Here is a 144,179-nt window from a genome sequence, read left to right as displayed (position 1 = left end):
AGGCTTGTGTTTTAAAACTTCATGGGATATAAATTGCACACAGATGATCAAACATGGTAATTAAGAAATAATTTTTAGAACCATTAAATGTGAACTGTAGCTCGTCCAAGCATGTTTATTTTTAAGGGACCATTTCTTCCTTTTCCGTCTTAATACTGCTTTTCAAAAAAGGTTTTTGTTTTGGCATTTATAAAAATAGAAGAATTCAGGTCTTACAAGCAATATTCTGCATAGGCCGAATGTGGAGAGCAAGGCACGTGCACACTCCAGTACGGATGACAGCACTAGTTCAGGTGTAACATGAAAACGAACTACAGAACTCCCATGATCGCTTTTAGGTGACCTCAAGACGCCACAATGTACTAAAGAAACAGCCCATGGAAAATAAAATGCAATTGTTTAGACAAAAACGCAGTCATGTAGCTAAGAACCGGAGTATGTGCAAAACAAGAGAAGTTCGGTATTAAATACACTTGTATCACTGCTAAACAATTCCCAAGCAGGCCTCTGCAACAGGTTATGAAATAATTGCATAACATTATGATGTGAATGCAGAGCCCGCACACTGCCCAGATGAACAGAAGGGCCCTGCACACATTTGTTCTCAGAAGTTGCTGTCACGGAGAGCTACTACATAGATACTGAGCAAGTGAGCTGCGCTGAATTAAGTTCGCTAGAAGAAACCAAGAGAACCTGTTTACTAAATAGATTAATTCAGTCTATAAACAAAGCTACATTGGCACAACTTAACTGAATAGCTTAGACAATTGAGACAAACAAGGCCTCTGTCTTTACAACAATGGAATAAGACACCTACAATGTATTCGCATGTCTTGTAAAAAAAAAAACCTCTGCCACACACGCTAGTTACATGATGAAAGAGAGCGCCCAACGGGAACGTCGTACCACACATAAATCAAGGACAGTTTACAATTAAATACATTTTAATTGTTTAAGGACGCTACAAATTGAAGATATTTTCCATTCTTGTTGAACGATGCCACTCCAGTAAGCAAAAACATAGCCGGGACTGCGTAGAAGAGGGTTTCGCTGCGAATAAGCAGCACAGCCTTTTACTATTTAGTACAAACAACTCAGGTCACAAACTGGCACTGAAAGTATTAGGAACGGCAGCACTGGCAGCGCACTAGCGCTATTAATAAAATGTAAAGTACACTTTGAAGAAAACTGATACCTCTCGAGGAGCAGCAATTGTACGGGCCGGACCTCGCCGCAATAACCACCTCCGACAATCAACACTCTCCCGCTGCTTTGCACCACATCGGGGTTTGCATTTCTCTGCTGCTTCCTTGTCCACCTCCCCCTTCAGGGGCTCACTCATAAAACAAGGAAAGAAGCAGGTTGTAGTCACAATAAAGTCATAACACAGAACCATCAGGTGTGACCCACTGTAAGGACTGGGGTCACCAATTCCACCGCGGTAGCTTGGCGCGAGCGGGACGGCACCGGAAAGCTAGGTGTAAAGTAGCAATGCAGCACACACTCACACTGAGACAGGAAACGCACACAATAAACTGACATCACACCAGCTAGTCTTTTAAAACAAGATGCTTTTATCTAGGTTTGGCTCAGGACTGGTAAGTAATTCATAGTAATCACTTTAGCAGTAACTCATCAGGCAACCTCTCATTGTTGAGGCATAAGTAAAACCATTCCTTCAAAACACAGGCTATACTCCAGTATAAAAGAATAGGAGCATAATTCATTCCATGAGAACTCAATCAACATTTTATTAGGTAGGCCTAAATATCAACTTGGGACCTCAGCAGGAGCGATAAAATAGCATTTCTTGGGTCAGTAAGCACAGGAAACCCTATTTGCATGGCACGTTATTAATATCACTCAGCTTCCTGCTCAAACGCAGACTAGGAAGAACAGTCCCCTAGCCAGGGGTTAATGTCTGCTACAGAACAGTCACCACTTACTTAATTTGGGCTCTTGCCCAGTCCAGGAGTCCCTATCAGCATAACTGGGGCCAACCGGGCCCAACTATAGTTCTCCCGAAGGGAGGGGCGGTCACAGGGCTTCCTCCTTGCTCTCTGGAAGCCCCGCTTCCACTCTGGTCTGCCGCCCTCCTCCCCAGGGGGGTTACCTGATTCTTTGGCCCTCCGGGGCACTTGGCGGCTCCTCTGGCCCTCTTCCAGGGCTGTGGCAGACAAGGGGACTCTTGTTCTCCATTGGGCCCCCATCGGCAGTGTTGTATGCGGGTCCCGGGCCTTCCGTTGCCTTCTCTGGCCCGGAAACCAATCAGGAGGCTGCTGAGGAGGGGCTCGCCCACAGCCGCCAATAGCAGAGCGGCTCGCGGGGGCGCGACAACCTGGGACAATTGCGGTGCAGCGTTTGTCGGGGGCATGGCCTGTGACGCAGCCGGCGGCCGACGCCCCCGTCACATGACAGTGGGACCGGAGATTCAGAGGCCCAGCGTGTCCTACAGGAATCCTGCGGCGGCCCTCCCCTGGCTTCGGGGGCCGCAGCGGAGGCCTCAGTTGTCAGCGGCGATCTCCTCGGCTTGGTGCTGGGCTGCAGCGGTGATTTACGGCCCGAGTGCTTCCAGCCGGTGTGGGACAGCGCCAGCAACCGCACCCCCGGGCTGCGGCGGTGATCGGCAACAGCGCATAGAGAGTCCACAGCGCTCCAGAGGAACAGCGCTTGGAAGCGGCAGCTCTTCCAAAGGGCACACAGAGAAGACCTGGGCTGCGGCGGTGAGTCAGGCAGGCAGCGCTTCGTAGGCAGCAACAGTTTCCAGAGCCACAGCGCTCGGAGGGGCACAGCCGGAGAGCGCTTTGGAAGTACAGCGCCTAACAGGTACAGAGCTTTAATAATAGCAGTACAAGCATTCCAGGGCAAGGCAGCTTAGGCAGGACAGCACAGGGGTTATAGCACTTAGAGATGGGAGCACTGAGAAGGCAGACAGTCCCAGCAACAAGCAATTCTGGCAGTTCAGGGGCAGTTACAGTTCAGGCAGGGCAGCGCAGGGGCACAGGACAGGTGGAGAGCGCTGGTTACCTGGCTGATCCCCCAGCAGTCCTCACTGTGGGAAGGTGTTCCTTGGCGGCGCCGGAAGGTTTCTGCGCCATTCTTGTGTGGTTTCTTGAGGGGGCAAAAGAAGGGGGGGTTGAGTTGGTGACTCAGAGGCAGGATGGATCCCTTGGCTCACTGGAGGTGGTTCCCTGGGTTCCCCAACGCTGGGCCAGATCACTGGGTTTGGTAGAGTGCCTCACTCAACTTAGAAAAGCAGTGTCTAGGCCCAGTCAGTTCCAGTCGTGTAGGTTCCTCCCCTAGGCCCTACCGCCTAAACTCCTGCAGAGGTTCCCCCAGGTCCAGTGATGCCCCACTGACAAGCAGGTTTCCCTCCCTTCCCTAAATACCGCTAGGTTAGGTGACCACTCTCTGAAGGCGGCAAAGTGTAACCCCTCCCCTATTCTGAAAGGTTCCTGGAGCTTCCACACTCTAGGCTATGGGCAGAAGAGGCGTGATGGCAGTGCTACTGTATCCTAATGTCCCAGCCTGCTCCTGACCACTCCGCAGTAGCAGGGGCCTCTGGTAGCCATGTTGGTAGGAGAGAGCACCTGTACCTTACCACTGATTGGCAGTGGTAAGGTGCCCAGAGACCTAGGTCCAACAAAAAAAAGATGGTGGAAAAACCAAGGCAAGGGCGAAAAAAACAGGGTATGACCACCCTAGGGCTGACAGGTCTAATACCCACACAGGGGTCTCTCACTCAGTGGCTGGGGTCTGATGACAGAGGGGGTATTTCACCCACACAGGGGTCTCTCACTCAGTGGATGGGGTCTGATGGAGGGGGTATTCCACCCACACAGGGGTCTCTCACTCAGTGGAGGGGGTCTGAGGATGGAGGGGTTATTTCACCCACACAAGGGTCTCTCACTCAGTGGATGGGGTCTGATGGAGGGGGTATTTTACCCACACAGGGGTCTCTCACTCAGTGGCTGGGTTCTGATGACAGAGGGGGTATTTCACCCACACAGGGGGCTCTCACTCAGTGGATGGGGTCTGACGACGGAGGGGGTATTTCACCCACACAGGGTCTCTCACTCAGTGGATGGGGTCTGAGGATGGATGGGTTATTTCACCCACACAGGGGACTCTCACTCAGTGGATGGGTCTGACGGAGGGGGTATTTCACCCACACAGGGGTGTCTCACTCAGTGGATGGAGTCTGAGGACGGAGGGGGTACTTCACCCATACAGGGGTCTCTCACTTAGTGGATGGGGTCTAATGGAGGGGGTATTTCACCACACAGGGGTCTCTCACTCAGTGGATGGGTCTGAAGGAGGGGGTATTCCACCCACACAGGGGTCTCTAACTCAGTGGAGGGGGTCTGAGGATGGAGGGGTTATTTCACCCACACAAGGGTCTCTCACTCAGTGGATGGGGTCTGATGAGAGGGTATTTTACCCACACAGGGGTCTCTCACTCAGTGGATGGGGTCTGAGGATGGAGGGGTTATTTCACCCACACAGGGGTCTCTCACTCAGTGGATGGGTCTGACGGAGGGGGTATTTCATCCACACAGGGGACTCTCACTCAGTGGATGGGGTCTGAGGCTGGAGGCGGTATTTCACCCACACAAGGGTCTCTCACTCAGTGGATGGGGTCTGATGAAGGGGGTATTCTACCCACACAGGGGTCTCTCACTCAGTGGAGGGGGTCTGAGGACGGAGGGGGTATTTCACCCATATAGGGGTCTTTCACTCAGTGGATGGGGTCTGATGGAGGTGGTATTTCACCCACACAGGTGTCTCTCAGTGGATGGAGTCTGAGGGTAGAGGGGATATTTCACCCACATGGGTCTCTCACTCAGTGGATGGGGTCTGATGGAGGGGGTCTTTCACCCACACAGGGGTCTCTCACTCAGTGGATGGGGTCTGAGGACGGAGGGGGTATTTCACCCACAGAGGGATCTCTCACTCAGTGGAGGGGGGTCTGAGGATGGAGAGGGTATTTCACCCACACAGGGGTCTCTCACTCAGTGGATGGGTCTGACGGAGGGGGTATTTCACCCGCACAGGGGTCTCTCACTGAGTTGATGGGGTCTGACGGAGGGGGTATTTCACCCACACAGGGGTCTCTCACTCAGTGGAAGGGGTCTGAGGACAGAGGGGGTATTTCACCCACAAAGGGGTCTCTCACTCAGTGGATGGGTCTGACGGAGGGGGTATTTCACCCGCACAGGGGTCTCTCACTCAGTGAATGGGGTCTAATGGAGGGGGTATTTCACCAGAAAGGGGTCTCTCACCCAGTGGATGGGGTCTGATGACGGAGGGGGTATTGAACCCACACAGGGGGCTCTCACTCAGTGGATGGGGTCTGAGGATTGAGGGGGTATTTCACCCATACAGGGGTCTCTCACTCAGTGGATGGGATCTGACAGAGGGGGTATTCCACCCACACAGGGGTCTCTCACTCAGTGGATGGGACTGAGGGAGGGGGTATTTCACCCGCACAGGGGTCTCTCACTCAGTGGATGGGGTCTGAGGATGGAGGGGGTATTTCACCCACACAGGGGTCTCTCACTCAGTGGATGGGGTCTGACGGAGGTTTTTTTTCACCCACACAGGGGTCTCTCACTCAGTGGATGGGTCTGACAGAGGGGGGATTTCTCCCACACAGGGTTCTCCCACTCAGTGGATGGGGTCTGATGGAGGGTGTATTTAACCCACACAGGGGCCTCTCACTCAGTGGATCGGGTCTGAGGACGGAGGGGGTATTTCACTCACACAGGGACGGTGGCGAGGGTGAAGTCAGCAGAGCGAAGCTAGCGGTTCGGGGTGTAGAACGTGAGTCGTTCGTTGAGGTATGCTGGTCCGGTGTTGTGGATTACTGTGTGAGCATGAGTGAGGAGCTTGAAGGTTATTGAGGGGGAGCCAGTGCAGGTCTCCCAGGTGGGATGTGATGTGGCTGTGGCGGGGGATGTCGACGATGAGGCGTGCAGAGGCAATCTGTATGCGTTGTAGTCGTTTCTGGAGTTTGGCTGAGGTTCCTACATAGAGGGCGTTGCCGTAGTCCGGCCCTCTGGTGACGGGGGCCTGGGTGCCTGTCCTTTGGTTCCGGTGGGGATCCATCTGTAGATCTTGCGGAGCATGCAGAAGGTGGATATGGTGTTGACTTGCTGGGTCATTGACAGCGATGAGTCCAGGATGGACCCCAGATTGCGTGTGTGGTTGGTGAGAGTCGGTACAGCTCCCAGTGTGGCCGGCCATCAGGAGTCGTCCCAGGCGGACGGGGTGCCGCCGTCTTGTCCGAGTTCAGTTTCAGGTGACTGTTCTTCATCCATTCGGCGACGGCCTTCATTCTTTCGTGGAGGTTGGTTTTGGCGGTGGTGGGGGCCTTGGTGAGGGAGAGGATCAGCTGGGTGTCGTTGGCATATGAGATGATGTTGAGGTCGTGTGATTGGGCTATTGTGGGTGAGCGGTGCCATGTAGACGTTGAAGAGTGTCGGGTGAGGGATGATCCTTGGTGTATGCCGCAGATGATCTTGGTGGCTTTAGATCCGAACGGAGGGAGGCGGACACTCTAGGTTGAGCCAGTGCGGAAGGAGTTGGTCCAGTCCAGGGCTTTGTGGTAGATCCCTGCGTTGGGGAGGCATGTGCGTAGGGCGTGGTGGCAGACGGTGTCGAAGGCGGCCAAAAGGTCCAGGAGGATGCGGGCCGCGGTTTCTCCATTGTCCAGCAGGGTCCTGATGTCATCGGTGGCGGCAATGAGGGCAGTTTTGCTGCTGTAGTTGCTGCGGAATCTGGATTGGGATGGGTCCAGGATGTTATTCTCATCGAGGAAGAGGGTCAGTTGACTGTTGACAATCTTCTCAATGACTTTCGTCGGGAACGGGAGTAGGGAGATGGGCCAGAAGTACTTGAGGTCCTTAGGGTTCGCCTCGGGTTTCTTGAATAGGGCGTTGATTTCTGCATGATTCTATCTCTCTGAGAAAAGTGGCGGTCTCAAAGAAGTTGTTGATGATCTTGCGGAGATGGGGTGCAATGGTGGAGCTTGCTTTGCTGAAGATGTGGTGCGGCAAGGATCTGATGGTGAGCCAGAGTGGATGGTGCTCATGAATTTGATGGTGTCATCGTCGTTGATGTTAGTCCAGGCAAGCAGGGGGTCGCTGTGGGTGGTGGTCGTCGGGTCTGAGGTGTCGTCGGGTGCCTTGGTGTTCTGGTTGTTGAAGCTGTCGTGGATGTCTGCGATCTTGCGGTGGAAGAAGTTGGCTAGGGAGTCGCAGAGGTCTTGCGATGGCAGGATGTCGTTGGAGTTGGAAATGGGGTTGGAGAGTTCCTTCATGATGTTGAAGAGCTCTTTGCTGTTGTGTGCATTGTTGTCAGTGCGTTCCTTGAAGGAAGTCCTATTGTCAGTTTAGATGAGTTGGTGGTGTCTGCGGATGGCGCTCTTTTGGGCCGCATTGCTGTCAGGTATCTGCTTGTAATGCAACTTCATCTCGAGCCTTCAACAGGTCTGCTTGGATGCCTAGAGGTTGGCGGTGAACCAGATGGCTTTTCTGTCGGTGCGTCTGTTTGAGGGTTTCCTGATCGGGGCGAGAGTGTTGGCACAGTCATGATCCATTGCCTGGGGTGGGGGGTGGCAGTGTCGTGTCGGCGGTGTCAGTTGGTGGGTTTCGGGCAAGGGTGGCGATTAGCTGGTCTTTGGCAGGGGGTCTGTTGTGTGTGGTGGTGCATGGTGGATTTCTCGAAGGTGAAGTGGATGCAGCGGTGGTCGGTCCAGTGGAGTTCCGTGGTGTGGCTGACGGTGACGTGGTTGCTGGCGGAGAAGATGCAGTTGAGCATGTGTCCGGCGGAATGGGTGGGAGTCGTGAATAGCTGTTTGAGTCAGAGGTTGGCAAGGTATTCGAGCAGGGTGGTAGAGTTGCTGTTGAGGTGGAAGTTCAGATCTCGAGGAGGATGTAGTCTGTGGATGCAAAGGCCTGCGTGCTGACGAAGTTGGGGATGGAGTCGCTGCACTGTGGCCGGGGGGTCTGTAGACGAGGGTTCCTCTGAAGGTGATGTTGGGGTCGATGTGGATCAGGAAGTGCTGGTGTTCGGCGGTGCTTAGAGTGTCGTCGGTGCTGGTCGAGATTCTGAGGGTGTTCCTGTGGATGATGGTGATTCCTCGTCCTGCTCTGTTGGTACGGTGCCTGCGGGTGATCTTGTAGCCATCCGGGATGGCTATGGCGATGTCGGGTGATGAGGAGGGGTTCAACCAGGTCTCCGTCAGGAAGGCGATGTCCGGGGAGGATGAGTCGGGTAGGTCCCAGAGTTTGTAGTGTAGTTCCTATTTTCCCAATAGGCTCTGCGCATTGGAATAGTACCTACAGCAGTAAAGGCCTAGGCCAGACGTTAACTAGGTCTACTACTGTCGATACTAGACTTAATTTTTGGGTTTGCCAGCTAAGCTCAGAGTTCGCTAGAAACTTTCTCGAATGTTCAAGGAAGGATTAACTCCCCTGATTAGACAAGAAGGGATTTAGTTTCTGACAACCATAGAACATGACAACTTTGCTCTCCCCTAATCAAGAGTCAATCTCAAGAGTCGTGTGAGCACAAGGCAATTATTTTACTCAGTCAGTACGTGCATTCTTAGTCTCATCAGAATGTAGAGAAAAGGAAGAGACGGGCGTGTTCAATAAAAGATGTTATTTATTGATCAGTCTCTTTTCTCGTACAAGAGAAATGGATCGATATTATTGCGATACTTATAGTTAAGTAAAGTGCATACATTAGAAGCAATAGTATAAAATAATACTGTAAAAACATTGATATGGTTTCTGAGCCATATGATGTTTAAAATGATTAAAATATATTTACATACACATATACATTTGACTAAACGTACTCAACTGGTGTTTCTAAATACGCCTACCCCGTGTACCTGACCTAAGTCTAATGCGTGGGCGGGAATAGAAAGTTACAGTTTAAGTTAAGTTTGTTTTTGCCAAGTGAATAACTAAAGAATTCTCTAGGAGGGGTTATTCAGTTCTGTACCTGGAATTTAGGATGAATGAGGAATGGTATCTCTTTCTCTGCTCTCGATATTCCAGGCTGCCTGCGAGGGCTACCCGGAAGCGCCGGTGCTGGGTCTCTCGGCTTGAGATAGCAGCGCGTCTCTCAGCGCGTCAGGAAGGCGGGGCTGCTGCCAGCGGGGTCTGCTCCTGCTCTCGGCTTCGGCAAGTGTGGCTGCTCCGTCTTGTCACCACGCGTGTGTTTTGCATAGGGCAAGATCGGCAATATTTATACCTTAAAGGTGCCGGGATTGACGTAAGGATGGACATAGGTACGTCAATAAAGATGTCATACGACTTGCTCGTTAGCACATTCTTTACTAAAGTTCTCTGTGAAATCAAAACAATGGCCGCACGGATTATCCAGGTTGTCATAGGTTTGATTTGTTATGAGAACGTCGTATGCCTTATCAGGGGCTGGAGGAATATCGCTTGTCTAATTAGATCTCAAGCGTTATGACCTAATCAGATAACACGTTCCTGTGCCGTAGTGTGACTGCGTCAGATAACGGTATCTGCATCATGGGGAATTTCTTGCCTCATGGGCTGACTGTTAGTTAACTAGCTAGGTAGTTTAACCAGAATAGGGTCAGGAATAGGGGGATCGATTCAGAACCTATAGAAATACACGACACCCACTCCACGCTAACTATGGTCATATCTACTAATCTATGCATAGTATAACATAGTACAACATACTATAGAGTATAGTGTATACCTTACCACCCCAAAATACATAAATGCATTTTGAAATTTTCAAATATACTGAAAAATTGCAGTCATATATATCGTATGCACTTAAGCTATGAATCAAATGCAAAAGTAAACACGCATTGTTATGCATTATTGTTTGTTGGTATATGAGAAATACACATGAAATGGCTCTTAATATGGCTATACAGAAAAAAAGTCGAAACCATTTCATCACATAAAATATATTGTGAACATACCAGTGGGCAGCTAAAGTCTATATAAAGTCTATAAAGAATCTAAAAAAATAGAAATCTTAGTTCTCTAGGAATAGTTTCTTACTTTAAGCAGAAGGTCAGTGTCCCGGGGAAAAATATATAGAAAAATATTTTAGGGGCTTGCTGAAAAAAGTTGCTGTCCGTGAACTGGATTGTAATTGTTCATGTGACTTTATTATTAAAGTTGAAGGCCGAATTCAGGGAACGCCGCGTGCGAGTTTACTCAAAAGTCTCTATTTCTGTTCCGGAGAGAACATCATATCATTCAGGCTTTCGAAAAAACTGTCAACAGCTTCATGGGAAAGTTCCACTAAGTCGGAAATAGGGGTAACCATGCATTCGTGCGCATGATCGTCTCCATTGACATTCTGATTTGCATTGCTGACAGAAGGTCGTACCTGTTCGATGCTGCTTTCATCTTGAACTTCACTACTCTTCAATCGCAGTGGTGAAGATTCCAGGAATGCCGTCATCAGAATTGGCAGCCTTTGAGGGCAGCACAGTGCGTGAACCTTGGTAGGAACCAACAGTGTATCTGCATCCACTGGCGCATCCGATTGTAGCGTCAGACAGGTGTCTAACACGCATTCTTCTCCGCATAGCAGACACCTTAGTACAGGTAAAACACACCTTTGCCACATTGGTCGAAATGATAGAAACCAAGTCATGTTTAGGTCTCTAAGCCGGGAGAGTCCCAGGATTTTTGATATCCGGTCCCGGTATCCAATGGCTAGGATCGTATCTTCCATTGTCGTGAGATTTTGTTCTGTGACATGGGTTGCCATAACGAAAAATAAGGACTAGGAATAGGATTCCTGCAATTAGTCCTAGGATCAGGGGAAGTCCGCCAAAAATCGAATGGACGAAGTCTGGAAAAATACCCAGTATGGCTTTGAATGGTTTTAATGCCATCGAAAATACTGTCTTAAATACCTTTGAGACCCCAGTGGTATCAGAAATATTTAAGATTTCGCTCAGGATTTCCGCGAAATGTACGGGGGAATTAGTTGATAATAATGTATGTATCTCTGCAGTCGTCCTTGCGACTTGTAGATCATACGTTTCTTTAGATGACGTGAGCCTTGTAGGCGTCTGTAGAAGCACTGTTTTCATTCTGCTTAAAGTGTCTATTCGAATAGAAGTAATTTTCAGACCGGGCCATGCCCTTGCCTCCCTGTCTGGAAAGGAGCTGGGGAACAAAGAACGTCCACAGCACTTGACCTTCGCCGTCGTAGTGACGAGATAAGTAGTCCCGGGCATAAGACTACAGCATCTGCGGTCTACAATAAGAATGTAACTCCCATTATAGAGTCTTTGAAAGAATGGTTCTATTTCAGTTGCAGGTGCGCCTTGCTGGTGACATGAAAGGTTGTATGAATTCCCTTCACAGGCTCCGTGCAAACTAATACCGTTACACAGAAGCGTGCCGCTCAGTGACATAGCACAATTGTTGCCACTAAGAAACACTTTCTGTCCTTTGTTACTGACACATGCATGTGAATAGGGCAGGTTCCAAGTTGTTTTAAGGTACCCTTTTCCCAATTTCTCGTACATGCCAGCCTGTATATATTTTTGGCAGTATTGAAACCTGAAGGTTGAGATTGGAATATTTATGATTCCGTGTATTATCCATTCACTGACAGGTCGTTCTGACATTGTCATTGGTAATCTTTCTAGTTTTTCAATGCTCAAGATTGTATAATCAGCACCCTTCTGCGCCATACCGATTTGTCTATCAGTAAGGTTAAAGATTTGGAATAGTGACGTTGTGTTGATTAAACGCCAAGGCACATAGCCTGAACGCAGATTTTGTAACGTCCAGCCAAGCTGTACGATAGAACGCAATTGTGACTGACCATGTTGTAATAACAGTAAGTCTTGCGATAATATATCGATTGCTGAAGACACAATGCTGTCCAATGAAAAAATTCTGGAGGACAGAGTCATTAACCCATTGTCCACTACAGAAAGTGATTTTTCCAAATTAATACGGTCAATTTCCCGTATTCTTTCTGCTGTCTCAATTTGAGTAACCTTCCAGGCCTCATTGTATGCTGCATATACAGAGGCTGCTATGAAACGCTTATGACGCTGTTTGCGTGGTCCCAGTATGAAATCACGCAAGTCAGCACCATCAGTAAGTAAAGTTAGGTGTTGCTTAATTTCAGGCAGTGTGGAAGTTTGTAGCCATTGAAGGCATAATTTGCCCACACTGTAGGTTGTTATTATCCCTGGGTGATGTCTTTGAGGATATCTAGGGTCTGGCCTGTTCATTTTGAAACCCTGTGTTTTATTCAGGAATCTATCTTGACAGTTATTTGTATCTGTGGGCCAGATCAACCATTGTTTCCAATCAGGATGTGTTCTGTTTTGGTTAAGTATATGGTTTATGTCTATTTCTTCATCTGTATCAGAGTTATTGCTAAACATTGTTGGCTTTGGAATAGACAGGTTATTTAAATCTTTGATTTTTGCTAGGCCAAGACAGGTGGTTTGTTGGACGGTGTCATTTAAAAATATCATTTGTTCTGGGATCATGCAGGCTCTAAACAAAGCTTCTAAACCCTGTACTTGCCATTCTTTTGTACCCCAAACACTTTTCAAATCAACATGTTTGTCCCAATAATCAAATCCAAAAGTATTCATTTTTTCAAAGAAAGAATCTGAATATATCAATTTTGTGTTGGTTATCATGGTTTTCATCCCTGTCTTGTTTGACAATTTGTAATAAAATGTTTCAGCATTAGTTATGTTAAAACCTGAAAAATATGAATATTTGTCATAAACGGTTCTAGAGCTCCCTTTTGGAGGTGTAGCACAATGTTCCCATTGATTATAATTTAAAACATTTCTAGGTTGTGCAGATTTATGCAAGAAATGGTTACCATAATGGTTATAGCAATACATACTATCATAATTTGTAGAACCTTGCAAATAATCATGTTTTGTAAATTTAGCAGACATTACTAAGTCAGACATCATATTGTTAATACTTTCAAAGTCCCAATCATCAGCAAATGAGTTTGGTTTTGCAAAGTCACTCAAAGAGATCTTGATTTGGTGTGGATATTTCAGGATCTCGACCGGACCATAAATTTCATAGTCAGTGTTGTCCCAGGCTACCCCACCAGGTATTGGAATTGATGTGAAGTTGGCTGAAGAAAGTTCTGAAGAAAGTTCTCGTTTCTCGACGTGTGAAGATGTGTGTGGTTTGAGGACCAAGTTGATGTTCTGACTTGCTGTGTCCATTTTAGCATATTTTCCCTCAATGAAGCGTCCCAAGGTAAATACCATAATGAGCCAAAGTATGAGGATAAATGCACCAAAACCCACCCAAAATTCAATCCATGGAGAAATCAGATATGTTTCTTTTAGTTGTTTCAAAAGCTCCTTTGCTTTGTCTTTAAAGGATTTTGATGATGGCTGTGTCTTTTGTTCGCTGAAGCCTTTAGAGGAATCATCGAAGTTGATGAAGTAACCGGATGCAGTTCTGTCAATTGTTCCAATTGGTTCAGGATTTTTGTTTCTTGCATTTTCACTTGGTACTTCTGTATAGATTGGTGTGTCTCTGCTAAATGTCTTTATTTGGGTTTTCAGAGGTCTTAGTTCTATTGCATTGTTGCATAGTCCTTGTTGTTCTTCTGTAGGCGTTTCGAATGTGATGAGCCTCTTTGTTAGGACCTCTGTACTGGTAGCAAACCTTGGTGTTCTGCTACTTATTGGGAGTCCACTTGGCCTACTGTTTGTTATCGGCCACATGTTGTGGTTTTACCAGGTCGATGGATACAACTCGGTTCTCCTTTTTTCCAGCAAGTGGCGGTAGTACAACTGATCTTGTCCCGTTGACAGACAAGACAGGAACTGCTTTTCTGTAAGAAGGCCCAAATTCCTTCTTTACCGCGATCTTTTTCCTGACTAGATCCCCGACTTTTGGAATCCAGACAGGTCTTGCTGGGACAGGTGGTGAATCTTCAGTGGTTGTTGGCTGTTGTTTCAACTGTATGTTGCTCAGGTCTTTTCTTGTTTTGTTTAAGTCCTGCAAAATAGCCAAACGGTCTTTGACATCAAAGGTTTTTTCTGTTACCACTGAAGTCTGACTATCAAGGTCAGAGATCAACATCCTAGTTCCGAATAATAATTCGTACGGACTGAATCCCTTCAGAGAATTTCTTGGCAAGTTATTTAGACTACGTTGGACACTTATTAGATGTTTGACCCACCCAGCTCCCGAACCTAATATCCTTTCTATTATAGATTGCTTTCTGTCTTGGTTTTTTCTTTACACCATCCCATACCCTCAGGAAGGAAGTGAGAAGATTCCCGCTGGGCTGTGCTCATTTGGCCATTCCTTCCCCCCCCAGGCTGGATTGCCTGAGAAAAAGAAAAATTGGTCGAACGTAGCATGCTCTTAGCGTATATGCCATTTAGACTCGCAAATCTTGTATAACAGTCCGGACGTCAGCCGAGTGCTGTGGATCTACATTATAAGTGGAACTAGCCTGTGTATGTTAATCGCAAGCCATTCTTTTTGCTGGTAATATTATCTGCCTTGATACGACGGGGTATTAAACTGCTTCTCTCCCCACTGCGATCTCTGTTACAGTTTGGGCAGTTTTTTACAAACATGGTGTAGTGCAGGCTCATGCCTGGCCACCAGTACCGTGATTGTAATTCTTCCAGAGAATCTTTTAATTTAAGGTGTCTGTGACCCTCGCCCATGTGTGCGTCTGCGATTAACAAGTTTCTCCTGTCCATGTTTGGAATCACTCTATCCCCCACTCCAGGGATTCGAGCAAAAGGGACGGAGTTTGCATCGATTATGTATGTATAATTGAGTGGATAGTTGATCGGTAACGCTGAGCAGTCGCCTTTTGATGACGTTTTCACCGCCAGCAATGTTTCGCCGTCAATGTATTTTAATGTATGCTTTTTTCGATCTACGGGAGCCGATTTAGTGGCTGCCGCTGCGGCTGTCTCAGCCAATGAATTCCCCACAACGTGAACGCCATCACGTTGATGACTCAGTGAGTGAGTCACGTGAGTCTTTGGTAGTTCTTTCTTCAAAAGAGCTACTTGTTCCCAGAGAAGTCTCTGCTTTATTGGTGCACCTGTGTCATCTTTGTAACCGTTCTGAATCCATGTCTGCAAATCCTTGTTATATGCTTTGACGCAGAAATATGAATCTGACACTATAAGTGTCGGGAATTCGCGATCCGCATTATCTAGCGCCATTTTCAAAGCTAATATTTCAGTTTGTAGTTCTGAATTAGTTTCTACTGAGTGTGATTTTGTTAATAGAGGTCTTAGTTTACCTCCGTGCCACACTTCTTTTGTAATCTCACATGTGGGATTGTATGCATGTTCTCCCCAAACGGAGGGTTGAGCATGTCCGTCTGTATAGATTACACAGGCGTAATGTCTTAGAGGCAGAATGTCGATTGGCAGAGGATACGTTTTTTCATATTTTAGATTTTTTAATTCTTCTAGTTCTGGATCAAAGAAGTAGTATACTTTGTCCGTTGTGATTGAATTTACCCATTGTAACCATTCTGGATCCAATGTTGTTGTTGGTAAATTACACGGTGTTGTTAATGCTTCAAAGGCTGATTCAGCTGTTCTGACTGTGATATGTCTACCGTCAGCTATGTCTTTTTCTCTAGCTATTGCGGTTTGAACTGCTTGAACAATTTTTCCTTTGTTGCTGAATCTCTGTTCAGCTTTTGTGTATAAGTGTGATCTGAATGCAATTGGTACCTTTTCTCCCTCATTAGAGGTCAGGTATGTGAATCCGCATTTCCCTGGGATGACTCGGATCACAAGGTTGCGTGTATTATCACGGGTTTCTAATTTTGTTTTAATTAGCATGTCTGTTTGTAAGGATCTCAAAATTTCTGTGTGTGTTTGAGTCCAACTGGATCTTTTAAAGTCTGGTTTAATTAGATCGTAAAGGGGCTTGACCCTTTCTGCGTAATTAGCAATGTAAGTTCTTCCGAAATTTAGGAAGCCTAGAATTGACTGTAGGTTTTTTAGTGTTTTAGGAGCTTGGATTACGGCACATTTCTCTAGGAAATTGTCTGCCAGGCTTTTGCCTTCACTTGATAACTCATATCCTAAGAATAGGACCGTCAGATGGGCAATTCTGGACTTTTTGAAGTTGAATTTGTAACCCTCTGCAGCGAAACCAAGTATTATGGTGTTCACTCTTTTCAAGTGAGTTTCCAAGTCATCATCTGTTAAGTAAATGTCATCGACATAAGATAATGCTTCATCATCGTATTGTTGTAGTAATTCTGTTACTCTCGCTGAGAATACCCCCGGGCTATTCTTGTACCCCTGGGCTAACAGACAGAATTGTTTTTGAGTGCCATTTACTGAGAATGCAGTTAAATATCTGCTCTCTGGTGCTATGTTTTGACAAAAGAATCCGTTGGAGATGTCCAAGGTTGTTTTGTATTTTTTGCGCACTATGTTATTCATTAGTGCAGCACTGTGTGAGTTTTGCACTGCAAAAGTTTTGCAACATGTGTTAAGGTGTCGGTAGTCCAAAACTAGACGGTACGAATTGTCTGGTTTGGAGACCGGAAACAAAGGATTGTTCATTTGTGAGGTGCAAGTTTCAATCACCCCTTGGTATTCTAGCTGATCTAGTATTTCATTTACTTGTTTTTTAGCTTCTTGCTTAATTGGGTACTGCCTTTGTGCAGTTGGTTGTGATTTTAACTGGATTTTGTGAGGAGGAGAATCCTCATCCCATCCTACATGATTTTTATATAAAGCAGGTGCTAAGGCCACTGCCCACTTTCTAGCAAGTGTGTATTTTTTATGAATCGGTATTTGATTCGAGAAGGCAGGCATAATTACTTCTTCGCCATGAGGGCACTCCCTGACAAACTCCGGTGGCCAGTCTTTTTCAGCTAGAAGGATGTCATAGCCTTTGGATAGGTTATCCCAAAATAGTCCCCTTATTTTCCTAGTCTTATCTCCCTCTATACGTAATGTTATCTCGTATATTTTGTGGGGCTTGCTAACTCTGGTATCTGCAGTTTCCACTTGAAGGTATTCATTCGTGTCCACTGTCTCCAGATGATTCATAAGGACTTTGCGAGCTATGCTCACCTCTGCTGCGCTGTCTAGCATTGTCTGAGCCCACTCTCCGTTTTTCAATTGTGTCCTCAGTATTTTCGGCATTGTTAACTACCTTGATACTGGCTACCTTCTTTTTTGGAAATTGTGATTTCTTTTTCAGTTGAGCAGGTTCCTTGTCTTTGGACTTGGCGTGCTCTTCTGATCGTCCTCTTCTTTCCGATTTCTGCGAGGAATTCTGAAAAGATTGAGAGGGACGTGTATCAATGTCTTGATATCTATCAGGTTTTTTAATATTATCCCTATTTCTAAGGTTATATCTATTCCCAGAGGGTTCACTCTGAGGTGACCTTTGTCTCGGGTTTGGAGATTTCTCTCTTCGCCTAGGAGACCTTCCTCTGGACTGGAATTTCTTTTCTTTTGGATTGGATTGTTTGTTTCCATCCCAGTTCTTTTTTGGTGAATTATTATTTTAAAAAAATATTTTTTCTGGACTTGTAGTCAGTTGCGGTTTTACCGGTATTCCACCTAGACTATCTCTGCCTAGTTCTTCATAGGATTTTTCTATGATTCTGGCAATTTCAGCTGGTTGGTCTGCTATATCTGTCTCTTTTAACCTCTGGCGGATCGCCACGTTTGCTGCTTCACCTTTTATGTTGGCTAGTAATATAGCCGAGACCTGCTTGAAGTCTTTCAGTAATTTCATACCAAGAGTTAAAGCAGGTTCTGGACCGTATTCATCTTGAATTTGTTTTAGCACATCTGGTATCACCGAAATGGATGGGACACCGTGCGTTTTTGTGTAGATGGAAGCAAAGACTGTACCCCAAGTGTCACAGTCCTCAATGTGTGGTGCGATTCCCATTGGGAGACATATAGTCAGAATCCTGTGTTTTTCTAGCGGGGTGGTGTCAGGAAACACCGCCTCTATTTGGGTGATTTTCTGTGCCAACCAGAATGGTATCTGTTCCCGTTTAGCTGGAACCTTACCTAGGCAGGATTGGATGTTCTGTGGTGTAATTTTATTTGTGTTCCCCTGGTGAGAGGTCAGCTGTGGTAGTTTAATCGCTGGCTGAATTGTAGAAGTCCGCATTACATACTGAACTAATTGTCTGTGAATTTTTAGTAGTTGTTTTAGCTGTATTAATAGCTCTGGTGCAGGCATCTCGTCGATGTCTGGATGTGGTGTGTATCCGGCTAAGACCGGCCACGTTGCTCCTGGTCTTCCTAAAGGACCGAGCCTTGTAATGTGATTATTATGTTTTAGGGCGCCATCAAATAAGAGCAAATGCTCTTGGAATTTGAGTGGTACTTCCACCTCCTCGAAAGGAGTGTACGTTTCTGGAGGAACCTCTATTTTGTAATAGTGGAAGTACTTTGTTACAGCATTTGCTGCTGGAAAATGTATCCATGTATAGTATACCTCTGTCTGCCGATATTCGTGTGCCTCGATTACGAATATGACTGTGCCACCTCTAGGTGTCAGTCCATTTTCTATAAATTTTAAGGTTATAGATCTCCTTTTGGCGACCGGAATGAGTATTATATCCGCGTCTGCATCTAGTGCAGCATTATCAGCTGCTGCTATTTCAGCCGCTAATCTAACTGCTTCTCTTTCTCCATCACTGTCTCCCATTTTACAGACAGGATGGTATTATGTTTATTTGCAGATCAGGTTTCTTTATGGAAACAGAGATTAGGTGCACAATATTTTGGAACTGTTTTATCCTTCAACGTTGACTATACCAAGAACCATACATAGGAGTTCCCTCCTGCGAGGTTTTGGAGGATATTATAACCTTTCACCCACTCCAGACGTCTTTGGAGTATTTGGGAAAAGGGGTCTGAGTGAGAAAGCACGACTGAGTTACTCTAAATGTCTTACGTTAGTTTTATCGCCCTTTCCAAACGCGTTGGGCGCCATGTAGTGTAGTTCCTATTTTCCCAATAGGCTCTGCGCATTGGAATAGTACCTACAGCAGTAAAGGCCTAGGCCAGACGTTAACTAGGTCTACTACTGTCGATACTAGACTTAATTTTTGGGTTTGCCAGCTAAGCTCAGAGTTCGCTAGAAACTTTCTCGAATGTTCAAGGAAGGATTAACTCCCCTGATTAGACAAGAAGGGATTTAGTTTCTGACAACCATAGAACATGACAACTTTGCTCTCCCCTAATCAAGAGTCAATCTCAAGAGTCGTGTGAGCACAAGGCAATTATTTTACTCAGTCAGTACGTGCATTCTTAGTCTCATCAGAATGTAGAGAAAAGGAAGAGACGGGCGTGTTCAATAAAAGATGTTATTTATTGATCAGTCTCTTTTCTCGTACAAGAGAAATGGATCGATATTATTGCGATACTTATAGTTAAGTAAAGTGCATACATTAGAAGCAATAGTATAAAATAATACTGTAAAAACATTGATATGGTTTCTGAGCCATATGATGTTTAAAATGATTAAAATATATTTACATACACATATACATTTGACTAAACGTACTCAACTGGTGTTTCTAAATACGCCTACCCCGTGTACCTGACCTAAGTCTAATGCGTGGGCGGGAATAGAAAGTTACAGTTTAAGTTAAGTTTGTTTTTGCCAAGTGAATAACTAAAGAATTCTCTAGGAGGGGTTATTCAGTTCTGTACCTGGAATTTAGGATGAATGAGGAATGGTATCTCTTTCTCTGCTCTCGATATTCCAGGCTGCCTGCGAGGGCTACCCGGAAGCGCCGGTGCTGGGTCTCTCGGCTTGAGATAGCAGCGCGTCTCTCAGCGCGTCAGGAAGGCGGGGCTGCTGCCAGCGGGGTCTGCTCCTGCTCTCGGCTTCGGCAAGTGTGGCTGCTCCGTCTTGTCACCACACGTGTGTTTTGCATAGGGCAAGATCGGCAATATTTATACCTTAAAGGTGCCGGGATTGACGTAAGGATGGACATAGGTACGTCAATAAAGATGTCATACGACTTGCTCGTTAGCACATTCTTTACTAAAGTTCTCTGTGAAATCAAAACAATGGCCGCACGGATTATCCAGGTTGTCATAGGTTTGATTTGTTATGAGAACGTCGTATGCCTTATCAGGGGCTGGAGGAATATCGCTTGTCTAATTAGATCTCAAGCGTTATGACCTAATCAGATAACACGTTCCTGTGCCGTAGTGTGACTGCGTCAGATAACGGTATCTGCATCATGGGGAATTTCTTGCCTCATGGGCTGACTGTTAGTTAACTAGCTAGGTAGTTTAACCAGAATAGGGTCAGGAATAGGGGGATCGATTCAGAACCTATAGAAATACACGACAAGTTCGATGGTGTGCTTGCGGACAGAGCGGGTGCTCAGTAGTATGCATCTGAGGTGGTTGCGTCCTACCCCGGTGGGCGAGGTGGTGGCATGGAGGCTAGTGAAGCTGCAGCTCTGGCAGAAGGGTCCTTGGGTGCGCTTCGGGGTGGCCAGGAAGCAGGTGTATGATCGGCCGGTGTTGAGTGCGTGGAGGGTGCTGGCGTCGTAGTGGCGGCGGGCGTCGTGGCATTCACGGGAGCCGGGGGTCTGGCGCTGGGCGCTGTCCAGGCACGGACAAGCGCAGGCGGGCTTGTATTTGGCACGCTTTTGGCACGGCCGTCATAAGAAGTGGAGGTGGGAGGGAGGAACAGCTGGGAGGCAGGAGCGGGACGAATGGGCGAGCGGGGGGAGGGGAACGCAGCGGGGGGAAGGGGAGAGTAAGACTGGAACGCTGGAGGGCTACAGAGCGAAAAACGGCCAGAAGCACAGAATACAAAGATAAGGAAGACAACAGTGGGCATAAAATGATACAGCAGCAGAATGCAAAAAAGTAATACAACAGTGGGTAACAGATACCGCAAAAAGTAATACAACAGCAGACAAATAACAGGCAAAAAGGACCAGAGCAAGCACAAAAATATTTACGGCTCACCACTGGGCCAGCAGGGATGAGGCACAGGCAGGAGTCTGTGGGTGGAGCAGGGCCTCGAACTCGCGGCAGCAGCGAGATCAGAGAGCAGGGACATGGGCACAGACAGGTAGAGCTGTGCAACGTGGGGAGCGACCTGCCTTGATCAGGGTTGCTCCTTTATCTCACTCTTGTTTCATGGCTCTTTAATCCACCCCAGACACTCTCGGCTCCTTTATCTCACTCTTGCTTCTACCTTATGGCTCTTTAATCCACCCCAGACACTCCTGTTTCCTTTATCTCACTCTTGATTCCACCTCCTGACTCTTTAATACACCCCCATACACTCCTGGCTCCTTTATCTCACTCTTGATTCCACCTTATGGCTATTTAATCAACCCCCAGACACTCTTGGCTCCTTTATCTCACTCTTGATTCCACCTCATGGCTCTTTAATCCACCCCAGACACTCTTGGCTCCTTTGTCTCACTCTTGATTCCACCTCATGGCTCTTTAATCCACCCCAGATACTCCCGGCTCCCTTATCTCACTCTTGCTTCCACCTTATGGCTATTTAATCCACCCCAGACACTTTTTTCTCTTTTATCTCACACTTGATTCCACCTCGTGGCTCTTTAATCCACTCCCAGACACTCTCGGCTCCTTTATCTCACTCTTGATTCCACCTCGTGGCTCTTTAATCCACCCCAGACACTCTTGGCTCCTTTATCTCACTCTTGATTCCACCTCGGGGCTCTTTAATCCACTCCCAGACACTCTCTGCTCCTTTATATCACTCTTGATTTCACCTCATGACTCTCTAATCCACCCCAGACACTCTCAGCTCCTTTATCTCACTCTTGATTCCACCTCATGGCTCTTTAATCCACCACCAGCCACTCCCGGCTCCTTTATCTCACTCTTGATTCTACCTCATGGCTCCTTAATCCACCACCAGCCACTCCCGGCTCCTTTATCTCACTCTTGATTCCACCTCATGGTTCTTTAATCCACCCCCAGACACTCTCGGCTCCTTTATCCCACTCTTGATTCCACCTCATGGCTCTTTAATTTACCCACAGCCACTCTTGGCTCCTGTATCTCACTCTTGATTCCACCTCATGGCTCTTTATCTCACTTCTGTAGGTCCCTGCTTTCCCCCTTTGTCACTTGTTTTCATCTTTCTCTTCCTCGTTCTTCCCCCTTGTGTGTTTTTCACTCCCTTGTTATGAGTCAAAGTCTGATGAGGAAAAATACGTGCCGGCTCTTAAAAGGAGAGTGCTGATGGGCCCCACCTGCGACCACCGGCTGAAATTAAGCTTTAATCAACATCTTACCCCTTGGTTGATAGAGGAAAGAATGTAGTCCGACCGGGCGGGGTGGAGAAAGAAGAAAAACAGACAGGATGGAGAAGAATTAAAGGAAAGAAAACACAAAAAAGAGAATGCTAGAGGAAGAGAATTCACGTGAGTCACTCCATGACCGCGTCTCCTCGACCCGTCACTGTGGACTCATGATACAGCGAATGTCTGCGTCTTAGCTGCTGCTTCTTGCTCAAACGCTATGGAGGTCTCATGATCCTACGGGTGGGGGGGTAATCTAATCTGGCTCATGGTGGTCTCATGATCCTGCGGGTGGTCTGGCTCATGGTGGTCTCATGATCCTACGGGTGGTCTGGTTCACGGTGGTCTCATGATTCTACGGGTGGTCTGGCTCATGGTGGTCTCATGATCCTACTGGTGGTCTGGCTCATGGCGGTCTCATGATCCTACGGGTGGTCTGGCTCATGGCGGTCTCATGATCCTACGGGTGGTCTGGCTCATGGTGGTCTCATGATCCTGCGGGTGGTGTGGCTCATGGTGGTCTCATGATCCTAAGGGTGGTCTGGCTCATGGCGATCTCATGATCCTACGGGTGGTCTGGCTCATGGTGGTCTCATGATCCTAAGGGTGGTCTGGCTCATGGCGGTCTCATGATCCTACGGGTGGTCTGGCTCATGGTGGTCTCATGATCCTAAGGGTGGTCTGGCTCATAGTGGTCTCATGATCCTACGGGTGGTCTGGCTCATGGTGGTCTCATGATCCTATGGGTGGTCTGGCTCATGGTGGTCTCATGATCCTACGGGTGGTCTGGCTCATGGTGGTCTCATGATCCTACGGGTGGTCTGGCTCATGGTGGTCTCATGATCCTACAGGTGGTCTGGCTCATGGTGGTCTCATGATCCTACGGGTGGTCTGGCTCATGGTGGTCTCATGATCCTACGGGTGGTCTGGCTCATGGTGGTCTCATGATCCTATGGGTGGTCTGGCTCATGGTGGTCTCATGATCCTATGGGTGGTCTGGCTCATGGTGGTCTCATGATCCTACGGGTGGTCTGGCTCATGGTGGTCTCATGATCCTACGGGTGGTCTGGCTCTTGGTGGTCTCATGATCCTACGGGAGGTCTGGCTCATGGTGGTCTCATGATCCTACGGGTGGTCTGGCTCATGGTGGTCTCATGATCCTACGGGTGGTCTGGCTCTTGGTGGTCTCATGATCCTACGGGTGGTCTGGCTCATGGTGGTCTCATGCTCCTACGGGAGGTCTGGCTCATGGTGGTCTCATGATCCTACGGGTGGTCTGGCTCATGGTGGTCTCATGATCCTACGGGTGGTCTGGCTCATGGTGGTCTCATGATCCACGGGTGGTCTGGCTCATCGTGGTCTTATGATCCTACGGGTGGTCTGGCCCATGATCCTACGGGTGGTCTGGCTCATGGTGGTCTCATGATCCTACGGGTGGTCTGGCTCATGGTAATCTCATGATCCTATGGGTGGATTCCTCTGGCCTGGCTCATGGCGGTCTCAGGATCCTATGGGTGGATTCCTCTGGTCTGGCTCATGGGGGTCTCATGATCCTGCGGGTGGTCTGTCTCATGGTGGTCTCATGATCCTATGGGTGGTCTGGCTCATGGTGGTCTCATGATCCAGCGTGTGGCCTGGCTCATGGTGGTGTCATGATCCTACGGGTGGTCTGGCTGATGGTGGTCTCATGCTCCTACGGGTGGTCTGGCTCATGGTGGTCTCATGATCCTACGGGTGGCCTGGCTCATGGTGGTCTCATGATCCTACGGGTGGTCTGGCTCATGGTGGTCTCATGATCCTACGGGTGGTCTGGCTCATGGTGGTCTTTGATCCTACGGGTGGTCTGGCTCATGGTGGTCTCATGATCCTAGGGTGGTCTGACTCATGGTGGTCTCATGATCCTACGGGTGATCTGGCTCATGGTGGTCTCATGCTCCTACGGGTGGTCTGGCTCATGGTGGTCTCATGATCCTACGGGTGGTCTGGATCATGGTGGTCTCATGATCCTATGGGTGGTCTGGGTCATGGTGGTCTCATGATCCTACGGGTGGTCTGGCTCATGGTGGTCTCATGATCCTACGGGTGGTCTGGCTCATGATGGTCTCATGATCCTATGGGTGGTCTGGCTCTTGGTGGTCTCATGGTCCTAGGGGTGGTCTGGCTCATGGTGGTCTCATGATCCTACAGGTGGTCTGGCTCATGGTGGTCTCATGATCCTATGGGTGGTCTGGCTTAGGGTGGTCTCATGATCCTACGGGTGGTCTGGCTCATGGTGGTCTCATGATCCTACGGGTGGTCTGGCTCATGGTGGTCTCATGATCCTACGGGTGGTCTGGCTCATGGTGGACTCATGATCCTACGGGTGGCCTGGCTCATGGTGGTCTCATGATCCTACGGGTGGTCTGGCTCATGGTGGTCTCATGATCCTACGGGTGGTCTGGCTCATGGTGTTCTCATTGATCCTACGGGTGGTCTGGCTCATGGTGGTCTCATGATCCTATGGGTGGTCTGGCTCATGGTGGTCTCATGATCCTACGGGTGGTCTGGCTCATGGTGGTCTCATGATCCTACGGGTGGTCTGGCTCTTGGTGGTCTCATGATCCTACGGGAGGTCTGGCTCATGGTGGTCTCATGATCCTACGGGTGGTCTGGCTCATGGTTGTCTCATGATCCTACGGGTGGTCTGGCTCTTGGTGGTCTCATGATCCTACGGGTGGTCTGGCTCATGGTGGTCTCATGCTCCTACGGGAGGTCTGGCTCATGGTGATCTCATGATCCTATGGGTGGATTCCTCTGGCCTGGCTCATGGCGGTCTCAGGATCCTACGGGTGGATTCCTCTGGTCTGGCTCATGGGGGTCTCATGATCCTGCGGGTGGTCTGTCTCATGGTGGTCTCATGATCCTATGGGTGGTCTGGCTCATGGTGGTCTCATTATCCAGCGTGTGGCCTGGCTCATGGTGGTCTCATGATCCTACGGGTGGTCTGGCTGATGGTGGTCTCATGCTCCTACGGGTGGTCTGGCTCATGGTGGTCTCATGATCCTACGGGTGGTCTGGCTCATGGTGGTCTCATGATCCTACGGGTGGTCTGGCTCATGGTGGTCATTGATCCTACGGGTGGTCTGGCTCATGGTGGTCTCATGATCCTAGGGTGGTCTGACTCATGGTGGTCTCATGATCCTACGGGTGATATGGCTCATGGTGGTCTCATGCTCCTACGGGTGGTCTGGCTCATGGTGGTCTCATGATCCTACGGGTGGTCTGGATCATGGTGGTCTCATGATCCTATGGGTGGTCTGGGTCATGGTGGTCTCATGATCCTACGGGTGGTCTGGCTCATGGTGGTCTCATGATCCTACGGGTGGTCTGGCTCATGGTGGTCTCATGATCCTACGGGTGGTCTGGCTCATGATGGTCTCATGATCCTATGGGTGGTCTGGCTCTTGGTGGTCTCATGGTCCTAGGGGTGGTCTGGCTCATGGTGGTCTCATGATCCTACAGGTGGTCTGGCTCATGGTGGTCTCATGATCCTATGGGTGGTCTGGCTTAGGGTGGTCTCATGATCCTACGGGTGGTCTGGCTCATGGTGGTCTCATGATCCTACGGGTGGTCTGGCTCATGGTGGTCTCATGATCCTACGGGTGGTCTGGCTCATGGTGGACTCATGATCCTACGGGTGGCCTGGCTCATGGTGGTCTCATGATCCTACGGGTGGTCTGGCTCATGGTGGTCTCATGATCCTACGGGTGGTCTGGCTCATGGTGTTCTCATTGATCCTACGGGTGGTCTGGCTCATGGTGGTCTCATGATCCTACGGGTGGTCTGGCTCATGTTGGTCTCATGATCCTATGAGTGGTCTGGCTCAGGGTGGTCTCATGATCCTACGGGTGGTCAGGCTCATGGTGGTCTCATGATCCTTCGGGTGGTCTGGTTCATGGTGGTCTCATGATCCTACGGGTGGTCTGGCTCATGGTGGTCTCATGATCCTACAGGTGGTCTTGCTCATAGTGGTCTCATGATCCTACGGATGGTCTGGCTCATGGCGGTCTCATGATCCTACAGGTGGTCTGGCTCATGGCGGTCTCATGATCCTACAGGTGGTCTGGCTCATGGTGGTCTCATGCTCCTACGGGTGGTCTGGCTCATGGTGGTCTCATGCTCCTACGTGTGGTCTGGGTCATGGTGGTCTCATGATCCTACGGGTGGTCTGGCTCATGGTGGTCTCATGATCCTAGGGGTGGTCTGGCTCATGGTGGTCTCATGATCCTACGGGTGGTCTGGCTCATGGCGGTCTCATGATCCTACGGGTGGTCTGGCTCATGGTGGTCTCATGCTCCTACGGGTGGTCTGGCTCATGGTGGTCTCATGATCCTATGGGTGGTCTGGCTCACGGTGGTCTCATGATCCTAGGGGTGGTCTGGCTCATGGTGGTCTCATGATCCTACTGGTTGTCTGGCTCATGGTGGTCTCATGATCCTATGGGTGGTCTGGCTCATGGTGGTCTCATGATCCTACGGGTGGTCTGGCTCATGGTGATCCTACGGGTGGTCTGGCTCATGGTGGTCTCATGATCCTATGGGTGGTCTGGCTCATGGTGGTCTCATGATCCTATGGGTGGTCTGGCTCATGGTGGTCTCATGATCCTATGGGTGGTCTGGCTCATGGTGGTCTCATGATCCTATGAGTGGTCTGGCTCAGGGTGGTCTCATGATCCTACGGGTGGTCTGGCTCATGGTGGTCTCATGATCCTTCGGGTGGTCTGGTTCATGGTGGTCTCATGATCCTACGGGTGGTCTGGCTCATGGTGGTCTCATGATCCTACAGGTGGTCTTGCTCATAGTGGTCTCATGATCCTACGGATGGTCTGGCTCATGGCGGTCTCATGATCCTACAGGTGGTCTGGCTCATGGCGGTCTCATGATCCTACAGGTGGTCTGGCTCATGGTGGTCTCATGCTCCTACGGGTGGTCTGGCTCATGGTGGTCTCATGCTCCTACGTGTGGTCTGGGTCATGGTGGTCTCATGATCCTACGGGTGGTCTGGCTCATGGTGGTCTCATGATCCTAGGGGTGGTCTGGCTCAGGGTGGTCTCATGATCCTACGGGTGGTCTGGCTCATGGCGGTCTCATGATCCTACGGGTGGTCTGGCTCATGGTGGTCTCATGCTCCTACGGGTGGTCTGGCTCATGGTGGTCTCATGATCCTATGGGTGGTCTGGCTCACGGTGGTCTCATGATCCTAGGGGTGGTCTGGCTCATGGTGGTCTCATGATCCTACTGGTTGTCTGGCTCATGGTGGTCTCATGATCCTATGGGTGGTCTGGCTCATGGTGGTCTCATGATCCTACGGGTGGTCTGGCTCATGGTGATCCTACGGGTGGTCTGGCTCATGGTGGTCTCATGATCCTATGGGTGGTCTGGCTCATGGTGGTCTCATGATCCTATGGGTGGTCTGGCTCATGGTGGTCTCATGATCCTACGGGTGGTCTGGGTCATGGTGGTCTCATGATCCTACGGGTGGTCTGGCTCATGGTGGTCTCATGATCCTACGGGTGGTCTGGCTCATGGTGGTCTCATGATCCTACGGGTGGTCTGGCTCGTGGTGGTCTCATGATCCTACGTGTGGTCTGGCTCGTGGTGGTCTCATGATCCTACGTGTGGTCTGGCTCATGGTGGTCTCATGATCCTATGCGTGGTCTGGCTCATGGTGGTCTCATGATCCTACGGGTGGTCTGGCTCATGGTGGTCTCATGATCCTACCGGTGGTCCGGCTGATGGTGGTCTCATGATCCTACGGGTGGTCTGGCTCTTGGTGGTCTCATGATCCTAGGGTGGTATGGCTCTTGGTGGTCGCATGATCCTACGGGTGGTGTGGCTCATGGTGGTCTCATGATCCTACGGGAGGTCTGGCTCATGGTGGTCTCATGATCCTACGGGTGGTCTGGCTCATGGTGGTCTCATGATCCCATGGGTGGTCTGGCTCATGGTGGTCTCATGCTCCTACGGGTGGTCTGGCTCATGGTGGTCTCATGATCCTACGGGTGGTCTGGCTCATGGTGGTCTCATGATCCTACGGGTGGTCTGGCTCATGGTGGTCTCATGATCCTACGGGTGGTCTGGCTCATGGTGGTCTCATGATCCTACGGGTGCTCTGGCTCATGATGGTCTCATGATCCTACGGGTGGTCTGGCTCATGGTGGTCTCATGATCCTACGGTTGGTCTGGCTCATGGTGGTCTCATGATCCTACGGGTGGCCTGGCTCATGGTGGTCTCATAATCCTACGGGTGGTCTGGCTCATGGTGGTCTCATGATCCTAGGGGTGGTCTGGCTCATGGTGGTCTCATGATACTTCGGGTGGTCTGGCTCATGGTGGTCTCATGATCCTACGGGTGGTCTAGCTCTTGGTGGTCTCATGATCCTAGGGTGGTCTGGCTCATGGTGGTCTCATGCTCCTACGGGTGGTCTGGCTCATGGTGGTCTCATGCTCCTACGGATGGTCTGGCTCATGGTGGTCTCATGATCCTACGGGTGTTCTGGCTCATGGTGGTCTCATGATCCTACAGGTGGTCTGGCTCATGGTGGTCTCATGATCCTATGGGTGGTCTGGCTCTTGGTGGTCGCATGATCCTACGGGTGGTCTGGCTCATGGTGGTCCCATGATCCTTCGGGTGGTCTGGGTCATGGTGGTCTCATGCTCCTACGGGTGGTCTGGCTCATGGTGGTCTCATGCCTACGGGTGGTCTGGCTCATGGTGGTCTCATGATCCTATGGGTGGTCTGGCTCTTGGTGGTCGCATGATCCTACGGGTGGTCTGGCTCATGGTGGTCTCATGATCCTTCGGGTGGTCTGGGTCATGGTGGTCTCATGCTCCTACGGGTGGTCTGGCTCATGGTGGTCTCATGATCCTAAGGGTGGTCTGGCTCATGGCGGTCTCATGATCCTACGGGTGGTCTGGCTCATGGTGGTCTCATGATCCTAAGGGTGGTCTGGCTCATAGTGGTCTCATGATCCTACGGGTGGTCTGGCTCATGGTGGTCTCATGATCCTATGGGTGGTCTGGCTCATGGTGGTCTCATGATCCTACGGGTGCTCTGGCTCATGGTGGTCTCATGACCCTACAGGTGGTCTGGCTCATGGTGGTCTCATGATGCTACGGGTGGTCTGGCTCATGGTGGTCTCATGATCCTACGGGTGGTCTGGCTCATGGTGGTCTCATGATCCTATGGGTGGTCTGGCTCATGGTGGTCTCATGATCCTATGGGTGGTCTGGCTCATGGTGGTCTCATGATCCTACGGGTGGTCTGGCTCATGGTGGTCTCATGATCCTACGGGTGGTCTGGCTCTTGGTGGTCTCATGATCCTACGGGAGGTCTGGCTCATGGTGGTCTCATGATCCTACGGGTGGTCTGGCTCATGGTGGTCTCATGATCCTACGGGTGGTCTGGCTCTTGGTGGTCTCATGATCCTACGGGTGGTCTGGCTCATGGTGGTCTCATGCTCCTACGGGAGGTCTGGCTCATGGTGGTCTCATGATCCTACGGGTGGTCTGGCTCATGGTGGTCTCATGATCCTACGGGTGGTCTGGCTCATGGTGGTCTCATGATCCACGGGTGGTCTGGCTCATCGTGGTCTTATGATCCTACGGGTGGTCTGGCCCATGATCCTACGGGTGGTCTGGCTCATGGTGGTCTCATGATCCTACGGGTGGTCTGGCTCATGGTGATCTCATGATCCTATGGGTGGATTCCTCTGGCCTGGCTCATGGCGGTCTCAGGATCCTACGGGTGGATTCCTCTGGTCTGGCTCATGGGGGTCTCATGATCCTGCGGGTGGTCTGTCTCATGGTGGTCTCATGATCCTATGGGTGGTCTGGCTCATGGTGGTCTCATGATCCAGCGTGTGGCCTGGCTCATGGTGGTCTCATGATCCTACGGGTGGTCTGGCTGATGGTGGTCTCATGCTCCTACGGGTGGTCTGGCTCATGGTGGTCTCATGATCCTACGGGTGGCCTGGCTCATGGTGGTCTCATGATCCTACGGGTGGTCTGGCTCATGGTGGTCTCATGATCCTACGAGTGGTCTGGCTCATGGTGGTCATTGATCCTACGGGTGGTCTGGCTCATGGCGGTCTCATGATCCTAGGGTGGTCTGACTCATGGTGGTCTCATGATCCTACGGGTGATCTGGCTCATGGTGGTCTCATGCTCCTACGGGTGGTCTGGCTCATGGTGGTCTCATGATCCTACGGGTGGTCTGGATCATGGTGGTCTCATGATCCTATGGGTGGTCTGGGTCATGGTGGTCTCATGATCCTACGGGTGGTCTGGCTCATGGTGGTCTCATGATCCTACGGGTGGTCTGGCTCATGGTGGTCTCATGATCCTACGGGTGGTCTGGCTCATGATGGTCTCATGATCCTATGGGTGGTCTGGCTCTTGGTGGTCTCATGGTCCTAGGGGTGGTCTGGCTCATGGTGGTCTCATGATCCTACAGGTGGTCTGGCTCATGGTGGTCTCATGATCCTATGGGCGGTCTGGCTTAGGGTGGTCTCATGATCCTACGGGTGGTCTGGCTCATGGTGGTCTCATGATCCTACGGGTGGTCTGGCTCATGGTGGTCTCATGATCCTACGGGTGGTCTGGCTCATGGTGGACTCATGATCCTACGGGTGGCCTGGCTCATGGTGGTCTCATGATCCTACGGGTGGTCTGGCTCATGGTGGTCTCATGATCCTACGGGTGGTCTGGCTCATGGTGTTCTCATTGATCCTACGGGTGGTCTGGCTCATGGTGGTCTCATGATCCTACGGGTGGTCTGGCTCATGGTGGTCTCATGATCCTATGAGTGGTCTGGCTCAGGGTGGTCTCATGATCCTACGGGTGGTCAGGCTCATGGTGGTCTCATGATCCTTCGGGTGGTCTGGTTCATGGTGGTCTCATGATCCTACGGGTGGTCTGGCTCATGGTGGTCTCATGATCCTACAGGTGGTCTTGCTCATAGTGGTCTCATGATCCTACGGATGGTCTGGCTCATGGCGGTCTCATGATCCTACAGGTGGTCTGGCTCATGGCGGTCTCATGATCCTACAGGTGGTCTGGCTCATGGTGGTCTCATGCTCCTACGCGTGGTCTGGCTCATGGTGGTCTCATGCTCCTACGTGTGGTCTGGGTCATGGTGGTCTCATGATCCTACGGGTGGTCTGGCTCATGGTGGTCTCATGATCCTAGGGGTGGTCTGGCTCATGGTGGTCTCATGATCCTACGGGTGGTCAGGCTCATGGCGGTCTCATGATCCTATGGGTGGTCTGGCTCATGGTGGTCTCATGCTCCTACGGGTGGTCTGGCTCATGGTGGTCTCATGATCCTATGGGTGGTCTGGCTCACGGTGGTCTCATGATCCTAGGGGTGGTCTGGCTCATGGTGGTCTCATGATCCTACTGGTTGTCTGGCTCATGGTGGTCTCATGATCCTATGGGTGGTCTGGCTCATGGTGGTCTCATGATCCTACGGGTGGTCTGGCTCATGGTGATCCTACGGGTGGTCTGGCTCATGGTGGTCTCATGATCCTATGGGTGGTCTGGCTCATGGTGGTCTCATGATCCTATGGGTGGTCTGGCTCATGGTGGTCTCATGATCCTATGGGTGGTCTGGCTCATGGTGGTCTCATGATCCTATGAGTGGTCTGGCTCAGGGTGGTCTCATGATCCTACGGGTGGTCTGGCTCATGGTGGTCTCATGATCCTTCGGGTGGTCTGGTTCATGGTGGTCTCATGATCCTACAGGTGGTCTTGCTCATAGTGGTCTCATGATCCTACGGATGGTCTGGCTCATGGTGGTCTCATGATCCTACGGGTGATCTGGCTCATGGTGGTCTCATGCTCCTACGGGTGGTCTGGCTCATGGTGGTCTCATGATCCTACGGGTGGTCTGGATCATGGTGGTCTCATGATCCTATGGGTGGTCTGGGTCATGGTGGTCTCATGATCCTACGGGTGGTCTGGCTCATGGTGGTCTCATGATCCTACGGGTGGTCTGGCTCATGATGGTCTCATGATCCTATGGGTGGTCTGGCTCTTGGTGGTCTCATGGTCCTAGGGGTGGTCTGGCTCATGGTGGTCTCATGATCCTACAGGTGGTCTGGCTCATGGTGGTCTCATGATCCTATGGGTGGTCTGGCTTAGGGTGGTCTCATGATCCTACGGGTGGTCTGGCTCATGGTGGTCTCATGATCCTACGGGTGGTCTGGCTCATGGTGGTCTCATGATCCTACGGGTGGTCTGGCTCATGGTGGACTCATGATCCTACGGGTGGCCTGGCTCATGGTGGTCTCATGATCCTACGGGTGGTCTGGCTCATGGTGGTCTCATGATCCTACGGGTGGTCTGGCTCATGGTGTTCTCATTGATCCTACGGGTGGTCTGGCTCATGGTGGTCTCATGATCCTATGGGTGGTCTGGCTCATGGTGGTCTCATGATCCTACGGGTGGTCTGGCTCATGGTGGTCTCATGATCCTACGGGTGGTCTGGCTCTTGGTGGTCTCATGATCCTACGGGAGGTCTGGCTCATGGTGGTCTCATGATCCTACGGGTGGTCTGGCTCATGGTTGTCTCATGATCCTACGGGTGGTCTGGCTCTTGGTGGTCTCATGATCCTACGGGTGGTCTGGCTCATGGTGGTCTCATGCTCCTACGGGAGGTCTGGCTCATGGTGATCTCATGATCCTATGGGTGGATTCCTCTGGCCTGGCTCATGGCGGTCTCAGGATCCTACGGGTGGATTCCTCTGGTCTGGCTCATGGGGGTCTCATGATCCTGCGGGTGGTCTGTCTCATGGTGGTCTCATGATCCTATGGGTGGTCTGGCTCATGGTGGTCTCATTATCCAGCGTGTGGCCTGGCTCATGGTGGTCTCATGATCCTACGGGTGGTCTGGCTGATGGTGGTCTCATGCTCCTACGGGTGGTCTGGCTCATGGTGGTCTCATGATCCTACGGGTGGTCTGGCTCATGGTGGTCTCATGATCCTACGGGTGGTCTGGCTCATGGTGGTCATTGATCCTACGGGTGGTCTGGCTCATGGTGGTCTCATGATCCTAGGGTGGTCTGACTCATGGTGGTCTCATGATCCTACGGGTGATATGGCTCATGGTGGTCTCATGCTCCTACGGGTGGTCTGGCTCATGGTGGTCTCATGATCCTACGGGTGGTCTGGATCATGGTGGTCTCATGATCCTATGGGTGGTCTGGGTCATGGTGGTCTCATGATCCTACGGGTGGTCTGGCTCATGGTGGTCTCATGATCCTACGGGTGGTCTGGCTCATGGTGGTCTCATGATCCTACGGGTGGTCTGGCTCATGATGGTCTCATGATCCTATGGGTGGTCTGGCTCTTGGTGGTCTCATGGTCCTAGGGGTGGTCTGGCTCATGGTGGTCTCATGATCCTACAGGTGGTCTGGCTCATGGTGGTCTCATGATCCTATGGGTGGTCTGGCTTAGGGTGGTCTCATGATCCTACGGGTGGTCTGGCTCATGGTGGTCTCATGATCCTACGGGTGGTCTGGCTCATGGTGGTCTCATGATCCTACGGGTGGTCTGGCTCATGGTGGACTCATGATCCTACGGGTGGCCTGGCTCATGGTGGTCTCATGATCCTACGGGTGGTCTGGCTCATGGTGGTCTCATGATCCTACGGGTGGTCTGGCTCATGGTGTTCTCATTGATCCTACGGGTGGTCTGGCTCATGGTGGTCTCATGATCCTACGGGTGGTCTGGCTCATGTTGGTCTCATGATCCTATGAGTGGTCTGGCTCAGGGTGGTCTCATGATCCTACGGGTGGTCAGGCTCATGGTGGTCTCATGATCCTTCGGGTGGTCTGGTTCATGGTGGTCTCATGATCCTACGGGTGGTCTGGCTCATGGTGGTCTCATGATCCTACAGGTGGTCTTGCTCATAGTGGTCTCATGATCCTACGGATGGTCTGGCTCATGGCGGTCTCATGATCCTACAGGTGGTCTGGCTCATGGCGGTCTCATGATCCTACAGGTGGTCTGGCTCATGGTGGTCTCATGCTCCTACGGGTGGTCTGGCTCATGGTGGTCTCATGCTCCTACGTGTGGTCTGGGTCATGGTGGTCTCATGATCCTACGGGTGGTCTGGCTCATGGTGGTCTCATGATCCTAGGGGTGGTCTGGCTCATGGTGGTCTCATGATCCTACGGGTGGTCTGGCTCATGGCGGTCTCATGATCCTACGGGTGGTCTGGCTCATGGTGGTCTCATGCTCCTACGGGTGGTCTGGCTCATGGTGGTCTCATGATCCTATGGGTGGTCTGGCTCACGGTGGTCTCATGATCCTAGGGGTGGTCTGGCTCATGGTGGTCTCATGATCCTACTGGTTGTCTGGCTCATGGTGGTCTCATGATCCTATGGGTGGTCTGGCTCATGGTGGTCTCATGATCCTACGGGTGGTCTGGCTCATGGTGATCCTACGGGTGGTCTGGCTCATGGTGGTCTCATGATCCTATGGGTGGTCTGGCTCATGGTGGTCTCATGATCCTATGGGTGGTCTGGCTCATGGTGGTCTCATGATCCTATGGGTGGTCTGGCTCATGGTGGTCTCATGATCCTATGAGTGGTCTGGCTCAGGGTGGTCTCATGATCCTACGGGTGGTCTGGCTCATGGTGGTCTCATGATCCTTCGGGTGGTCTGGTTCATGGTGGTCTCATGATCCTACGGGTGGTCTGGCTCATGGTGGTCTCATGATCCTACAGGTGGTCTTGCTCATAGTGGTCTCATGATCCTACGGATGGTCTGGCTCATGGCGGTCTCATGATCCTACAGGTGGTCTGGCTCATGGCGGTCTCATGATCCTACAGGTGGTCTGGCTCATGGTGGTCTCATGCTCCTACGGGTGGTCTGGCTCATGGTGGTCTCATGCTCCTACGTGTGGTCTGGGTCATGGTGGTCTCATGATCCTACGGGTGGTCTGGCTCATGGTGGTCTCATGATCCTAGGGGTGGTCTGGCTCAGGGTGGTCTCATGATCCTACGGGTGGTCTGGCTCATGGCGGTCTCATGATCCTACGGGTGGTCTGGCTCATGGTGGTCTCATGCTCCTACGGGTGGTCTGGCTCATGGTGGTCTCATGATCCTATGGGTGGTCTGGCTCACGGTGGTCTCATGATCCTAGGGGTGGTCTGGCTCATGGTGGTCTCATGATCCTACTGGTTGTCTGGCTCATGGTGGTCTCATGATCCTATGGGTGGTCTGGCTCATGGTGGTCTCATGATCCTACGGGTGGTCTGGCTCATGGTGATCCTACGGGTGGTCTGGCTCATGGTGGTCTCATGATCCTATGGGTGGTCTGGCTCATGGTGGTCTCATGATCCTATGGGTGGTCTGGCTCATGGTGGTCTCATGATCCTACGGGTGGTCTGGGTCATGGTGGTCTCATGATCCTACGGGTGGTCTGGCTCATGGTGGTCTCATGATCCTACGGGTGGTCTGGCTCATGGTGGTCTCATGATCCTACGGGTGGTCTGGCTCGTGGTGGTCTCATGATCCTACGTGTGGTCTGGCTCGTGGTGGTCTCATGATCCTACGTGTGGTCTGGCTCATGGTGGTCTCATGATCCTATGCGTGGTCTGGCTCATGGTGGTCTCATGATCCTACGGGTGGTCTGGCTCATGGTGGTCTCATGATCCTACCGGTGGTCCGGCTGATGGTGGTCTCATGATCCTACGGGTGGTCTGGCTCTTGGTGGTCTCATGATCCTAGGGTGGTATGGCTCTTGGTGGTCGCATGATCCTACGGGTGGTGTGGCTCATGGTGGTCTCATGATCCTACGGGAGGTCTGGCTCATGGTGGTCTCATGATCCTACGGGTGGTCTGGCTCATGGTGGTCTCATGATCCCATGGGTGGTCTGGCTCATGGTGGTCTCATGCTCCTACGGGTGGTCTGGCTCATGGTGGTCTCATGATCCTACGGGTGGTCTGGCTCATGGTGGTCTCATGATCCTACGGGTGGTCTGGCTCATGGTGGTCTCATGATCCTACGGGTGGTCTGGCTCATGGTGGTCTCATGATCCTACGGGTGCTCTGGCTCATGATGGTCTCATGATCCTACGGGTGGTCTGGCTCATGGTGGTCTCATGATCCTACGGTTGGTCTGGCTCATGGTGGTCTCATGATCCTACGGGTGGCCTGGCTCATGGTGGTCTCATAATCCTACGGGTGGTCTGGCTCATGGTGGTCTCATGATCCTAGGGGTGGTCTGGCTCATGGTGGTCTCATGATACTTCGGGTGGTCTGGCTCATGGTGGTCTCATGATCCTACGGGTGGTCTAGCTCTTGGTGGTCTCATGATCCTAGGGTGGTCTGGCTCATGGTGGTCTCATGCTCCTACGGGTGGTCTGGCTCATGGTGGTCTCATGCTCCTACGGATGGTCTGGCTCATGGTGGTCTCATGATCCTACGGGTGTTCTGGCTCATGGTGGTCTCATGATCCTACAGGTGGTCTGGCTCATGGTGGTCTCATGATCCTATGGGTGGTCTGGCTCTTGGTGGTCGCATGATCCTACGGGTGGTCTGGCTCATGGTGGTCCCATGATCCTTCGGGTGGTCTGGGTCATGGTGGTCTCATGCTCCTACGGGTGGTCTGGCTCATGGTGGTCTCATGCCTACGGGTGGTCTGGCTCATGGTGGTCTCATGATCCTATGGGTGGTCTGGCTCTTGGTGGTCGCATGATCCTACGGGTGGTCTGGCTCATGGTGGTCTCATGATCCTTCGGGTGGTCTGGGTCATGGTGGTCTCATGCTCCTACGGGTGGTCTGGCTCATGGTGGTCTCATGATCCTAAGGGTGGTCTGGCTCATGGCGGTCTCATGATCCTACGGGTGGTCTGGCTCATGGTGGTCTCATGATCCTAAGGGTGGTCTGGCTCATAGTGGTCTCATGATCCTACGGGTGGTCTGGCTCATGGTGGTCTCATGATCCTATGGGTGGTCTGGCTCATGGTGGTCTCATGATCCTACGGGTGCTCTGGCTCATGGTGGTCTCATGACCCTACAGGTGGTCTGGCTCATGGTGGTCTCATGATGCTACGGGTGGTCTGGCTCATGGTGGTCTCATGATCCTACGGGTGGTCTGGCTCATGGTGGTCTCATGATCCTATGGGTGGTCTGGCTCATGGTGGTCTCATGATCCTATGGGTGGTCTGGCTCATGGTGGTCTCATGATCCTACGGGTGGTCTGGCTCATGGTGGTCTCATGATCCTACGGGTGGTCTGGCTCTTGGTGGTCTCATGATCCTACGGGAGGTCTGGCTCATGGTGGTCTCATGATCCTACGGGTGGTCTGGCTCATGGTGGTCTCATGATCCTACGGGTGGTCTGGCTCTTGGTGGTCTCATGATCCTACGGGTGGTCTGGCTCATGGTGGTCTCATGCTCCTACGGGAGGTCTGGCTCATGGTGGTCTCATGATCCTACGGGTGGTCTGGCTCATGGTGGTCTCATGATCCTACGGGTGGTCTGGCTCATGGTGGTCTCATGATCCACGGGTGGTCTGGCTCATCGTGGTCTTATGATCCTACGGGTGGTCTGGCCCATGATCCTACGGGTGGTCTGGCTCATGGTGGTCTCATGATCCTACGGGTGGTCTGGCTCATGGTGATCTCATGATCCTATGGGTGGATTCCTCTGGCCTGGCTCATGGCGGTCTCAGGATCCTACGGGTGGATTCCTCTGGTCTGGCTCATGGGGGTCTCATGATCCTGCGGGTGGTCTGTCTCATGGTGGTCTCATGATCCTATGGGTGGTCTGGCTCATGGTGGTCTCATGATCCAGCGTGTGGCCTGGCTCATGGTGGTCTCATGATCCTACGGGTGGTCTGGCTGATGGTGGTCTCATGCTCCTACGGGTGGTCTGGCTCATGGTGGTCTCATGATCCTACGGGTGGCCTGGCTCATGGTGGTCTCATGATCCTACGGGTGGTCTGGCTCATGGTGGTCTCATGATCCTACGAGTGGTCTGGCTCATGGTGGTCATTGATCCTACGGGTGGTCTGGCTCATGGCGGTCTCATGATCCTAGGGTGGTCTGACTCATGGTGGTCTCATGATCCTACGGGTGATCTGGCTCATGGTGGTCTCATGCTCCTACGGGTGGTCTGGCTCATGGTGGTCTCATGATCCTACGGGTGGTCTGGATCATGGTGGTCTCATGATCCTATGGGTGGTCTGGGTCATGGTGGTCTCATGATCCTACGGGTGGTCTGGCTCATGGTGGTCTCATGATCCTACGGGTGGTCTGGCTCATGGTGGTCTCATGATCCTACGGGTGGTCTGGCTCATGATGGTCTCATGATCCTATGGGTGGTCTGGCTCTTGGTGGTCTCATGGTCCTAGGGGTGGTCTGGCTCATGGTGGTCTCATGATCCTACAGGTGGTCTGGCTCATGGTGGTCTCATGATCCTATGGGCGGTCTGGCTTAGGGTGGTCTCATGATCCTACGGGTGGTCTGGCTCATGGTGGTCTCATGATCCTACGGGTGGTCTGGCTCATGGTGGTCTCATGATCCTACGGGTGGTCTGGCTCATGGTGGACTCATGATCCTACGGGTGGCCTGGCTCATGGTGGTCTCATGATCCTACGGGTGGTCTGGCTCATGGTGGTCTCATGATCCTACGGGTGGTCTGGCTCATGGTGTTCTCATTGATCCTACGGGTGGTCTGGCTCATGGTGGTCTCATGATCCTACGGGTGGTCTGGCTCATGGTGGTCTCATGATCCTATGAGTGGTCTGGCTCAGGGTGGTCTCATGATCCTACGGGTGGTCAGGCTCATGGTGGTCTCATGATCCTTCGGGTGGTCTGGTTCATGGTGGTCTCATGATCCTACGGGTGGTCTGGCTCATGGTGGTCTCATGATCCTACAGGTGGTCTTGCTCATAGTGGTCTCATGATCCTACGGATGGTCTGGCTCATGGCGGTCTCATGATCCTACAGGTGGTCTGGCTCATGGCGGTCTCATGATCCTACAGGTGGTCTGGCTCATGGTGGTCTCATGCTCCTACGCGTGGTCTGGCTCATGGTGGTCTCATGCTCCTACGTGTGGTCTGGGTCATGGTGGTCTCATGATCCTACGGGTGGTCTGGCTCATGGTGGTCTCATGATCCTAGGGGTGGTCTGGCTCATGGTGGTCTCATGATCCTACGGGTGGTCAGGCTCATGGCGGTCTCATGATCCTATGGGTGGTCTGGCTCATGGTGGTCTCATGCTCCTACGGGTGGTCTGGCTCATGGTGGTCTCATGATCCTATGGGTGGTCTGGCTCACGGTGGTCTCATGATCCTAGGGGTGGTCTGGCTCATGGTGGTCTCATGATCCTACTGGTTGTCTGGCTCATGGTGGTCTCATGATCCTATGGGTGGTCTGGCTCATGGTGGTCTCATGATCCTACGGGTGGTCTGGCTCATGGTGATCCTACGGGTGGTCTGGCTCATGGTGGTCTCATGATCCTATGGGTGGTCTGGCTCATGGTGGTCTCATGATCCTATGGGTGGTCTGGCTCATGGTGGTCTCATGATCCTATGGGTGGTCTGGCTCATGGTGGTCTCATGATCCTATGAGTGGTCTGGCTCAGGGTGGTCTCATGATCCTACGGGTGGTCTGGCTCATGGTGGTCTCATGATCCTTCGGGTGGTCTGGTTCATGGTGGTCTCATGATCCTACAGGTGGTCTTGCTCATAGTGGTCTCATGATCCTACGGATGGTCTGGCTCATGGCGGTCTCATGATCCTACAGGTGGTCTGGCTCATGGTGGTCTCATGCTCCTACGGGTGGTCTGGCTCATGGTGGTCTCATGCTCCTACGTGTGGTCTGGGTCATGGTGGTCTCATGATCCTACGGGTGGTCTGGCTCATGGTGGTCTCATGATCCTAGGGGTGGTCTGGCTCAGGGTGGTCTCATGATCCTACGGGTGGTCTGGCTCATGGCGGTCTCATGATCCTACGGGTGGTCTGGCTCATGGTGGTCTCATGCTCCTACGGGTGGTCTGGCTCATGGTGGTCTCATGATCCTATGGGTGGTCTGGCTCACGGTGGTCTCATGATCCTAGGGGTGGTCTGGCTCATGGTGGTCCCATGATCCTACTGGTTGTCTGGCTCATGGTGGTCTCATGATCCTATGGGTGGTCTGGCTCATGGTGGTCTCATGATCCTACGGGTGGTCTGGCTCATGGTGATCCTACGGGTGGTCTGGCTCATGGTGGTCTCATGATCCTATGGGTGGTCTGGCTCATGGTGGTCTCATGATCCTATGGGTGGTCTGGCTCATGGTGGTCTCATGATCCTACGGGTGGTCTGGGTCATGGTGGTCTCATGATCCTACGGGTGGTCTGGCTCATGGTGGTCTCATGATCCTACGGGTGGTCTGGCTCATGGTGGTCTCATGATCCTACGGGTGGTCTGGCTCGTGGTGGTCTCATGATCCTACGTGTGGTCTGGCTCGTGGTGGTCTCATGATCCTACGTGTGGTCTGGCTCATGGTGGTCTCATGATCCTATGCGTGGTCTGGCTCATGGTGGTCCCATGATCCTACGGGTGGTCTGGCTCATGGTGGTCTCATGATCCTACCGGTGGTTCGGCTGATGGTGGTCTCATGATCCTACGGGTGGTCTGGCTCTTGGTGGTCTCATGATCCTAGGGTGGTATGGCTCTTGGTGGTCGCATGATCCTACGGGTGGTGTGGCTCATGGTGGTCTCATGATCCTACGGGAGGTCTGGCTCATGGTGGTCTCATGATCCTACGGGTGGTCTGGCTCATGGTGGTCTCATGATCCCATGGGTGGTCTGGCTCATGGTGGTCTCATGCTCCTACGGGTGGTCTGGCTCATGGTGGTCTCATGATCCTACGGGTGGTCTGGCTCATGGTGGTCTCATGATCCTACGGGTGGTCTGGCTCATGGTGGTCTCATGATCCTACGGGTGGTCTGGCTCATGGTGGTCTCATGATCCTACGGGTGGTCTGGCTCATGGTGGTCTCATGATCCTACGGGTGGCCTGGCTCATGGTGGTCTCATAATCCTACGGGTGGTCTGGCTCATGGTGGTCTCATGATCCTAGGGGTGGTCTGGCTCATGGTGGTCTCATGATACTTCGGGTGGTCTGGCTCATGGTGGTCTTATGATCCTACGGGTGGTCTGGCTCTTGGTGGTCTCATGATCCTAGGGTGGTCTGGCTCATGGTGGTCTCATGCTCCTACGGGTGGTCTGGCTCATGGTGGTCTCATGCTCCTACGGATGGTCTGGCTCATGGTGGTCTCATGATCCTACGGTTGTTCTGGCTCATGGTGGTCTCATGATCCTACAGGTGGTCTGGCTCATGGTGGTCTCATGATCCTATGGGTGGTCTGGCTCTTGGTGGTCGCATGATCCTACGGGTGGTCTGGCTCATGGTGGTCCCATGATCCTTCGGGTGGTCTGGGTCATGGTGGTCTCATGCTCCTACGGGTGGTCTGGCTCATGGTGGTCTCATGCCTACGGGTGGTCTGGCTCATGGTGGTCTCATGATCCTATGGGTGGTCTGGCTCTTGGTGGTCGCATGATCCTACGGGTGGTCTGGCTCATGGTGGTCTCATGATCCTTCGGGTGGTCTGGGTCATGGTGGTCTCATGCTCCTACGGGTGGTCTGGCTCATGGTGGTCTCATTCCTACGGGTGGTCTGGCTCATGGTGATCTCATGATCCTATGGGTGGTCTGGCTCTTGGTGGTCGCATGATCCTACGGGTGGTCTGGCTCTTTCGTCCAAACATCTTGTGTCGGTGTAAATGTGGCCAAAGAATGTGATCTCTTCTTTTTCTAGTTCACTCTGGACTGGATTCATTCGATCCAACGCCGTCCTGCTGCAGGTTTCTCCTCCTCAATCGGGAAGCCCAGACTCTGGGCCTCATTTATGAGGTCTTGGGTAGAGCAGCACCACAAGGAATCTTGCTGCATTGCTCTACGTCAGAACAAAAGGGCAGGAAGGTGCTGTATGTATGTGATACTGCGCATTCCTGTCCTTGTCCCCAGCGCAGGCACACAGTGGGCTGCCATGCGCCAATACAGGCAGCCTTTCACCATGGTGCAATGCAAGGGTGCCTGCGTTGCAGGGTTGATTGATTTTGTGCAGGAAGGGAGACCTTCCTGCACAAAGTCAATCATAAGAGGCGATTTCCTTTATCTATGTGTGCTGCAGAGTGCAGCAAAAATAGAATAAGGAAAGCACAGGGAGACATACAAATAAATCTCCTTGTTGTGTCTTCCTAATGCCACCCCTGGGGTGGCGTTAGACTCTGACATATTCCCAGGTTCACAATCTTTTGTAAATCTGAGAATGTGTCAGGTTCCAGGAGTGTTGTGTGGGAACACCCACAGTAACACCCACAGAACACACGTTGCATGCAGTGTTCTGCGTGGAAGGGGCACATATTTATAAGGCCTTAGAAATATGCACATCAAAAAAGTGAAGTTTTTCCGGCACAAAAGTGCCAGTCTCTGGGTTCTACTTGCACCAGCACGGTACGTGGCTAGGTGCCAACCATCTGGTCAGCTCTCAGCCTGAGTTGGCTTCATCTTGCCAACCACGAGCAGCATCTCCTTTTGGAATCTGGTGAAGAACGTGTTAGCCCTGTGGGTCCCCCTCAGGTTGACCGATGTGCAACTTGTGATAACGCCCATTGTCCACAATTCTGTACCCGGGGACGCCAAATTTATCTTTCCCAGCTGTTGTTTACACAGGAGGACCACGCCACAGGAGGACCACAGGAGGACCACGCCACGACTCGCGGAACCCGCTTCGCGGGTCCCGCAGCGCCACTGACGAACTAGGAGGCGCAGGAACTTGCTGGGCGAGAGAGCGTGAGACAGGGCTGCGAGCGGAGGAACCGGGACTCGCTCTCCCAGGAGTCCCGGCAATCCTCAGGCCGAGTCACCTGGCCCGCTCTCCCTGACCGCCCCGCCCAGCTCAACCACTTTAAAAGACTCTGCTTCCCGTTGCCACAGGGGACGCTGAATTTATCTTTCCCAGCTGTTGTTTACACAGGAGGACCACGCCACGACTCGCGGAACCCGCTTCGCGGGTCCCGCAGCGCCACTGACGAACTAGGAGGCGCAGGAACTTGCTGGGCGAGAGAGCGTGAGACAGGGCTGCGAGCGGAGGAACCGGGACTCGCTCTCCCAGGAGTCCCGGCAATCCTCAGGCCGAGTCACCTGGCCCGCTCTCCCTGACCGCCCCGCCCAGCTCAACCACTTTAAAAGACTCTGCTTCCCGTTGCCACAGGGGACGCCGAATTTATCTTTCCCAGCTGTTGTTTACACAGGAGGACCACGCCACGACTCTCGGAACCCGCTTCGCGGGTCCCGCAACGCCACTGACGAACTAGGAGGTGCAAGAACTTGCTGGGCGAGAGAGCGTGAGACAGGGCTGCGAGCGGAGGAACCGGGACTCGCTCTCCCAGGAGTCCCGGCAATCCTCAGGCCGAGTCACCTGGCCCGCTCTCCCTGACCGCCCCGCCCAGCTATACGAGCCCAACGACCATAAGTAGCGGAGGACTACGCTGCGCGGGAGCGCCCGGGGCTAAGCCCGGGCAAAGGGCGGGCCCTCTGAGGCCCTCCGAGGCCTGCGGAGGCTGGGCTGTGCCACATATTTTGGTCAAGCACTTACAGTCCTAACCCGTCTTTTTATCTAGGCTTTACGGGGTATGTCCTGCCGTGAAACTAGGAGCATGGCCGCGGCAGGAGTAAAAAAGCTCACAGGGACCCTGGACGATTTTATCATCCGCACAAATGCATTAATTGACGAAGGAATTGTTCTCATGGACAGGAGGGTTTCCCAGGACCTGGCCATGGCCAGACGTTCCTCTCTTGGCCTCATCGCTCAAGCCCAGACACCAAAAATTGATCACCGGTCAGACATTCAGGTAATTGTACATAACCATGGAGGTAACGGGGACCTGGAGACTCCTATTGTTGTCCAGGATCTGGATCACCCAACCTTAATAGCCAGACGGAGGGTGGATCGCAACATAGCGAGTCTACTACGAGTAACTCTACAGTTATTACAAAAGAAAGGGGCCGGATTGAAGGAGCAATCTCAAAGCAAAAACGTAAAGGCAACAAACCATCTACTTCGAAAGGCAAGAAAGCTACTACTCTCCCGAATCTCCCTAATACTGAAAAAACACTAGTTGCTCCACCCACTCCTACAGAGGGCTCACTTCCCAATAAGCCTGTCCTATTATTGAGCCTCCCAGAGGACACTATTATCGATGAAAGCATGCAAGATTTTTTGGAACTCAGTGGAACCATAGGCAACTCGTTAATAATACCAACACAGGAGGAGTCCGGTTCAAGCATCAACAACATTGCTATCCTTAATATGTTAAAAACACTGCTAGAACCCATAGAGGTAAGATTGCGCTGCTTGGAAACGATCTTAAAAAATATCCATAAGGACATAAGTGCACCCACTTTCACCTTAAATAATAAACCAATGCAGGTATCAAATACGACCAAATCCGTGAAGAACTCAGCGGTTGCTAACAAAGTGTTGGAGTCTAATAAATTGATGGTTACGCAACCCAAAAATACTCTGAATCATGTCGGCGTAAAATCTAAATCCACTGTATCAAATCAATCTAAGAAAACAGACACAACGCAAATTCCACCCAATAATAATTCAACACCCAAGGCCACACCCAATGATGGTTCATCTGAGGTACCAAAACTTGACACACATGATAAATCAAAGGGCATGGCTCGGAGAAATATTCATCTCCCTCCGGATACCGCACCTTATGTGGTTATCCTCACTGGAGTCACTGAAATCTCCTCATTAGAAGAAGAATCATATCTGGCTCTTAAAAATAAAGTATGTCACTGGCTAGCTAAAAATTATCCACTCCCGCCAAACATACCATGTAACATCCTAATGATCGAGAGGGCCCCATGGGTAGGAGGCAATAGGAAAAATCTGTCAGGGGATTGTGTGGTGGTCACCTTTGAGAACCCGGAAGTTGTTGACTTTATCTTTAGCAGCGGGGCCCCCAGATTTCAGGCGAGCACAGTGACTGCTAGACCTCTCTCATATTTTTATTTCCGCCAAAATCAAGTGGACAATCGCTGGAGTTGGCTCAAGGGTTCCCACGACTGTATACCCAGATATAGATCGATCCCCCCCTGGGTCACACAACCTCCCCTTATGAAGGAGGGCTGGGATGGAGGACGGAACCCCACGAGGAGTAGAGAAGGTAGACCACGGCAAGGTGCCCCTTTTTACAGTCCCCATTTCATCCAACCCTATCCTTACCATCACCTGGCAAATGGGCCACCTAATCCCCTGCACTTCCCTTTAGTAAACCGGTTTGAATGCCTGTCGTCCACTGATTGGGTGGATTGACACGCACAGGGCCCCCTAGGGGGACATAGCACAAGGATCAGTCCAACCTCCTCTTGCAAGGTTGCTGCAACGGGGGACTTGAACATAGATAACACACCTTCTACAATTGGTAACAGCCTGGGGGAGTGCGAAAGTAGGGGTGTAGCCTCGCCTATTGTCCCTAACATAGACCTAGTACTCTGTCAATTCCTCACCTGGAATGTGGCGGGGCTGAACGCGAGGGCCTTAGACCCAATATGGCAAGGATTCATTAAACAACACCACATTTTAGGAATCCAAGAAACATGGGATACCACATCTAGTTTTTCTCTAGATGGTTTCCGCAGTTTTTCGACGCCGGCAGTACCTGGCACAAGAGGGAGAGCAAAGGGTGGTCTACTTACACTGTGCTCCCTGGAATTGGCTGGGGTTTTTAAAAAATTAGATTCCGCACCAACTAATACGCTAGAGGTCGAGTGGACCCTTTCTGATTCAAAGACTTTTTTGTTGATTAATTTTTATAATTCTAAGGAGTCCTCTATCGCGAATGAACACTTGATTTCTTTACTAAATTTTCTGTCAGTCTATAGGCTTGATTGCTCCACCGTCCCAGAGTTGATAATCCTGGGAGATTTTAACATTCATCCCTGCGAGGGGGGTTGTTATACTGATAGTTATGGGGGCACACCGATTGAAGCCATCCCTCATTTTGAGCACACAATCGAGGGTGAGCATCTTGAGTCCTTTTTAGCTAATCTAAACCTGTATGAATTTGACCAAACCATTAATGAACCAAGAGCCCCAACTTTTATCGGGAGAGATGCTAACACTGTTATAGACTACATCTTTGTCTCAAATGGGGCCCTAGCAAGGGCACGTGAGTACAGGGTGGTCACTGCTATTTCTAGTGATCATTACCCTGTTCTCCTGACCTTGGACTTAGATTGCTTCCTGACTGGTAGATCAATTGGTGTGGTAGCTCCAAGGGATCTGAAGGCTAAAGATCAGGGAAGGCGCCTAAAATGGGAAATGATCGTCCCTGAGCAATTCTTTCAGTCACTTGCCCAAGAGTCGGAGGCTAACATGGCAGTGTGCTTAGATCCAACCGCCCGGGCCTCTGCTGTCCTGGTTGCATATGAGGATATTTGTGCAAGGATATCCAAAAATTTGGAGGGAAGTTCAGTCGGCCTAAGGAATACGAAGAACCATAAATGGTTCAATAATGATTGTTCCCAAAAACACAGGGCCCTGATGAAAGCCATAAAACAAAAACCCAGAGACAGGCTTTTAGTGGCCAATTTAAGGCGGGATTATAAAACTGCAGTTCTTAACCGTAAAACCCAAATCAAGGAGGAAGCTTGGGACAGTCTTTTATCTACGGATGTGTTGAGAGACAGTAAAAAGTTTTGGGCAATTGTAAATCAGCCTTTCTTCTCTGAAAACGGGAAATCGGATCTAGACTGTGTCATAGAGGATAACAGTTGGTTAACCCATTTTGGAAAAATCTATGAATCCGTAGCTCCCGTTTCACCTGCCACTGTCCATGATGTCCGTTATAGGGTTATGGAATTCAACACCGTGGAGGTGGAGAGGGCTATAAGAGATACAAGCAATCACAAGGCCCCGGGCCCTGATGGGGTCCCTGCAGATCTCTACATCCAGTATCCACAATTTTGGTCAAAGATCCTGACCAATGTTTTTAATGCCATACCGGTAGCCGGCTTCCCATCTTCCTGGTCCACCTCCATAATTGTGCCTATATTCAAGAAAGGGAATAGGGGGGACCCAGCCTGCTACAGACCAATCTCCCTGCTGGACTCTGCCGTTAAGATCTTAGGCAGAGTCATTCTCCAACGAATGGGGGATTGGCTGGAGGAGAACGGGATCCTCTCAGACTTACAGTATGGCTTTAGAGCACATAGGGGGACGATGGACCAATGTCTAAACCTTCACCTCATTATTAGTAAATACACCGTGGTGAAGGGGGGACTTCTTTATTTGGGATTTATGGATTTGTCTTCCGCCTTTGATTTGGTCAATCGTTCTAAACTGTGGATTATTTTGCATAATTTGGGCTTGGACACCACCTTGGTTAACTTTTTGCATGACCTCCACCTAAATTTATTTGCGTCTGTTAGGGTTACGAGGGATGGAAGATGTACAGCCAAGTTCAGATCAGGGAGAGGGGTCAGACAAGGCTGTATCCTGGCCCCCCTCCTTTTTACCCTGTACATCAATTCCTTGGGGCAATCCTTGAACTCAGCGACCTTAGACATACCGCGTATGGGGGGGTCACCCATCCCGGTCCTCCTATACGCGGATGATGCTGTCCTTATTGCTCGGACTGGCACAGGCCTGCAAAGACTTTTGGACCATTTTGGCCTCTTCATGGAAGCCCTCGACCTAAAGATTAACACCACTAAATCACACGTGATGGTCGTAGGCTCACAAAAGAAACACTTGAAGATCAAATCATTTAATTGTAATAATTCGCCAATTTCGAGGGTCCCTAGCTTTTGTTACCTCGGCGTCACCTTTGACGAGAGAGGATCATGGAAGGCACAAATGAAACTGAAGGAGAACGGAGTCGTTAGATCCATTACAGCACTCCTGAGCTTTTCTAAAAGATTGGGCTCGAGACCGATGGAAGCCATGACTAGGATCTATAGAGCGAAATGCGTGGCAATTGCATCTTATGGGGCAGATATATGGGGCTATGTTTCATCCCCAGGCATACAAATTGCTGAAAATAACTTTATACGGGCCTTGATGTCACTACCGAAATCTTCTCCCACATATTCAATTCACAACGAAATAGGTATGGGATATATCTCTGACCTCTTAAAAATGTCCCCAGTCTTATGCTGGATTAAAACCTGGACAAACGAGGAAATCAGTTTGAATCACCGCATCCTTAAAGATTGTATGTCTCTGGACAATGCTCACAACATACCATGGCTGGCGTATGTTAGAGCGGCATGCGCTAGGCTTGGGCGTCCGGACATGTATTCTCTTCCACAAAATCTTAAAAAAGAGGATGTAAAATGGGTGAAACAGCACTTTCGTAATTTATTGGAATCTGAAAGGGAAACGGTGGAACTTGGTAAGCCTATGGTAAGATCACTTTGCCAACTTTCCACATCTACAGTTATGGAACCTTATTTAAAATATGTCACGAAGCCTTATCACCGCTTCCTGCTTATAAGGTTCAGGTTTAACTTGATCCACCTTGTCCTTGGCTCGTATTCAGAATGGGGTACCCCAGAAAACTTCCCCCCCCTGTTCCTGCGATTGTTTTTCCACGCAGGACACTCTGCACCTAGTTATGTTCTGTGAGCACTACTTGGCACCCCGGAAAAAGTTTCTTGTACCCATCTTGAAAAACTTGAATTTTGTCCAGGTACGGCCAGCTCTACTATACCTTCAGATGTTGAACTCGGTACAGGTTACATACGGGGTGGCCTGTTTCTTGGTAGCAGCCGTCAGACAAAAGAAATTAATAGCTGCCGCATTAACTAATCACTAATTTTGACTTTTGTATAAACCTTGGTGAGGATCTCCCCGAAATTTTTTTTAATTCAGGTGTCCCCCACATCTATGTGTTTTGTTTATCTTTTATTAAGGAGTAGCAATCAATTCTCTATATCTGTTTAAATGTATTTTTTTATCCTGATTTTATGTAACATGTACTGCTTTTATGGTTTTAATCAACCGAATAAAGTCTTTTTGACTGACTGATTGACTGTACCCTCCAGTTTACACTATGGGAAATGTTGGGGGACACATTTCGGTTGAGGTAGAGTTTTCCACTTCACTACACCTTTCTTCCTATATCCTTAATTCCTCCAGTTGACAGGAACATTCACCATGACTGGTGCAAAGCAATTCTTACCACCCATGACTGGTCAAAAGGCTGTGGTACGTGGACCATCTGCACCTCTCTTTGTGCCACCCTCTACATCTGCCTCTCAGAGTGGACCTTCTTTCTCAAGGTCCACTCTGAGAGGCAGATTGGAAAGTCTTTTGAGATCGAGAGGGGCAGGATACGCACCTAACTCCAGAGCCTCCACCTTCATGTCTGGAGACTGAGAGGGGCGAGACCCTCACCTGCCCCTGCAGAGCCTCCACCTTCAAGTCTGCAGATTGAAAGGGGCATCAGAGCTCCTTCCAGCTCCCAATGGAGGTGGTTGATGTAATGTTATCAGCTTGTTGCCCCTCCACCTAGTCAGTGTATTCTGGAAGGTAAAACTCATACATCTTCTGACGTGTTAATCATATCGTGGACCCTTCGAAGGCTCTCCTTTCAGAAGGTTTCCATGTGCTCTGTCGCTGGTCCTGCAGAGTTGTGCAGTAGACGAAGGATTCATTGCTGCCCTGTCCAGCATGCCTCATGCAATCTCCAATCATAGTCAGATTTTTGAAGGGACTGGCACATATCTTTGCACCTATTCCCTTTCGTATGCGCCAATGGACTTGTTTTCACATTTCTGAGCCCTTCCACAAATATCAGCTATGGTCACTGATCCTGTACACCATTTTTTATTGCTATTGTTTTGATGATATACAACAAACAACAATGCTTCGCTGTAGACTTATTATGAACTAAGACAGTTTACAAACCATAGAACGAAATGGAGTGTCTATAGTGCCTGGAAGTAACTCGAGGAGTGGAGTCAAACGTCTTCACTTTGTCTCGATAGACCCCTCACTTCTTTATTCACATGAGCAGATGTTCACATCTTTAGTGTACAGTGAAGGATTCTTGATTCTTCTTGTTATCTGCTGTTCCCCCAAGTTCCTGCTCTAGCAGTTTGGGTATACCTTTGTTCTCTTTTTAGCATCACTTCGTTGCGGCGCATCAGTGAGTTACAGGCACTGAGCGTGCGGCCGCCCTTCACATGCTTCTTCCTGGAGGAATTATTCCTCAGAACTACATCGCCTCTCCTTCCCAAGGTGGTGACCTCTTTCCTTCTGAGGTGATCTGTCACCCTTCCCACCTTCTACCCCCAGAGGAGGCAAGATCATAACAGTAAGAGCCCCAAAAGGAAGTCTATTTTTATATTGACCCTAGGTGCGGACTGTAGAGGCTGTAAGAAGGGCACCTCTACCCAGAAGAGGACCTCATCTCATTGCATCATCTTGTGCATCACAAAGGAACTGACTAAGGGAATCCATGCTCAGTCCTCCAGAACAGAGGGGCATATTATCAAGGAGTAACGATATTTATAGCTAAATGTGCTTAGTGCATTTTTTTTTTACCGCTTGCTATCGCCGGATATTATTGCAGAGATAACGTGCTGTTAGCAACGGTTATCTCCAATGCAATAACATATCCGGCGATAGCGAATCAATGCAAGAATAGCGCTGGAAATCCAGCAATATTCTTGCATTAACGCCAATGGGTGCATAATGTGATAATCCACCCCCCCATTGACCATACAGGTAAGTCAACTTTTTAGCAGGCGTTGGATTCTAGCGATAATCGCGGTTAGCACAATTCTTTTTATCGCTTCGCCTGCCTTGATAATAGGCGATAGCTGTGCTAGCGACTGTTTTCAATCGCTAACAGTTTGGGTACACCCGCTTTGCATGTCATTAGCGAAAAATATCGCTGACATGCAAAGCGGGCCCCAAACCTGTAGCTATCGCCTATTAGCTGTCACTAACTGCTGTTAGCGACAGCTTGCTAATAGGGCGATAAAAATATCGCCGCTTTAGCGGGGAAAAGTCCAGCTAAAGCGGCGATATCGCCCTTGCTAATATGCCCCCAAAGTCCTCTGCATCAGCACTCGTCAGGGGTGTTCCTGTGACTGAGATATACTGTGCGGTGACATGGGCTTCCCTCCTCCACACCTTCACTAACCGTCATTGCATGGATTCAGAGGAGAGGAGGGATGGCCAGTTCAGACGTTCAGTGCTTCAGGGTCTTTAACAGCATTATTTTCCACTGCAATGACTCTTGATGTGGGTCCAGAATCATGGAAGCCTTCCATAACTGTGACTGTGGTGATTCACAAGAAAGGGGGGAGAGATGACCCCTCCAACTATCGGCTAATTTCCCAATTAGGCAACATTGGAAAAATCTTTGGGAAACTCTTACAGTCCCGACTCGAGACCTGGACAGAGGAAAACAATATTCTCTCTAACCCTTAGGCTGGATCCTGAAAACGCCAAAGTAGAATCGACAAGGCTCTGATATTGTACATCATCTGTATGAAGTTTGTGTCCTTGGAAACTCCCCTCTCTACTTGGTCTTCAGAGACCTAAAAACAGCATTCTATTCTGTCTCCGCTCCGTCCTTCGGAGTCTTCTGGAGGAAGGAGGTTCCCAAGCAACTATTTGAGTACCCGAAAGGATCTGCCCGTGGCAATCATTCCAGAGTAAGATTTAGTGTTAAAGGAGAATGCACAGAGAAGTTTGAAATAAACATTGGCGTTGGGCAGGGTTGCGTATTTGCCCCGGCTTTATTCAACATTCACATCAATGGAACTGATTCTCTCGGGAATCTTCATCTTGATGTTCCGATATTGGAGAAGGAGAATATTCCGATCCCGGGGGTTGCAGATGATGCAGTAATATTAGCGCGAACTGAAAAATCAGTGCATCAACTTTTGGAAGGCTTCGAGCTATTCTGTAAGGTACAGAAGTTAATGATCAATAAAGAGGAAAATATATGATAATTATTCCTAAATCAAAGGTGTTGTTGACATTCAGGATTAATGGTAAACCAACTAAGCGACTTAAAACATGACTACCTCTGCATACGAATGGATGACCATTTATATTGGAAAGCTCATGTGGCGAAGGTGGAAACAAACTTGACGCCACTATTCTACATTTTGCTAACTCAAGCAGCAAGAGACCAATAAAACTAGCACTGATGCATTCAAGACAAATGCACGTGTGGCCTGCCCTTATGGTGCTGAACTGTGGGATTTTACGAAAGTTCAGGCTCTTCTTAAACTGGGAAACATCTTCTTGTAACATGTACTAAACCTGGGTCCTGGAATCCCACTGACAGTATTAAGAGCTGAGCTGGGGTTCACTGGAGGATCTCACCCCGTAAGATAATGGATGCGAGTGTGGTCAAATCTATCCTTTGCATCATATAGTATGGTTCCGCAGGAACTGCGACGATGCAGGATTACAATAATTTACTCCGGTTCAAGCACGCTGAGAACATTCCAACATACACTAGTTGAGTAGAGAAATAGAATCATCTGGAACTGATGAATAAGGCAACACTAGAACTGGTTAAAAAGAAATATTGTGCATTCATGTGGAGCTCGCAAGAAGCAAGGAAAGGCATCCTTCTGAGTAATTACCAGAAAGTAAAATGTGAACCGAGCCTGGAGCAGTTCATGGACTTGCTGTTCCCTGCTGAGAAAATGGCTTTATATCTCATGTTCAGATTAGGAACTCTTCAGGTACGAACCTTAACTAAATCATGGGTAAAGCCCCTGGAGGCGGATCTGACACGTGTCCCCGAACATAAGGGGGCCTGAGTCATATATGCATTTTATGCTGCTGTGTGATATGTCGCATAAAATCCGTAGGTACTACCTACGTCCACTTTTTCTAACACGTAATCTGAGATGCTGCAGTGCAGTACTTTTCTTATGATATAGAACTGATCGTATGGAGATTTGCCAGGCAGTTGCTTCGTATATGCAGACCTGCTATAGACAGCAGCGAAGGAAGTGGGTGCACACCATAAACCAACTGTAGTGATGGTTTTGAAGTTTTCCGTTTATCTCTGGGGTCTGTGCTCGTCCTTTGACATATTTGCCCTCATAAACTGGGGCGTAGCTCGACTCCAACTTAAAAGGCACTAGGGCAAAATGGACAACCTGGAGAACCTTATGGACTGGACAGAGCATCGAGAGGTATTGTTGCACATTTCTACTTGTACCTGCACTTTATAAAATGCTCGCTTAGGTGTTGGCCGTCTATTGGCCCATATCTGAGGGTTCAATTTCCACCCGGCTGTCAGCAAATCAAACTATTTGGACAATCCTTGTTTTTTTAACACACTAGGTAACGTCTGCGCAGCAGGCTTGTGCTCTTCTTTTATTTCTGATGTTTATAAGACAGCTGTCAGGCTTGCTAGGGGTTTACTTGCTCTGAGTAGGCAACAAGCAGACGGAGACGCCGGTATCTGCACCTATGTACGTGCTTGTTAGCTGGTACGCTTTGTAAGATCTAATGACCGCTCTATCTAATTGATTGGTTTTAAAAGTGATGTACGTCATCCATTTGCACTAGCATTTTACGTCAGATCATGGATTATGCGCAAAGTGTAGTATTTTAAGTCGTTTTAAATCAACAAGAATTGTGATTGTTTTATTATCTGCTGTAAATAATGCTGACAATAAACCTTTGCTATCAAGTACCACACCTGCAGGAATGCTCAGTGGGTTGTGCGAAGCTAGATTTAACATGGTCATCTGTGGAAGTGTGTCCCTCCAGAAATCAGAGTAGATCATACGGTGGGGGTCAAGAAAGGTTTATTTAAGTATCACAGATGCAGAGACCCCATCCATCATCAAGCTAAGACCAACGGACAAATGTCTCTATTCCAGCTCACGGCCTAGCAACCATCCCCACATTCCAGAATATCATGACACAGGACGTCACACCTTCTCCCCCCTTACATATAGGGAGGAGTTACTTTAGTCTGGTGCTCAACTACATGTGTAGATGTGTCTGGTGGTGCCTGATAACTGAAAGGCACACATTTGTTTACATACAATTTCAAATATGTCTGATTTATTATTCCTATTACCGCGCTTTCAACCTTGAGAACAAAACACATGTCGACAAATCGAGGACAACAGGATTGGGACATGGTCTAGGGACACTACAACAAATCCTACATCAAACCTCACGTTTAACTGATGGAGCGCAAAGAGCGATATAAAGCGATATACTGCGAAAAAGTAACCTTGAGAATTGCTGCAAAGTAAAGTAAATTTAAAAAAATAAAAAGAACTACATAACAACAGATGTGTGACCTGGAAGCCGATTATTTCTCAATATAGCCCTAGTTTGTGATTACCTTACAGTGCTCACATTATCATCCGCGGTAGAAGAGATGGGAGCCTGGGTTGTCTGGTCACAGAAGCTCATTTACATACAAAGGGGTGACAACTTGTTCACAACGCACAGCACAACTTGTTTACGTAAAATGCTTGTACACAGAACAGGGTAAAGTCTTGTGTCTCTTTTTTTCATTTTTAATATATCCTGCACCTCGCTCTCTTCTCCTCTTTCTCTCATTTCAATTCATCATAAATTACTCAAATTCACTATTGCTTTTTCAGCACGGCACAAGTCGGGGGGGGTAGCCACAGTTTAAGGGGTCCCCCCACTATTATCTAGAAACTTGACTCAGTTCCATCTAGCTCCTCAGCCTGTGACTGATAATTGTTGTTTTGTGCCCCAGCACTGCCGACACAGGCCTCTGAGTGTTTGTGTGAGTGGCGCAAAGAGAGGAACAGAGAACTTGACAAAATCAGCCCTTCTTTTGATTAATACATTGTAAATGTGAAACACTTAGGGGCTGGATAAAGAATAAAGTCAGGAAACAAACGCAAATTAAAAGCACATTTTATTTATTCGCTGAAAACTGTTTAAAAATGTAATTTCCTAGTTTCACTTATCTGTTTAAAAATATTTACACTTTCAGTCATTTCCGAGTTTAGTTACAAACTAATAGTGGGCAAAACACATGATGTATAAAAACTGAAACCAAAAACTTATTTTTACATTATTTTATGTTTCTTGTTTTTTGTTTTTAAAACAGGCTGTCAACCTTTCACGTGAAAATTATTATAAGGGCCTGACATCACTTCTTGTGATGTCACTACATGTGACGTCACTGTGATTTACATATGATAATGGGGTCCTTCACTATTTTCCTCACTTGTGCCCTGTTTATTGGCATGACATGGGTCTATAGGTATTAAAAATAAATATTAAATTCCCAGGTGTTCAGCCCATTTCTCTGGTGATGTCACACTTTGGCATGTATTCGGCTGCTTCTTCTATTTTTAGGTGAGTACAAATAACGTGCTGTTCCCCCTCCTTCCATTTCTCTCTTTTTCTCCCCCTTTCTTTGTCTCTCTCGCTCTCTTTATCTCTCCCCCTCTCTATCTCCCACACACTCCTGTTAGCTTTAGCTTCATGAATGTCACTGCCACTTCTGTAATTCATATGACAAATCCTTCAGAACATTTGAGAACAAGGGACAATCAGTGTGGAAGACGAGTTGCTGGGAGTGCAACTGATTGTCCTGGCACATATATGCTTTTGATGTGGGATTTCGCTATTTCACCACATCGCCAAGTCGGAGAGGAGTCATGGGTCGCACTTAGTAATAAGGCGCGAGGCACGAGCTGATCCATCTACCGATTACAGTGTGTAAAAGATGCACCAAACGTTACTTAAAAACAAGGTATGTGCTCTTTTATATCTGAAAATAGGTTATTTCTTGAACACCTGTGCTTCACTTTAGTTCATTACATACACTGCAGTGGCATTTGTTAATAGTAATACATGCATTTTACCAATGAAGCTTCCATCTCCAGAGCCCTGACAACATGTCCACTCTGGGTGTGTTGGGTTTAAAGGTTTTATCACTAATCCGACAAGTTAGCTGAAAATACCACTGTTAGTCCCAGTATTGTTCAGTGTTGCTTTTACAGGTAGTGTGGTCAGGTGCGATTGAATGTTTTTCTTTGTATCTCTTCTTCACCAAATAAAAATCAACAATGTTTCTTTTTAATCCACATTGTGCTTGTCTCCCACTGTGTATCCTGGTACATCATGTCACTTTGCTATGTGTACGGAAGTGAACAATCACTGGAAACAAACACTTTTATAATTCTGCAAATACTGTTATCTGTTTTTCTTCTTTACTGCTATTCAGGTCTTCTATCATTGGTATTTCAATGTCCTACATAATTTGAATTTGATCTTTTTCCGTAATTCATTCCTCTCACAATAACTGCACTGTTCTGCTCTGGTCTATGTCCTTAGACGGGTCAATATTATTTTTGATGTTCTTAAATTCTTTCCGGAATCTCTGCATCTCTAGGATTATTTCCATGTGAGTTAAATGAAGGAGAGTATTCACTGAGGGCTGTGTGGGATCGAAAATTGACAAAAGCCCTTCACACTTTCAGTGCCCTTCTATGTTTTCCCCCTGTGTGTTCGCTGATGACTTTGTAGCTCTAATCGTCGACTAAAGCTCTTCCCACATTCATTGCACTTGAGTGGCTTTCCCCCTGTGTGTGTTTGTTGATGTTTTCGTAGGGTTGATAACTGACTAAAGCTCTTCAAACATTCACAGCAATCATATAGTTTTTCCCCTGTGTGTGTTCGCTGATGGCTTTGTAGGTGTGATAACTGACTAAAGCACTTTGCACATTCACTGCATTTGAATGGTTTTTCCCCTGTGTGTGTTCGCTGATGGCTTTGAAGGTGTGATAACCAACTAAAGCACTTTGCACATTCACTGCACTTGAATGGTTTTTCCCCTGTGTGTGTTCGCTGATGTCTTTGAAGATATGATAACCGACTACAGCACTTTGGACATTCACTGCACTTGAATGGTTTTCCCCCTGTGTGTGTTCGATTATGACGTTGAAGGTGTGATAACTGACTAAAGCATTTTGCACATTCACTGCACTTGAATGGTTTTTCCCCTGTGTGTGTTCGCTGATGGCTTTGAAGGTTTGATAAACGACTAAAGCTCTTCCCACATTCACTGCACTTGAATGGTTTTTCTCCTGTGTGAGTTCGCTGATGATCCTTTAATGTTGTAGAGAAGCGAAAACTACTGTCACATTCAGTACAATTATAGCGTTTTTCCCCTGTGTGTATTCGCTGATGTCTTTGTAGTCCTGATAATTGAATAAAGCTCTTCCCACATTCACTGCACTTGAATGGTTTTTCTCCTGTGTGAGTTCGCTGATGATCCTTTAATGCTGTAGAGCAGCTAAAACTACTGTCACATTCACTACAATGATAGGGTTTTTCCCCTGTGTGTGTTCGCTGATGTCTTTGAAGGTTTGATAACCAACTAAAGCTCTTCCCACATTCATTGCACTTGAATGGCTTTTCCCCTGTGTGTGTTCGCTGATGACTTTGAAGGCTTGATAACCTACTAAAGCTCTTGACACATTCACTGCACTTGAATGGTTTTTGTCCTGTGTACGTGTGCTGATGAAGCTTGAGTAGTGATGACAAACTAAAGCTCTTGCTGCATGTGTATGATTCTTCTTTCTTGGTTAGTGTCTGTGGGTCGGGTATATATTTGTTTATATCCCATGACTGCATTTCCTGATGTGCCGACATGGCTTATAAAGCACTTGTGTTTTTCTCACACACTTTATATGTGTGCAGTATTTTGCATGTTTTATTTCTGTTTTAACAAAAAAATGCAATAGCCACCAAATATTTACCACACTCCTAATACGTAGAAGGTGTCTTTGTAGGTGATTGTGCCTTTAGATTGGATTATGGCTATGCACGATTGCGGGTAAAGATGTATCTTCCTTCTGACCGGTGCAAATTAGGACAGTCTATTGTATTGTAGATAAAAGAACTCCTCTTTCCTTTACCCATCAGTTGTCTGGCTCCGCTCTGTTGTGCTCTTCTCTGGTTACTGTGGTTTGTCAGGAAAGAGTTTACAATTCTCCTAGAGCACGGAATGATGGCCTGTCATCATTTTATAAAATAGAGCACTGTGGTAATCACATCATACCGATCCGATGATCAAAGCTGGTGTTGGACACTTGTTTATACAGGAGGTGGTTTGTTATTGTTGTTGCCTTATTTTTCTTAAGGTCATTTCTTCGTCTTGTGGCATGGAGGTGTACAGTTCGGCCTCTTATAATCACTGAACTGCCCTTGATACTTCATCCGGGATTTGTCAGTTTGTGTGCAGGTTCCCCTTTCGCCGACTGCGCTGATGGTTTCCTGAATACTGTAGCTCAATATTTCTGCTATTATGAAGATTTACAGCATTCGCTTCATTATTGATGGTCATTTCACACATTCAAGGCTTGTTTTCTGTTGGATGTAAAGATATTTAAAATTACTAAATTAAAACATAATGGAATGAGAATTCACAATAGTTGTAAAAGACATTTTGGGGGAGATTTACCAAATCTCCACACAATGCAGCGCAGCCCTCCCCCCGCGAGGCTTCGCTGCGTGGCGCGACAGGAAGGGAACAGGAGAGCACCATATTTTCAAAGATATGGCTCTCTCCTTCCCTTTCCCTTGCGTCGGCACTGATTACAGCAGCTGTGCGCCATGCACACACCTTAGCACCAGAGCGCTAGGGTGTGTGTGTGAGTCCAGCATCGGTTTTGTACAGGAAGGACACCCTTCCTGTACAAAATAGTATGTCAGACACGAGGAAAGGCTTTTCCCACTTTGGATGCTTGTTGCGCAGTGCAGCACGCATGCAATGTCAGAAAAGGAAGGATAAATTAATTCATTTCTCCTTCCTTGTGTCTTGTTTAAAATGGTGCAGTTTTCTCACACTAAACCCAATCTACTGATTTTGGTAAAATGGGTTTAGCATGAGAAATCTTGGGTGGTTGCACGGGAATGCCCATGCACCCCCCCTTGGCAGGTCCCAATGTGTGAAGTAATGCGAAGCACTGCTATGCGCTGCTTCACATTACTTTTACATTATTTCCAGCGCTAAAAAAGTTTAGCGCTAGAAAGTAAATTAGGAAAAAAATATTTTGCTCTTTTTTGTGCTACTTCTGTGATGCAAATACGGCGCAATATATTAGTAAATCTCCCTCTTCTTCTTTACCACCTTTAAAAATTAGCAAGAAATATTTCATCATACACAGATATTTAACTAAAGGTTCTGTTGATTAGGTGACATCTTATTAATGTCTGAAAAAGAGGTGATTTACCAGTGTTTACAGAGTAACTTAGCAAAGTAAAGGTGCTCACGGAGCACCCAAGTGCTTGAGGTTTTGCTTAAGATAGACGCATATGGTCAAGATTTCATTTAAACAACAATAGAGTTTAGAGAAAGAGCTGGATCAGGCTGGGCTGCAGAATTTCCAGTAACTCTTTACGAAGTATACAACAAAAGCAACTCCATTTACACACTTCTTCTCATTCTTTCCGATTCACTTAAGATCATCTCAAATGCCAAATCCTGTCTTTACTCGCTGTTCATAAGTCACCTTTGACACTTTCAACAGCTCCCTTGGTTCAAGCACTTCTGGTTTCTTCTAACCTGGAAGATTGGAACATTATTGTGAGTTGAGGGGGGTTTCCTATCACCATAGCATCTGTCCATCTCCCTGAAACTATTGCCGCTTACAGAGCCTGGTTCTGGCCCTGAAAGACAACTTTAAAAAGCAAGTCTTTAGTTCTTCCTAAAGTAGATAAAGTTCTGTAAGATGCAGCTCCATCTGGGGCTTTTGTGTAAAACAGAACGAGGGGTTCAATGTAAGCCCCATCCTTTACATTATAAGTGCAGATCAGGTAAACAAACGTTGATTCATATAATTTAATATTCAATGAGATCAGTCATTTAGTACTTATAGAGAATCCATCACAACCAATAATTTACCTGACATATCCCCGCAGCAGATGTGTGCATATTACTCTTTTCCCCCCTTTTGCAACATTACATGGCATCTGGCATGATGTTGTCCTTTTGGGGCCCAGGATGCTATTTGTGACCGGATGGGCATTTGGAAGAGCGGGAGGAGGTTCAGTTATCCACAGGTGATGCGGCATTTCTAGTTTTCCATATTTCTCATATTCAAGTTGACCTATCGAAGCAAAAGGAGGGGCAGAGCCCTATGATCCTCTAGAGCCATGGCCGCTCACTAGAAAACGACGACGAAGAACAGGACTCTAACAGGATAAACTGATTCAACACAAATATGAGGTCAATGTATTATTTATCGCCTTAATGGTCCAAAAGTCACTCTGGAATTAAATCAATACTATTCGAATAATCAATGTTCGATTCATAATAGAGGCATTGCTGTGCTGCAATAAAAGAAATCAGCGGCAACAATAGCTATTCTCACAACAAAGTGTACTTATTTCAAGTTTGGTTTGCATATTTTACGAGAAGGCGATAAAGCTACAACTGATAGACAACATTATAAAGCTTACCAACTTGCCTTATAAAGGTTACTGGTACTTTTAGAACAACACAAAGGTTAAGGAAAAGCCGAAGTAGACAGTGTATCTGCAATGGCGGACAATAACCCTTATTAATAGTGACCACATACCCACCGTCTCCAGGTAGGAGCGCCTAATTACAAAAGACCTGCTAATACGGCGAACGACTACAGTGCATCAAACTGTGACTATGACATTGTTCTATCAAAACATTTGAATTCTGCGTTTATTCTTCTCGTTAGGTCTTGATCCTGAAAGATATAGGCTGATGGGTTTCGGGCTTGTGCTTTATGAACGCTTCAGGACTTCGCGGAACGAATGTCACCCAAACATCGCACCATTTGAGGAGGCCATTGGGGTGAGAGTTGGTCGCGTAAAATGGAGAGCCACGATAAAAGAACTGTTCGAAGAAGCACTGGGGTCACCAGCTTCTCAATAGGGCATGGCCTCTGTTTAGATAGCTGTCCAGAGGGCCAGAGACCTGGGTGGGGCCTTCAATGTAAGCAATGGCCTGTAGCCGCCACGGCTAACTTGTAACTCCTGGGTCAGTTTGCCTGTGTGGTGGCAGCACAGTAAAAATATACAAGTCACTATTCATAGTGCACCAACCAGGATTCAAATTTGCGATCCTCCAGTTTGAGACAAAGACATCAGAAATTATAACACTAAGCCCAGTGCCCCAGGCGATCTGAACGGCATCGGAGTTGAGCCCATTTACGTACATGCAGGCCACAGGCTGTGTGTCCAGCAGCTTCATACGCGATCTGACATACCAAGCCGCCTAAACGTTTCGATCATAAAAGGCTACTCCAGGGAGTCAAGTGCCTTATCGGCATCAGCCTACTTCATGTACCGCCCTCCCGCAGTATTTAAATCCTGTCATTCCTAACAGCGCGCTGATTGCTACCGTGCTGTTTTTTCTCTCCCCTGAGGCGGAAGCCGGGGGTTCTCTCAGCTACCTTGCTACTTTTATTTTCCACATTACTGTCATCACGATATTTTAAATCGCCGCATGTTCTCAAGTAGAGTACTTACTTGTTAGAACTTATAGATCACTTGTTAGCCAGAAAATCGCCTTTACCGATTCCTGCGCAGCCGAGTAGGAGCTGGCGCAGAGAGATAGAAATAGGGCTTACCGCCACTGAGAGCCACCATATTGAGAGGGGTAAGGGATTTACACTCTAGCTGCAGGACGCCTCCCACCCTCCTAAACACCCTATAAATTCCCTATGTCATCTCGTCCGCGCAGCGGGCGGGCGCGCCAAAGGCAAGCCTGTCTGCGCCCGTCTGCGCCCAACCGGGACCAGGGGCCACCCCCCCTGGTTGCCCCAACCACAAAGGCTAGCTTATAATAAGGACTTTCTACTTCGATCCTGTCCTCCCATTCCCGATGGCTGCCTTCATCACTTCCCCCCTCTAGAAACCCCCCATGTATGTCCTCACTGTAAACTTGAGCTAATTGACCACCTCACCCAATTGGATTCTAAGGACTACCAAATGTTTCTCCTTAACTGTCGATCTCTGGCCAAGCATAGTCTGGAGATGTCGCTGTTGTTAGAGGAACATATGCCGGATGTGGCATTTTTAACTGACACCTGGCTTACCCAATATTCCCAGCCTGATATAGTGCAAGCCCTCATTCCCGGCTATCAGATAGCCCGGTTAGATCGACCACAAGGCAAAGGTGGAGGGCTGGCTATCATTTATAAAGACATTTACACATGTCGCTGCCTAACGGAGTCCATTGCGGACTGTGAAAGTTTCCCTTTTGTCATTGAATTTACACCTAACAATAGCTTCGCTGGCATCCTTATCTACCGTCCTCCTGGTCCCATAAAAAAATTTCTGGCGGATCGACCAACTGTTGTAGCTGAATTAGTCACCTCCCCCTCTAATTTTACCTTACTGGGAGATTTTAACATTCATTTTGATAACTTGCTAGACACCACTGCCATGGGAGTCACAACCAGTTTAGCTGCTATGCAACTAGATCAATTGGTGCCAGGACCTACACACAACAAGGGTAATCTTTTAGACCCAGTATTTAGCAATAGCAAAACTCTAAAGGTTGGCAATATTAGCCATCTTCCTTGGACTGATCATTTTTTAATTTCCTTAACTTGGTCCATTCCCAAAATTTTACCTTCTACCACCCTTTCTCGTACCACCCGAAATTGGTCAAAGATCAAAACAGACGAATGGATGAGCAATCTTACTGCCACTAATCCGTCACTCTCTCTTGATCCTTGCGCTAACAATGAGCTGTTTAACAACTGGATAACAAGCTCCTTGGACTCTGTACTTCCCTATCGAACCTCCGGTGCTAGAAGGAAACAAAAAACCGCCCCTTGGTACTCTGAAGATCTAAGGGAAAAAAAACACCTCTGTAAAAGACTAGAGGGAAGTGGCGCCTATCCTATGAGCCTACGGATAAAGCGACCTACAGAGAAGCAATTAGGAACTACAAAAACAAAATCAGAGATAAACAATCCATACATTATACGGAAAAGATTAAACTGGCAAAATCTAAGCCTAAAGAAATGTATCAGATTGTGAAAACACTGACCAGGTTGCCATCACGGTTATCAGCTGATGACAACTCATCCTCTCGATGCGAGGAACTGGCCAATGCCTTTTTTTTTAAGGGAAGAACACAATCTATCTCTCCTTCTCTGACCCAGAAACTGATTCGTCTTTGCAAAAACCTAATCCATCGATTACATCAGCGGTCTCCCTCCATAACAACTCTCTGGACCACTTCCCAATGCTGCACCTTGACACCCTTGAGACCTTGATTAACCAAATCAAATCAGGCTCACCTTGTGACCCTGCCCCCCTTGAGATGTTGACCCAAGTTAACAAAGTCATTCTTCCCAATCTAATGGAGCTGTTGAATTCTTCCATTACGGTAGGATAGTTCCACAGTCCTGGAAACACGCCATGGTCCGAGCATTGTTAAAAAAAAACACCCTTGACCCAACTAATTTTAATAACTATCGCCCAATATCATTGCTTCCTTGGGCTACCAAGATCTTAGAGAAACACATCAACATCAGTGTAACCCAGTTCTTCGAGCATAACCATCTGCTCGACACCTCCCAGATTGGCTTTCGCCCAAAACACGGCACGGAGACAGCCCTGTTGGCAGTGACAGAAGAGACTAGGTGGATACTCGATCAGGGAGGGTCAGTGGCAGTGATCCTCCTTGACCTGAGTGCCGCCTTCAATACGGTCAACCATAAAATACTTCTGGACCGCCTCCTCGATATGGGAATCTCGGGAGAAGCCCTGGAGTGGTTCAGGTCTTTTCTATCAGACCGAACCTTCCAGGTCTTTGAAGGCACATCGGTCTCCTCGAAGAAGCCTCTGGGATGTGGGGTTCCGCAGGGCTCTTCATTGAGCCCTACGCTCTTTAACGCCTATATGGGACCGCTGGCTGGAATAGTACGTCCGCATGGTATTAACATCATCACCTATGCGGACGATACCCAGCTAGTGGTCTCTCTTGCACAAAGGAGTACCCCACTACCGCAGTCCAACCTAACAACCTGTCTCGAGCATGTCAAGAGCTGGATGACTAAATCATGTCTGAAGCTCAACGATGATAAAACTGAGCTGATGCTTCTAGGCCCTCCAACTCTTTCCACCTTGGAGATGTCATGGCCTCTGAGCATGGGCACAGCTCCCACCCCTAGAGACAACATCAAAAGCCTGGGGGTGTGGATAGACAAATCGTTGACCTTCGACATGGAGGCAACTAAAGTCTCTGCGACCTGTTTTGGCCTCCTAAGGATGGTAAAGAAAATCCTACCACTTCTCCCCTTTGAGGCAAGATAGATAGTCATTCAGGGCTTAATTCAATCCCGCCTAGACTTTAACAATGCTCTGTACCTTGGGGCGCCGGAATACACCCTACAAAAATTACAACGCACTCAGAATTGTGCTGCTCGCACCTTACTTGGCACCCCCCGGAGAACTTCAATAAAAACTGGTCTAAGATCATTACACTGGCTCCCCATCAGGGAGCGAGTCAAGTTTAAATCTCTGTGCATTGCACATCAGGCGTACTGGAAATCAGGTCCAGAGATCAATCACCCGCTGGTATCGCCATATGAACCCACCAAAGTTCTACGATCTTCACATGCTTTTCTAGCCCAAATCCCAAGAATTCATAGAGCGAGGGCCGGAGGTCGTTCCTTCGCATATAAAGCCCCAAAAATATGGAATACTCTACCACTTCATCTTAGAGCAGATTCTAACCTTCTGAGTTTCCGTAAGAAACTTAAAACTCTTCTGTTCAATCAATAGTGTTGACTCACTCCTTTTTTTCTTGAGCACTGATGGTAATTTTTAGCGCCTGGACGCCTCAGGGCAGCTGCTAGCGCTCTGTAAATATGTTTTTCATTTCATTTAATTTCATTTCACCTAATGCAGCACTGCGAATACCGTCTGTGTGAGAAAGTGGCTCTATATATGCTGGACCAAAGTAAGGTACAGGGTGTATAGAATCCACAATCCCCAGAGGTATAACAGAGGTTAAAGTCGGGGCTGACCTTACTCTCTAAAGTGCTAGCTTGGTCAAGCAGTAAGGCAGTACCAGAGGACAGTGTAAAGCATATGTTGTACACACTCAGTCAGCAAAAGGTTTCACACACTCAAGGACTGATCTCCAGGTGAATTGTTTTGTATCAAAAGATATAGTTGTTTTATTTTTAGAACCAACAGGTGTCAAAATATACTTTTCTCAATATGAGTGATCTCAGGTAATTACTTTACAAAGAGGCAATAAACTTTGTAAACACAATAGGTACAGGGATTGCAGTAGGCAACACAATTCTAAACACAATTTAACATTGACCTCAATGTGTTCTTCTACATAAATGCAGCTGATTACTTTATTGATTACTTTTGTAACTTCAGGTCTGGATCCTAGATTCAGTCCTGAGGTCTAAGCTGAAAACAGTTTAGTAAAAACGTTTTAGTTATTGCAATGATTTTTAAAGAATATAACGGTATTTTAAAAGTTGACAGAAACTTTTCAGTGAAAAACTAGCAATGTTATCCAATGGAAGGAAATTCAAGTCACAGGTAAAGTAGGTTCTTGTTACTTTTGTAATCCAGGACTGTACTACTAAGTTCAGTATTCGGGTCCCTACCTAAGACAGGTAAGTAATTACGTTTCAGTATTTGGTACGATTTTTAAGGAATATTTGTAATTTTCAAAAGTAGACAGAAGAAATTTCAGAGAAAAACAGTCAATGGTTCCCTATGGAAGAAAATTCAGGTTACTAGTAAACACGGTTAGGATTACTTTTGCGGTTCAGTACTGGGCTAAAAGGTACAGTACTGGCTTCTCTCCTGATTACAGGTGAGTACTTCGGAATTTGTTATTCGGCTGATTTTAGATCAATATTTTAAAGTTTCAAAACTTTACACTTAGAAAATCTTTCGAGTCAAACCAGTCAATGTTATCCAATAGAAGGAAAGTGAGTTATCGGTTTTCAGGTGAGTACTCGACTGGTGAAGTTAAGATTCTGGGCATAGACTCAGGGGTCCCCCAGGGTCAGGTAGGTACAGTTGGTACACCCTCAGCGGCACAGGGGCAGCCGGGTGCAGAGGTAGTTAGACTCAATCTTATCCCATGAGAGGCAGGGGGCCTTCGGTTGGTGGCTGCTGGCTAGCAGGCCACGCGGTTGTGGAAGCGGGCTCTGGGTTACTTGCTCAGGACAAATGGGGAAGTAGATAGGGACAAAGGTTGCACTGCCAGGGGCACTCGGGCGGCTGGTTGCAGGGTGCCTTTGGGCCATCGGGCGCTCAATGTTATTCAATAGAGATCTTGAAAAGGGAACAAAGGCTGCAGGCTCAGGGACAGAGGATCCTCTGGAGCGACCATCACTTGGAGGAGTAAGTTGGGATCTTGGAGGATAGGTAAGCACCCAGAAATTGGGCACAGGGGGCCGTGGGGAGCCGGGTGCAGGGGTGTCTTTTGAGGTCTGGGAATCTTACCACCTGCTGGTTTCGGTCGGAGGGGTCCTTTGTCCTGAGGCTGCAGGCGTCGTCTGGGTCATCGAGGAGGGTCCTTGGGCACTGGATTCCAAGTCAGAATCGCCGGGGGGACGTCCTCAGGGTCTTAGTTCACTCTGTGGTTCTGAAAAATCTGGATTCATATAATAGTACTGGACTCGAGAATAAAAACTTCGTCGAAACAGGACGAATTTGGTATCAAAAGACCGAGAATGACGAGTACATCAAGTACATGTATTTTCGGCGTATTCGAGTGACGATTTCACCTCGAAATCGTCATTTACCTTCTAAACCCTTAGCTGCATGTTGCCCTTTACATAGGCCTTAATCCAGTTGAATTTGATTCCACAAGGACACATACTCCTTAATCGACTTCTCTCTGACCCCAGTACAAGTTAGAACCATTGCCCCAGGCCGAACTCGTTAGGTCAGTTCCCTCCCAGTGGCCGAGCAAGATAGCATCTAGGCCCAACCAGCCATAAAACCATTTCAGCGCGCACACCTGCCATATCTCGCTCACATCTTTCTCCACTCCTTTTCCTCACTTGCTTTATGACGGGGAGGTGACCATTTTTATTAGGGGTCCAGCGATATCTGATGAAATGTTGGGCCTTGCCGGATGATTTGTTATGGGCCGCACGACGTGAAATATGTACATGTCATCATGACTCTGCTTTTCTTTTGTAATCAGTAACCATAAATGAAATACCACGAATCCAAGGAATGTTTTGCCCAAGGCTGAATATTGTGTATAAGAAGAGAAGCCTAACTTCGTGAAAGTGTGCAGTCTCCTGAATATACTGGTATGGTACTTCTAGGACCCTGTCACCTTGGTTGCAGCCAATAAACTAATCTTTGACTTCACCTGGAAGACTCTGAAGTTTCTGTAGGTCTGACTCAGGAGAACCCGAGGTCTCTGGGTGTTGATCCCCTGGCACCGCTGGGTTACCGGTTCTGTAGGTTCGGTACCGGTTCTTAAAAACCCAGTACCTCATTTGGCGCCCAACGTTGGGCGATTCCAGTGGTACCAATCAGCCTGAAGATCGTGAGGAGCTTCGTGTCAAAATTCCGGAGGAGGGCCCACCACCTTATCGACCCCTGCATGTCGACGTGGTCCGAAGGTCTTTACTGCGAGGTTCCCCGCTTCCCGACGGCTACAAGGACTGCTGCCCTGGCTATCGCCCTGATGTTGGACCCTTGAAATTTTCGGTAGAGCGAAACGCTGAGACGAGTCTTCTGGTGAAGCCATCGATATTTTTCAGTTAAGTATAAGTGGAGCGTCTCCCAGTCCTTAGTTGGACTCACTTTGTGGTATCTTGGAGATACATAAGGTTTTTATTGGTTCTTGCAAGCACCATAACCGAAGGACTCGTGTATTCACGAGAAATATCGTAATCGATAAATCCTTTGAAGTTTTGGAACTAGACTAGAGAGCGAGGATGCCTTGTCTTAGACTCGGGAATTGGTTTTGTCTTGGTAGTAATAATAGGGACTCCCGATTGGAGGACTCATGTCCGGTTCCTCCAGTTGGAACTCCGACTTACGAGCTATACGTTAAACATGGGGTAGGCCCCATCGTTTATAACGAGGTATGGATTAAATACACTAGGAAAGACGGTGTTTTAAAATGGCCCCAATATGGTAGCTTTGATTCTGAAATCTTAGACAACCTTGAAGTTAAACTCTTCAAAAAGAAAGCCCGGCCGGCGATGTTTGACTCTTTCCGCTTATGGCGCCAAGAAGCCAAACAAAAAGAAATTAAATTAGCTAAGAAAAATAAGAGAGAAGGGGGACTTTCAGTAATGCAAGCTGCCGTGCAGTTTAAAGATAATGAGGAAGAGCAGATAAATGAGCAGTTGCACAGGCAACGTAAAATGGCAATAGATAAGTGTTATCCAGTTTTGCCGTCTCTTCAGCAAGGGACAGCAAAAGAGCGTGAAAAAGACCAATTAATGTCGCAATTATTAACTTCGCCACCCCCCTAAGCGCAGAATGCTACAGCACCCCCGCAACCTTTAGTTGCACAAGCTGCGCCTCTGACTCTTCCACAGCACCCACCAGCTGTTCTTCAGCTGGCTCCTACTTCTTCGGTGCAGCCTCCTCCAGGCCCACCAACCACTTCTGTTTCACCTGTGTTTTCTACGATTTTGCCTACAGTGCTTTCTACATCTCCTAATGCCCCCTCTATGATTTTGCCTAGTACCACATCTATTATTCCTGATACCTCTTCTGCCATCTCTACCCCCGCCTTATCTCACCCCGTTTTTGCATCTGCTTGTCCTTCAGTTTCACCTTCCCTTCGGCAGAAAATGGCCAGCACTGTTACTAATCTTCTTTTACCTCTTTTCGGGTCGCCTGCTACGACCCCTAACATAAGTAGAAGACAGTTGCGAAGTCAACTGCCTGATTATCAAGAGAGAGATTCCCTGAATGGTTTAGCTCGGAAATGGGTCATGGACACTGCAAAATATGATTTACAGTCTGTCATGGAAGTCTTCCATCAATGGGAAGCAGCGACACAGAGATATGTGTTTGAACAGATGTGTGTCTTTCTTGGCGAGGATTTAGAAGACAATGATCAAGAATGCATCCCGCTAGAGATGTGTCGTGTACGATTTAAGTTTGGAGAGGGTATGATTGTAGGTCCCGATGTGGAAAAGGCAGTTGAAATGCTATTATCATATCGAAGTAAGGGAAGCAGTTCTGGGTCACCATCGGAATCTAGTGCATCTAGTAGGAAAAAGGCACGACAATACCCTATGAGAGAAGTTCCTCCACAGTGGAGAGAGGGTGACGCGACAGCTGTCCCACCTGTCCTGCCCCACTTTCACCGCGTATGGGTACATGTTCCATGGAAGCGAGTTGAAGTTTTAGCACTCAAACAAACACTACCAGATCCGCGTAAAAATCCTGCAGGGTACTATAAAGAATTGTCGCAAACTGCTGGGTCATGTATAATGAATTTGGCCGATATCGATATGTTATTTGGGAACGTTGTTCCACAGCCGTTATGGGGAAAAATTCGTCATGTAGATCATGACCAGGAATTAGGTGACACGTGGGCTAATATTACTGCTGCAGACGCACGACAAGTTGGTGGTGCTAAGCCTGAGCCTCTGATAGCGGAACTACCTGGTAGAATAGTAGATTACATGAAAACGATAATGCCTGCAATACGCGTAAATTGGGATAAGTTATCTGCATGCAAGCAAAAGAAACTGTGTCAGACTTCTTCACCAGATTTGAAGAAACATTCATTGACCACAGCGGTCAAGATTGTTTGTCGATAAATTTGTGCACAATCTACTTCCAGACTTGTGTAGGAAATTAAAAGATTCGGAAAGTTCTTGGGCAGTCTCATCTTCAGCCCAGATATTAGCTACCGCACAGTACTACGAGAATAGAGACAAAGATGAGAAAGATAAAGTAGAAAAGAAAACTAGAGAACTCAAAACGAAGGTTTTGCTACAGCAAGCCTATCCGCCACGTGGTGGTGGTAATAAAAATAATAATGGTCCGAATCCCTACCAGAACACTTTTCAGCAGCCTCAGAGAGACTTGCAGAGATTCGATTACAATCAAAACCGCGTAGGTCCCAACCAGTGTTTATACTGCAAACAAGAGGGTCATTACAAATATGACTGTCCTGCCCTACCACAACGTGCAAATGGGATTTCTGGCGTAAGAGGTCGTGGTAGTCAGCAAGCGCCTAGAGGTAGAGGGCGTGGAAATGCCCCTCAGGACGCACGTCCCCTTCCACCACAAAACTCTATGAACAGGTTTGACCAGCAAAATAACGTATCTGACAGGACAGCTCAATACTACGTTGATGAGTATTACACAGAAAATGAGCAGTGGGAGAATAATGATTGCTAGGACAGCCTTAGACAAGGAGAGGGAGTTGTTTCAGTTCCAGTAGATCAGAGTGGACCTTACGTTGAGGTGATTACATCGGGTGTGTCAGAACCTTTTCTGTTGGATACTGGTGCTACAAAGAGTTCTATTATGCACTCCAAACTCCCTGGCGCACCTTTGTCTGGCGAAATGAACGTTTCCGTAGGTTTTTCTGGCGCCCCGGTTAGAAATCCGATTTCTGACCCTTTATCTCTTTCTGTTGGTCCTTGTGAATTCGAAGCACCCTTTATTTTGACAACAGGTTGTGGTGAAAATTTGCTAGGATTAGATTTGCTAAAAAGATTGTATGCGACTTTGTACTGTTCTCCCTCAGGAGTACAACTTACTTTAGGTAAGAAATTGGTTTCTCCCATGTATTTGTCGAGAAATGCACTTCCAGCAGAATTGGCACTTCTACCAGATATTCTTTGGGCTACTGGTCCGAATGATGTAGGTCTTTTAGAAATTCCACCATATGTTGTAACATTAAAACCGAATGTCAAAATGCCACGAATTCCCCAATACAGAATATCCAATAAGGGCGAAAAAGCTTTGCTGGCGATTGTTTACGAGTTGATTGAAAAAGACGTAATTGAAGAAACACGAGGCAATGTTTGCAATAGTCCTGTTCTGCCTGTTTTAAAACGAACTGACCCTTCTCAGTCACCTGTGTATAGATTCGTGATTGATCTTAGGGAAGTAAATAAGATAGTGGTGCCACAATTCCCAGTTGTCTCCGACATTACAACATTATTGACTATGATTCCAGCCTCTGCATCCTGGTTTTCGGTGATTGACCTGAAGTATGCTTTCTTCAGTATCCCGATTGCTGAGGAAAGCAGGGATATTTTTTCCTTCAGTGTAGGTGGTCGCAGCTTCCGCTTTAAACGCGCCCCTCAAGGCTACTGTGAAAGCCCCTCAATATATAGTCAAGCTCTGAAAAGTCAGCTTGACGCAATGGTTTTGCCCAAAGGTTCCACTCTCGTACAGTACGTAGACGATTTGCTCATCGCTGCGGATACTGAGAAAACCTGTAAAATGGCCACGTTGACATTACTGCGTCATCTATGTGATCTGCACCACAAGGTGTCACTTTCCAAGCTCCAATATTGCCGACAAGAAGTGACCTACTTAGGTCATCTCTTATCGAAGGAGGGAAGGAAACTGACCCCAGAAAGAATTCAGGCAATAGCTAAATTGAATGTGCCAAGAACGCAGAGAGAAGTACGCGCTTTCTTGGGCATTACATCGTACTGTAGACAGTGGATTCCAAATTTTTCGTTATTAGCCAAACCCTTATTGGCACTAACATGTACAAATACACCCAATCCCATTCCTTGGTCGGAAGAATGTCAGAAAAGTTTTTTCGAATTACGCACAGCATTATGTTCGGCCCCTGTGTTAGGTAACCCCAACTACAGTAAGCCTTTTACATTATATGTCCACGAGAAGGAGGGCTGTGCATTGTCTGTGCTGACTCAGTTATACGGAGATAGACAGCGGCCATGCGCCTATTTTTCGTCAACTTTGGATCCGGTAGCACGAGCATTGCCAAGTTGTTTAAGGGCCACAGCAGCAGCAGCTGTTTCTATTCGACAGTCTGCAGGTCTAGTAATGAATAATACACTAATCGTGATGGTCCCGCATGCAGTAGACACGTTGTTAAATAGGACCAAGACACAGCACTTAACTAGTGCTCGACTGTCCAGTTATGAATTGACGCTACTAGCGAGCCATGTGCACATAAAAAGGTGCAGTACCTTGAACATAGCCACATTGTTACCAATTACAGAAGAATCGGATGCTTCAGAACAGCACGATTGTTTCCTCAGAACAGAGGAAGAGACGAAAGGGAGAGTTGATTTATCCGACACTCCTCTTGCTGAATGTGATGGTACATTATGGGTGGATGGTTCATGCTTTAAACTCCCAAATGGTAACGTGACTACAGCATATGCTGTCACAACTTTGCACACAATCGTTGAAACTGCGCGAATACCACATGGTTCAGCTCAAGCCGCTGAACTCGTGGCACTGACGAGAGCATGTGTGTTATCCAAAGGAATGAAAGTGACTGTCTATACCGACAGTCAGTATGCTTTTGGAGTGGCTCACAGTTTTGGACGATTGTGGAGAGAACGTGGGTTCCTAACTTCGCATGGAGCTAAGATTCAGCATGGTCAGTTGGTGAATGAGCTTCTTGAATCACTGACGTTGCCCCTGAAAGTAGCGATCGTGAAATGTAGTGCACACAAGAAAGTGATTGATGATGTTGGTCGTGGAAATGCATTTGCTGATGAAACTGCTAAGGAAACTGCAAAGAATATGATGAGCCGAATGTATGTTGCGAGCCCAAAAAGATGGACGGGTGATGTTGGAATATGTGAAGACACGATAGAAAGTGTGAAGTCCATCCAAGCTGAGGCCACGGAGAAAGAGTTAAGCATGTGGAGAGAAAGTACAGGGAGAATGGATGCAAATGGTTGTTGGATTGAATCGACAAAGCAACAGAGATGGTTGTTACCCGATGCATATGTGCCTGCAGTGGTTACAATGGCTCATGGGATGGCCCATATCAGCGCGAAAGGGATTTGCGAGTTGTTGGCCCCAGTGTGGAAGGATTCAGGGATTCCCAAGTGTGCAGAGAATGTTGTCAAGAATTGCATGGTATGTCTGAAGCACAATCCTGGTAGGGGAACCCCAATTCCAGCTGGTCATTTTGCACCTCCTACGTATCCGTTCGAGGTTTTGCAGCTAGATTTCATACACATGGAGAGGTGCAACAACTTAAAATATGTGCTCGTGGTTGTTTGTGCCTTCTCAAGATGGGTAGAAGCCTATCCCCTAAGGGACAATACTGCCTTGTCCACAGCGAAAGCCCTTGTGAAAGAGTTCTTCCCCAGGTTCGGAATGCCTAGAATGGTCTGGTCGGACAACGGAAGTGAATTTGTGGGTTGTGTGATGAAAAGAGTGTGTGAAGGGCTAGGCATTAGGCAGAAGTTCCACGCTGCAAATCACCCCCAATCAGCTGGATTAGTGGAATGTTACAATGGCACGCTTAAACTTAAATTGGCCAAAATCCAAGCGAGCACAGGTCTTAAATGGCCTGACGCTCTACCCTTAGCACTCCTATCCACCAGAATGACTGTGCATTCGCGAATGAAACTCAGCCCCTATGAAATAATCTTTGGTCGGCCAGCCAACATATGGGGAGTGCCTAGGCCCACGAAGTTTAGCGAGCTGCAACACCCCATTTTGCTTGACTATTTGTATGAATTGACGGCTAAATTGCGTGTTTTATATCAACAGGTCCACAACACCTTGCCTCCGGTCTCTGAGACACCGGGTCACTCCATTGACCCCGGTTCCTGGGTGCTTGTCCGCAATTTCCAAAGAACAAGAAACGACCAGCCCAGATGGACCGGGCCTCACCTCGTCCTCCTGTCTACAAGGTCGACTGTTAGAGTGGAGGGGAAGGCCAATTGGGTCCACGGGATCCATTGTAAGAAAATACCCTTCCCTCTGCCACATGACCAATGGGTCCGAAAAGGAGGCACTGACTCAGAGCGCACAACTGATGAACGTGTGAAAGAAGCCAATCCTGATTGCGAAAGTGGGAACATTTTTTCAGAAACTGCGCCACCACCAGAACAATTGAACTCTGTGGAACCTGAGCTACTATTTCTGGACCAGACAGTACCCGGGAAAAGACACTACCATTTGCGACCAAGAAAAACAGACTAAAGTAAAAGTGATTTATTTTATGATCCGAGAGAAAAACCTGTGGACTAATAAAAATGTGTGTTTTTCCCCAAATCCTATTTTTGAAAGTGCAGATTCTCCCATCTAGGTAACTTGCTTATTTTTGTTTTTTTCGAACCGCCATCCGGGTTCCGCTGCTAGGGTCGCGGTTGATTAAAGACTTTTGGGTGCAGCTGACGACGATAGGTCGCTGGTTCCAGTTGGTCCAAGGGAGCTACCCTAGACTGACGGAAGCATCCTTTAGCAGAAACAACCTACCGCCGCGGGCAGCACCTTAGAGAGGATGGAGTTTCCTGATGTGGAGAGACCTGCCAAACAAATGAACTTTAAGCAGAGACTTTTGAAAACAATAAGGAAGAACATTTTTATAATAATGTGTATTTTTATGCTATTTAGCGTAATGGTCTTTTTGATAAGCTATGTTTTATTCTCTTTTCATGTGACATTTGCGCCCACTACATCACCCATACCTCCTCCTACTGTTTCCTCTCATTCTTTCCACCCTTTGCCTGACCACGAATCAAATAGGAGATTAGAGTTCATTAATAACTCCTTCGTTCAGTTATTACACCAACACCAACTTGTAATGAACACAACCAACTGTTGGGTGTGTGGTCTCATGCCCCACACCACGGATAGAGGTATCCCCTATTTGGTCCTGCCATTTAGTCGCAATGGGTCAGTATGGGCATATAGGACAATATTCATATATGCACGAGAAATCCAACCCCTACGTTCTGTAAAAGACAACCTCAAGACTAGCGCCCTAGTCAAGGGTATAGTTGACATGATCAAGGAAGTAACTTCTTACGAAGATACCCCGGATGATGAAATACTTGCATATGTAGGTTGGAATGTGACCGGATATGGCACTACATTAAGTGAGAAACAGCAAGCCAAGAGATCGTCCCCTATCTGGATCGTACCCCATCAAGGTCACCTGTGTCTGCAAGGTATTGGTAGGAATCCCAGAGCTCAGCTAGGGAAGAGTGTCTGCACAGAAACATACGTTTTTGGATCCCAGACTTCCCCTGCCTTTTTAGCCGCTAAGGGTACTTATTTCATCTGCCATGATAGAGCCTATACATGGTTGCCCCCTGACTTCTCGGGCTCATGTTTTGTTTCATTCCTGTTACCTCCCACCTACACAGCAGCGGCAGATTACCATCGGACAAGGGTAGTTAGAGGTGTTTTGAGTAAAGAAGACACTGCAGGTCAAGAATTTGGTGACTTTCCAATGGGTGTTCTGCCGTTCTGGGGAGCCATGGCTAACAGCAGAAACATAAGGCAATTGACAAGGGTAGTTGAATCCACCGTGATTGAAACTGCTGGTGCCCTTAGTAACCTGACTGCTGAGCTCCAGTCGGATCGACTGATGACCCTTCAGAACCGGGTCGCTTTGGATGTAATACTTGCGGACCGAGGTGGAGTATGCAAATTGATCCAGTCCAGTTGTTGCATTTTTATTCCAGATAATGCTCCAACAGTATACGGGGCCATCTCCAAACTACATAAAATCTCCGAATCTATCCATGTGGATAAAGGAGACTGGTCATTAAAGGGATGGTTCTGGGGACTGATATCTGCCTGGGGATGGAAAATTCTGATGGTCATTGGGATGGTCTTAGCCATTCTTTTCCTGTTTTGTCTATGCATACAGTGTGCTCCTGCAATATGTGGCCTCTGTGTTACATCATGTGTAAGGAAGCCTGTGTCAAGACATGAGCTCAGCACTAGAATGATGTTGCAGCAACATCTCAATGACTTTAGGAATATAGATCTGGACTCAGATTAACATGAGGATAGATTAATTGCCTATATAAGGGCAAAAGGAGGGTCTGTGGTTCTGAAAAATCTGTATTCATATAATAGTACTGGACTCGAGAATAAAAACTTCGTCGAAACAGGACGAATTTGGTATCAAAAGACCGAGAATGACGAGTACATCAAGTACATGTATTTTCGGCGTATTCGAGTGACGATTTCACCTCGAAATCGTCATTTACCTTCTAAACCCTTAGCTGCATGTTGCCCTTTACATAGGCCTTAATCCAGTTGAATTTGATTCCACAAGGACACATACTCCTTAATCGACTTCTCTCTGACCCCAGTATAAGTTAGAACCATTGCCCCAGGCCGAACTCGTTAGGTCAGTTCCCTCCCAGTGGCCGAGCAAGATAGCATCTAGGCCCAACCAGCCATAAAACCATTTCAGCGCGCACACCTGCCATATCTCGCTCACATCTTTCTCCACTCCTTTTCCTCACTTGCTTTATGACGGGGAGGTGACCATTTTTATTAGGGGTCCAGCGATATCTGATGAAATGTTGGGCCTTGCCGGATGATTTGTTATGGGCCGCACGACGTGAAATATGTACATGTCATCATGACTCTGCTTTTCTTTTGTAATCAGTAACCATAAATGAAATACCACGAATCCAAGGAATGTTTTGCCCAAGGCTGAATATTGTGTATAAGAAGAGAAGCCTAACTTCGTGAAAGTGTGCAGTCTCCTGAATATACTGGTATGGTACTTCTAGGACCCTGTCACCTTGGTTGCAGCCAATAAACTAATCTTTGACTTCACCTGGAAGACTCTGAAGTTTCTGTAGGTCTGACTCAGGAGAACCCGAGGTCTCTGGGTGTTGATCCCCTGGCACCGCTGGGTTACCGGTTCTGTAGGTTCGGTACCGGTTCTTAAAAACCCAGTACCTCAACTCCAGCACAGGCCAGGCTTGGCGGGTGCAGTGTATGCAGGGTTTGCGGTTCCGGGCTGATGCCAGGGCTTGTTACTTGCTTTGAGCAGTACCACGGCTCGTGGGAGACCCAGGTAGTCAGAGTCACAAGGCAGTCAGGTCCTCTGGGGTTTTTGAGGTTCCTGACCACTGGAGACGCCGAGGTTTAGCAGGAGCAGGTTCGAGGGTCGACAGGCCGGTAAGGCTGGGTCAAATCAGTTGGTGTCTTCCTCTTTTTAACAGCTGCATGGCAGGTCTTCTTGTTTCTTGTTCTTCTTTCTTGTTTCATAATCTGGATCTGGGGAAGAAAGGTTCAGGGTGCCCCTAAATACTAAATTTAAGGGCATTACAGGTAGGGCAAGGGCAGGGACTAATGGGTCGCTGTCCTGGGGTGGGTACACCCCCTAGCCTGCTCCTCTCCAGTGGGAGGGGGGCAGGAGCCTAGGTGTGATTGGGCAGGTCTCCCCATCTTCAAGATGGCCGGAGCCCGGGGTCGTGCATCACCTCTCCTCTCCCACCTGAGGGGTGGAGTTGGCACAGGCTGGCGCACCCCCGTTCCTGACGTAGGGTTTTCCACCAGTCTTCCCGCCAGAGTGTGGGTTAGAACTGGTGGGGGCCAGTTGCTCAGTACATCAAGTGGTCTGAAGAAGCACACAAAGGCGGAATGCCTTTGAAGCTTCCCCTGCCCATCCTGGGGGAGGAGGCTTGGTCCCTCGTCCCAGGATGTGCATTGTTGCAGGCCCAGGAGAGCGGGGGCTCTCCGCCCAGGGGTCCAGCAAAATGTCTGCTGTGTGGCAGCCTAGGCAGCCTGTCAGACAAGACGTGGATTGTAGGTTAGGTTTCAGGGGGCATCTCTAAGATGCCCTCTGTAGTGCATTTTCGGTTTAAATTTGTTTTATTGGTCTCAGAGAAAAACAAATACAGTGCAATGCATTGTTGAGTCCATGAAAACACGCAAATGACAGACTGAAGTAACCACTGGGCATGAAGTTGCGCATACCCTGCAAGGGCTGTCAGGCCCCACCAAGGGCACCAAGACGCATTTAGTGTTCTATCCAGGCAATTATTTTGTTAAAGTCCTGATGATGATCCCATTTAATTAGAGCGCCGTATCGAAACGTCGACCTTTCTTAGCAGACGTACTGTTGACCATTGGTATTATTGTATGTATTTTCTGCTCTGGGAAACATTGTTATATCTTTTGATCCTTACAGTGCCCAGACCACTCACTTCTCTGTTGCCTGAAGTATTTCTCTCTTATTTCCTTTATTTCTTTCCTTCTATTTTCAACCTTTTATGAATGGCGCAGGACTGTGCTTCACAGCAAAAATTGTTTGTTGTAAAAATGTATTTAAAAACCAAAAAGATTTGAATTAACCTATAATAAAACTCCCTGCCTGGCTGGGCAAGGAAAACGTATAGTAGCCTATTGTGGTCTATACAAGAGAATTACGCTATCTTTTTAAGCAATGTACTTTCATATAATACATAAGTGCATTCTGGGGGTTGTAGTATCCATTACTTCACTAAAGACAGTGGTTTAAAAAAGAAACTCCATGCTTGGAGGAGATGTGTGCCTTTGTCATGAGCCATCTGGGGCTCAATAATAACTCCGGATACTTTTCAAAAACTCGGATTATGAGCGCCTAAAATAAAATTATATGTCTGAAAAGGAGTATCTCTGGGCGGTGAGAGCAGCGGCTGAGGCATTCCACACTCCTCCTACCCAGAGGACAAGTCTCTCCTCCTACCCCAACATAGCACGTTTCATAACAACACAGGACAGAGCTCACCTCCTTTGCATCACCCCACTAGGAAAAGACAGGCCTCTCCTCCTAGCCGCGCAGGACAGGCTTCACCTCCTCTGCATTCCCCTGGACAGGCCTCAGCTCCTCTGCACCCCTGGACAGGATTCGTCTCCTCTGCATCCCCTGGACAGGCCTCACCTCCTCTGCACCCCCTTGGACAGGCCTCACCTCCACTGTAACCCCTGGACAGGCCTCGCCTCATTTGCACCCCTGGACAGGCTTCATCTCCTCTGCACCCCGTTGACAGGCATCACTTTCCCTGCACCCCCTGGACAGGCATCACTTCATCTTCACCCCCTGGACAAGCCTCACCTCCTCTGAACTCCCCTGGACAGGCCTCACCTGCTCTGCATCCCTTCGACAGGCCTCATCTCAACTGCGCCCCCTGTACACACCTCACCTCCTCTGCACACCCTGGACAGACATCGCCTCCTCTGCACCCCTTGGACAGGCCTCACCTCCTCTGCACCCCCTGCACACACCTCACCTCCTCTGCACCCCCATGGACAGGCCTCACTTCCTATGCACACCCTGGACAGGCCTCAACTACTCTGCACACCCTGGACAGGCCTCACCTCCTCTGCACCCGCTTGGACAGGCCTCACCTCCACTGCACCCCAAGCCCAGGATAGGCCTCAACTCCTTTGTACTCCCCTGCACAGGCCTCACCTCCTCTGCACCCCTTTGGACAGGATTCACCTCCTCTGCACCCCCTTGGGCAGGCCTCACCTCCTCTGCACCCCCTTGACAGGCCTCACCTCGTCTGCACCCCTCCTGGATAGGCTGCACCCCCAGCCCAGGACAGGCCTCAACTCCTCTGCACCCCCTGAACAGGTCTCACCCCTCTCAGCACAGTACAGGTCTCACCTCTTCTGTACCCCCTGGACAGGTGTCAGGGTGCAGGAAAAAGGAATCAAAGCTCTTCTTTGTTCCGCAGTATCTGCCATTGAACCGGCATTGCAAAGATTACCCGCTCGCAAAAGGTCGCGGGTGATTATAGCGTGGAAACGGGCATTCTCCCCGGTACTACCAACAGGGAGGACCATGGTGCAAGTTGGTGGTCTAGTCCTGAGCTCGTGTACACAGGCACGAGGTCCAGACTAGCTGGGAAGTGCGCCGGTTGATTTTAGAACCGAGGCACTTCACCAACTGATTTTCAGAGATTAGTCATGTTCTTTCTGTAGTCTAGTTAGATAGAAATAGTGCAGTTTTGTGCCAGGCTTAGGCGCAGGTTAGAGCGCTTCAGTGCGTCTGTTAGTTAGTTAGGTAATTTAGAACTAGAGAGAAATACAAATTTAAAGTAAATAAGAAAAAAGAAATATAAAGAGAAGAATTAATACTTACCCATTGAATACTTCAGTTCCTGATTTCTTCGTTGCTTGATTGACGGCGGAGGCTCCAGAAGGTTCCTAAGTGAGAAGTAAGAAAAATTCAGAAGATAAGAAAGTAAGGGAGAGAGTGAATGAACGAATGAGTGAAAAAGAATAAATTAACTCACAGAGTTAAAGAGTGCTAAAATGTTGTTTATAATGCAGGTTACCAAAGAATAAAATACTTATATTAAAGAATAGAAGAGGAACAAATGCCATAGGCACTCTGGGTAAGGAAATATATATATATATATTATAGAGAGACAGAGAGCAAGAAAGTGGAGAAGGAACTGAAGGAAATTAGCAATGGTGTGCTTTTCTGTTACAGCGATTTCCACTCATGCTTGAAGATAGAGAGGGAGTAAGAAAGGCATAAAATGGAGTACGGCAGAAAGGAAGAAGAAGAGTGGAAGAGCCAGAAGGTCAGGCAGTCTCTTCTCTGTCCCATTCCCCTTTCCCCCGGCTGGGTTCACACAGAAACTAGTTAACTCTTCAGTTGGTGGCTGTGGGAAAACTAGGGGTGGAATTTGGAAAATCTCATCGTTCTGCTCCTGGGAGTGTCGGCACTGTGAGTAACCACGACCCTTGACAGAGCGAAGTGCCCACGTCAATACTCGCCCGAGCAGAATGGCTGAAGAGTTTGATTTAAAACATTTAGGAAATATTCTTAAGGAGATTCAAGAAGAGTTAATAGCAGTCAGAGAGGAAAATAAGGTAATCAAATTTGAAATGAAGGCTCACATTTTCTTAACTCAGTGCTCGTTGTACTTCATGTGTCGGCCCACTGTCTTCCCAGTACACAATCTCGTATAGCATTCATCTAGTCGTATCTCAATGGGGACGCAGCCTGTGGTCAATGCCCCTGGTCACCCAAGACTCACCAATTTTATATTACTTTGAGGAGTTCAAGAAAGAGTTTTTGCGACTTTTTGATCGTCGGAAGGTGGCACAGGCTACGGATAATGAATTACTGGAGTTGAGGCAAGGGAATCGAGAGCTTGTCTTCACCTGGCCCAATTTAACAAACTTGTTGTAGAAACTGAATGGCCGGAGGCCAAAAGGGCAGCCTTGTTCTATCGGGGTTTGAAAGATGACTTAAAGGATACTTTATCACTGATCCCAAATTGCCCTACAGAAGTTTCAGCTTTGATTGATCTCGTTTTAGAGATAGACTATCGACTAATGGAAAGAAGGGGTGAAAGATGACGTGAATTTCGGCCCAGTGTACCACGATTTGACCGGGTCAGAGCAGAGGTTGTTAAATCTTGTGATAGAGAACATGGAGTCGAACCTATGCAAATTGGAACTATTAGAGGCCCCCTTTCCAAAGAAGAGAAAGAAAAGCGTCGACAGAATAATCTATGGCTTTATTGTGGTATTAGTGGACATTTTGTAAAGGAATGTCCCAAGAAGCCAAAAACCTTCAAGAAGGAAAACTCTCTGCACCACCAGTAGAAGGAGTTGGGCTGGTGGTTGCTAACAAGCATATAATTCGAATTTCTTATCAAGTGGCCAATACTCTACAATCTTCCACTCCACACCTCATTCTGACGATGACCCTAAGATTTCGAGACAGAGTTCTTTCAGGAGTGGCCATGATGCTGGACTCCGGTGCTACGGGGAATTTTTGTGACCTCAATATGCCTCGAAAATTGGTCTGACGGCATTACCTAAAAAGAGAAGTGAGGCAGTTAGGGCTGTTGGCGGTAAAAATTCATCTTCCAGCCCAATAACCAGTCACACGGAAGTTGTGGAACTTGTTTCTGTCGAAGTTCAAAAGGAGGTGATTCAATTTAACTTGATTGATGCTCCTCAGTTTGGAATCATCCTGGGTTTGCCTTGGTTAACTGAACACAACCCAACAATTAACTGGAGTGATCGAACTGTGAAGTTCAACTCAAGTTATTGTTTGGAAAAATGCTTCGGAGAAAAGCGGAAAGAGCAAGATGGAAATCCAGCAGCTTTATTAAGCAAGCAAAAGATGATGGTGTGTGCGGTTCAAACTGTGAGTCTTACGGTAGAACATCAAGAGTTTGCTGAAGTTTTCAGTGAATCGGAATCAAAGAAGTTGCCCCCACATCGGTCGTATGACTGCAAAATCGATTTGGATCCTGGAGCTAATCTTACTGAAGCTGAAAACCGTCATCTTAAAGATTAAATTTAGAAATACAGAGAAAACAGGTTCATACGACCATCACAGTCCCCCGTTTCTTCACCATTATTTTTCTTTCCCAAACGTGACAGAGATCTGAGAATGTGTATAGATTATCGTACCTTGAACAAGATTACAATAAAGAATCGTTATCCTCTTCCCTTGATTTTAGTTCTTCTAGATCATGGGTACTCACAAACTTTCTCTCGGGGGGCAAATTTATAGTGTGGTTTGTAGCCAAGGGCCGCTCCTGTGGGGGCGGGGGCAGTGGGGGAGGGGGACGTGGCTAAAGAAAAAAAACTGAGACCATGAGGTTGAACACAGGTCCCGGCAGCTGACGCTTTCGTCCACTGAGTCACCAGACCCAGCACACACACACACGCACACCTCTCTCTCTCTCGCTCTCTCCCCCTTACTCTGACTGTCTATCTCCCTCTCTCCCTCCCTCCCTTTGTCTCCCTCTGTCTCCCTCCCTCTGTCTCCCTCTCTCTCTCTCCCTCTCTCTGCCTCCCTCTCTCCCTCTGTCTCCCTCCCTCTGTCTCCCTCCCTCTGTCTCTGTCTGTCTCCCTCCCTCCCTCTGTCTAACTCCCTCTCTCTGTCTCCCTCTGCCTGTCACCCTCTCTCAACCTCACTCTGTCTATCATCCTCTGTCTCCCTCCCTGTCCCCTTCCCTCAGTTTCCTTCCCTCTGTCTCCTTCCCTCTGTCTCCTTCCCTCTGTCTCCTTCCCTCTGTCTCACTCCCTCTGTCTCCCTCTCCCTGTCTCCCTCTCCCTGTCTCCCTCCTTCCTCTGTCTCCCTCCCCCTGTCTCCCTTCTCCCTCTGTCTTAAAGTCCTTGCACGTTAACTGTTCTACTCTTATCTGCCACGATGCCCCAGGAGGATCCAAATATTTCCGTAGAGTGATTCCCCGAATATTCATGCCTGTCCTTTCATATAATACATAAGTGCATTCTTGGGGTTGTAGTATCCGTTACATTACTAAAGACAGTGGTTTAAAAAATAAACTCCATACTTGATGGAGATGTGTGCCTTTGTCATGAGCCATCTGGGGCTCAATAATAACTCTGGGTACTTTTCAAAAACTCGGATTATGAGCTCTTAAAATCAAATTATACGTCTGGAAAGGAGTATCTCTGGGCAGTGAGGGCAGCGGCTGAGGCATTCCACACTCCTCCTACCCAGAGGACAAGCCAGGGCAGGCTTCTCCTCCTACCCCAACATGGCGGGTTTCATAACAGCACAGGACAGGCCTCACCTCCTTTGAATCACCCCACTAGGACAAGACAGGCCTCTCCTCCTACCCGCGCAGGACAGGCTTCATCTCCTCTGCATTCCCCTGGACAGACCTCAGCTCCTCTGCACCCCTGGACAGGATCCGCCTCCGCTGCACCCCCTGGACAGGCCTCATCTCCTCTTCACCCCTTGGACAGGCCTCACCTCCACTGTAACCCCAGGACAGGCCTCACCTCATTTGCACCCCTGGACAGGCCTCACCTCCTCTGCACCCCTGGACATGCCTCACCTCCTCTACACCCCCTGGACAGGACTCACCTCCTCTGTACCCCCTGGACAGGCCTCACCTCCTCTGCACCCCTGGATAGGCCACACCTCCTCTGAATCCCTTGGACAGGACTCACCTCCACGGTATCCCCTGGACAGGCCTCACCTCCAATGTAACCCCTGGATAGGCCTCACCTCCTTTGCATCGCCCTCACCAGGACAAGACGGGCCTCGCCTCTTCTGCACCCCCCTGGACAGGCTTTACCTACTCTGTACCCCCTGGACATGCCTCACCTCCTCTGCACCCACTGGAAGGCCCCACTTCCACTGCACCTCTCAGGACAGGCATCACTTCCTCTGCACACCCTCTGGACAGGCTTCACCTCCTCTACACCCCCTGGACAGGCATCGCTTCCTCTGCACCCCCTGGACAGGCATCACTTCATCTTCACCCCTGGACAGGCCTCACCTGCTCTGCATCCCTTGGACAGGCCTCATCTCAACTGCGCCGCCTGTACACACCTCACCTCCTCTGCACCCCCCTGGACAGGCCTCAACTCCTCTGCACACCCTGGACAGGCCTCACCTCCTCTGCACCCCTTGGACAGGCCTCCCCTCCTCTGCGCCCCCTTCACACACCTCATCTCCTCTGCACCCCCATGGACAGGCCTCACTTCCTCTGCACCCCTTGGACAGGCCTCAACTCCTCTGCACACCCTGGACAGGCCTCACCTTCTCTGCACCCGCTTGGACATGCCTCACGCCTCCGCACCCCTGGAGAGGCCTCACCTCCACTGCACCCCCAGCCCAGGATAGGCCTCAACTCCTTTGTACGCGCCTGGACAGGCCTCACCTCCTCTGTACCCGCATGGACAGGCCTCACCTCCTCTGCACCCCCTTGACAGGCCTCACCTCGTCTGCACCCCTCCTGGATATGCTGCACCGCCACTGCAACCCCAGCCCAGGACAGGCCTCAACTCCTCTGCACCCCCTGAACAGGTCTCACCTCCTCAGCACAGTACAGGCCTCACCTCTTCTGCACCTCCTGGACAGGTGTCAGGGTGCAGGAAAAGGAATCAAAGCTCTTCTTTGTCTCGCGATATCTGTCTTTGAACGGGCATTGCAAAAATCACCCGCTCGCAAAAGGTCGCGGGTGATTCTCGCACGGACCCGGGCATTCTCCCCTGTACTACCAACAGGGAAGACAGCGGTGCAAGTTGCCGGCCTAGTCCTGCGCTCCTGGACACAGGTGCGAGGTCTAGACAAGCTGTGAAGTGCGCCGGTTGATTTTAGAACCAAGGCATTTCACCAACTGATTTTCAGAGATTAGTCACGTTCTTTCTGTAGTCTAGTTTGATAAAAATAGTGCAGTTTTGTGTCAGGCTTAGGCGCAGGTTAGAGTGCTTCGGTGCGTCAGTTAGTTAGTTTGGTAATTTAGAAGTAGAGAGAAATACCAATTTAAAGTAAATAGGGAAAAAGAAATATAAAGAGAAGAATTAATACTTACCCATTGAATACTTCAGTTCCTGATTTCTTCGTTGCTTGGTTGACAGCGGAGGCTCCAGAAGGTTCCTAAGGGAGAAGTAAGAAGAATTCAGATAAGAAAGTAAGGCAGAGAGTGAATGAACGAATGAGTGAAAAAAAATAAATTAACTCACAGAGTTAAAGGGTGCTAAAATGTTGTTTATAATGAAGGTTACCAAAGAATAAAGTACTTATATTAAAGAATAGAAGAGGAGCAAATGCCACAGGCACTCTGGGTAAGGACACATATATATATATTTATTTATTTAATGCGATTTAAATAGCGCGAACATTACCTGAAGTTGTCAGAGTGCTTTACATAAGAACCAGTAGCGATACATAAGGACTTGGAATTACATGAGTTACATAAAAGATACACACAGAAAAAAATTGCAAATGTACAAGATGTAGAGTCACACACGGAAGAGATAAACACAGAAAAAACTGCAAACGTAGAAGTTGCAAGTCACTCAAGGAAGAGATACAAATGGATATACTCTAAGAGTCACATAGGAATGGTAGAGACTACAAAGGTCTACTGCACATACTAGTGATTAGAGTTATCTCTATATACATAGGGAAGGGATACAAATGGATAAACTCTAAGAGTCACATAGGAATGGTAGAGAGTGCAAAGGTCTACTGCATATACTAGTGATTAGAGTTATCTCTATATACATAGGGAAGGGATACGAATGGATATACTCTAAGAGTCACATAGGAATGGTACTACATATACTAGTGGTTAGAGTTATCTCTATATACATAAATATACAAATAGTAGATTTTCTCAGGTCAAGACCCAAAAAACCAGGAGAGCAGAGTTCCATTAAGGAGGGGGGACGTAGTCTCAGCACCAAGGGAGGGTGGGAGGGATGCAAGGGAATGGAGAAAAGTCAAATCATAGGATCGTCAAAGGGGAAACGAGGGACAAAGGGTTAAAGGACGAGGGAATGGAAACGATGGCGGGTGAGGGTCCAGAGAAAAGCGGCCGAGAACAGCAGCAAAATGGCGGGCAGGACAAGAGTAAAGAAGTCCATGAGAGTGACCCAGTTAGTATGAATCAAAGTGCCAGAAGAAGTCCAGGGGGGTACACAGTCCAAAAATTAAATTAGTAATGGTGTGCTTTTCTGTTACAGCGATTTCCATCCATGCTTGAAGATAGAGAGGGAGTAAGGACGGCATAAAATGGAGTACGGCAGAAAGGAAGAAGTAGAGTGGAAGAGCCAGAAGGTCAGGCAGTCTCTTCTCTGTCCCATGCCCCTTTCTCCCGGCTGGGTTCGCACGGCCACTAGTTAACTCTTCAGTTGGTGGCTGTGGGAAAACCAGTGGTGTAATTTGAAAAATCTCATGTTCTGCTCCTGGGAGTGTTGGCACTGTGCGTAAACACAACCCTTGACAACAGGCCTCCCCTGCATTCCCTGGACAGGCCTCACCTCATCTGTAACCCCTTGGACAGGACTCACCTCCTCTGCACCCCATTGGACAGGCTCACCTCCTCTTCTCCCCCTGGAAATGCTCACCTCCTCTTCTCCCCAGGACAGGCTTCACCTCCTCGGCACCCCTGGACAGGCCTCAACAACTCTGGACCCCCTGGACAGGCCTAACCTCCTCTGCACCCCATGGATATGCTTTACCTCCTCTGCACCCCAGGACAGGCCTCACCTCCTCTGCTCCCGCTGAGAGGCATCTCCTCTGCACCCCTCAGGACAGACCTCACATTCTCTGCACCCCTGGACAGGCCTCTCCTCCTCTGCACCCCAGGACAGGCCTCACCTCCTCTGCACCCCCTAGACAGGGTCACCTCCTCTTCTACCCATGGACAGACCTCACCTCCTCTGCTCCCCCTGAACAGGCTTCACCTCCACTGCTTGCCCTGGACAGGCCTCTCCTCCTCTGCACCCCAGGACAGGCCTCACCTCCTCTGCACCCCTGGACAGGCCTCACCTCCTCTGCACCCCGGCACAGGCCTCACCTCCTCCGCACATCCTGGACAGGCCTCAGCTCCTCTGCAACCCTGGACAGGCCTCACCTCCTCTGCACACCTGGACAGGCCTCTCCTTCTCTGCCCCTCCTCTGGACAGGTCTCACCTCCTCTGCCCCTCCTCTGGACAGTCCTCTCCTCCTCTGCGCCCCTGGACAGGCCTCACCTCCTCTGCACCCCTGGACAGGCCTCTCCTCCTCTGCCCCTCCTCTGGACAGGCCTCTCCTCTTTGCCCCTCCTCTGGACAGGCCTCTCCTCCTCTGCACCCCTGGACAGGCCTCTCCTCCTCTGCACCATAAGTGAGCAGTAATTGGGCCAAACCATAATCTAAACCGTAATAGGTAAACATTTGATCATCTGATGGCGAGGAATCTTTGGTTTTTGTCTGACATGTATGGTTCAGGACACACTCTTACAAAGCAGACGGCCCTCACTGAAGTACGACTATTATGAGAAATACTGGCCACTCAAGATGGAATCATTAGATGCATCAAAGGGTTTTTCCCATTCTGTGTCTATGGGAAAATGTGTTCGTCCATATGGCCCATTGTGGTAAAGCTGCTGCCGAAGTCTAATTCTATCACAGCTCTGTGGTAAGTATTAGCGGTGAAGCCTCGCGGCTCCAACCACAACCGTTTTGATGGCACTGCCTTCTTTTTTGATACCATGTTCATACTGATAACGCAGGATTCATCCAGCGGTGTATCATAAGCATAAAAACAAATTTCCATAGACAGAATTCCTTACAGTTAATTCCAAGGAACATCAAAAGCCTGCTTGGAACAGACAAGATTGATAAGAGTTTCCCTTCCTTAGCCCTGATACCGGCTAATCACGAGTTTAGCCATTTCATATTTGAGCATTGCTACACAACTTGTTCTCGTACCAGTTGTGCCTCGCTAGCACAGCCAATGGAAATGGCTCTGGGATCTAATCAAGCCCTCCAAGACTCTCACGTAGCACTCTCCTTTGGGAAGTTTTAATGCTCTTCTTGACCCACTGTAAAAAAAATGAGGTCTTGTTCGTTGACGATCCTATAAACTCATCACCAAGTATCACTGTAAGTTCTGTTTGGGACCGTTGGTAAGACTGCGATACCTCAGTCATAAACCTGTCTACCCCGCCGCTTGCCCCACAAGTGAGGTCAGGCTGGGGTACACCAATGAGTTTTCTATATGGCCATTATGTATTGCAATGTCACAATCATTCAAATGAGAACCCTGCACACCTTGTGAGATGATACTTTGCTGTAAGTTGAAATGAAATCTTCAGAACTGTCTCCTAAGAAAGGATTCCTCACACCCCTGCTCTTGCCTGATGTATTAGAAAAGCTAACCTTCACATTGCCGGAGAAAACAGAGCTGTACTTGAGATACACTCAAACATGTATGTCCATTTCTGACTTACGGCTGGATCACAGATGTTTTGTAAATACCAGCTTGGGTCTGAAATGCTTGTTATTGTATTTTATTTCTTTGCAAAACCTTATGCTAAAATGTATACTATGTAAATATATGATATTGATTTTCCAGTACAGAGGACACTGAAATTTTATACAACTTTTTTTCCTCAAGCAAAAGCTTCACTGTGTAAAGTCAATATCGTCATAGTCCGCACTACACATAAGGGGTACATTTATTTGGAAGCCCGTATAATTGATTTATGAAGTAGGCCAGGCATTTTGATTTATTTGCAGTGCTAGTAGATTTATGTAGCTTATTATCCCTTGGACAACTAGATTTGCAAAATATTTCCACATCCCAGATAGGGTCACACTCTATCTACGTTGTGCATTATGGTTCTTTAATTTTCCAGGCCACATATTGATCTGCATACATTTTTGACATATTCTAGAACCAACTTTTCACGCAAAGCAATTGCAACACCCAACTGAACACATTGTAGGGAATGCAAGATTAAGTAAAGCATGTGTAATATAAACTGGAACAACATGGTTACCAAAATACGTTTACACTCACTATTTAGAAATCAAAGCGTGTTTTTGCCTGAAAAGTAAACACATGGAAGGGACCCGTTTCAATGTCCATTGCTTATATGCTTACATCCTTACAAAACGTAAATAGTATGATTTAAAAAGACCACATCTCTGAACACAGAGCTGTGGTACACATTTTATAAACTAAACAGTCGTTAAGGATTGCATTAAACGTTTTCCACTCCACACACCAACAGAAAGACGAGAAAACGAAAGTACTGTTTCACTGGCAAACTCCGTGAAGTGGCGCTAATGTGTTTAGGTGTGAATAAAAGCAATCTGGCCACTTTGCGACACCTCTGTTTTGCTTTACTTTGTTATTTTTCTTATTTTGAACCTTTTTTTCTTTCCATCCCGAGGCTGCACTTTGGAATAGAAAAATTTGAGAACTAGACGACATTTCCAGCAAAAGTGTTTCTTCCTCTTTTGGATCCATTTCACAGGGGAACAAATGAAGGAAAAGAGAGGAAAGAGAGGGTAAGCGTTGTTTCTTGAAGTCACGCTTTCATTCAGCAAGTGAGGAAGAGCGAGACAGAGACAGAGAGAGGGAAGAAGAGGAAGAAAGGAGGGGGATGCTGACCACGGCAGAGCAGGAGAAGCGGACACTCTCCTTGTCAGAGTACAAGGCGGAAGTGCCTCTTTCTGGCCAGACACAACCAGGCGCGGCCTGCACGTCGATGGGTGCGTGAGTCCAATCTCAGCAACAATGAGAATGTAAATTTGCCTCAAATGTGCAGGTAAAGAAGAGTGGTGGCAAAGATTTCTCACAGTGCAGCGATAAGCATCTCTCCCAGTGTAGTAAACATCAGTGCAGTGTACACATTTTCACTGTGCATGCCCCCCTGTAGTGCAGTACAAAGCAGTCCATTGTGAACATAGTCCTCATAATGTAGTAAAAGCAGTACATTGAGCAAAGATTTCTCAGTGTGGTAAAAAGCAGTGCCCTGTGCACAGATTACCTCTTTAAGCTGTAAATATCTCTCACAGTGCCATGAAAAGCAATGCAATGTGCACAGATTTCTTATAGTTAAGTAATAAACACGTACAATGTGCACAGATTTCACATAGTATTGTAAAAAGCAGTCCAGTGTGCAAAGATGTCTCATACAGTATTACAAGTAATACAAGTAATACAGTGTGCACAGAATTAAAGATTAAGATGTAAATACCTCCGTGTGCAGGGAAATGCAAAGTAACATGCAGGATTTCCCAGAGAGCAGTAAAAAGCACAACAGGTTTGGAGTCTGAGGGGGGGGGGCTGGTTTGGAGTCTGAGGGGGGTAGGTTTGGAGTCTGAGGGGGGCAGGTTTGGAGTCTGGGGGGGGGCAGGTTTGGAGTCTGAGGGGGGGGCAGGTTTGGAGTCTGAGGGGGGTAGGTTTGGAGTCGGGGGGGGCAGGTTTGGAGTCTGAGGGGGGTAGGTTTGGAGTGTGAGGGGGGGGCAGGTTTGGAGTCTGAGGGGGGTAGGTTTGGAGTCTGGGGGGGGCAGGTTTGGAGTCTGAGGGGGGGGCAGGTTTGGAGTCTGAGGGGGTGGGGGCAGATCTGGGGGGTCGGTGAGGGTCTGAAGCTGAAGAGAGCTGCACAGACACTGGGGGGAGGGTCCTTCTGCTGAACACAGAAAGAAGCCGGAAGGGATGATGCTCGGGTTCAAGGAAGGGCTCGTTCGACCCAAAGTGGTTGAATTGGTTCCCAGTCCGAGCTGGCGGCCCCTGCGTCTACTCGTGCCTGCTCACATACATTGGCGCTGTAGCGCCTCGCAGCCCCTGTGTATCAAATCTCATTCGGTGACATTGTTTTCCTTGAGGGAAGTCAGGCGAGGCCTCTCTTTATCATGGCTCTCGTGCTCCTGACCTCCCCCACCTCTCTCATAACTGCGCGTGCGCAGGACCACCAGTCATCACTGCGCAAGTGCGGTGCGAAGACACTACTTCCTATCGCTCTCGAGCTCCTGACCTCCCCAACAACATAATGAAGTGTCTCATAACAGCGCATGCGCAGGATCGCGCCATCACTGCGCATGTGCGGAGCGAAGACCCTACTTCCTATCGATCTCGTGCTCCTAACCTCCCTTGCTCCCCAACAACATAATGAAACGTCTCATAACAGCGCGTGCGCAGGATTGCGCTCCATCACTACGCGTATGCGGAGCGAAGACACTACTTCAAACCGCTCTCGTACTCCTGACAAACAACATCATGGCGGCGTCTCTGAGGTCGAGGAGCTGAGAGGCCCAAACCAGAGCCCTGCAGCAGCCCCGGCGGGGACAGCTGCCACCCTGGGGTCAGGAGCTGAGAGGCCTCTGGAGCTGAGAGGCCCTCTGGAGCTGAGGGGCCTCTGGAGCTGAGAGGCCCAGGCCAGACCCTGCTGCAGCCCCGGCGGGGACAGCTGCCACCCTGGGGTCAGGAGCTGAGAGGCCTCTGGAGCTGAGAGGCCCTCTGGAGCTGAGGGGCCTCTGGAGCTGAGAGGCCCAGGCCAGACCCTGCTGCAGCCCCGGCGGGGACAGCTGCCATCCTGGGGCCAGGAGCTGAGAGGCCTCTGGAGCTGAGAGGCCTCTGGAGCTGAGAGGCCCAGGCCAGACCCTGCTGCAGCCCCGGCGGGGACAGCTGCCACCCTGGGGCCAGGAGCTGAGAGGCCCAAACCAGAGCCCTGCAGCAGCCCCGGCGGGGACAGCTGCCACCCTGGGGCCAGGAGCTGAGAGGCCCAAACAGAGCCCAGCTGCCACCCTGGGGCTAGGGGGTTAAAAAGGATCCTGCCCAGAGAGCAGCAGTGGGCATCTGTTACAGGTATATTTCTCGTTCTTTGTCTAATGACATCATCATCAGAATTGAGTTATCTTCTGTCTTCATAAGTGGTCCTGCTAGTGCTTTAAAAGAGGAACTGCTGCTGCAGCCATCAAGAATGTGAACACATTTTGGGTCTGTAACGGAAATGAATATTGGTGAAAGCTTCTGCCAAAAGCCTCCTTACTTTGCACTGGAGGCAATGGGTTATGACAAGGGCTAGTTACAAGAAGAAGTTATGAAAACGGAAAATGCAAGAAAAAAACTATTGAGCTTTCTTTAATGATTTACAAAGTGTCAAACATAAACCACTGACATTTTACTCATAAATACCCTGAAAGCCTATAAATGTCACACATGGGCAAACTGAAAACCTGTCCACTCTGCCCAAACCATCCAGAAACCAGAGCACCCACCCCTAACTTAAACAACTTACTGAAACTACAGAAAATGAGGTAATTGGCTGCTGAGATGCAGTTTCTCTGTGCAGGGAGAGACACACAGCAGACTAATCACAGGGCTCCCCCTCACGCACTTAAATACCATCCTGTTACTTCCTTAAGTGGCAATTGCTCCCACCAACTGCCATCACCTGTCAACCTGGTGTAGTCAATACCAATTTTGCATAATCTGCATGGTGGGGATGAGATTATGTCTCGTTAGTGCCCTTACATTTCTGGTGCTTTTAAGCAATTTTAAGATACAATTAGAGCTTTTCGTATGCTGTTACAGCCCCTAGCGTGAAAGGTGGGGGAGAAGTCAATTGGAGGTTCAACTAATTCATTCGCGTACCCCAGTCCTAGGGTAAAGAACTTTTCATTTAGAACGATCCCAGCACTGGAGTGTGCGAAATGTGTTAGAGGTCTCCCACCCTCATCTACAATACCACAATTTGGATTATTATGTTCTTTACATAAAGTAATATTAAAATCGCCACCCCATATCAATTTAAAAGGCAAAGAGGAACATTTATTCCGGTGCTCATCTAAAACAGAGGTTATCCTATTTAGGACTTTCACAAAATCAGGTGGTGACAGATTGTTATAGAAATGTACCAGAAAATATGTATGCCCTTGATTCACTGAGAGTTTAAGTATCTGATAGTTCTCTTCAGTTTTTATTTCTACAATTTCCTTAAATGGGAGGGTATTAGATACATATACTGATAATCCTCCCTTGGGTCTACCAAAAAGGGAAGGACGTGCACTTGAGTGATACAATCTGTACCCCTGAAGATGGATAGCAGTTACTGACCATGTTTCCTGGCAGCATACTATATTATGATTTCTAATTATTTCTAGCCAGTTGAGTTGGTCGACTTTAGGACGCAGGCCTGCTATGTTCCAGATTATGATAGAAAGGGTCAAACTACTAGATGATAGTACGTTGGGAGGAAGATACGGTTGTTTGGAATGGATTTGAGTTCCCGCAGTTTGACCTTGAGACAACAGAGAGGGATCTTGTATTAGGTTCCAAGGCCCTTCAGTCAAGATACTATTTTCCAGGGCCTTGTTTGGAAGATCGCTGGAGGGAGAAAAGCTGCCACAGTAGTCCTCAGATAAGGAGACCTTTTGGGGTACGGTCAGCTTGTCTAGGGGGCGTAAATTAAAATTATCCAAAGAAGTTGGGGTGGTTGTTAGTCATTCTATATCATCTATTCCTGACAGAATGTTAAATCGATTCTGGGTGGGGATCAGAAAGGGTCTTGTAGTCAGTTGATGATTATTATCGGTAGTAGGTCGTTATTGATAACCTTCTCACCTTCAAACCCCAAGTCAATGCGTTGAGTTCCTCAGTACATTACATTCTGAGAATTATCAGAAAGGTTCTACCGTACCTTCCTGAGGGCTGTAGAAAGACGGTGGTGACAGCCCTCGTCCTATCACGCATTGACTATTGTAATAGTCTTTTTCTCGAGGCACAACAGGGAGTGCTCAACAAGCTTCAAGTTTTACAAAATGCGGCTGCCCGCTTGATTGGGGGTTTGCCCAAGTTTTCCTCAGTCTCTAAGGAGTTGGATAAACTGCACTGGCTTCCGGTACGGAAACGAATTAGGTTCAAGGCCCTTTGTATTGTCTTTAAGGCACTGCATGGCCTTGGCCCAGTGTTCCTTCAAGATCTTTTTCAGTGGTATAGACCAGGTAGACAACTGAGGTCGGCCAGTCTGGGGCTAGTTAAAACCACCCGAATCAAGAGGGCACGCTGGGGTGGAAGGAGCTTTGTCAGGGGAGCTGCGATGGCGTGGAACTCCCTCCCTCTCTCCCTCAAACTCAATACAAATCTCCTGGCATTCAGGAAGGATCTAAAAACATGGCTTTTTTCCCAATAAGTACCTAGACTTTCGCTTCTCTGGAACTATCACTTCAGCGCCAGGACGCCGACTGGTATCAGTGCGCTCTATAAGTGTAAAAAAAAAATAAAAAATAAAATAAAATAAATTAAAACTGCATTCCTGAGTAGGAAAATTATTCCATAGTGAGGGATAATGATTACCTGGGGGCTTGAAGTGATCATTCTGATATTGGAATGAAGGTCTATAGTGATCGATCTGATGTAAGGGTAAGGACCTAAAGCAGGCATCCTGGTGTTGGGATAGAGGTCTGAGGTGATCATCTCGATGATTAAATTGAGGCCTAAAGCGATCAACCTCACATTGGAATAAGGGTCTAATGTAATCATCCTGATGATAGACCAGCGGCCTGGGATTAATAGCAGGGGTTATCAGATTTCTGGGATTAAAGTAAGTCAAATCACGGGCTGTGATTTCATTACTGCCATTGGGAGGAAACCAATCTAAGATATTTCTGACTGCCCTTATATCTCTAAAATGTATTATAATGATGTCTCCTGTAATATTCTTTATACTAGGACCCAGCCAGGGAAGGCGCCTGACGTATAGAATTTCACCATTCACGTTAGGAGGAAGCGGTCGGTTCTTCCTGAGCCAAAATATGACTTTATTTTTTAACTGGTTTTGGTTTTCATTCTTACCATCTTTACCATCCTCCAAAACCGGGACTCCAGGAAGGACCACCAAAAGTGGAGCTGCTTCCGGAGGCAGTTCCACGTTGTGCCTCCTAGGAAAGGATGGCCTCACAGAATCTTCATGGCCGGTAGGTTTTTGAAGATTTCCAGGGGGATTAGGTTTTCCACCCACCTGAGCCACTTTATCACTATTTTTCGCCTTTAGCCGTGATGTTTTGGAGGGCGTTGGTTTTGGGGTTTTGGGGTTAATTTGGTTTGTAGTTTTAGCCACCATTTGATCAATAACGTTTGTGGGTGGTACGGTAATTGTGGACACTAGTGGGGGCACTGGAACACCCTTAATTCCTTCTTTGATTTCATCGATTGCCTGTTCTAAGTTCCCCAGCTGTTGGGCTATTTTTTGTAGTCTCTCTACTAAAGGCAATGTGAGAGATCTGACCAGTTTTTCAATGCTTCCCATTAAATCAATACCGGATGGATCTAGTAATGGGAAGGGTGATTCAATAGCTGGTGCGGGTAATGTAATTGCATTTGATGAGGAGCTCATAGATTTGGCAAAATCAATGAGACTGATCTTGTTTCTCTGTGATCTACTACCCACCTTTCTCCTTCTTTTCGGGGGAGGACCTTGTGGTCGTGGGTTTTTTGAAGGTTTATTACGTTTTTTAGCAGTCTCTACTAATGGTAACGTTATATCTACCACGGCTTCTGCCTCTCGCGTCATGCTACCTGAAGAGAAAGAGAGGTTTATGAGCATGTCATTATTTAGATCAGGAGGAGGGGTTATGTCCTGGAAGAGTAATGGAATGCTATCTCCAAGCGATGTATCCGGACCCTCGCTTTCGCAATACATACTGGGAAGCGGAGACATGGCTAGCTGTAGCGGGCCCAGAGATGAACGTTTGTTCTTAATTAGCTCAACGGAGCGACGTCTCTTGGCCCGTCGTTCAGTGAGTGCGATGTAAAGTTAAGGCTCGACCCGATTGCATTAACGCTGTGACCGTCCTGCCTAGATCAGAAGCGGTCGCTCCCCACGCTTCTCCCTGCTGCTAGAAGTGGTATCGTAGCGCTTCTGCCTGACTAATTCATTGCCTTAGTCGAATTGCGCACTGCCAGCTCTGCTCACTATAATTATTGATTGTGCCTCATGATATTGTGATCGTAGCGCTATAGTGATAGACTGCTCGGCATTAACTGCTAAATTGTGCACTGCTCGCTTTGCCTGCTAGAACTATTTGTACCTGATTGTACCGGTGCCACTGGCCATTTATTTATTAGCGATTCCAGGTTGTGCCCCAATCTCGTCCTGTATCTCTTTTGGGCTTGCTGCCATTTTGTTTGTTGTTGTTGGTCCTCCCAGCCCGGCTCTCCACCCCACTCCCGCCTCCCAGCTGCTCCTCCCTCCCATTAAAGTTAAGGCTCGACCCGATTTCATAAACGCTGTGACCGTCCTGCCTAGATCAGAAGCGGTCGCTCCCCACACTGCTCCCTGCTGCTAGAAGTGGTATCGTAGCGCTTCTGCCTGACTAATTCATTGCCTTAGTCGAATTGCGCACTGCCAGCTCTGCTCACTATAATTATTGATTGTGCCTCATGATATTGTGATCGTAGCGCTATAGTGATAGACTGCTCGGCATTAACTGCTAAATTGTGCACTGCTCGCTTTGCCTGCTAGAACTATTTGTACCTGATTGTACCGGCGCCACTGGCCATTTATTTATTAGCGATTCCAGGTTGTGCCCCAATCTCGTCCTGTATCGCTTTTGGGCTTGCTGCCATTTTGTTTGTTGTTGTTGGTCCTCCCAGCCCGGCTCTCCACCCCACTCCCGCCTCCCAGCTGCTCCTCCCTCGCCCCTCCCCCCTCCACAATCCACATATGACAGATACTTTCGCGCGCAGCGTTCACGCGCAGCGGTCGCGCCCCATGCGTGCCGAAGGTGCGCCAAAGGTAAGCCCGTCTGCGCCCGTCCGCGCCCGGACCATGCCCAGCGCCAGACCCCCTGGTCCCCACATAATCCATTCCGCCGCATCACATACGACGCCGCAACCCTCTCAGTTCTTAACCCCGGCCGCACACCTCCATGCTACCAAGCTGCCCCAGGACACACCCACGGACCCTTCACCTGCCTCTCCTGCAAATTTGACTGCTCCAGAACCCACACCAAATCCACAAACTGCAAACTGAGCTCCAACACCAACCACCTAAACTGCATCCTGCTCAACACCCGCTCGGTCCACAGACACTCCATCGAACTCTGGAACCTAATCGACACCACATCTCCAGACGTTGCCTTCCTCCCAGAAACCTGAATGAACGCCTCATCAGCGCCCGACATCGCCATAGCCATCCCGGACGGCTACAAGATCATCCGAAAGGACCGCATCAACCAAACAGGAGGAGGCATCGCCATCGTCCATAAAAACACCATCCGCATCAAGACCAATTCCGACGACTTCCTTGCTACCGCCGAACACCTTCACTTCCAGATCCACACCGACCCCAAGACCACCCTCAGAGGCACCCTCATCTACAGACCACCAGGACCCCGCACACAATTCAGCGAAGACATCACTGACTTCAGCAGCCCACATGCCCTCCCCTCCGAGAACTACATCCTACTGGGAGACCTCAACTTCCACCTGGAAAAGAAAAACGACAGCAGCACCACCACCCTTCTGGACAACCGGGCCAATCTCGGACTCAAACAACTTGTTGACACCCCCACCCACCTTTGCCGGACACACGCTCGACCCTATCTTCACCTCCAGCAAACACATCTCCTTCGATCACACCACAGCTCTCCATTGGACGGACCACAGCTGCGTTCACTTCAACTACAAAAAGACCACGACCCACAACCCCCCACAACCTATCCCCCGAAGAAACTGGAACAAAATTACCACCGACCAACTCTTCACATCGCTTCACCAAAACCCTCCTGCCAAATCATCGGACCCAAACCAAGCTGCCACCAACATCACACAATGGATCACCCACAGCGCCGACGAACTAGCACCCTTGAAATACCATCAAATCAAGCAAGGTAGCAAAAAAGCCCCATGGTTCAACAACGACATTAAGAAATCCAAGAAGCTCTGTCGTACCCTTGAGAAAGCCTGGAGAAAAAATCCAACCACTGACAACCTGGCCTCCTTCAAGAACGCCACCCGCAAACACCACCAACTCATCTGATCCACCAAGAAATCAGCATTCAAGGCTCGACTTGACAACAACGCCCAAAACAGCAAGGAACTATTCAACATCGTCAAAGAATTTACCAACCCCACAGCCGGCACCAACAACATCACTCCCTCCCAAGACCTCTGCGACTCTCTATCCTCATTCTTCCACAACAAAATCGCCGACATACATACCAGCTTCAAAAACCAGTCCGAAGACCAGCCCACTTCACCCACCCCCTAACCAACACCGCACTCTAACAACCTTTACGCCTGGAACCCAATCACCACCGAAGACACCATCCGCCTGATGAACTCCATCCACTCAGGATCGCCAACCGACTGATATCCCCACCACATTTTCAACAAAGCAGACTCGATCATCGCACCCCATCTCCGCGATGTCATCAACTGTTCCTTCAACTCCGCTACCTTCCCGGAAAGCTGGAAACATGCCAAACTCAGCGCCCTTCTGAAGAAACCCACAGCAGACCCCACTGAACTCAAGAACTACCGCCCCATCTCGCTCCTCCCATTCCCTGCCAAAGTCATTGAGAAAGCCGTCAACAGCCAGCTCGCCGCCTTCCTCGAATCCAACAAATCCCTCGACCCCTCACAGTTCGGCTTCCGAGCCAGACACAGCACCGAAACCGCCCTCATCGCAGCAACAGACGACATTCGAACACTTCTGGACAATGGAGAAACAGCTGCCCTCATCCTACTTGACCTCTCCGCAGCCTTTGACACAGTCTGTCATAGCACCCTCATACAACGCCTCAGCAACGTCGGAATACAAGGAAACGCATTGGACTGGATCATCTCGTTCCTCGCCAGAAGAACGCAGAGAGTCCGCCTCCCCCTTTTAGATCAGAGGCCACCGAAGTCATCTGCGGCGTACCACAAGGATCATCACTCAGTCCTACCCTCTTCAACGTATACATGAGTCCCCTCGCATCCATCGCGCGCCAACACAACCTCAACATCATCTCCTACGCAGACGACACCCAGCTGATCCTCTCTCTCACCAAAGACCCAAACACCGCCAAAACCAACCTACATGAAGGAATGAAAGAAGTAGCCGAGTGGATGAAGAACAGCTGTCTAAAACTAAACTCGGAAAAAACAGAAGTCCTCATCTTAGGCTCATCGCCCTCTGCCTTGGGATGAATCTTGGTGGCCACCAGCCCTGGGTACCGCACCCAAACCTACGAATCACGCACGTAACCTGGGCTTCATCCTGGACTCCTCCCTCTCGATGACCAGACAAGCCAATGCAGTTTCATCATCCTGCTTTAACATCCTACGCATGCTCAAAAAAGTCTTCCGTTGGATCCCCACAGAAACAAGAAAGACACCCACGCACTGCTCACCAACCAACTGGATTACGGAAACACCCTTTACGCCGGAGCCATAACCAAACTACAGAAAAAACTTCAACGCATCCAAAACGCCTCAGCCAGACTCATATTGGACATCCCTCGACAAGCTCACATTTCCGGTCACCTGAAAGATCTCCACTGGCTCCCCGTCAACAAGAGAATAACGTTCCGTCTCCTCATCCACGCACACAAAGCCCTCTACGACCTAGGACCCGAATGCCTCAACACGCGACTGTCCTTCTACACCCCCACCCGCCAACTACGATCAGCCAACCAAGCCCTCGCCGCAATTCCGCGCATTCACAGATCCACCATGGGGGGAAGATCCTTCTCCTACTTAGCGGCCAAGACCTGGAATTCTCTCCCCACCCACCTCCGCCTTACTCAGAACCACCTCTCCTTCAGAAAGCAACTAAACACTTGGATATTCGATAAGTAAAAACACCCGCCCCCAAGCGCCTTGAGACCCTCTGGGTGAGTAGTGCGCTATATAAATTTCTGAACTTGAACTTGAACTTGAACTCGATGTCCCTATCAGTTCCTGTAGCAGCCCTGATGAAATAATTGTCTAATGTCCCTTGTTTTTCTCCTCCACCCACTGAGGATGTTACTATGGGGGCAGGTGAGGTCATTATGCCAACTTAATGCTGTGGATACCTAGCCAAAACACACTTAAGCTATAATATAATCGCAGACCAAGCTGTAAACACACATTACACAATACTCAGTTAGTCAAATATACCATGTAAAAGCGTAGATGGATCTGGTTACTGGAAACAAGTACGCATTCTAACAGTCAGTCAATCTTCGCCGTGGATAGCACATCAAAGGGGGGGGGCCCAGCCCGGCCTCCTCCGGCCTGTGAGGGCCTAAGAGGGCCCGCCCTTTGCCCTGGCTTAGCCCGGCTTGCCCGCCCGCGTCCCGCGTGCGCGAGGCTCTGGACAATGAAATCAGATTAGGAGGTGTGGGCAGGAAGAGGACCAGCTGCAGCAGATTGAGCCACGCACTGTTTGCTGGTCCTCGCAGTCCCGCAGGGGTCCGGGGTGAGTCTCTTTGCAGCAATGTCTCCTCTCTCGAGCGGTGCCCGCGGAGCGCACGCCGCGAGAAGTGGGCTGGAGACCAGGGGGCAAGACGAACGATCACAGCACTCCCACAAGTCAGAGGCAGCGATATCCCTCAGGGCGTTGGACAGAGCAATATGGTCGTTTAGTTGTACATAATGTTTTTTGGTCATATCTAAGGTAACAAAAATGCTTCTGACGCTTCTTTTTTATAACTTTTCAGCATGCTGCAAACTTCTTTAAGCTGTGCTGTACAGACATAGGTAAAGTCAATATCTAAAATAACAATAATAATAAAACCATTTATAAAGCGCATGGTTACACTCAAGACAGTGTGTCCCCGCGCTGTGGATACATTCCATTCTAAAAACAAGCCCACCAAAAGAACAATTAAACTGGACAGCTAAGCGCCATCTCCTAACTTCTGGGGAAGAGATGTGTTTTTAGCCTCAGGCGAAACCTCCTTTTGGAGGGTTCCATACGAAATTCTAAGGGGAGTTTGTTCCAGTGAGTGGCCGCCAGATAGCAAAATGAAAGGCCTCCCATTCTTGCTTTAAAGATACGGGGCACTGAGAACACCATGCTCCCCTAGGACCTCAGATTACGTTTGGGGCGATGGATAGCTAGAAGCTTTTTTAGGTAGGGTGGTCCTTTCCCTTGGGCAATTCGATGGGCGAAGCACATAGCTTTGAAAAGGATGCGCTCTTTGATGGGCAGCCAGTGTAACTTTGCAAGAGCGTGCTTCCCAGAGCAGAATATCTCTGGCTAAACACTTATAAGTTCGCAAAGGCAAGACCTATTGCATTGCAAATGCTTGTTAGTAGTGCTCCACAGATAAAATTGCAGCGCATTTTCGCCAATCATTGTAGATTTGCATACTTTAATAGTCGGCGCGGCTCTGAGTATGGTTATGAGACCCAATTATTTTGTTCTACTTGGTAAGCCGAGACCATACTTGTTGAATATTCACCCAATATGAGTGGTGATATCCGAATTGCTGGTCGGCCTGCAGTTATGATGCTGTCGACAGTAGCGTGTCTGCTAAAAGCAATGCCGTGACTGGTGGAACTATAAAGTCAAATAAGAGAAAGTTATCTTCCAACACCATAGTCTTCGTGACTGAGCCCAGTAACACTAAAGACTCTGATGCTCACAGCAGTAATTTCTCCTTTCAGAGCGTTATTGCTGCAGATGGAGTGAAGCTTAGAAGTAAGCACATTACTAAGGTACCAACAAAGTTTAATATTGTTCATTTGGATCACTGAAAGAATATCGACTGAAAGAATATCGACTACCCAAAATATCTATCTACAAACAGGTAAGTACAAAAATATCGAGTACAAAATATCGTTTACAAAAATATCGTTGTAAAAAATATCGACTTTACTAAAAACAATGTTTAATTACATTAATATAAAAAATGAATTACTAAAATATAATTAACAATACTTAAAATAACTTTTAATAATTAAATAATTAATGAAAGTAAAAAAATATATTTTTTTTCATCATATTTCTTAAAACATATATATATATAGTAACAAAATTTAATTAAATAATAGGCAATATTGTATATGTACCCCAAAAACCCAAAACTGACCCTGAACCCTAAAAATACCCCTTTACCCAAAAACTGAAAACTGACCCTGAACCCTAAAAATACCCCTTTACCCAAAAACTGAAAACTGACCCCGAACCCTAAAAATACCCCTTTACCCAAAAACTGAAAACTGACCCTGAACCCTAAAAATACCCCTTTACCCAAAAACTGAAAACTGACCCCGAACCCTAAAAATACCCCTTTACCCAAAAACTGAAAACTGACCCTGAACCCTAAAAATACCCCTTTACCCAAAAACTGAAAACTGACCCTGAACCCTAAAAATACCCCTTTGCCCAAAAACTGAAAACTGACCCTGAACCCTAAAAATACCCCTTTGCCCAAAAACTGAAAACTGACCCTGAACCCTAAAAATACCCCTTTGCCCAAAAACTGAAAACTGACCCTGAACCCTAAAAATACCCCTTTACCCAAAAACTGAAAACTGACCCTGAACCCTAAAAATACCCCTTTGCCCAAAAACTGAAAACTGACCCTGAACCCTAAAAATACCCCTTTAATTTAACATAATTAGCAATTAATCAATTAAATTAAAGTAATTACCAATTACATTTTTATTAATTAAAAAATATTTTTTAATTAACAATTATTTAAATATTACTACCAATTATTAAATTTACATATTTAATTAATTATAATTAAATTACTTCCCACCCTATTCCCCTATAAACCCACAACCCGCTACAGAAAATACATTATTTTAATTTACATAATTAGCAATTAATCAATTAAATTAAAATAATTACCAATTAAATTGTAAATAATTAACATATATTATTTAATTACCAATTCATTAATTATTACTACCAATTAATAAATTTACATATTTAATTTATTATAATTAAATTACTTCCCACCCTATTCCCCTATAAACCCACAACCCGCTACAGAATAAAATTACACAATCCTTAAAAAAAATTATTAATTAAAAATAATTATAAAAAAAATGACACTTTTCACATATATTATAACATAAAAACACTATAAATAATTAAATATTATTTAAAAAACTATATTTTTTACTATCTAGATTATATACTTGGATATTTTCACTGTCTATATTATTTACAGTCGATATTACTTCACTTACCTTAAAAACGATATTTTGACTGTCGATATTCTGTCTAGTCGATATTTTCTCCAAACGATATTTAAAACTCGATATTCTTTCCAGTCGATATTTTGGAGTCGATATTATGTCTGTGCACCTGTTCATTTGTATTAACTGTTTCTTTTTTGCAGCATTTGGAAATGCATTTTATAGTTTTGTTGCTTTTTGTTTAGTTTTTTCTTGTAGGCTGTTACCTTTGGTTTAAAGGGAATGATGTTGTAGTGTGTGACCTTAATGCTGCAGTTTGCATTTCATTACCATCATTTGCTTATCCTGGAGAATCTCCAGGGTGTAGGAGGTTTGTTGTTCCAGAGTTCTTTCTTCAGCTTCTGGGCAGTTGTCGCTCTGTGGCGATCTGTGGTCCTGTTTCTCTGCTCTTCTTGCAGCAGCTCTTATCAGAGCTTCATTCTCCCGCCAACGATAATAAGAAGCCAGGCATCACCCAGCACACAACACAGCCTATGTTGGGCTAAGTCCATCTGCTCGGTATAGTTAGAGCGAGGATAAAGTTATCCGGACCCATCAGGCTGTGAATGTAACCTAAAGGCTTAAGATGAAATGAAGAGCTTACCTCCTTCCTGAGTGGCTCCAGACTGCTGTGTGCAGACCCGGTAGATGGCAGAACCCTGGAGTATGTATGTATAAATCAGATTATGTTGGAAGTAACCTGCAATATAGTGGCAGGCAGTACCCTGCCAAAGAGTAGGAATTCTCATGGAATTTTATTTCCTGACACATTTATGGAGATAGTCTTTTAACAGGCAGAAGAACAACACTGACCACACATTTTCCTGGCACTGTCTTTAAAATGACGTAACCATTAGGAATGGCATTTCTTTCTGCTGGAATAATAACACAAGTTATCTTGTACTCTGCTATGATGTTGCACGACAGATCTTTGGCTGCAATGCCTTACATGTTTCATTCAAACGTGCTTTCTACAGGGCACATGCATGATTTGCTGCTGTAGAGGTATAATGCTCCTGTGTACTGTGGCAGACTCAGAAATATTGAAAAACGAATGATTTCTCTTTCAGCACTTCATGTAAAGCCTTTCATTTTTTGACTCGTACATTTGGCAGAAACATAACTTAGTACCATTAAAACAGTTGTGATGGGGAACATTCATGTGGGGTTAGGACTGGCTCGACCAGAGTGCTTGCTGACTTGGAGGAGTATGGAGTTGGTCCGGTCCGGTGTCGAACCAAGACAGCGATGCTTTGCTGCAGGCTCGTTTGCCCTGATAGCTGGTCAACAGTTTGAGGAGGAGGAGGTGAAGAGCTGGCTAAGTGTGCCATGAGGCTGACATTTCAGTACATCCCTGAGAAGTGAGCTTTGAGTCGATGTAGTGTTCCTCTTATACCACGTGCAATTCACCCTCTCCAAAGCCTCAAGAATTCCTGGGTGTGAAGGGCGGCTGATTCTGATTGGGTGCTTGATAGTTTTCCAGAAACTCATGTTCTTGATTGTTCATGTTTGTCAGTAGTTAATTAAACACGTCCAGGGGTTTTATCTCTTCAGTTGGCACAAGCTGCAATAAAAGTTTCTTTGTCGCTGCAAAAAAATATGAATGGCCGACAGCCTCTATAGATCAAATAATGGAAGGGCTGGAGAACTGTCATTCATCTCACTGCTAAGCAGAGCAGTGTCATGCTTCACCCTCACTCAGGCCTCTGATTTTCACCAACATCGCTTAGAACACTGGGACTTTAGAGCCCATCCTTTTAATGAGAAAAACAAAACTACAAGTCCCATAAGCAATAGTGGCGGAAGGTGTCATGCATGACCTGGGGCAACATCTGATTCAGCACATCCAGTTCCATTTTTTAAGTATTTGAGACAATATTGATTTATAACCTTTGTTTTTTATGGTCATGAGTCACCTGAATACTAAAAACGTGTCTTTTATTTTCAGTATCAATTAAGTAATGGTCACCAGTTTGGAAGCTCTGTTAAATCTTCAGTATTTGTCATTGATCTCCATGTGTGGCTGGTTTGGTTCTGCCCCTGCATCGTTCCCGATAACTCGCACAGGTAAGGAGCTTGTAGCAGCAACATGATAACCCCATTGTCGTCAGTAAGAAGTGGGCTCTGAGGCAGGTATCCGATAATTTTTGTGAAACAAGCAAGCGCCAATATCTGCTATGTACATTTGTTGAAATAAAACACAATCAAATCACAGTATACTGTTCCGGAGGTTCCGTCCCAGAGTCATTATCTGTAACTGAACGCAGTCACCCTAGAAAGCATGTGCTTTTAAGACAAGTTGCGTTCACTCGCCTTCAGGTGACATGCTTCATCATTGGGCTATACTCCTCACCAGGCCGGCGCTACAATGCCTTGCGGGCACCACAAGAGGGCATTTTGTCGGACATCTTTTATAAAGTATGCCGGATGAGCATAGTAGGACAGAGGATGTTGTGTCATAAGATGTGAGATTGGTGAAAGTCTGAATATAAGATCAGCTATCGACCAGTTGCCGCAATATAGTTAATGTGATCATACTAGTCCATGTTAAGATTAAAAATAGTGGCAGAGAAATTGAGGAACTAATGGCCCCTATCACTGTGTGAAAGTGTTGATCACCTATGGACCTGCTGGTAATTTGGAGTCTATACTTCAGGTCAACATTTTTCATGCCTTGTGGAGCAATCTGTTGGCATTTCATCAGGACCAAATATGGGAAAATGGGTAAATGTGACCTAATCTTCTCCACCGCGTGAGGAGCTCTGTAACTCAAAGCCCTGCACTGTGCATAGGTGATTAGGTGCCTATTAACATCTTACTACCACAGGTGAGCACTGTTTAACAGAGTGCACTAGATAAGTAACCCTCCTAAAATTCAGGACAAACTGACTTATCCAATAGCGAGGACAGCGTATCAGAAGGCAACTGGTTTGAAAAGCACATGCTTCCTAGGGCGTTCAGTTAGAGATTATTTCTGTGGGACTGAACCTCTAGTACAGCATACTGTGAGTTGAATTATAAGAAGAATGTGTATACTGGACTGTCATTTCCTCGTCATCTTTTATGATATGTAAAATAAAACACAACACACCTGGAGGCCAACAAATCTATCGTACATTTAATGCAAAAATAGCAAAAGGCCAAGCAAACAATTGTCTTTGCAATGGACGAGAGCATCCACCCTAAAGCAAGTTGGAGTATATAATGCTAATGCTACACAAAGTATTTTTATACACTTTTCTCCTAATACAAGTCAATGAAACATGAACACGTGATAGAAACAGTTACTGAAATGAAACTAATGAGTAGGAGGCAGGATCTTCTCTCGAGAGGAATGTGAGGAGTCCGTAAGGTGCAGATAAAAGATACACAGGCAAGCTGCAGAATTCACTGTTTCTGAAAATAACACTTCTGTTTGTCAATATTCAATTTACTACAAGATACAGGGAAGTGTGCAGTTGGACATCACTAAATAAAATGGTTCTGGGCCCTAATAGAATCATATAACTTTGCAGGCATATTAAGGCAAACAGACACATCAAATTAATATAAGAATATTGTAATTTGGTAATGTAATATATCAATGCAGGTTGTGGCATTGATGTGTATGATGTGTAAACAATTATCGGTATTGAAGAAACCAGTATATACAGTTATGTTTTCTCAATTCCTTCTTCCCAGTGGCCACCACTGCTGCTATCCAGCTGTGTTCAGCAGTGCCTCCTGTGACCTGGAATCCTGCATTTAATCAATACCAAAGGTCGTCAATGCTTCTAGCCAACTCCGGGTCACTGGTGCCACTCGCACCCCACCACCCTTGGGCCTCTTATTCTTTTAGCTAGCTCCAGTCAGTAGTGGCCCCTTGGACCTGTATGTAAGCCTACTAGCCAGTGCCTGTTAGTACTGCCCCTGGGACCTGTTATCATTCTAGCCAACTTGAGTCATTAATAGCACCTTGGGACTAGTGATCATACTAACCAGCTTCAGTCAGTATTGGCTCCCTGAGACCTATTATCCTGCTAAGTAACTCCAGTCAGTAGTGACCCCTGTACCTTAAATCCTGCAAATATTCAAAACCAGAGGTTAACTCTACTGCCAACCAGTTTCAGTCAATATTGACATGTTTGTTACACTGCTTGTAATAAATAACAGAGGCCAGCGTTGTTGCTAGCCAGCTCCAGTCACCAGTGCCCGTCACATATTATCCTCAATAGGATCAATGCCCAAGACCTGTGCAGCTGCTAATCTGCTCTAGTCAGTAGTGACCTCCCAGACCTGTTATTCTGCATATAATCAGCAAGGCTTCGGCCCTAATAACACTCACCCCACATCCTTATGGTATATTAGCAATGTCATTTATTTACTTACATCATAAGGTAGGTATCGCACTATGTCACACGATCCCAAAAACAAATAAAATCAAAAATTGCCTAACCATTCAGCACTCCACCTTGTCAAAAATGACCAAATCACACCAAGCACTATAGCCTGTCACATCACATGGCACACTCAGCAACAACATGACCAGATACCACGGCAGAGATTTGGGGCCATTAATCCTCTGTTCGAGGCATGTGTGCCGTAGATGCACATGCTTTGCATACTCCTGCCATCTTCAATCAATCATCAGAAAATTTCTAGAGCGCACTACACACCCGCGAGGGTCTCAAGGCGCTGGGGGAGGTTGGCTGCAGCTAGCGGTCGAAGAGCCAGGTCTTGAGTAGACTCCTGAAGGTCTGTGGGTCTTCTGTCTGGTGTAGGGGTAGAGGGAGGGCGTTCCATGTCTTGGTGGCTAGGTGGGAGGAGGTGGTTCTGTGGATGCGTGGGACGGTGGCCAGTGAGAGTTCTCTGTTGGGTGTGTAGAATGACAGTCGTCAGTTGAGGTATCCTGGTCCGGTGTTGTGGAGTGCTTTGTGTGCGTGGGTCAGGAGTTTGAAGGTAATTCTTTTGTTGACAGGGAGCCAGTGCAAGTCTCTCAGGTGGGGGCTGATGTGGTCTCGGCGGGGAACGTCGAGGACTAGGCGTGCCGAGGCGTTCTGTATTCTTTGAAGTCTGCTGATGAGCTTGGACGGGGCTCCGGCGTAGAGGTCGTTTCCGTAGTCGAGTCTGCTGCTGATGAGGGCGTGGGTGACGGTTTTCCGTGTGTCTGTAGGGATTCATCTATAGATCTTGCGGAGCATGCGGAGGGTGTAGAAGCAGGTTGAGGAGACTGCGTTGATTTGGTGCCATCTTGTGTTGGGTCCGGATGTTTGCAAGTTGTTTTTCTTCGAAGAAGTCTTTCCAGTCACGAGTTAAGGTGACTCCTCCTTTCGGTGATAGTGGGCATGGGCATTGACTCCATTGTTGTTTTTTACCCCAAACTGGTTTGTATGTGTATTGCTGCGCTCCGAAACCGCTACTCTGGTTCCTCTCAGTGCGCAGTCCACTCTACCCTCAACGATATTGATTAGGTACGCGTTTCCCTGTTCTCTGCGTTTCAAATCGATCGACAAACTCTCCATTTTGGATAGAAAACCTTGTGGGCAATCGTTGGGCCTTGCTACATACGGCCAGCCATCTGCAAATGGAACGGACTCCATTCCATTTCTGTCCTGGGTGCCACGCCAAGTACCCTCGCATGACCTACATCAAGTTTGTAACTTATGCCTCTCTCCAGAGCGCAAGGAGGAAGACTGCGACGCTTGTAAGTCGTTTCGGTCCAAGAGGACTCTACCCGATCATCAGACACGATGACGAGAGAGGAAGCGTCAAAGTATTTAACACACTCTTGGATATCTTTGCAGAAGAATCTGACCAAGAAGAGATAGAAGCGTCCTCCGTAGAAGAAGAGGCTTTCTCGATTCCAGAGTTCGATTCCGAGCTCGAAATCTATCTGGAGTCCCAAGATGTGCCTTCGGGACATACTTTCGGGGGAAGAATCTGACCAAGACGAGATAGAAGCGTCTGCCATAGAAGAAGAGGCCCATCTCTGTGCCAGAGCGCAATCCTTGGGGCATGCTGGGGCAGCCATGTGATTGCAATTTTATGTCATGCCAGTACCATAGGCGACTGACCAAATGTATAAGTTATCATGCGCCCTTTCTGACAACTAAAGTGGCCTAATAAACAGCATTTGGGTGTCAGCTCAATACTTAGTTGTGTGACATGCACCATTTCTTTTATATCTAGTTGCCAGAAGGAGTGTATTGCATCGCAGGATCATGGTTACTGTAAGAAATCAGCCCCCACAGTGTTGCAGCGCAAGCATATATCTGAGCAAGACCCGACCATTCGATGAAGGCCTTGTGACGTTAAGTAGGTTCTTTGCAGAAAATTATAATGTATCAGTCGAAAATGTGCATTACTGGAAACCATGCGTGTCAGTTCACAGGCCCGCTACCAGTCTTGATCTTCCATTGGAATGTCAAAGTCTAAATTCCAGGCCTCTCGGACCCGTGTGTAGTGCCTACTGTATCTGATCGCATTGTACTGTAAAGATGCATAATTAGGTGTCTACACGCACCATAGGTTAGCAGTGTCTCCAGGGTTTGAGTATGCAGCGGAGCGGTCGCAAAGCATGGCTAGGTGTGCTTAGTTACGTCTGCCAAGCATCACATGTTGTAAAAATTGCCCCTGGCTTAGACAAAACTCTTTGCGGGAATGTTTAAGGCGATAAGTCTCATCTGGGTACAATTCACCCTATTGCTCGCATCTCCCTCCCTCCATGCCTAGAAGGACATACTGAGTGCTATCTACCTGATTGGTTTTAATATCCAGATTGGGAGCTCCCTATGGAATGGTGCGCGCTTAAGTACTCTCACTACAAACCATTGCCATACTCTGGCCGCCTGTCGCACAGTATATGGAGTATCTCTCGGTGTACCTGATTCCTCTATTAACAGCTCTGGAAGACAACCTGCGTCCACCATTCCCGCCAAGAGCCACATTTCCCAACTAGGGAGCGATCGAGCTGCGTGTTGCAATTGAACGGCATAATATTAGGGGTCGAAATGTGGGACCTCCAATCCCCCGCTGCATAAGTCCTGGTCAGTGTGGCCAAAGCCACTCTGCTATGTGTAATGGCCTTGTTGAAAGATTTAACAAGACCATTAAGGGCATGATCGGTGGACTTCCTGAAAAACTCAAAATAAGATTGGATGTCTTACTTCCAATCCTGCTTTTTGCCTATTGGGAAGGGCCTTAGAAGGGAGTGGGGTCCTCCTTATTTTAGCTTCTGTTTGGGTTTCCTGTCGGGACCACTGTGCCTTGTGAATGAGGGATTGGAGAAACCTCTTGTTGAACCTTAGCAGATATAGTGGACTCTGTGCTTGGCTTTTGCTCCAGGATGTATGAGTACGTGGAAAAAGCAAGCAAAAACATTGAGGACAGCCTAGAGCTCCAGAAGCTCTGGAAATGCTAAAAGGCTGCTATGGTTGAGTTCCAGCCAGGGCAGATGCTGTGGGTTTTGGGGCTGTGGCTCCTAGGACTCTGCAAGGTAAGTGGAGTGGACCCTACCCTACCCTAGAACGAAAAGGGGCGGTCACCTACCTGGTAGACCCTGGCTCTGACAGGAACCCCCATAGTGTCATCCATGTCAACCGACTCACACCCTACTGTGACATGGCAGATGTGACCATGCTCGTGGTTACAGATGAGGATCAGGAAGCAAAGAGTGAACCTGTCCCTGACCTGTACAGCAATCCAAAAGATGGGTCTGTGGAAGGTGCAGTCTTGTCAGACACCCTACCTGCCCATCAGGAGACTGATTGCAGACAAGTCCTAAATCAGTTTGCTGGGCTCTTCTTTTTGACCTCCCGCCAGACTCGCTGGTGTACCCATGATGTAGACGCTGATGAAAGCCTACTTGTCGAGAATAAAATATACAGGCAGACTGAACATGTGAAAGAGAGCATCAAAGCTGAAGTAAGCATGATGCTGGAATTGGGAGTTCTAAAGACTTCTGAGAGCCCCTGGACCTGCCCAGTTGTCTTAATCCCCAAGCCTCATAAACAGGATGGTAAGAAAGAAATGAGGTTTTGTGTGGACTATTGGGGCGTGAATGCTGTGACCAAAAGCAATGCATAACAAATTCCATGGGCAGATTAACTTATTGACAGGTTGGAAGCAGCCAAGTATTTGAGTACGTTTGATCTCACTTCAGAGTACTGGCATATAGGTCTGACTCCAGGAGCAAAAGAAATATCTGCATTTTCAACCCTAGATGGGTATTATCAGTTCACTGTAATGCCCTTTGGTTTGAAAAATGCACCTGCCACTTTTCAAAGGTTGGTGAACTAAGCCCTTGCTGAATTGGAATCCTTGAGTGCAGCATATCTACACAATATTGCTGTTTTTAGCTCTACCTGGCAGGATCACCTGATCCACCTTAGGAAAGTACTGGAGGCTCTGAGAAGTGCAGGCCTCGTTATCAAGGCATGCAAGTGCAAGATAGGGCAGGGAAAGGTTGCATACTTGGGTCACCTTGTGAGTAGAGGCCAGGTTCAACCCATACAACCCAAGTTCTCTTCCAGGGGATCCTCATCAATAGTCATAAGCACTGAATATTCCCGCCCACATGCGGGGACCCCGGAAATAATATAAAAATATATATGTAAATCACATATAACTGGCTCGACATATATGTATGCACATATATCATTTTTTCTCACACCAATGCAGCCCCAAAACTGAGGTTAAACAATGTAATTACTCATACATGTACTAAATTATCAAGCAAATAAAAAACATATTAGGTCAAATGGCCCTTGAACTCTGTGTTTTAAGTAGCAAAATACTCATAAATCATGAAAATTGCTAATAAATGGACATTGTTAGCCCATAGGCTGCATTGTTAAAGCAAAAGCATAGAAAATGAAACCATTTTCAACAAATAAAACTGGCACCGTGTCGTTAAGGCAGCTATGACCCCTGGCTTCCCATCGTGCCTCAGGGGTGACAGTTAGGACAGTTGTTCTTTCCAGCTCCTTCAGTCAGGACCCTGGTTTAACAGCTCCTCCCTTTTTTGACTTTCTGTCAAAAAATACTAGGGATTTTCCTCAATTTTTACTTTCACTTGACGTCTTTTAAGCTTAGAGTGTTTGTGCTGCCTTTTTTGACTTTCAAAAAAAGAATATTTTTGTCAAAATGCCTTCTATTCTTGACACCTGCCCTTCCTGTGGGAAGAAGAAGTCCAGGACCTGTGTGTATCCTCTGTCTCTGTGAGACACACTCTGCAGACCCTTGTGAACACTGCAAGAATCTTTCTAGGAGAACCCTCAAGGATAGAGAGAGGATAAGGATCTATGGCCTCTCTGAAAGAGGTAGGCCTCCTGAGAGACAGAAAAAATGAAGGACGCGATCGACGTCAAGAGAAATCCCGACTTGTTCACTTTCGGCGTCAGGATCAGTGTCGAAGCTTCCAGCGGCGACGAAGACGACGTCGAAGACGAGTCATCTTCCTTCAACGATGAAGACTTCAGCGTCGAGATCCAAGGTACCTCCGCTGACGTCAACCGTCGACGCAGCATCATAGGCCTTCGACGGCGAAGCTTCCTCCGTTGACGCCTAGTCATAAGTGTTCGACGTCGAGGCACACTCTGGCATCTCACCACCGGTGCTTGACATCGAAACACACTCCGTCGTCACCTCACCACCGGCGCTCAACGTCGAGACACACTCCGTCGTCACCTCACCACCGACGCTCAACGTCGAGACACACTTGGTCGACGGATCATCACCGGCACTCGACTTCGAGGCAGTCTCCGTCGATGCCGCACCACCGGCGCTCGACATCGCAGCATCCTCCGTCGTCGTCAAAGCATCGACTCTCGACGTCGAGTCGTATGTCGTCAACTTCTCAACACCGAAGTCTGACGTCGAGGCAAGTCTCTCCGTCTGAATCCCAGAGGTGTTTGACGCCGAGCCATAGATCCCCGCAAGGAGAGGTTCAACTAGCCTCGAGCAGCTTCCATCATCGGTGTCGAGGCCGGTCCTGCCCAGGTCCACGTCGACCCAGAAAGCTACGATGTCAAGTTTACCATCTCCGTCGCCAGGTCACAGACAGCCGTCGCAGCAGAGATCTCCACAGTCGGCGTTGGCGGCAGAGGGAGAGACGACCTCAGGGAGACACTCTAGGTCTACTGGGAGTAGGAGTCTTCCTGCTAAAAGGAAGACGGGTCCAGCGGATGAGGCATCACGGAGTCGCTCAAGATCCCGGTCTAGAAGCCTTTCCAGAGAGAATTTGCCTCCAGTGAGCCTTTCATCATCTTCTTCAGGCTCTCACTCTTCTCACCGGAATAGATCTCCAGATGTAGTGATATATTCCTCCAACAGTGAGAGGTCCAGGCATTCTCCTGATGGTTCGCTGCATGGACAGAGGAGATCACCCCCACCAACAAGTTTGCCTGTGAGGAGAGATACTCAGAATTCGCCCTCCATCAGGTTGTCACCAAGATGGTACAGGCCTCTCCATCACAGGGCGCCAGACAAGGAAACAGCAGCCAGGCTGGCAGCAGCTCGAGACAAACCAGTGTCCAGGCCCAGAGAACAATCGCGCACCCCGGTGTGCTCCAGCAGACGGAGGTCCAGGTCTAGGAGCAGAAGAAGGGAACGCAGATCTCCCACTTCTTCCTCTTCCCCTACTCGATCTCATAGGGATTATTCTCAGACCCTGACGGACAGTCCTCCATCCAGAATATATCCCGTGGATGACATCTTTACCTTTCAAGACATCTTGGGCAGAGGGGCTCTTAAGCTGTGTGTTCCCATGACAACGCACCAGACCAAAACCTCAGTTATTTTTGAGACTTTGCATCATAGGTCTGCGCCCAAACCTCTGCTACCCTTGGTTCCGGGGATTATAGAACCGGTTATGGTGGTGTTCCTCACGCCAGCGACAATAAAGGCCGCTCCAGTGAGGATTCTCAAGAAATATCGCTTGCCAGAGGAGGATCCACTCTTCCTCAGAGGCGTTCGGCCACCAGACTCGGTCATCATCGCAGTGGTGAAAAAATCTCATGCTGTAGCTTCCTCCTCCACAGTACCTAATGTTAGGGGAGAGCAAGTCGCAGGATTCATGTGGAAGAAGAGTCTGCAACACCTCAGCCTCACTCCTGAAAGTATCCAATGCGATAGCGCTTTTCGGCCGCTATGATAGGTCCCTGTGGGATTCTCTGCAGCGGTTCATCGAGAAACTTCCGCAAGAGGACGAAAGGACTTTGAGGAGATTCTCTTGGAGGGCAGCCAAGTCTCCAACCAAATCATCAGCGCTGCAGCGGAAGGTGCGACCCTCTCAGCGCATGGCTATGCCCTCGGAGTGTGTGCAAGAAAGTCTTCCTGGCTACGTCTTACTGCATTGAAACCAGAAGCTCAATCCCGGATCTTGAACTTGCCTTTTTCAGGAACATCGTTGTTTGGGGCAGGTACCGATGAAGAGATGCAGCGGATAAAAGCATAATTAGACCCTCTTAAAGCTGTGGGGATTGAAAAGAAAAAAGAGTTTCAGAGGAGGTTTCGTCCCTACAGTAAAGTCTCTTCCAAGCAGAGGGTTCAAACCCCTCAGTGGCAGAAGGGTCAGGACCAACAGGGGCAGCAGAAGTCTCAATATAGAGGCAGGCGTAATTCCAGAGGTGGTGGAAATCAGCGCCAGGGCAACAATTCCAACAAAGCCCAATCCAAGCCATTAGTCCTTCCTTCCCCCAGCGCCGTTAACCACTCCAGTGAGGGGAAGCATCGCGCATCATATGGAAGAGTGGCATACCATTGCAAAAGATCGCTGGGTGTTAGCTACACTTCAGAATGGATACTGTCTTAATTTCCAACAACTGCCTACACCCGTTCCTCCAATGCCAACATCAAGTCATCAGCTTGTGGTATATAAATAAATAATACCGGATCTAGGTTTGACTGGACATAGTAATAACAGATAGCTCAATAAATAAGAGTCAAGATTCGAGGTAGTAGGAGTTTGCAGGTTTAATACAGCATAAGGACAGGAACAGGACAACCTGCACGGGAATAGGATGGCAGCGCTGCCTGGGACAGGATTGGACTGGCGTAACATTTAATAACAGTACACAAGCATATATACTAAAACAGTTGCATTGCAATACATACAATAGGCGGAGCAGTGGGTGTGGTCAATAGCAGTCGCGAAAGATAAGGGTGAAAGTAGGTGTAACAGGAGGCGTATACATAGACATGTGATGTAAACGTAACAGAATATGTCATAAATGGGGCGGAAACATGGAGGGGGCTACCTAAGGAGCCGGGACCTCCAACCTAATGGTGTGCGCAAACTGACAATGACGTGTTACTAGGAGAAGCTGGGGGCTATGAACTCTGCGCTAGGAGCAGAGACTGAAGTCTGGAGAGTCAGGGCGACATGTACCTAAACCCTATCTAGTATCTAATGTTTAGAGGACATGTTGATATAAACTAAGAGTCAGGAGGGGAGAGGCTAACAGACTCTAAGACTGGAGCATGCATTATTCTACATGTAGTGCGTGTTGAGGAATATTAAATGACCATTAAATGCAGTATTTCTCTTACATGGAGACGTAAAGGCTAGACAATGACAGAAACTATTGATGCGATTCAGTAGTTTAGGAATGCAGAGAAGGAGGGCTGGACTGATAACTAGAATCATAACATACTCTTGGCAGACTCGTGGGCAGAGCCAGGCCGAGCCGGGCACTGTGAGGCAGGAAGTAAGTGAAGGGTCGAGGATACAGGTGGGGGCTGTATCGCTCCTCAACATGGGTTCAGGAGACAGGAGCCGAATCTGGTGTCCGGGCCCTTTTGAGGCCTAGAAACGGGGACTGTACAATGAAATAACGTGCACACTGAGAAACGTGGCAACGTAACTTTACATAGGCCTGATATTCGTAGTATTCACGAGAACTGGAAACTGGCATACTAGAGATGGACACAACTGTAATTGCGTCTTTAATCAAACATGGGAAATACATATGCATATTAATCATGCACACATAACATAGGATGGGGAACACGTAGGGACACAGAACATGGCAAAATTTACTTTTCCACAAGCTGAAACTTCTGAAAAAAGAAGTGGCTATCCTTCTCGAAAAGTCGGCCATCGAGAGGGTGCCAATCTCTCAAAGGGGGAAAGGAGTGTATTCTTGATATTTTCTAGTCAGGAAAAAGGGCCAGAAAGCAGAATACAGACCCATTCTGGACTTGAGAACACTCAATCTGTATGTCAAGAAAGAGAGGTTTTGCATGTTGGCGCTTCATCAAATATATCCGCATCTCACGAGAGGAGATTGGATGTGTTCACTTGACCTACAAGATGCATATTTTCATGTGCCGATCGCTCACAATCACAGAAGATTGCTTCGGTTCCGGTTGGGGACCTCTCACTTCCAGTTCAAAGTCATCCCGTTCGGGTTGAAGTCAGCACCTCGAGTGTTCACGAAGTGTGTCGCAGTGGTAGAGGCCGCTCTACGCCGCAGGGATGTCTTCGTGTACCCATACCTGGATGACTGGCCGTTGAAAGGTCCTTCCCCAGACAGTGTAAGAAATCAATTTCTGAGCTGCATCGACCTCTGCCACCGGTTGGCTCTGCATGTGAACTTCAACAAGCCAATCTCACAGCCTACTCAGAAGAAACATTTCCTAGGAGCTCTGCTAGACTCCGAGGTAGGAAAAGTGTTTCCTTCGGAGAAGAGACAGTGTTCCATAGTTCAGAAGTGTCAACTGGTGCTTCGCAGCAAGGACCTAAAGGTGCGAAGGATTGCCTCCCTGCTAGGGTCGATGGCATCCTGCATTTTCCTGGTCCCGAATGCCAGACTACGAATACGTCCTCTTCAGCAGGATCTGGAGGACAAGTGGGACCAACAGTCAGCATGCTGGGATGACAAAATCACACTGTCAGACGCAGCGCGGGCATCCATTCCTTGGTGGGCAAAGAAGAAAAATATGCAGGTCGGAATTCTGTTCCATCAAACTCCTCCTGCCCAGACGTTAATCACAGATGCATCTTTGCAAGGATGGGGAGCACACATGGGTCATCTCCAAATGCAAGGTCTGTGGTCCCTCAAAGAGCGTACTTACCACATCAACATGCTGGAGTTGAGGGCAGTCCACTTCGCCCTCAAAGCGTTCCTTCCCTCGATTCAGGACTCGTCCGTGTTAGTACAGACGGACCCCACCATCACAATGTACTACCTGAACAAGCAGGGAGGTACACGCTCACGGGCTCTTTAGCTGGAGGCCCAAAACATTTGGCATTGGCTCCTGGCTCGCAATCTATCAATCACAGCAGTCCACCTCCCAGGAGAACAGAATGTGACGGCGAACGCTCTAAGCCGGCATTTCGAAGACAGAGAAGACTGGGTTCTTAACGACAAGGTTGTCGAAGACATCTTCCAGTCTTGGGGTCGTCCCACCATAGATCGCTTCGCGGACGACGAAAACACCAAATGCCGAGACTTCACCTCAAGATTCTACCGCCCAGGGTCGAAAGGGAATGCCCTTTTGATAAACTGATCAGGTGAATTTGTGTACGTCTTTCCACTCCTTCCGCTGATCCCGAAGGTGGGGAGCAAGCTGACGAACTCGTACACAGCGATGAGCCTCATCGCCCCGATTGGCCGAGACAATGGTGGTACACGGACTTTCTCCATCTGTCAGTGAGCCCGCAAAGGAAGCTGCCATGCAGGCCCGACCTGCTATCCAAGATGAAAGGGAGGATTCATCATCCCAACCTTCCGTCACTGAGCTTGGCAGCATGGCTCCTGAGGTCATACAATACGGCCACCTAGGACTTCTGCAAGACTGCATGTCCATATTAAAAGAGGCACGGCGTCCTTCCACAAGACATTCTTATGCATGCAAGTGGAAGCGCTTCTATATGTGGTGTATGCAGAACGACTTATTGTATCTGGCTAAAGCTGGGTTGAAGTTTAATTCTATTAAAGTGCATTTGGCTGCGATAACAGCTTATAGGCGATCACCTTCCCAACCTTCTTTTCTTCCAGTTGCAAGCTGTGAAGGATTTTCTGCAGGAGTTCGAAAAGGTTTATCCCCCAGTGCAACCTCCGTCACCCCCCAGGGAGGTGAACCTGGTGCTATCAAAATTGTTGGGTCCACCTTTTGAACCCATTTATAAAGCAACTTTGCAGCATATTTCGTGAAAGGCTGCTTTTTTGGTAGCAATCACGTCGGCTCGCAGGGTGAGCGAAATTCAAGGTCTCTGTGCCAAAGAGCCTTACACAGTGCTCTGTCTGAATAGGGTAGTGTTGAGAACACATCCTTCTTTTCTACCTAAGGTGGTGTAAAATTTTCATGTAAACCAGACCATCTCTCTACCCACCTTTTTTCCCAATCCCTCCACACCAGCTGAGAGGGCATTGCATTCTTTGGACCTGAAAAGAGTTCTGAAATTTGACCTTGATAAGTCCAAAACTATACGTAAGTCTGATTAGTTATTTGTCAACTATGGGTCGATCAGACCAGGTTATGCAGCCTCGAAACGTTCTATCTCAAGGTGGATAGTTTCTTGTATTAAGCTGGCTTATCAGTTGGCGGAGAAGACCCTGGGTGTTTTTCTCCCAAGGCACATTCTACCAGAGGGAAAGCGGCTACTGCGGCTTTTCTTAATAATTTGCCTATGTCTGAGATTTGTAAGGCAGCGACCTGAAATGTATATGTAAATGTAAATGTTTTTGTGCTTGTATAGTGCACAGCTACCCGCTGTGGGTTTCCCGGCGCTTGTACGAATACCGCAAGGGAACCCTTCCTAGCTTTCCCTGTGAAGTGTCCACTCCTGGGCACCCCCATGTTGCAGACCAGGCATCCCTTGCGTTGTGGGGGCCGTTGTGGAGACTAAGCAAGCTATTGCCCAGAGTTGCAGCCTGGGACCCATGATCAGAATAGGCACTGAGGCGAGAATATCCGGTCAGGGGAATTAATGAGCCCGAGACCCGCCGTGGCAGGAATCGAACCCTGGTCCCTGGCCAGAGCTCTGCATCGAGGTCTGCCTGCTCTAACCATTGAGCCACACTTCTCCACCTGAAGGTCCGTCCATACATTTACCAGGCATTATTGTCTAGATTCAGACGCTAGAGCAGGTACCCAAGTAGGCCTTGCGGAATCTGTTTAACAGCTAGCTTGGCTGTTACAATTGTTTTGGTTGGGTCATGTTTCTTCTCATTTGCCTGCTGGTGGTTGGTTGGGCTTGCTATTCTAGTCAGTGCTTATGACTATTGATGAGGATCCCCTGGAAGAGAAGGATAAGTTACTTCCCTGTAATCCTAGTTCTCTTCCAGGGGTATCCTCATCAAAGTCATAAGCAACCCAGCCGCCTCCCCAGGCAAATGAGATATGACTATGTGTTTCTAATTCATTGTTGAGCCCTGTCTTCAGGGTTATGCAAAGAACAACTGACCTCACTGTCACCCCTGAGGCATGATGGGAAGCCAGGGGTCATGGCTGCCTTAAAGGCACGGTGCCAGTTTTATTTGTTGAAAATGGTTTAATTTTCTATGCTTTTGCTTTACAATGCAGCCTATGGGCTAACAATGTCTATTTATTAGCAATTTTCATGATTTATGAGTATTTTGCTCATTAAACCACAGAGTTCAAGGGCCATTTGACCTAATGTGTTTTTTATTTCCTTGCTAATTCAGTACATGTATGAGTAATTACATTGTTTAGCCTCAGTTTTGGGGCTGCATTGGTGTGAGAAAAAATGATATATGTGCATACATATATGAGGAGCTAGTTATATGGGATTTACATATATATTTTTATATTATTTCCAGGGTCCCCGCACGTGGGCGGGAATATTAATTGCTTATGACTTTGATCAGGATACCCCTAGAAGATAACCCCTGGAAGAGAACTCAGGCATCTAAGTCTCTTCCTGAGACACATTTGCCTAAAAAAAATGGGTCTCTCGTCGTCGATGAAGACTTCCGTTGCCACTGCTACGACAACGACTTCTACCTTCTCTTCTCCTCAACCTACAATGATTATGCTGTCGGCGTCCTCTCAGTTGATGTTTGTCATGGTGTCAGTGAAGCCTCGCCCGTCTGCCACCTCCCTCACTTCGTTGTCGACGAAAAAGAGGTATGTCTCCAGTAAGTCGCCGATGGATGCCTCCTCGCCGACGAGACGGTCGATGGCTCTCAAGGCTCTACCTGCTTCGTCAACAGATGCCTCGTCGACGGTTGCCTCAATGACAGCACAGAAGCCTTCCCTTACGTTACTTCGTCGTCGACCGCTGAGTTGTCAGCGGCATCCTTGGTTCCACCTTCAGCTTTGATGTCTCTAATCCCCTTGAACTCTTCAGCAACACTTTTGCCGCCTTCAGGAACGACGGATGTTTCCCTACTTCAACGTAGGAATTCTTCTTTGGATCTATTGCCAATTCAACCATCTCCAAATCTTCCTGTGGAGCTTTTTGACTATGGGGTTGATAAGGAGGATTCGGAAGAGGATGACAGGTTCCGTGCTGCTCGTACTCCTTTGGAGCTTCTTATCAAATGCCAAGATATTGATGATGACCAAGGATATGATTATTACCTTGAGCCTAATACTCAACCACCACTTGAGAATCCAACAGTGCAGATGCCCATGTCTCTCATCTCTAATTTGCAACATATGCTTGATGACTACTCCCGCTGATTTCCTCCCTCGGAGTCGGCCTGATCTGTCCTACAGACGCATCTTCCTCTGCCTTCATTGATCATCGAGCCGCCACCTCCGGTTTCTCCGGTGGCATCAATGTCTCATCACCCGGAGGACGCACACACCACTGATGATGACAGATAAAATGGGGAGTTGGATGATAGAGCCCTCCTTACTGAGTGGGACAATTATCAAATTCAGACTCAGTCACCTACCACTCCAATTCCTGTTGACTCTCCGTCAGCTGACATAGGTGGGTTTCATGTTAATGGACAGGGAGTCCAAGAGATTCCAACTTCCTAGAGTCACCAAGGAATACGACTGTTTCTTGTATGATTCCAAAGATCAGCCACGGAAACAGGTTTGGGCTATCCCGATCATTGACTTAATCTGGCAGGACGGTTTGAAGGTCATGAAAACCCTGCTTCCATTCCTGCAGTCCTGCTACGCCTGGATATGAAGTACAAGGCCCCGGATGATTCCCAGTCTGTCTTATTGGTCAACCAAAGCCAGATTTGGTTATCTCCCAGGCAGCACAACGTCGTGCCAGGAATCCCTCGTCTCCATTATCTGCTCCTCCTGATCAAGATGGCAGACACCTTGATTCCATTGGAAAGAAGTTTTCCACCATGGCGGCAACTACTTTCCGGGCGGCTAATTCTCTTGCTATTCTAGGCCAATACGACAGGCAAATGTGGTCAGACATTTCCCCCATTTATTGATGTGCCGCCGTACTGCGGCGTCCCCAGTCCACAGTCCCTGCCCGGTAACGTCGGGTTTTCACTCAGAGCCCCCTCTCTGCCTCCTCCAGCAGTCACCAGTACCTTGTAGTCCGAGGATGTCCTGTGCGCGCAGCCGCGTCTGTTTTGGTTTTCGCCGCCTTTATTCTGTGTCTAGGAGCAGTTCTTGTCGGGTCATCTGTATGCCGGGCCGCCGTGAAACTTTAGTCCCCGGCTTCCGTAGTGCTGTTAGGCCCTGGTTGCACTGTCTCGTAGCCGCTTGAGTTTTAGGAGTCTGGAGTAGCGGATTGCTTCACCGGGAACCAGAAGATCTCCCGTTTTTATACAGCCGTAGCAGCGCCTGCTGAAGTCAGGATTATTGTGCGGATTGTCGGGGAAGGTGCCCTGCAGTCACAGAGCTATGCTAGAACGCGGCTATCTTTCTCGGCCGGTAGCCACGCCGGGAAGTGGTTTTTTATTAGTTTTTTTTCTTTGTTCCTTGTTAGATTCATAATTACTTATCCCAAATTAGGATGAGTTTGTCCACGCTTTTTGGCTATTCCGCATACAACACCTTGGTGGAGCAACCTGGAGAAATTACCGTTACAGAAGGCCGTTGAGTTTTCTTTAGACCTATCTGCTGGCTTAGCAAAGTTGCATCATCTTCTTTTTTTTTCTTTTTTATCTCTCTCTCTAAGCTCCGGGGCACTTAGAAGCTGTATCTTTCATTTGGCATATCTAATAAGAGGAGGAGCTGATTTACATTGATCAATGCACTTTGTCCACCTGTTATAATTCTGTTGAGGCTTTCTGATCCCCTGCATGGGACCAAGTGATGATGTAATTTTTGCCTGTGGACTGTGGAAAAAAAACAAATAATCAACACATTTTTGACATATATCAGGTGGCAGGCCAAGGCTCCTCTGTGCTCTGCAGCAGCCGCCGCACGAGCAGCACTAGCAGCGCCTTAGCACCACGGTGCTGGCAGCGGCCGTTCCTGCCTCCATCGCAGATCCGTAGAACTTAAAGCGCCCGTATAACAAGACACGGGTGAAGCGGGAACCGGTCACAAAACAAACCCTGGCAGTCGTCCCAGACTCCGATCCGCTTGCTCGTCAAATCCTCCTCGGCTCTAATCGATACGCTCTGCACTCAACACCGAATCACAGGCCGACAACAACTGTGAACACCAACAGAGGGAAGAATTGTGTGTTTCCCCCAGTTAGTGAAAAAAAAACAGCATATGTCTTGGCTGCTTCTGCTGCACCCAGAGTCTTATGCGTCTTTTCAGTCTAAGGTTTCTGTCTGGAAAAAGATTGTGTCCTGGTTTTCTGCACCCAGTAAATCCAGGTGCAGAAAAACCTAACAACTAATGATCAGGTGGAATAAAATGAACACATGAAAGTACGCCTTAATTTCATTGCCCTTGATTCACACTCTGGACCATAGTTGAGGGATAGGTCTAGGCATAATCCTCACAACGCCCAATAGATTTGCTTGAGGCAGAGGCCAAAACTCAAAAGTCAGGAAACCAGATACAAGTAGGTGGTAACTCAGGGCAGGGGAAAACGCCTGTTGCCCGTGGAGGAGTCATTCCCTTCCCAGAAATCTGCATTACAAATTAATTAATAGTGTATATGTTTTTAATATCTGTTTGGTGCCAGTCCATATGACTTTCATATCTGCCTTTGGGATTCTATGTTGCAACTCCATAGGGTACATGTATCCTTTGTGAGCTTAATAAAATGTTGAAAATTCTACAAAACCTCACTCCAACATCCAAGTACTCTCATGCTACCATTCTACACTCTGCACTGTCTGAAAAACAGCTCAACATTTTCAAAATTCTGCATTGATTTGGCTTGTAAATTATATTTTTGGAAATGTACATGTATTAACTATTTAATTTTAATACTATAGGTGATTGAAATTACGGACGAAGAAAGCAAGATTTAGAACTAAGCAACTGAATGTCAGTGGCATGAGAAGGATTATTTTGAAAAACTGAAGGACATCCAGCATTCTACGTTTAAACAATTTCCAAAAATCTAAGTGTGGTGAGGAAAGTACTATACCTGTAAGTGAAGTCTCTAATTTTGCATTTCATTAACCCAGAGCAAAGTCATATCTGTGAACACAGCATCAGAAATAATGTAGAAAGACCGCTTCAGCATCCTTATCTGAAATATTATCAGAAAGACAAATTGCCTCAGCATGACAGAATAACGTTCATCTAAAGCATCTTGTAATTCTAGAGAGGAAGCACACACTGCATAAAAGAAAGTTACAATAAAAGGTTTCTTCTGGATACCATCAAAGAAAAGACGCTGAAAGAAGACTCCGAAGCTGACACGTTAACAACCAAAAGATTGGAAAAACACCTTTGTTCAACAACCGTTTTTAACCAGTTACGCAAGTTTGAGACTATCTGCCTCGGGACCTCGACCCACTCTGCTCACTCTGGCAAAAACCTTAAGAATTCACCACTTTATTGTGTTAATGACCATCTCAGATTGTTTCCTTTTTATTGTGTACTGTTCTGTAATTCTATGTAAATCGCCTCAACATTATCTGTTGTGCAGGAATGATATGTAAAACTGTTAAATATAAAAATGGATTAAAGGAGCACCGTTGCGCTATATCTAATGTAAATAAATACTCATCCTCAGAACTACAAACCTTAACCTTACCCCAAACATAGAAAGGATAGAAGGAACTGATGTTCTGCGACTAATCATCCACAATAGTACTCTGCACGCTCTAACGCCCTCAGTTACTGCCATTATACCAGTGCAAAAAGGTACTTATCAGTTTAATCATTAAATATCAGACTAACACCTTATTACTGCATTGCTAAGAACCTATACAAATAGATTTGAGAAAAACTTCAGTCACAAATTAAGTTGCTGCCGGAGAGGCTATTACTTAAAGACTATTATCTGTTAGAAAAATTTCAACAGGTGTTACAGGACTGCTTCACGACATTTTTTGCTCAATTCAAGTGTTGAGAAGATTACACACAATTTCTTTTAGAGATAAGTGCTGAACATTATCTAAACAAGCCCGACTCTAAAATCGAGGCAAAATAACCGAAGTTAGGGAAAAAAGTTACCAAGATACAGCCATAAATCTTATCTCACCGAATTTGACAGAATGCACACAGGGGAAAACCACTCTCAGTGCAAAGTATGCCAAAAAAGTTTCAGCCGTAAATCTTATCTCACTGAGCATATGAGAATCCACACTGGGGAAAAACCTTATCAGTGCTCTGAATGTCAGAAAAGGTTTAGTATCAAACTGAGTCTATATCGACATGAATTAACCCACTCTGGGGAAAAACGTTATCAGTGCTCTGAATGCCCAAAAAATTTCAACCAAAAATCTCATCTCACTGAACATATGAGAATCCACTCTGGGGAAAAACCTTACCAGTGCTCTGAATGCCCAAAACATTTCAAACTTAAATCACTTCTAACTGCACATGTGAGATTCCACACTGGGGAAAAACCTTATCAGTGCTCTGAATGCCAGAGATGTTTCAGTGACAAAATGAGACTCACTAAACATACACGGACCCACACTTGGGTAAAACGTTATCGGTGCACTGAATGCGACAAATGTTTCAGTGAAAAAAGCCATCTCACTCAGCATATAAGAATCCACACTGGGGAAAAACCTTATCAGTGCCCTGAATGCCAGATATGTTTCAGTCAAATAAGCCATCTCACTCAGCATATAAGAATCCACACTGGGGTAAAACCTTATCAGTGCCCTGAATGCCAGATATGTTTCAGTCAAAAAAGCAGTCTCACTGAGCATATAAGAATCCACACTGGGGAAAAACCTTATCAGTGCTCCGAATGCCAGGTATGTTTTAGTGTAAAAAGCCGTCTCACTAAGCATATAAGAACCCACACTGGGGAAAAACCTTATCAGTGCTCCGAATGCCAAAAATGTTTCAGACAAAAATCTCATCTCACTGAACATATGAGAATCCACACTGGTGAAAAAAATGATCAGTGCTCTAAATGTCAGAAAAGATTCAGAGGTAGAGATGGTTACAAGTGCCATAAGAAAACACACCATCAAAATAATCAGTTCTCCGAATGCCAGAAAAGCATCAATTTTAAACTCAATCTCACTCTACATGAGCAGACGCATACAGGGGGAAAACATTACCAATTTCTGTGAATGCCAGAAATTCCTATTTGATAGGCACAGCCTCACTAACCATAAGCGACTCCATACTGATGAGTGCTCTGAATGGCAGAAAAGCTGCAGAAAAAAACGCTATCTCACCATGAGAAACTCCACACTAGAGAAAATCCTTATGCCAAAAAAGGTTGAATCTGAAAGACAGTGTTATGCTTCATGAGAGATCCCACTCTGGGAAAAACCTTATGAGTGCTCGAAATGCAAGCAAAGTTTTGGGTACAAATTACTTCTCACTTGACATGAGCGAACTCACACGGGGGAAAAAAGCCTTATGTGTGTTCTGAATGTAAAAAAATATAAATAAAAAATATTTAAAAATGCTCAAATGTCAGATAAGGTTTAGTCTTGAATACAATGTCATTTCACATGAGGGAATTCACACTGGACTAAAGCCATATACAGGAGGGGAAAGCCAGAACCGTTATACTCAGAAAGGAGATATCACTAAATATGAGAAATACATCCACACCAGGTAAAAAGTAAGGCGTAGCTTGAGTTGCAGAAAAGCTTCTCACAACCTGACTTTACATGAGAGAGCACATATTGTAGTTGCAATAGAATTCATCAAGAAACTCTTGCAGGATAACTTAGGCTGCCCGCATGCAACCTCCAAAGAAATTTCAGGCCTGGAAATATTTTTAATTGCAACAGAATCCACAATTTGAGTATCTGAAAGTTACAAAACTCTCAAGGTCTTTACTTTACACAGAGAAGTGTTAGTGCTTGCAAAAATCAACTAATTGCCCAAAAAATCACAATAATAATGTCTTAAATTTTACTCCACCCAAAAGGTTTCTACACACCCTTGTTTCTTAACATATGACTGATATCTATTTTTTCATGATAAGATTCAGCCTATGCGGAGTTCCTCAGTGAGGAACTCCGCAAAGTGACTAAAAAACTCTGGCGGTCAACGCGGAGTTCCACAAGCAGCGGAGTGCGTAAGGGTCATGCAGTTTGTGGTGATTTCATCCCATGTCGGAGGATCATTTGGCCCTTCTCTTCCAGGAAGCTATGGATCTCTTTGTCAAACGCGTCCTTGTGCCAGAAGTAGGTCGGGGTTGCTACTCCCACTACTTCTTGGTACCCAAGAAGGACAAAGGCCTGCATCCTAGCTTAGTCCTCAGGGACATCAACCGCTTTCTCCGAAAGGAGAAGTTCAAGTTGTTAACCTTGGCTCAGGTCTTGTCTGCCTTCGAACCTGGAGATTTGATGGTAGCGTTGGACTTGCAGGACACTTACATTCACATCCCCGTCTTGCCTGCCCACCGGCATTACCTACGGTTCACGGTAGGCCACATGCATTTTCAGTTTACCACGCTCCCCTTTGACCTTACCAGCCCCCCCTCCCCCGGGTGTTCACGAAAGTGATGGCGGTGGTCGCAGCTCATCTGCGCAGATCAGGGGGTTCCAGTCTTCCCCTATCTTGACGACTGGCTGTTGAAGGCCCCCACCTCCAGACTACGACGGGCTTCCTGCATTTGCTGGGGTTCTCAGTTAACGTGCTGAAGTCGCACCTGATTCCATCCGATAAGCTCCTTTTCATCGGATCGGTTCTGGACACAGCACAGTTTTGGGTCTATCCTCCCTAGCAGCAAGTCCAGGATATTGGGGCTATGATACCGATGTTTCAGCCTCCATCCCGGTGTTCGTGCCTCCTGCATCCTGCTGCTGCATCATGCCAGATGGCATATACGTGCTCTGCAGTGGGACCTGAAGTTCCAGTGGGAGCAGCACCAGGGGAATCTTTCTGATGAAGTTCAGATTTCGGAGGGGACTGCAAGTCAGTTGCAATGGTGGTTTACGAACCAGGATTGGGTCAACAGCAGATCCTTCTCCCTCCCCCAACCTGAGTTCACAGTAGTGACGGATGCGTCACTCCTGGGTTGGGGCAGCCATATGGGAATGGTGGAGATCAAAGACCTCTGGTCTCTGGCGGAGTCCAGGCACCACATCAACCCTCTGGAGCTCCGGGCGATTTGTCTTGCACTGAAGGCATTCCTTCTTTCTGTCAAACGAAGAGTGGTGCAGGTGTTCATGGACAACACCACCGCCATGTGATACTGCAACAAACAGGGCAGGGTGGGGTTGTGGACCGTATTTCAAGAGGCTCTTCGCCTTTGGACATGGCTGGAACATCAGGGCATATCTCTGGTGGTTCAACACCTGGCATGTTCCCTGAACGCCAGGGCGGTCAAACTCCGCCGCTGGTGCATGATGGATCACAAATGGCATCTTCACTCGAAGGTCATGCTAGGTCTCTTTCAGTAGTGGGGAGAGCCTTGATTTGATCTATTCGCCACCGAAGAGAACGCTCAATGTCAGCAGTTCTGCGTGTTAAAGTTTCCAAAGCAGCTCTCGCTCGGCGACCCTTTTCGTTGTGAGTGGAGTTGCGGCCTCCTGTACCACTTCTGCCAAGATTGCTGAAGAAGATCAAACGCGATCAGTTCCAAGTCTGGTACCCCGAGCTCTTGAGCATGGCCTTCGATCCTATTGTTAACAGATTTCTGAAGTGCATTACTCATCTCTTTCCTCCTTCTCCTTTCGTAATGCCCTAGTGGGAGTTGACCTCACTTATCTTATGTGTGCTCCTTTGAGCGCCTACATAATTATCCTCTTCGCCTCCTTAGAAGACTAGTTTTTTGCTTGCCATCACCTCTGCTTGCAGGATGAGTGAGCTTCAGGCTTATCTTCCAGACCTGCCTTTCTTGCTGTCCATCCGAACAAAGTAGTCCTCCGTGTAAGCCCTCTTTTCTGCCCAAAGTGATTGCCTCTTTCCACATAGGTCTGACCATCAGATGACCTACCTTCTTCCCACCTCTGCTGTGTTTTTCTCTGCCAGGTGCACAACATATAGACTGTTCCCACACTTTCTGTAGTATGCTTTGTTCTGGGCAGATAAACTCTAATCCCCACTCTACTTCTATCCTCGTGTTAGTGCAGCCCGATGTAAACTGTAATTGTAATGTATTTAGATTTACATAACACTTACTACCCCATACGAACTTTGAAGCGCTTTTTCGACGAGTAGCACACTACTCTAGGATCCAAAAATGATTAGTGGTGAATTAGTATAGGGAAATATAAAATGTATATGAGAGCTGGACATGTTGGTCTGTTAGTTGGGTTAAAAAAGATTGTGGGGGGAAAGAAGAGGGAAGGTTTTGCATTTATATAGCGCTTGCTACCCCTGATGAAGTGTTGAAGTGCTTTTAGGCGAGTAGCATGCTACTCCAGATCCCAACAAGATGAATAGCCAGATCAATTATGGTGGGGAGGTTGTTTTATTGTATACACACAACTGTACAAAAATTAATAAAATTCCGTTGTAAAGTTGTATCCAAGAGGCAAGTATAGTCTCTGATAATAATGTATACAATACTGATAAGTTTTAAGTTGGCTTGCCATCAAGACTGATGCCCTGTAATGTTGATGCAAAGTCATCTGTGCTGGAGTATCTTAGACTCTTGTTGAATTGTACCATCCACCTTGTAGGTACTACTATTTGTATCAGGTCCACGTTGTAGGCAGACACAAACGCCAAAATTGTGCACTATTTATATTAAGCATAATAAGCATAATGTAAGTGATCAGATGACAGTAAGCACTGTACCAGCTGTATTAGGTGCTTAGAAGTAGAGTGACATAGAGGGCAATAAACACTCACTAAATATTTTTTATTATTATTAACAGTCCTCATTAGACCATACAATTCAATACGATGTACAAATAGCCCATTGGGGAACAGTTCAGGCATCATCTGGGGATTACACATCCGAGAAACACAAGTGTCTTTCATGAATACAAATTGACTCCTCCTCCAAGGACTGCACTGTATTATTGACACGGGCAAAAAGGCAAACAAGCAGTCAAGAGGCGCATTGATTGTATACCCCCCACCTGACAGGATGGTGACAGACCCCAACCACCTGCAGGGGAAACGTGCCACCTCACTTAATAGCTGCCAGACGCTTTACTATGTAAGCAGACTGGTGGTTTACAACTGCGCCTACGTTGGGGCACCACATGTTTTTTCCAGCATAATCTGGTGTGCTCGCCCCTGTGTGGGATGATAGCACCCACTGAAAACTGCACAGTTGTGTAGTCTGGGACAGTGCACCTTCCATGTAATTCTGAACTGGGCCTTTAAATACGGTACTATTTTGTGTGCCTATTTAATTCAGGTATACAAAGAATGTGGTACTACTTGTATACTAGGGTAGGACAAGGAAGATTGAATTTCTATGGTGGCAGAAATGTTTTTGTCAAAGTGCTTTATGCCCTAAATACTCTCCCGTACCCTGAACATAATGAGATTACGTAGAATACACCTCTGCGTGCCTATTGCTGCCATTTGTATTTCAAGACCAGTGATTAATGTGGCTTTATCAAGTTTAAAGCCATTAGGCGTTTCCGACCTGTCTGATACTTGCATATGGAAAAGATGGGTCATTTGAACCTAAAGATAGATAAACATATTCATAGGTCACAATTTATGTCTGCATCTAATATAAAACTGTAAATTAGGAGAGGTGATAAGTGAGAAGTTAAAAGGCAGCCGCTAATCGAGCTGCATTTGTACATAGGCCTTCCTATATTATGATATCTATTCCTGCTTAAGTCTTTAATTGTAATGAATACTTTAATACCCAGGCATGAAGTCATCGTCGAGCTGTTTAGATAATCAACCTGTCTCGCCACTTCTTCCCCACTGCATCCTTAACCAGTGGCCTAGCCAGTGTGTCCTGGGCCCGAGGCAAGAAAGGAAATGTGACCTCTGCCGTTTATTTGGACTGCATAAAACAGCAATAATCATTGTTCTGTGGGCCCCTCAGGCCTCTGTTCGAACTGTGACAAATTAAAACTAGCATGCATATAGAAAGGGCAGCCTTTGGCCAAAATAGCCATTTTCCCTACCCATACCTTTAACACATCTTATACAAAAAATGCTAATTACATTTCATCCGGAAATAGTCATTAGCGCCTACTCATAACCAAATGCCACTTAGAATTGTTTTTCACTTAAAGCTTTCAAAGCTATATTAATATAAAAGCAGTATTGAATTTTTTGACGTTGTGTACTCTTACCAAAATTTAAAGCATCAGCTTTATATGACACATCATAGAAAAAAGGAGTTGTTTATATATACTAAACCTCCAGAAACGTTTGATTAACCAGTTATAAAGTCACGTCTAGCTTAGTTAGTTTATAGTCTTCTTTTTTTTATAGTAATTATTTCACATTTTTACTGAATATGCATGGCTAAACACTTATAAGGTCCCAAAGGCGAGACCTATTAGCTATGACAATGCTTGTTATTGATTGAGTACATTGAGCGGCAGAACTTTTGATTAAGTCCTGAAGAATGCTGCAAACACCTCTTTGGAGGGTTAAATGGCTGAACATGTTGAACATGTTGACCTCTTATTGACTCTAACAGTGCATATATATTTCTCCCACAGTGTCCTATTTTTAATCCTGGCCCAGGGGTGTACAAATAATGGAAACCACATACCCTTTAGCAAGTTTTAACTTTCACTCTGCTGCCCCCACTACCCTGAACTCATTATTGTGGTATTTAGTATACCTTTCTCTATAACAAAACATGCCTGAACTCCTCCCTCTCAGTGAGGGGGTTGTTTCATGGTGCAAGGAGATTCCCAATAAGGAAGCATGCCAACTATGGTGGGTGAGGGAAATCGTCCTTTTAAAGGGATATTTCATCTTAGCTAGGTCTTCATTTGCAACAGTAATCCTCAGAGACCCAAGGGTTTCTTGATTGTGGTAGAAATGCACTTTTACCCCTTCATTGTACGGTCAAGCACAGACCATTGCATGAAATGTGATCTATGTAGAGAAAATACTCTGTGCACTGACAAAATGTGTTAAAATAACAGAAAGTTGATCATCGCAAATATAACTAGAATGTTAATTCTAGCATATTTTTGATACCACAAGGTATAAGAAATTTGTGGATCTTTATCTGATATCTTTATCAGTAAGTTATCTGAAATTATTGAACATAAACTTTTCCAAGTATTATTTCGAAAGATTAAGGAATTGGTCTTTTCTAAACTAACCCCAGTGCGTATGACTACAATAATCACCTCTCTCAAATTAATATATTGCGCTTGTTTTAGTGAGAAAGCTAAATGATCTAGGAGAAACCAGGAACTGGCGTCAGTATTTTTCTTAGGAAGCTTCAAGTTAGAGAGTGAAAACACTTTTTAGAATGCCCCAAAATTGGGATAAAGATATTTCAATATGTTTGACAAAAAGAATAGGTACATTTCATGACAATATTGAAATTCTGAACTAACAGGAACAAATATTTACACATTACAAAAATATTAGGTACGAAATTTCAACAATATAGGAAATACTGAGGTTCATGTACTAATAATCCATTTGGTAAAAAGTGGTTGCTTGTGGAGTCAGCACACTACTTTGTCTGTGATTGCTTTTAAATAAAGGCATTTTTAATGCACCCCATTTTACTTTCAGATTCACAAATGTCCCCTTGGGTTACTACCTCCTGTTACTGTTTTTCAGCCCACACATGGTTTCAAAGCTCAATACATACCCTAACGATGTGTTAAATATTCAGAAGGGAAACTATTAACATTCCCCTTCCAAATTCTGAATTGTTAAATGGGCTTAGTACATTTCAAAAAGGGGTTTAGCATTTGCAAACTCAGTGAATTACTGAACCAGTAGATTTTCTTAACAATAAAACATGGGGCAATTCTTCTCAATTCCCTCCAAATTAAGTTTGCTAATATTGTTAGTTGAATGATAACCGGTGCATGTACCTATTTAGTGTTAGTGTTGCTTCAGATCAAATAAAAACCATCACATATAACTCTTACACAATGCTTATAGACAGAATTTCTGACATCCACCGTTAATGTTTTGTAAAATATATTTGCAAATGTTGTCACTTAAACAGGAAAGCAGCTAATGCAGTCTCTGGACATAAAATAGGATGTAATCATAATCTTTAGATACATTTTCTGAGTTTCAGGAACAATGTGTGTCTTCTGGGTTTACTCTAAACCACTATAATAAACATATTCAATGATTTTAGATTTGATCTGTTTGTACTGGTTTCCATTGCGGACAATAATCTAGATTTAGACCAAGGATCAATTCCACCCATGGCTTTTAAAATCTATTTATCAATGATCTCTATTAGTGTTATCGCAACTAAAACTGTAATAGAACTGATCTGAGAGATGGACCTTCAAGTATTATGCTCAGTCAATTTATTGAATAAACTATGGAGTTAAAATCTGAATAGATTAGATCCACAAGCATTGCCTGACCAATGTATTTTACATCAATAGTTTTAAACCCACCTACCTGCACAGTTCTTGCAGCGCTCCGGACCTAGCGCTCTGATCCTTCCTGGCTGCCCCCTGTCCTGCACGCGACCCAGACCGCCTCCGCTGATCGCCCCCTCCCTGCCTGACTCTTGGAGTGGGACGGGCGGCTCCACCATCTTGGGCGGGTCTGGGCTCGGCGCTGCAGTTCTTTGGCCCCTCCCCCCTCGACAAAGTACTTTAGGCGGTCAGCTGTTCGCGCGCCTATCCTGCATCATCTTCAGATCTCCCGAGGCGTCTCCGGGAGCAACAGTGTTTTTAAAGACTTGACTTGTAAAGTTTTAAACCCACCTACCTGCACAGTTCTTCCAGCGCTCCGGACCTAGTGCTCTGATCCTTCCTGGCTGCCCCCTGTCCTGCACGCGACCCAGACTGCCTCCGCTGATCGCCCCCTCCCTGCCTGACTCTTGGAGTGGGACGGGCGGCTCCGCCATCTTGGGCGGGTCTGGGCTCGGCGCTGCAGTTCTTTGGCCCCTCCCCCATCGCCACGCCCCCTCATTCTCCTCCCCATGTGTCCCTACTTAATGGTCACTCAGTCCCGGCCGCGCAGCGGACGAGTGCAGCGGGCGCGACGAAGGCGCGCCGAAGTTGCGCCTAAGTTAAGCCCATCTGCGCCCGTCCGCGACGGGCCGGGACTAGGGGCCATGCACTCTGCCCCCTCTTTGGTGTATACCCCAGCCCAACTCACAGCTATTACTGCTGTCTCCTCACCTTCACCCTCACTTCTGCGGCATCTTAATACATTTGGTATTCTTGTCCATCCCCCTCCTTACCCTACCCCGGTCTTTCCCAGTCCCACTACTCCCTCTGTCGACCCTCTTCATGTCCCCTGTCCCTCTCTTGCCCCTGCCCCTATGGTAGCTTCCGCGTATTTGCTTAACACCCGCTCTGCTGTCAAACATCAGACGGCACTTTTCAACCTTTTGACTACTGATTCTCCTGATTTCCTTTTTCTGACCGAAACTTGGTTCACCACTGATTCTCTCCCCGACCTTCTAGCCATTTTTCCCGATACCTATTATGCCCTCCGAGCTGATCGTCCGGACGGCAAGGTCGGGGGAGGTGTGACGATGATCATTAGGTCGACCCTCAAATTTCAACTTCTTAATCACCCCTCCATACTTAACGTGGACTACCTGGTGGCCCGTTCTCTCAACCTTTCTGCTCCCCTCACTGTTGTCCTTGTGTACCGTCCCCCTCAATCCATGCCTTCCTTTGTAGCTTCCCTTCAGGACCTTTTGGCCACTCTTGTTGTCAACAACTCCTCCGTCCTTCTGCTCGGCGACTTTAATTATTGGCCGGGCGACCCTAGGGAAGACCTTCCCTTGAAAGATTTCTCTGTCACTCTCCAATGCTTAAACCTCACACCCTATGTATCAGTCCCCACCCACGTCCAGGGTCATACCCTGGATCAAATCTGGTCCTCACGCCCTATTGTTTCCTTTCCTTCCATATCCCCATGTGTCTGGTCGGATCATTTTATCATCTCTTTCTCTATCCACCTGGGAGCGGTCGACAAGCCCCCCCTTCCGAAAAACACTCTAGCCCGCAATTGGAACCGGACCGACCTTGACTCCCTTTCGCTCAGTTTGGTTTCCTCTGCTCCTCACCTTACCAATCTTCCCCTTGAATCCCAGGTCAACGCCATTGGCACATGGCTTTCTTCCTCGTGCGATCTAGTCGCCCCGCTCAGAAAGATCAAGGCGGTCCGCCCTTATGACGCGCACAAATGGTTCTCTCCAGAGCTTACAACACTCAAACTCGACCTCAGGCGGTCGGAACGCCATTGGAGACGGAACTACTGTCCCTCTCTGCGTGCCAAATACAAATCACGCCTCATTGAATATAAAAAAGCGATCCTAGTGGCCAAAACCGCATATTTCACTGAGAGAGTAGCTCTCTCGGCCAACAAATCTCGCAAATTTTTTTCTTTGGTTCACAACCTTGCCACCTCTGATCGCTCCACTCCTAGCTTGGTCCCCTCACAGTCCCTCTGTTCCTCACTTAATTACTTTTTTATCGACAAGATAGTGAGGATTAAGGCTAACATCCCTACTGCGCCTCAACCCTGTCCCACCCGTCCCTCCCCCCCTCCCTCTTCCTCCCTCGTTCGTTTCCCCCCATCTCCACTGATCTATTTCTAAAACTTTTGATCAAGGTCAAGTCTGGCTCTCCAGCGGACTGCGCACCAGCACGCATTCTTAAAACTCTTTTCACCAACTGTCCTGCCCCCCCTCTTGCTCTTCTTAACTCCTCTTTGGCTCTTGGTTCTGTCCCTTCTCTCTTTAAATCCGCTATAGTCCTCCCTATTCTAAAAAAAAACGGTCTGGATCCCTCCCTCCCCTCTAAATTCCGTCCCATTTCTCTTCTTCCCTACCTCGGTAAGATCCTTGAAGCCTATGTCACCTCCTGCCTCTCCACTTACATAGAGGAGAACGGCCTACTTGCATCCCATCAGGCGGGATTTCGCCCGGGCCACTCCACGGAGATGGTGGTCCTCGCAGTTCTGGATGAGCTCAAGGGAAAGGCCGATTCTAACCTCCCCCAAGCTCTGGTCCTTCTCGATCTGTCCGCTGCGTTTGACACGGTTGACCACTCCATTCTTCTCGACCGTGCCAGCGCAGCGGGCATCCGGGGCGCGGCCTTCTCCTGGCTTGCATCCTTCCTTCGGGATAGGTCCCAGGCAGTTCATCTCCCCGGTTTCTCTGCCCCTTCCCGCTCAGTCACTTGTGGTGTTCCCCAAGGCTCCTCTCTGTCCCCCCTTCTTTTCAATCTTTATATCCATCCCCTCATCACCTCTCTTCTTGAGCTGGGGGTCTCTGTGTACAACTACGCAGATGACCTCCAGCTCGTTTTCGATCTTTCTCCTACCCCTGATTCTCTCCCCAATCTTTGTTCCACTTTAGTTTTTATTTCTGACTGGATGAGCGCCAATCACTTGATGCTCAATCCAGACAAGACGGAACTTGTCCTCACTGGTGGTCCCTCCAACCCTTGGTCTCCTGCACACTGGCCCCTTTCTTTTGCCCCCCCCCCTGTGCCCGTCTCCTCTGTTCGCACTCTTGGTATTAAAGTCAGTCATGACTTATCCATGAACAGTCAGATCAGCTCCGTCGTGTCCTCCTGTTTCCTGTCTCTTCGTTTAATTCGGAAAATCTCACGTTTCTTTTCCACCGATGCACTCAAAACCATAGTCATGGCCCTTGTTACCTCCCGCCTTGACTATGGTAATGGCCTGTACGTGGGCATACCTGCCTACGAATCCCGTCGTTTACAGGCCGTCCAAAACCAAGCTGCTCGCCTCATCCTTTCCCTTCCTAAATCTTCTCACATCACCCCGGCCCTCAAGTCCCTTCACTGGCTTCCTGTCCGTTTCAGATCCTTTTTCAAATTGGCTTGCTTAGCTTTTCGAGCTCACTCCCGCTCTGCTCCCTTGTTCATCACTTCCCTTGTCTCCTCTCATGCCCCTAGTCGTACTCTCCGTTCTTCCTTTCTCTCTCTTCTTCATATCCCTCGTTTCCGTAAATCCAGAACGGGGGGCACCCGGTTTTCAGTCCTGGCCCCCCAGTTCTGGAACAGTCTTCCTCTCTCCATCCGTTCCATCCCCATCTATACCCATTTCCGCAAAGCCCTCAAAACTTTCCTTTTCTCCCTGGCATTCCCTTCCTAGTCTCCCTGGGTCTCCTCTGCTGAGTTCTGATCAGGTCCCCAGCGCCAGGAAGCCGCTTGGCCGCAGTGCGCTCTATTAAATATTTTATTCATTCATTCATTCATTCACTTATCAGCACATTTTTTCTAAGTACAATTCAGTCATCATCTATTTTTCGCGGACCTTGTGCTGGGTTTTTCAAAAATATGACATTGAAATGTCCAAAAAATCAGGAATTCTAGTTTCAAGCCTGGTCAAACCCTAATGAATGCAACACCAAAAGATGTCCTTCTGTTCCTACATTTTATTGTGCACCATGATTCAGAAATGGCATGTTTTTGCTTTCGGAGGTAAAATTCTAAACATATTTATTGTTGTTGCCAGCTGAAAAATTATCACTAATTGGGAAGATAACAACAAGTGGTCCTGTGATGCTTGCTGGAATGGGAAGTGTTTAATCAAAAGGTGGATTGAATTCAAGTTTAGGTGACAATTTTACAAAAGTGTATGGATTTTGTATATATTTCAAATTGTTGATCTCCAAAAAGGCCTAAATCAATAAATTGAATTGAAATTCAAGTTCATCATTTGAATCCTATTGTTGGAAAAGATGTGATTTTGAACTCGATGAGGCGGTTCCTTTCCAGAAAGCATTCAGGTTGCAATCATGAGTCAAATAATGCTGAGGAGGTTAAAATATTCAAATTGAATTCAAATTACCCATGAAATGTTCATTGGTCAATATATTTCTTAGTATTTTAATGTGAGGAATTTATTGCTTAAGCAAAATAATTAGTATTTGTTTTCCTATATGGAGGAAGCATTACATTAATGAAACCACTGTATCCCACCTTCTTTGTTTCCTTTCCTGTTCTTTATGAATGTTTCTATTGTTGAACTTTAAAGACTGCCCGAAATTAGGAATTGTGCTCTACATAACTTTGCTGTGTTACAGTTTGTTGATTTTTATGTACTACTTTTGTCTCTTATGTGTATGGCAACTGATGTTCTGTTTTGCTTTAATAATCAGCTCATGTTTATTAGGTTTTATTATTCAATAAAATGTTTCAAACACAACAAATGGTAGTTGATATGTATTTACAACTGCAGCAGTTTTATTGTATGGGCAGTTTCAAAGGGGCCAAAAAATATGGTCTGCGGGATGACGGTGGACCACATTGGCATCATCAGGGAGAGGTTTGGGCAGGTGATCGGGGGTACATGTAAGGTTGGAAGTAAGGGGAACCAAACATGTACATTGTGTGGACTGTGACTCCTGGAGTTATTGTGAGGGATACCATGCTACCCTCTTAATGAATCCCCTAGTGATTATTATCAACAAACTCTATTCGGTTTTATAAAATGAAAACAATAAAAGTCATACATAAAATGATAAAGCATCTTCCAAGTTACAGATTGACATATATAATATGTCCAAGTTAATCAAAACACAAGATAAAAATTCATGAATTACAATACATTAGTTAATCGCAGCTTGACCTGAGTCTAGCAGCGAACCGTAAAAAGTTAAGCGTATGCAAAACAGTGTCATTAGAGAGGAGTTGTAAAAAGATAAGAGCTGGTCTCACCCTCCTAAAACCCGCTGTCTTGAGAATGGGAATAATAAATAACTTTCTAGTGACAGAATAAAAACTACAAAACATTGTAAAGTGCATCATGTCCTGAGGAGACTCACCGTTGCAGCCACAGGGCATGAGGCACAGGCCTCTCTGGGAGCCACAAGGATGTGCCATGAGGTAATGGGAGAGGTTGAGCCAAAACCGAGTCAATAGAAAACGATCATGGATGCTTTTAAGCTCTAGACGATAAGGTTCGGTAGTTTGTACAGTTTTTAACATGTTGTACTTACACACACTAGGCTTACACATCTTATTTCCCTCGCTATCACAGCGGCTCATTCTTAAAAAACACTCTTTGACCAGAGAAAGGTCCCTCTTACATATGCGCTCAGGGTTAGCAAATAGTTCCTACCTACCCTGGAGAGGCCAACTCTTATATACTGGAGCCATCGGATGCTTGAGACACGGTCAAGTGAAAGGCATTCCTGTAGGATGTGTTTGCTAAGTGTATTTTCTTGTTTAGCCCAAATATTAAGCCACAAAGCCACGGGACGGAATGCCAGTACATCTGAGAGGAAAGGCATCCCCAACTCTTCCTGCACAACATAAAATGGGGTGCTTCGTGGGACAGAAAGGGCCCTTCGCAGGAAAGAGTGTTCAGCACTTTGCACTGCCCCTACCCCAATGTGGCCCAAAATCTCACTCCCATAACTAACCTTTGAGATATATTAGTCTTCATATGTCTTCAAAAGAGCCCCTATTGGCTTCCCTCCCACTCTGCTGGCAAAGTTAAAAACAGCTGCAAAAGCTTTCACTAGATCCCCTTTCTTCAAAGTAAGCAAAGGGTATCAACTCAAGGAATCGTCAAACACAACTCCCACATAGGAGAAAACATTGGTCTTCGGTATTGATGATAGTCAGAGTTTAAAAGTAAACTGCTTAGCTTTACGAGGTCCCACTTGCATAATGAACGACTTGGCATGATGAAACAACAGGTCCAAGTCCTCCATAAAAATGGCAAAAGAATTCAGAAGCTGTTGTAGGCCCCTAGCTGTCCTCGCCAAGAGGACTGCGCCGTCCACGTATAGGAGGACTGGCAGTCTACGCTTGCCTACCTGGGGACAATCCGCATTTGTCGCCAAAAGGGCCTTCTCTAAGGAATTAATATATAGGTTAGAAAGAAAAGTTGCTAAAATGCACCCCTGATGCACCCCTCTCTTGATGTCAAGCTGAGAGGACACGTTCAGGTCCTTTGAATAGCGGACAACCGCGGTTGAATCACAGTGAAGATCCCTCAGAAATAAAATGATGTTACTGTCAATGCCAATGGAGGACATCAACTGCCACAGATTGGACCTATTGACCCAGTGGAATGCTGAGGACAGGTCCATGAAGGCTAGGTATATGAGTCTGGAACGAGCCACAGTGTATTTGTTCAGGACCATGTACAGGTTTAAACACTGTTCCACAGCGGAACGACCTGGTTGAAAGCCGTTTTGGATATCGGATAAAAAGTTGTTTTCATCAACCCAAGATACAAGTGTGTCAAGTACCATGCGGCCCACCACCTTCACCACAGAGTCCAGCAGAGAAATGGGCCTATAACAATAGGTACTGTCCCATTATCCCTTTTTAAATGCCAGGACTATAATCGATAAAGCCCAAGAATTCGTGCGGCCAATCTGGACTGCAGTATTGATGACCGCTGTGAGGACAGGCACCCAGGTTTTTAAGTGGGCGATGTAGAGATCTGGCGGGATCCTATCTGGCGCGGGGTCCTTGTTTTTAGATAGACCCAGAATACCGGCTCTCACCTCTTGCATGGTGAAAATAAGTTCCGACTTGCCTTCCACCCTTTCCTGCCCCTCAATTGGAGGGGTATCCGACTGGAAGATACCCTCGAAATGATGTATCCAATCATCCTCTGTGATTTGGGCATCCAGTAAATTAGCATTATTTGCAGATAAAAATGGGCTGTTAATAATGCCCCAGAACTTTGAGCTATTACACAGTGTACTAGCCTTCACTAAATCGATCCAGGCCTCCTCCTTCAGGGCAGACTTGCGAGTTGCTAGAGCAGCCTTATATGCTCTTCATAGGCTTTTGACCTCCAACCGGTCTCTGCGCTTTAACACCCAAGGCCTGTCTCAGGTTCCTGGAAGCCTGGGAGCATGCCGAATCAAACCATCTTGGACCTGGTTGCTTACAGGCCCCACCCGGGGCCGTAGTAACTTCCTTCTGACAGTAGACATGGATCCAAATGCACCCATGATGTCCGGAGCACTTGCCTCATCATCAAGACAAGTTGCAAACTCGCTAGGACATCGAGTTAAAAGGGACTCGTGGAGTAGCTCTGGGACAATACACCCCTACTTTACGCTCCTTCCCGCTTCCACCGCTTTAAGGGGGACACCAGCTCCCCAGCCCACCTTGGTATGTCCGAGTGTTCGGGTCTAGTCTGTTAAGACACAAATGGGGTTGTGGTCACTACATTCACTCACCTGCACAGACAAATCGGTAACCAGAGAGTAAAAGGGGGATAGATACAAAGGTGAATTCAATAAAGGTCTCACACCCTCTTCCAATAAAGTGGGAGTAATGTATTTTTTTCCCCGGAGGCATGAGGAAAATTGAATTTTGCCTTGTCATGTGTCCCTACGTGTTCCCCATAATATGTTATATGTGCATGATCGATATGCATATGTTCCCCCTTGACGAATAAAGACGCAATTATAGTTGTGTCCAACGTTAGTATGTCAGTTTCCAGTCCTCGTGAAAGCAACGAGTATTAGGCCTATGTTGCCAACGTTTTACATTGTGCACGTTAATTCATCGAGTTGTCCCCGTTTCTAGGCCTCAAAGGGCCCGGACACCAGATCCAAGCTCCAGTCTCCTGAAACCACTCCGAGGAGCGATGCAGCCCCTCCCGCATCCCTGACCCTTCGCTTACTTTCTGCCAAGCAGCGCGGTGCCCGGCCTGGCCTGCCTGCCTGTCTGCCAAGAATATGTTATGCCTCTAGTTATCAGTTCAGCTCCCCGGCTTCACATTCCTAAGCTAACAAACCGCATAAACATCTCCAGCTATAGTCTAGTCTTCCTGTCTCCATGAAAGAGAGTTACTGAATTAATATCCATAGAAGATTCATAGCACACGCAATACATGTAGAATATATGCATGCACCAGCCTTAGTGTCAAGTAGCCTTTACCCTGATGACGTTTAGATTCAATCAACATGTACTCCAAACACCAGATACCAGATATGCTATAGGTACATGTCGTCCTGACATCCCAGACTTTAGTCTCCTCTTCTAGTGCAGAAGTCAGAGCCCCCAGCTCTCCCCAGTTACACGTCATGGCCCGTTTGCGCGCACCAGTAGGTTAAAGGTTCCAGCTGCCCAGGTAGCCCCCTCCATGTATCCACCCATTTATGACACTTCTGTGACGTTTTCATCACATGTCTACGTGCACGCCCTGTGCACGCCTTCTTTGTACGCCCATATGTTCTTATCTTACGTTTGTCATTTGTTACGCCTACTGTATGCAATGTAATTGTACTGTTTTACTATATATACTATGTAATGTTAATGAGACGTTGCAGATGCCATTCCATTCCATTGCATGCCACTTCATGGTCTTTAGGCTCGAGCCATCCGATTAAAGCCATTCTGACTCAGATATCACGGATCCTGCCTCTTATTTATTGAGCTATCTGTTTTCAGTTAATGCATAGAAAAATAGTACCGGTAATTAATTATTTATTTACCACATAAAATGGCGCCCGAACAGGGACGAGCCCCTTCCCCACGCGCTGGCGATGTAACGCAGGCCCCCTGACCCTTCTACAGCCGTGACGGACCTCTACTGCGCACCTGCAGATATTTCTGCTCAAGTCTCCCTCAGGCCCACGGAGGAGACGGAGACTGCGGTCCGGCATCCAGATGAGGCGGTGAGGAAGGCGGGTCAATCCGACCAGAGCCCAAGCCGAGAGAGCAAGGTCCGAGGTATCCGGAGGCCCACCTGTAACCGAAGCCCGAAGCCCGAAGCGCATGCGTAGTGCGTAGCAGTAACCAGACGTCGTAGCAGTCCAGTCCAGTCCGAGGCCTTCAGTTTTGCTTCCCGGTGAGTACCGTTGCTGGGGGTATCTAGACGGGTGTTCATTAATTTGTGCCCGGTCCGACGGGTTTGGGTACACAGATCCGGTCCGACGTGTTCACCTAGGTGGATACGGTATGACGTGTCTCTTTAGGAGACCGGTATGTTCTGTACTGTTTTAGCAGTGCATCCAGTAAGTCTAGTAAGTCCGTTCTCGAGAAATTCAAGTATTGTGTTTTTCAATGTATCAGGTAGTATTCTGTTCGAACTGTTATTAATGTGTTCTTGATGTCGCGGTATGAATGATTGTTTTGCTATTCATTACTGTGTTCATTGTGTATTGTGTTCAAGTTCAAGTACGGTTCAAATATGCCGCTGTTTTCGAAATTACGTCAGATAAAAACCAGAAAAGGGTTACTCGAAGAATCAGTTCCTGTCCCTCCCAGGGACAGTCCTGGACATTTCATGTATCACAAGCATGGCTTAGATGCCATACTGTATCTAGATTTATGGGTTGATTACACCAAGCATCTCGAAGAGAAATATAGATGGCCTGTTTCAGGAATATGGGATGCCGAGTGCATCATGAGAGTAGAAGAAGCATTATGGAAAAAGAAAGCCAGACAGTCTCAGAAAGATGCCATAGAGTTGTGGCGTAAAGAATCTCATAAAAGAACCGAGAAAGAATTCAGAAAAGCAGAATTAAGTAGGGAATCCTCAGGAAAAGCCCAAGAAAGGGAACTACTAGAAGAAGGTGAACGAGTTAGAGCAGAACAGTCAGACAGACAGAGAAATGCCCTTATTAAAGGTATGTATCCTCTTCTCGCCGAGGGTTTGCCGAAGGCGACCCCGGAAACACTCTGTAATTTACCGCCACCATTGGTCCCGACTAAGCTGCGTCATAAACCGACTGCAGCCGAAATTTTTCTTTCTTCCTATTTAGACGACACTGTCCCAGAATATGCTAATACAGATCCTACCCCGCCAGTCCAAGTTCAAGTCCAGCCCCCTGTTGATAATGTAATTCCTGTGCCTCCAGTCGTTGGTCCTGTCCATGCGCCAGTCCCCCCGGATCAACCCACATTACGTATCCCTACTGTACCAGTTACGTTACCAGCAGCCGCACATCCAGTATTAATTGACGATTCCAGTTCAGGAGGG

The 144,179-nt window shown here is 47.5% G+C and overlaps 2 protein-coding genes across 3 annotated transcripts; one reads left to right on the top strand and one right to left on the bottom strand.

Annotated features, from left to right (window-relative positions):
• Positions 1–55,333: 55,333 nt before the first annotated feature.
• Positions 55,334–90,912, bottom strand: LOC144805643 (uncharacterized). Of its 2 annotated transcripts, XM_078672160.1 has the most exons (4): positions 90,835–90,912; positions 85,669–85,733; positions 80,484–80,548; positions 55,334–58,813 (listed from the first exon to the last, which is right to left on the bottom strand). In XM_078672160.1, exon 4 carries the CDS (start codon positions 58,094–58,096, stop codon positions 56,930–56,932), a length of 1,167 nt encoding a protein of 388 aa, XP_078528286.1. In that variant the 5' UTR covers positions 58,097–58,813; positions 80,484–80,548; positions 85,669–85,733; positions 90,835–90,912; the 3' UTR covers positions 55,334–56,929. The 2 variants fall into 2 exon arrangements, with proteins under 2 accessions (XP_078528286.1, XP_078528285.1); XM_078672159.1 differs by lacking the exon at positions 90,835–90,912 and having other exon boundaries at positions 85,669–87,095.
• Positions 90,913–92,360: 1,448 nt separating this feature from the next.
• LOC144805628 (uncharacterized) lies at positions 92,361–128,070 on the top strand. Its single transcript, XM_078672151.1, has 3 exons — positions 92,361–92,444; positions 105,694–105,812; positions 124,019–128,070. Exon 3 carries the CDS (start codon positions 125,252–125,254, stop codon positions 126,287–126,289), a length of 1,038 nt encoding a protein of 345 aa, XP_078528277.1. The 5' UTR covers positions 92,361–92,444; positions 105,694–105,812; positions 124,019–125,251; the 3' UTR covers positions 126,290–128,070.
• The last annotated feature ends 16,109 nt before the right edge of the window (positions 128,071–144,179 follow it).

Source organism: Lissotriton helveticus, assembly GCF_964261635.1.
Source record: "Lissotriton helveticus chromosome 1_1 unlocalized genomic scaffold, aLisHel1.1 SUPER_1_unloc_17, whole genome shotgun sequence".
In the NCBI taxonomy this organism is placed as follows: domain Eukaryota; kingdom Metazoa; phylum Chordata; class Amphibia; order Caudata; family Salamandridae; genus Lissotriton; species Lissotriton helveticus.
The sequence above is the reverse complement of the archived record's forward strand: the minus strand, read 5'-3'. Positions and strand labels throughout refer to the sequence as shown.

Bases quoted from the DNA above. Each gene is read 5' to 3' on its own strand.
- LOC144805643 (XM_078672160.1), bottom strand. From the start codon at position 58,096: ATGTCGGCACATCAGGAAATGCAGTCATGGGATATAAACAAATATATA.
- LOC144805628 (XM_078672151.1), top strand. From the start codon at position 125,252: ATGCACACAGGGGAAAACCACTCTCAGTGCAAAGTATGCCAAAAAAGT.